The 144,179-nt window shown below is 40.0% G+C and overlaps 1 long non-coding RNA gene across 1 annotated transcript; it reads left to right on the top strand.

Annotated features, from left to right (window-relative positions):
- Positions 1-51,989: 51,989 nt before the first annotated feature.
- LOC141370100 (uncharacterized) lies at positions 51,990-121,558 on the top strand. Its single transcript, XR_012373842.1, has 4 exons — positions 51,990-52,106; positions 113,298-113,359; positions 119,532-119,593; positions 121,245-121,558. It is a non-coding gene; the product is annotated as an uncharacterized lncRNA (long non-coding RNA).
- The last annotated feature ends 22,621 nt before the right edge of the window (positions 121,559-144,179 follow it).

Below are 144,179 nucleotides of genomic sequence, written 5' to 3' on the forward strand. Positions count from 1 at the left end.
TGTTTTAAAATGGGTTTCCTTTTCTCTCCTTCCAGCTGCGCCTAGTGCTAGGGGAAGATGAACTGGCATGTTCTTTGTTACATAGCAGCCTACCCACCCAGGGGAGCGAGGCACGTTAGAGTTTTCAAAACCCAAGTCCTTTCAATCAACTGATAGTGGAGTTGGGGAAGATGGTTTGGGAGAAGGTGCATAACCGTTCAGGGTGGGATTGCAACACCTGGGACATTTTACCACGCTCTCCGTAACAGGACTCATGGGCTCATTGAGAAAACCGGCCCCAAACAATGGAGCAGCCACTAAAATATGTTCTTACTGGCATTTGCCCTACGTCTTTTGGCTTGTTTTGGTTGCTGCTATGTCTTGGCTGTGGTTGTGGTTTGAGTGGTGTGGAGAAGGGCATTCCTTCCAGGTGAACGTCTTAGGTTTACTTCCGAACTTTTGTGATTTTACTTAAAACTCTCAGATCAGCATTGTCTTTATGCATTTGGTTAGCCTCTAGTGCACCGAGGACAGAGTGATCCTTTGGTGATCCAATATTTGTCATTCATCTCTTTTGTCCCTGATGCAAGTTCAGTTTTTTAAAGACCTTGGGAAGTTTGATCTTCTCTTTATAAAATGCTCTGTAGGTTTTGTGCTTCATAATTATTGTAATATGAACTTTTTTAAGATTTTATTTGTCAGAGAGAGAGAGAGAGAAGGAGAGAGAGTGTGTGGCAGGCAGAGGGAGAAGCAGGCGCCCTGCTGAGCAAGGAGCCTGACGCAGGACTCCATCCCAGGACCCTGGGATCATGACCCGAGCCAAAGGCAGATGCCCAACTGACTGAGCCACCCAGGTGTCCTGGTAATAATGAACTTTTTTATGAACCTAAATCTAATACTGAAGTTTTCCTGAAAAATTTTTTTTGGTACGTTTTCTTTCTTCGTTTTTATGGCTTAAATTAGGGGATTTGGCAAAAACATTAACTTTCCAAATCTTTCTGGTTCCATAAGAACAAAGCCTATGTTAAAAAAAAAAAAAAACCAAAAAAACCTCTTTTGAGTATAGCTGACACTCAATGTTACATTAGTTTCAGGTGTATAACCTAGCGAGGGGACAACTCTATTTATGCTATGCTCACCACAAGTGTCCCCACACAATGCTATTACAGTACCCTTGACCATGTTCCCTATGCCCTACCTTTCATCCCCATGACTTATTCATTCCATAAGTGGAAGTTTGCACCTCCCACTCCCCCTCATCCATTTTGCCCATCCCTTTGCCCTGAAACTATCCATTTATTCTCTATATTTATTGGTCTGATTCAGCTTTTTGTTTATTTGTTAGAACAAAGCCTGCATTTTGAAGGTGAAGGCTTTTTAAATAGCTTTAATATTAGGAAAACTTGTTAATATTAACACAAAAGTTAACATAATAACTTACTGTTTAAAGTTGTAATATTTTCCAAGTGCTCCCCTGTCTCTGTCCTCTGCAGGACAAGGGGCCGGGTCTAGAGGATGTCAGAAATTTGTCCAGTGTCTGTACAGAGCCTGGGGTGTGGGGTCCACTTTATATGTGGATGTTTTTCAATAAATAGGTATTTTTCTCTTTTATGATTTTCTTAACATTTTCTTTTCTCTAGCTTTATTGTAAGAATACGGTATATAATACAGGACATACAAAATATGTGTTAATTGACTCTTCTTAGGAAGCCTTCTGGTCAACAGCAGGCTATTAATAAAGTTATACGTGGATCTTTGGGGGGGAGGAGGGGCCGGTGCCCCTAACCCCTGCCTTGTTTGAGGGTCAACTATAATTGTTAAATATTGCTGAATAAATATGTTTTCTCATTTAAGAATCATAGCTACTTTATGAGGCTGGGGATATAAAGTTGATTCTCCTTATTCACGGTAGTTATAGTCTATAAAGTCATTGTGAACATTGAGTTAGTGAATGCCACTATTGCCACTAAGGCAAATACAGGGTTAAGTCCCCAGGAGGATCTGCTCACAAAATTTCCATCAACTGATCAATACATAACCTTATTTTATGTGTGTTTGTTTAAAGACACCTTATTTAATATAGATTGTGGACTCATTAACATTGAACTCATGGCCAAAATCACTACAGCTCATTCCTGAGTGAAGCTTATCCAACACATATTTAAGACCTATCCCGGCCTGCTTGCACTAGAGCACTAGACAGAAGGTCAGCACTACACTTGGGCCTTTTATTTTATTTTATTTTTTTTAGAAAAAAATTATATTTTAGGCACAAAGCATACAAAATTACTTAGGTATTTTGATTATGCTCACTGTCACTGCTACTTGAAAAAGTCTGGATTGCAGTGATCTTTTTTTTTCCCCCATTGGTGGAATTACACATAAATTTTATTTTATTAACATATCATGTATTATTTGTTTCCGGGGTACAGGTCTGTGATTCATCAGTCTTACACAATTCACAGCGCTCACCAGAGCACATACCCTCCCCAGTGTCCATCACCCAGCCACCCCATCCCTCCCACCCACCATCCACTCCAGCAACCCTCAGTTTGTTTCCTGAGATTAAGAGTCTCTTATGGTTTGTCTCCCTCTCTGGTTTTGTCTTGTTTCATTTTTCCCTCCCTTCCCCTATGATCCTCTGCCTTCTTTCTCAAATTCCTCATACCAGTGAGATTATATGATAATTGTCTTTCTCTGATTGACTTATTTCACTTAGCATAATACCCTCTAGTTCCATCCATGTTGTTGCAAATGGCAAGATTTCATTTTTTTTGATGGCTGAGTAATATTCCATTGTGTATATATATACCACATCTTTATCCATTCATCTGTTGATGGACATCTAGGCTCTTTCCATAGTTTGGCTATTGTGGACTTTGCTGCTATAAACACTGGGGTGTACGTGTCGGGGGCCATTTTAAACAGTGAAATCATCAACAAAAAGTACAAACAATGCGGGAAATGTGGCAATAAGCAGACCTGGAAAAGGACCCTTGTTCACAATATGAGGGCCGAAACCAAAAGGCAGAGTGTCCTTGTTGACCAGCAGCAGGTAACACGCACGTTAGGATTGTTTGCCAATCTGTCCATGGGCATGAAGGACTGTGAAGGCACCATGGATAGTGATTCAGGGGTTAGAAATACTAGCAAGTAGGTGAGTTCGCAAATATGGAATCCCTGAGTTAACGAGGATTCACTGTATGGGTACATCCTTTTTGTGTATTTGGAAACTCCAGAAAGAAACTCCAAGTTCAGAAAGAATTGTCTTCAGTCATCCAAGTGGAACTGAAACCTGGGTCTTCTGACTCCCGGGTTAGTGTTCATTCCACCACCCTGGGCTGCCTCCTGGGGAAATAGAGGGCAAACCTATGACTGGTCTCATTAGCACATAGAAAGTGCCTTTTTTTTTTTTTTTTTTGAACAATGTGTGGTATCTGCGCTTAAAGTTATCAAGCTTTATAATCTGAAATGACTCATGGAAAACTTGGAAAATTGTCTTATGTAATTTGTAATGTTTTTTCTTTATACCAAAAACCTAAATAATCACTGAAATCTTATCCTGTGTCTGTAAAAGGAAAGATAACTAGGGTTTCGTCTTCCCACATATCAGTTGCAATAGTGCACATGGGATCATCACAGTTCATGGCTTCGCTCTTACTCCGAGGACAGCGAGTCCATGCTTGTTTCGCACAAGCTTCCAGGAGTGGGAGTAGGCTGGGAAAAGATGAAGATGGGTCACTGGCTTCAAAAATATCTTGAGGGTTATTCTGTGTCGGTTTGGTGCCTTCATCCTTGACAGATGCCAGCTAATTCAGGGTACTCAGCTCTAAGTAGAAAAATCAAAACTGGCCAGATTAAGGCTTTAATTTTAGATACGTAATACGGAGAGGACTTAAAATACAGCTATGTATTCTAATGTCGGGAACGGGAAGAAAATAACTTGCGCATTATTAATTTTATGACACTTCCAATGTTTTCAGAAAACCTTTCCCAGTTGTGTTCTATAGGACATTAGTATTCCATGAAATCTTAAGACACTATGTTAAAAAAAAAAAAAAAGCCTTTAAGGTCAAGCGAGTTTGGGAAATACTAGTTTAAATGAGTTTAACCAAGGTTTCTTTGTTTTTTTTTTTTTTTAAACTAAAGTGTAGAAGTGTTCTAGCCTATGTACTGTAGGCTTGTCAGAGCGCTAATAAGCTTGCATGTGTGATCATGGTCTCAGGACATCTACCTGTGGAACAGCCAGCAATGTCCCCAGTTCTGTAGATCATGGTTTGGAAAATGCTGTTGTGAGGTATAATGTACAAATTCCAGGGGAGGTGCGAGAGGAGAAGGTTAAGATTTTCATCCTGCTGAGGGAGATGGAAAAGTCCCGTGAGATTGATGACTTTCCCTCCCTTATATGGCGGTAGAGTCCTAGCCTGTGAAATTAGATCTCTACTAGCAATTTGTGGCGGAGAGGGAGCATCTACCTGCCCCAGGGGGAAGGAAATGAAGTTTCCTTATGGTCATGTAGTGCACAGTGGGCCAACTCAGTGAGTCTTCCTGAACCCAGGGGGGAATCTGTGGAGGCTGTGGGAAGGATGTTCTTCACAGCCAAGGGTCAGGCCAGGATTCCTAGAAGTGCAGGGCTTATAGTGGGGTGAATGGTCTCCCCTGTTCCTCTCCCACTCCTGCATCTGCTTGGAACCTGCAAATGTGACCTTACCTGCAAATAGTGTTTGCAGGTGTATTAAGTTAAGCATCTCAAGATGAGATCACCTTAGGTTATCTGGGAGGGCACTAAATCCGATGATAAGCATCCTTAGAAAAGGCAGAGGGAGATTTGAGACTCAGAAGACCACAAGCCAAGGAACTCCTGGAGGGATCAGAAGTTGGAAGAGGCAAGGAGAGCCTCTTCCCTGGAGTCTTTGTCTCGAGTGCAGCCCTGCTGACCTCTTGCTTTCAGACCTCTGGCTTCCAGAACTGTGAGGGAATAAACACCTGTTGTTTTAAGCCACCATGTTTGTGGTTCTGCGTTATGGCAGCCTCAGGAAATGAATACAGGGCTGCAGGTGAGGAGAGATGGAAACTGACAAAGAAGTAGGTAAAGTTAGAAGAAGATGAGAGCTGCTAAGTTCACATGGCAGGAGTCAGCCCGGAGAGTCCTCTGGAAAGTGGAGCTCTCAAGAGCTTTCGTGTGGCACATGGAGGTCACACTGGTGCAACCAGCAAGCTCACAGCCAGGTGCTGTGGCAGAATTAGAGGAGTGGTGTCTGTGGGTTGCTTGGACGGTGTGGCCACCACAGGAGGACAAGGAGGATGTTCTGCCTGGCTGAGGGTTTGAACAGGGTATCACTGGGGCGGGGGGCAGCGGGGTTAGCAATGAAAGATGGCTTGGCAAAGGAATAAAGTAAATTTCCTCTGCCTTGGAGAGATCACTGGTGTTGGTGGTCTTGTGGATGGATTTCAGAGTGGAGTCAGCCCACAGCTAGCATGGCCCTTGACTACGGCTGGGTCCCGCACCCCTCAGGCCTATAGAGAGCATCCCCGGGACATCACAATGTGAGTTTTGGGGACCTGTGCCCTAAGTACAAGACTTTATACATGTTTTGCCATTACAAAGCGAACAGAAGAATTACTAAGAAATGAAAAAGTTGTACTATTTTTATCTTCTAAGGAAATGACACGTTATTCCCATGGGAATAATTCCATTGCCTTTGAAAAAGCCCTGATGATAAACCCTTTGGTTGAGAAAAACAAGACTTCCTGGGCACATTGAGGAGGAGTCAGGGGGGACAAAGACAGTACTTTCTTGTTCTGCGTAGTAGAGTAAAACCGAGGGGGCTAGGGTCTGTGAATGGGGAGGGAATGAAGCGAGGTGGGTGGTGTCAGCAGGGGCTCCCAAGAATGTGGAGGGAAGCTGGGTGTGGCCTGAGGTGGAATATGGCTCCTGAAAAATTTACTTTAGTCAAGAATGGCCAATACATGTCTACCTTTGATACTAGAAGGAAGCCCTTTCCTGCTCTGGGCTGTTGTACATTGCACTCCAGCTGTCAGCAGAAATCTACACACATGCTCTTGTTAGAGACGTTTCAGGAAATGTGGGAAAACTACGGTGTCCGATGTGTGTTGAGGGGGACTATAACTGGGGGGGGGTCCTACCTGTCACAGATACTGGGAATGGAGGAGCAGGGATGGTAGGCTGTGGAGTGGACTGACTCCCGGGAGGCAGGGCCAGATCTAGATCTGAGGGACGCTCTAGATCTCCTGCTGTGTGTGGCCTGGAACCTTTGTTTTATCTACTAAAGCAGGACTTATCCCAGAAGCATGGGGGGCGGGGGTCATTCAGACTGGAGGTAGCTGGGCATCTGAGTAAAATCAGATGTGCTCAGGATTTGGGGCTGAGTGGGAAAGGTTTGGGTATGCCGCATTACTATGTAAACAGCTGCCTTAATTATTGTATGTTGTTAAACTCAATATAATAACTCTTTGGTAAAGCATTTGTCCTATATTCAGAACATCCCCCAAAGGATGAGTATATGTTGTTGTATGGGGGTGGGCGGTAAGGTGGATGCTAAAAGACGGGGGAAAATGGAGGAAAACTACGTCGACCAGAAAAGGCCCTAAAACCACTGACTGGTGGTGCACAAATGTGATTCTCCTTGAACAAGGAGAGCCGAGAAATGGGCCAGCAGAATCACAAAGCTATTGGGGGTGGGGAGGGGAATTAGTATAGGTGACCACAGAGGGAACAGAACGTTGCAAGCTAGGAACATGCCGTTCAGCACTGCGATGTGAAGTCACCTTGAGAATGGGGAAGTGACTGTTGCAATCTACTTGGTAAAAACTAACAAAAGTGGGACTTGATGCTAAATGTGTTTATTCTGTCAGATTATCAGGCTTATTCTTTTCGGATATGGAAAGATTTTGAATATTCAGTGATAGGTAAGAGTGAAACATCATTCAAGACTTCACCCCAGGCTGTCAGATTTGTGAGCATAATTTAACGGGACATCAAATGTTATTATTCTAACCATCATAATGACCTGGGTTGGTGGTGGGGGGGGGGAATCCTGTTTGCTTATCAGGGACCCTTGACTTTCCTGTGATATCTTCCCATTGGGATTAGATGGATGTCTGCTTTCTGACTCCTTCGGAGGCTTGATTGAGGATTAGATCACTCAGTCCCAACTGGCCATTTCTCTCGGAGGATGGGCAAATCAGTGCTAATTGATACTTTTTATATTTAATTACACTTAATTTCTTCTGTCTGGGTGCCCTGAAACCGAGAAGAGGAAAACAGTGCTCTACATGCAAATCTTCTAACATAAACATTTCTTAACCTCATTTGCTGCAGGATTAGTCCGAATATAGAATCCTTAAGATAAAAGCTGCCTACACTGGTTTCTTATCTGTATTTCCATCCTGTCTCTGGAGTCCCTCTTTCTGGAAACCGTCTCTGTGATGGGAATTTGCTTATTCTCTATTTCCCTAACACTCAACTCTTCCATATTTAGTATTATAATCATTTCCGTCCTTTTGTTAGCTTGCCTAAGCTAATTCCATAACCCGCAGGTCTATTTCTCTGCCTTCGAACCACCAGACATGGGGCTCTGGTCACAGTGCTCTTCCCAATGGTTTTAATGGCATCACCCCTCCTTCAAAGCCTTGATACTTCCCACGTCCTTCTGGATAAAGCTCCTGACCCAGGCCCAACTCACGCTTCCAGATTTTCTCCCAAGTCCTCAGGACTTAACGCCTGCTTGCTTCTCTCCTTCCCTTTGCTAGTGTGAGTGCTGCATCCTCGTCTGCACTCTCTCCTCACCTCTTGTTCCTCCCCTCTACTCTTTTTTTTTTTTTTTTTTTTAAGATTTTATTTGACAGAGCAGGAACACCAGCAGGGGGAGTGGGAGAGGGAGAAGCCCGCTTTCCGCCGAGCAGGGAGCCCGAGGCGGGGCTCGATCCCAGGACCCCGGGATCATGACCTGAGCCGAAGGCGGACGCTTCACTGACTGAGCCACCCAGGCGCCCAAGAGATGGATTTTTTTTAAAAAGATTTTTATTTATGAAAGAGAGAGAGAGAGAGAGAGGCAGAGGGAGAAGCAGGCTTCCCGTCGAGCAGGGAGCCCGACGCGGGGCTCGATCCCAGGACCCTGGGACCACGACCTGAGCCGAAGGCGGATGCTTAGCGACGGAGCCACCCAGGCGCCCCGTCTCCCCTCTACTCTTGAGGACCGTTTCACACAATAAATTTCTTGCATATCTAATCCTGTCTTGGTGTCTGGTTTTAGAAAGATCCAAAATGGCACGAAAGGGTTTCCAGCCTCCGCTCATACTTACCAGACTCTTAGATCCTTGGTTTGACCTTCGACCGCTTATTTCTTGGTGAGTTCCTTTAGAGACTTGCCTTTCTTGCCAGTGGACCCTGGGGTAGGGTCATTCTGGTCTGGTCCTTCCTGACAGATGTCCTAACTATGAATCTTCGAGTTTGGATTGAGTTTTCCCTCTTTAGAAGGACACATAGTTCTTTTCTGCAAATTGTCTTGTCCCATCCATGGAACTCAGGGGAGTTCCATCACTCAAGGGGAGAGAGATTTTCTGTGCCTGTTTTTTTTAACATGTGTCCTGTTCCATCCTTTTCTCCAGAGTGAGGAAATGCCCATTACCCTTAGAGTTTGAAATCCAAGGCAGAAACTGTTTGTTATTTAAAAAACATTTGCTCCCAGTGAGCATTTCTACCCCTGGACTTAATAGAGGCTCATCTGGTTCTAGACATCTCTTCAGTGAACACCTTTTCCAAATATTTCTTTTTCACTATATCGTAAACTTTTAAAAAAAATTATAAGCTTCCTGAGAGCTGCTGCTTGTGTTTCAGATTGCTCATTTGTAGTATTGAGGGCTAGATTAAGTTATTTATTTTTTTAGAGAGAGGAAGAAAGAGTGTGTGTGCAAGCAGGGGAGGGTGGGGGAGTGCAGAGGGAGAGGAGAGAGAGACTCTCAAACAGGCTTCATGCTCAGCGTAGATCCCGACACAGGGCTCAGTCTCACAACCATGAGAGCATGACCTGAGCCAAAACCAAGAGTCGGACACTTAACTGACTGAGCCACCCAGGTGCCCCTAGATTAAGTTATTTTAAAGATCTCTTTTAGTTGTGTGATTTTTCCAGAAAGGTCTGTTAGAAATGGTCTAGTAAATTACTTTCTTCCTCTGAATATTGTGTCCATTCTCTTTGATAATCTACCTTTCATTTCTACAAAGCATTGTGCAGTTTGTTCACATACATTACATTAGTTGATCCTTGTATCCACCTTGTGAAATGTCAGAGTAAATATTAGCTGCCTTTTATGTGTCAGGAACTTGAGCCTTGTTGAAATTAAATGACAAGTCTCCAGGTGCCTGGGGGACTCCCTGGGTCTGGTGCCACATGTCCTCCTAATCCTCTGACTCAAGATGATTTTCTTTTCCCTTCATGACATCCTACAAGTACGTCCCTACAAGTACGAACTCAGCATTCTTCAGGAAGCACCTTCATGTTTCTCTTTCAACCGTCTGCACTTAGGCGCAGAGGGGCTGGAAAAGGTGTCCCAGATTCAAATGCCTGTAAAGGTAAGTCAGGGTAGCAGGGTCCGGATCCCACAGTGGGGAGGGAGGAGACTGTGGCAGAAGAGCACATCTGAGGGAGACAGCACCCAGTCAGTCCTAGGCCTTTGTGCCATTCAGGAATGCTGGCCTGGGGTGGCTAAACTTTCACTTTTCCAAGGAAAGCTGGAAATAATATATTTTAGTGTGAAATCTGCATTTTAAGATGCTCAAGAAAATTAAAAAAAAAAAAAAGAAAGAAAACCCTAGAGGCACCTGGGTGGTGCATTTGGTTGAGCGTCTGACTCTTGCTTTCGGCTTGGGTTGTGATCCCATGGTCACGGGATTGAGCGCAGGATCTGCTTGAGATTCTCTCTCCCTCTCCCTCTGCCCCTCCTGCTCATGTGCGCTCTCTCTCTCTCTAAAATGAACAAATAAACTCTTAAAAAAGAAAACCCTAGGAGGCCAAAATACATCTACAAGTGATGTTTGGGTCCATAGGTCCCCAAGTCAGGGGCTTCTGATTTGGAGGGATAAGCCATATTTAACTCACTCTGTAAGTTCCCCTCTCAAAATCCTGTGAAATCATTTGGTGAATTTTACCACCTTTACTAAGAGTTTGGTTGTAAATAATGTAAATAGGAATAAGTCGTCAATTGTTGGATGCTTCCTGTGTTCTGGGGAGTATGCTGGGTATTTGGTGCACAGCATCACTAATTCTAGCAACCTTAGGATACATCTGTTTTTTACCCTTATTTTACAAATGAGGGAGAAGAGGTCCAGAGTTGACCTAGCTTGCGGAGGCCACACAGGCGGTAAGTAGTGGAACCAGAATCTAACCCAGGCTTCTGGCCTCAAAGTGCGTTTTTGCTCTTCATTTAATACACATATTGCCAACATCCTCAGAGAAGAGAGCGAGGATCAAATGAAAAATATGGTATTTCTATTTTGAAACAAATCAAAAGTGACATCTTGTCATATGTATGGACAACTTAAAAGACAAGCATAATTCTCTTTTTTTTGGCGGGGCGCGGGGGTTGCGGGGAGTTGGAAGAGGTGTGTTTCTCTTTGCGAACCTGGACAGGAAAGACAAAAAGAGACTGCCCACAGTAGGATGTGTTCCTCCTTTCTTTCAAAACTCTAAGCCAGAAATAGGTTCCCGACCAGCTAGTGTTTGGCTTTTGTATTCAGACTTTGTCTGCATTGACCACAATGTTCTGCGAGAGGGCCACTAGCTTACTACTGCTCCCTCTTGACTCCGGTTTCCAGAAAGCAAAGCTCTGGTGAAAAAAGACCTTTTGTTTAGGATCTGAAGTCAAGTCCAAATATAACAAGATCCCAATAACTTCCTCCACCCCCTAGGGTTTAAAACCAAATTCACTCTGCCCAGATGGCTGCTTCAGAAAGACAGAGCATTCCCCCACTGCTTCCTCTTTCTGCTGGCTGCCCACTGATTACAGCTAATGGCTCCCAGCTGTACAGCCTCCGAAGACTGGGGGGAAGACGAGTCTTTGAAAAATAATTTAATAACCAGACTCCTCCAGGGATGGGTGGGGTTGATGCCAATCCTGTTGGAGCGCACTCTCATTCAGAATCTAGCTGGATGGCGTGCTTTGGAGAGAGAGGAGTTGCTATGTGCATTTTGAAGCCCTCTTGGAGTTCCCTATAAGAATCTGATACTCTATTCCTTAATTGTGGTTGAAAAAAAATTCATCTCCAAATGCTAAAATAAAATAGATACGTATGCCATATACTTCTTTAGCTCCAATTCAGAGTACTGTCGGAACTACCTCTTAGGGCTATGACTTTATCCAAATCGCATATACTTTAAGATCAATCTCTTTGAATGATTTTCTGCCATGTTTGTATCATACAAATAATTCGATGTCTACGGTATTTTAAAAACTTGGCAACCTAGAGTGTCCGTTTCGTCTTTGAAATACCAGATTCTTTGAAAGGTTGACTTCGAATACTGTGACCCCTCAGAGCGAAAAATCAAAGCTCAAAGGATACCAGCCATGCAAACTCTTGGTAACAGATTTATAGGGCTTGGTGGGTCTTCTTTCTTCGTTTTCTTCCTCTTTTTTTTATTTTGGATGGGGAAGGGAAGATGAAGGAATTTCACCAAGCTAAAGTTCGATGGTTTCCTCAAACCCTTTTTCTAGAACTGTTTTGTGGTATTTGGAATCTCCCCTCCATGAAACTGCAGACAGGATTTATTGCACACATCCATATGGAATGTCACCTGTGCACCAAGCCAGGGGCTGAGGTTAGATACATAAACAACTTGTTGGTGCTTCCTGTCCTTTCAGAACACTGGCTGAACAGATCACAGTCTCGAGCAATTGACTACGGTGTTGTCTAGTCCTAGAATAATCTCTTTATGGATCATCCTCTCTTCTTAGGAGGCAATGTGGCTTAGTGCAAAGAGCATGAGCTCTGGAGTCAGAGTTGTGTTTGAATTTTGACATGCTCTTTGCTTAAACTTTTCTGAGCTTTACTTTTTTCATCTGTAAGATGGAACTTGCAGGCTTGCTGTGAGGAATAACATCATGTTGGGATGCTGGCAGGATGGTTTGTAGGCCTCCTTTTAAATAACTGAATTATGGCCTTTATTATTATACTCCATTCATTATATGCTATATACCTATATATGTACATAAAATCAGGCAACGGAGGTCTTCATTGTGCCTTCAGTTGACTCACAGGGAAAAGAGATGGGGAAAGTGGATTTCTATTATAAGGTACTTACAATTTAAATCTTATTTTCATCGTGTTTTAATCTTCAGAGTAATCATGAGAGGTAGATACCATTAAACCTATTTTAAGGATGGGGGATTAAGTCTTGGAAAGGTTAAGTCCTGTCCAAGGATAATATCTTTGGAGGATTTTCCAACTTGGTTGTATTATACAAATTTGAAAGCTTCATATTCTGGCATTTCTACTTTGGCTCTGAAATACTGCATCTTCTGAAAGGTTGTCTTCAAATACTTGTTCCATTCAGGATTCTGTCCTATTCAAGAACACAATTAAACATGAACAGTCTATCCTAGGGAAACAGAGTCTACGAAAGAGGCCTGCTGCTTCTTTATGGTTACTACTAAGCATTAAGCCCTTAGAAAGCTGAAGATTTTCAGCTTGATTCAAGGGCTGGCTCTCTTGAGAATGAGTTCAATAAGAGCAAAAGGTGACTTGCCATGAAAAACGTATTCAAGATCTGACTTCACTGGAATCTCTCTCTCTTTTTTTTATGTAAGTATAAAATCCAGAGAAAAATGTTGCCTAGTATACGAATGGCTACTATTTTTGCGAATTTACTAAAGGGGCAGATACAGAGCTTAGCACTTTACAGGAGTAGCTCGCCTCCCTCCTGCCCCACCCCTTGCTTCTTCCTTTCCTTCCATTTCTTTCTCTCCTCTCTCCCTTTCTCTTTCTCCCTTCCTTCCCTTCCCCTCTTTCTTGATTATTTGGGAGGGGCTATGTGCCTCACATACTTTCCACCCGTTCTGTAATCAAACCCCACTTTCTGATTATAGAAGGGGGGCATTTGATCTGGATTAGGCCAAATCTCTCAACTAGGAGTTTATATATTATGTGTAGAGACCAGGGACCAAACCACCTGGAGTTGGGTCATATAATGGATGGACCTCAGCTGGGTAGTCCATGGAAAGGCTCCTGCTACTGACCCCTGGGCTCAAGGTTTTTGTCCATGGTTTTTGCACCTCTTCCATAATCTGGTGAGCTGTCTCAGTATCTTTCCAATACATTGTTTCATTTAAATTACCCAGAGTTAATGTTTTTTTTGAAACCAGAACCTTAACTGACTAGACATATATGAGCTACCTTAATCTTCACATCTATCTACATAGTAGGTGTTATTCTTCACATTTTACAGATGAGACATTGAAGCTTCCTGATGATAAAGCTTTGATCAAGATCATACTGTTAGGAAGAGGCTGAGTTTGTGTTCAAATTCAGTTCTACCCTACTATGAAAGCCAATATTATACTTACTATGCTTTAGTGGTTTAAAATTTAAAGGAAAATGAATAGCTGGAATAAAATATTTGCAGTGTTTGAGACAATCCACAGTGCTTAATAGCTTTAAACTATAAAGAATTCTTAAGATTAGAAAAAGAATTTAACATAAGCTGGGCAAAGGATGTGAATACCATTTTTTAAAGAATTAGTAACAGTGTGTCATACATACAAAAATGTTTAACCTCATCAATACAAAAAAATGAAAAAACAGTGGTGCACCATTTTCAATTTCCTTATTGATCAAAAAAATATAAAATTAAGTTTGAGCAAAAGATTGGTGAAAATTTGTTTCTACAGGTCTGTGCAAACTTTAGTGAGAGAAGTTTGTTCAAATACATTTAGAATCTCAAATTTGTTCAAGACCTTTGATTTAGCTATTCTAAGAAAATAATCAGGGACATAGAGAAGGATTTATGTACCACAGTATTTTCATAATGATATTTATAATAGCAAAAATAAGTAAACTAAGTGTCTAATGATCTGGAAATGGGAATAGTTGGGAAAAACGTTAAAAAAGCAGGAGGTCCCAATATTCTCTCACTTAACAATTACTTACTGAGCCATAACAATGTGCAAGGCCCTGTTAGAGGTATTGGAGAGACTGCAGTGAACAATATAAAGTCTCTGCTCTCATAAGATTCCATTCTTGTGGGGAAGATGACAAACAGATACATGTATGATTATGATCAATATTATGGATAAATATAAAATAGAGTTAAGGGGATAGAAATTGATTCAAAGCAGGGAGCACATGTTTCAAGATCTGAATGGAGTGCAAGATTAAGCTATGCAAAGATATGGAATATATCCATGAACAGTTGCCATAATACGGGGTAGCAAATCACTGCAAAACTCAGTGGTTTCAATAGCCAAACTGTGGAAAGAGCCAAGATGTCCCTCGACAGATGAATGGATAAAGAAGATGTGGTATATATACACAGTGGAATATTATGCAGCCATCAAAAGGAATGAGATCTTGCCATTTGCAATGACGTGGTGTTATGCTGAGTGAAATAAGTCAATCAGAGAAAGACGTGTCATATGACCTCACTGATATGAGGAATTCTTAGTCTCAGGAAACAAACTGAGGGTTGCTGGAGTGGGGGTCGGGTGGGAGGGATGGGGTGGCTGGGTGATAGACATTGGGGAGGGTATGTGCTATGGTGAGCGCTGTGAATTGTGCAAGACTGTTGAATCACAGATCTGTACCTCTGAAACAAATAATGCAACATATGTTAAGAAAAAAGTTAGCAGGAGGGGAAGAATGAGGGGGAGTAAGTCGGAGGGGGAGATGAACCATGAGAGATGATGGACTCTGAAAAACAAACTGAGGGTTCTAGAGGGGAGGGGGGTGGGGGGATGGGTTAGCCTGGTGATGGGTATTAAAGAGGGCACATTCTGCATGGAGCACTGGGTGTTATGCACAAACAATGACTCATGGAACACTACGCCCAAAACTAATGATGTAATGTATGGTGATTAACATAACAATAAAAAATAAAAAAAAACTCAGTGGTTTAAGATAAAATAATTCTCTCCACGTAATTTATTCTTTCTGAGGTAGGTAGACCGGGTTTTGCTGATTCAGTCTGAGCTTGTCTGGGCTTGGCACCAACTTGAAAATTTTGCTCAGGTCTGTGTCATGTGAGTCTCGTCCTTGGACAAGCGGGTTGGCTGGAGCATGTCCTCATGACAATGACAGAGACAAGAGGGCAAACCCTGTCATATAAGCATATTATAAACCATTATTTGTGTCATGTTCACTGACATTCTATTGCAGATTCCTAAGCAAATCACACTGACAAGCCTAATCTCAATGAGAAAGGGAAACCCATCCCATCCAGAGTAGAAATAGTAGGTGAATGAATATTTGATGAACAGTAATTCAAACAATCCTATGAGAGGAGAGCATCCCAGGAAGAAAGAAGAGCTCGTGCAAAGGTCCTGTGCTGGAAGTAAGCTTAGTACCACAAGAAGGCTAGTGAGGTTTAAGTAGAATAGGCAGGAGAGTGGGAGAAGAAGCATGTAGGCCTAGATCATACATGGTCTCAGGGCCAAGGTTAGGTAGAAAGTTTAGATTTTATAGGAGGGTGTTAGATAACCATTGGAGGTTTTCAGCAAATGACAATCTAATTTACATGTGAGAACATGACCCTAATTTTATTTTTATCTTTAAAGATTTTTATTGCCCAACGTGGGATATGAACCCATGACCCCAAGATCAAGTCATGAGCTCTACTAATAGCCAGCCAGGTGCCCCGAGCCTAACTTTATATAAAAAGGTACATGTCTGCATGGAGAAAAGACTGAAAAAAAAAAAAAAAGACAAACATAAACAGTGGCTTTATCTCAGCGGTATAATTATATACAATTTCATATATGCATTATTTATATTTTATTATAGTTTCCAAATTTGGGAATAATCATGAATTTATTTTTCAAACAGTAAAACTATGATCTTAAAAAGGTCTCTATAGAGCTCTCAGAAAATTAATTAGCAAGATACGTCAGTGGACTAGTAAGCCACTTTCAGCCCCGATTTCTTTGTTCCCTATACTTTGAAGTACTGATGAGTTGAAGACAAAGCTGGTCAGGTTTTGGTTCTATCTTTATCCATATCCATGTGTATGTGTATGTACATATAAAGATTAGCATGTCTTTCATTTTACTGTAAAACATTTCACATATATAAGAAAGCGTAGACACTAATATTATATAATGTATTTACCATTCAGCTCATTCATAGAATAATTTTCCTTATTTGCTTCAGATTTATCTTCATCTCTTCCTTTATCCATCCTCCTTTCTATTCCTCCCTTCTCCATTACAAGTTAAAATCCTAACAGATGTAGTTGAAACCCCTGTAACTAATCTGATCCCATTCCTCTTCTGCCATCTGCAGAGGTAACAAGTATCCTGAGTTTGAAGTTTTAATTTTGGTGATTATTTTAGACTTCTATATATATCTATAAGCAGTTTATAATATTGCTTTTGTGGTTTCTACTCCATATCTTTAGATGATGCATTCTTTGCTTTTCTAGCTTCTCACTCAATATGCATTCATATATGTCCTCCAGTGCATATATACTGCTATAGAGTATTCCACTATATAAAATTACAATTTATTGATTCTCTTGTTGATGGATCTTTAATCTGTTTCTATTTTTTCCTCAAATGATGCAGGAATAAACATTCTTGTACATGTCTTCTTTTGAGAGTTTCTCCGTGGGATATGTACCTAGCTGTGGCATTACTGAGTGGCAGAAGTCTTCTGTTTTTTTTTTTTTTTTAACTGAGCTATATACTTCACATACCAAAAGACACATCTACTTAAAATGTATACGTCAGTGGTTTTTAGTATATTCACACAGAGTGTGCAACCATCACCACAATCTAATTTTAGAACATTTTGGTCACACCACGTCCATTCACCCATCCCTACAACCTTTAGTACCTACTAACCTACTTTGTGTCTCTGTGGATTTATCTTTTTGGAAACTTCAAATAAGTGGAACGGTATAATATGTGGCCTTTTGTGTCTGGCTTCTTTCACTTAGCATAATGTTTTCAAGGTTCATCCATGGTAGAGCATACAGCAGTGTTTCACTTCTTCTATGGCTGAATAATATTTTGGATGTATATATCACATTTTATTTATCCATTCATCAGCTGGTGGACATTTAGAATCTTTCCACTTCTTGGCTACTACGAATAATGCTGCTGTGAACATCCATGTACAAACTGTTGTGTTTTCAGTTCTCTTGGGTATATATACCTAGGAGTGGAATTGCTGGGTCATATAGTAAATCCATGTTTAAATTTTTGAGATGCTGCTGAACTGTTTTCCAAAGTGGCTGCAACATTTTGTATTCCCACCGGCAGTGTATGAGGGATCCAAATCCTTCACGTCCTCCCTAACACTTGTTATGTTGTCTGTCTTAATTATAGCCATCCTAGTGACTGGGAAGTGATAGCTCATTGAGGTATTGATTTGTATTTCCCTAATAACTAATGATATTAAACATCTTTTCATGTGATTATTGGCCATTTTAAAATAGCTTTTTCTTTTTTTAAAGAAATGTCTATACAAAATTTTGGCCACCATAATAATGGGCTTCCCTTTTATTGAGTTTTAAGGGTTTTTGTGTATTCTGCATATTAGTGCCTTATCAGATATTTCACTTGCACATATTTTTTCCTGCTCAGTGGGTTGCATTCACTTTCTTGATAGTGTCATTGGAAACACAACAATTTTAAATTTTAAGTGTAATTTTCTGTTGTTTTTGCCTAAGCATTTGGTGCCATATCTAAGAAACCATTGACCCAAGGCCGTGAAGTTTTATGTCTGTGTTTTTCTCTTACAACTTATTGTTTTAGCCTTTACAGTTAGGTTTTTGATGCATTCTGAGTTCATTTTGGTCTGTGGTGTGAAGGATGGGTCTAACTTCATTCTTTTAATATGATATCCAGTTGTTCCAGCTCTGTTAGATTGTAAGACTAATTCTTTGTCCATTGAATTATCTTGGCATTCTTGTAAAAAACCAACTGATCATAAGTGCATGGGTTTGTTTCTGGACACTCCATTGTATTGCATTGATCTATATATTTTATCTTTATGCCAGTACCAAGCAGTCTTGATTAATATAGCTTTGTGTATGTTTTCAAATCAATAATCTTGAGTGTTCTAACTTTGTGATTGTTTTTTCAAGATTCTTTTGGTTATTTTGGGTCTCTTCCCATTTCCAGTGAATTTTAGGATATGCTTGTCTACTTGTACAAAAACAGCTGGGACTTTGATAAGTATTGTATTGAATCTGTAGATTTGAGTTGGGGAGTGTTACCTACCATCTTAAAATATTAAGTCCTTAAGTTAATGAACTCAGGATATCATTTTATAGATCCTCAATTAATTTCAATGATGTTTCATAGTTTTCAGTGTCCAAATCTTGCACTTCTTTTGTTAAATCTGTTCCTAAGGACTATTTTTTTTTGCTGTTGTAAATAGATTTTAAAAATTTTCATTTTCAAATTTTCATGGCTAACATGTAGATATACAATTGATTTTGTATATTGACCTTGTATCCTGTAACCTTGCTAAACTTGTTTACTAGTTTCAGTAGTTGTGTGTGTGTGTGTGTGTTTATGGACGGTAACTTATTTTCTGTATACAAGAGTATGTCATCTACAAATGGATATAATTTTCCTTTTCCTTTTCAATTTTCATGGCTTTTATTTTCTTGCCTAATTAGCATGGTTAGAAGCTCTAGTAAAGTGTTGAACAGAAGTGGCAAGAGTAGACATCTTTGTTTTGTTCTTGATCTTTCAAGCTTTTAGTTTTTGTCATAAATGTGATGTTAACTGTGGGCTTTCCATTTTGTTAGATTGAGGGAGTTACCTTCTATTCCTAGTTTGTTGAATGTTTTTGTCATATAAGGGTTTTGGAATCCAGTGATTTTTCTGCATATATTGAGATGATCTTGTGGCTTTTTCATTAAGTAATCTCTATGCCCAATGTGGGCTCAGACTCACAACCCCAAGATCAAGGGTCTTGTGGCTTTTTACCCTTTATTCTACTAATATGATGAATACATATTTGTGAATTTTCCAAAGTAGTTTCCTTCTGTTTCTAATTCCATTTCGTTGTGGCCCGAGAACATACTTCCTATGAGTTCAGCCCTTTAAATTTTTGAGACTTGTTTCATGGGCTAACATATAGTCCATTCTGGTGACTGTTCCACATGTACTTAAGAAGAATGTGTATACTTCTCTTGTTGGGTGGCATGTTCTATAGATATATATTAGGTATTGCAGGTTTATGGTATTCAAATACTTGTTGATCTTCTGTCTAGTTGTTCCATCCATTATTAAAAATGGAGTATTGAAGTCTCCAACCATTATTATTGAATTGTCTATTTCTCCCCTTAATTTTCAGGTTTTACTTCATGTATTTTGGGGTCCTGTTATAATTGTTGTATCATCTTGATTAATTTATCCATTTATCATTATAAAATATCCTTCCTTGTCTCTAGTTACAATTTTTATCTTAAAGTCTGTTTTGTCTGATACTAATACAGCCACTCCAACTCTCTTCAGCTATGGTTTTCACAGTTAACTTTTCCCATCTTTTTACTTTCTTTTTTTTTTTTTTTTAAAGATTTTATTTATTTATTTGAGAGAGCGAGAATGAGAGAGAGAGAGCACATGAGGGGGGGGGAGGGTCAGAGGGAGAAGCAGACTCCCCGCCGAGCAGGGAGCCCGATGTGGGACTCGATCCCAGGACTCCAGGATCATGACCTGAGCCGAAGGCAGTCGCTTAACCAACTGAGCCACCCAGGTGCCCCCATCTTTTTACTGTCTATGTATTTGTGTGTTGAATCAAAAATGTATGATTTGTAGACAACATATAGTTCATATTTTGTTTTTATCCATTTTGTCCATCTCTACCTTGATTACAGTGTTTAGTCCACTTACATTTAACGTAATACTGATAAAGTAGGATTTATGTCTGCCACTTGGCTATTTTTTAATTAATTTTTGGGTTATTTTTAATGGTTGCATTAGAGACTATAATTGACATCTTAACTCATAACAATCTAGATTAATAGAGATAATTACAAGAATATCCAAAATCTTTGTTTCTATGTAATTCCGTTTTCTCCTTCCTTTTGGGGCTAATGTTATCACACGAATTATATCCTGTACATTCTGTACCCATCAATGTAAATTTTTAATGCCGTATACAGTTGTCTTTTAAGTTAGAAGAAAAAAGTTACAAGCAAAAAAATACATTCATGCTAGCTTTTACATTTATCTGTGGAGTTACCTTTATTTCTTAATATCTTCATTTCTTTACGTGCACTTGAGCTGCTATTCAGTATCCTTTCATTTCAACTTAAAGGACTCACTTCAGTTTGTCTTGTATGTCTGCTAGTGACAAATTCTTTAGTTTTTGTTTATCTAGAAATGTCCTCTTTTCTCTTTTATTTTTGCAGGATAGTTTGGATAATAGGCTTTTATCCTGTTGGCAGGTTGGTAGTCTTTCTCTCTGAACTTTGAATAAGCCATCCTGGTGCTTTTTATGTTTTCTGATGAGAACTCACTGAATCTTACTGAGGACCCTTCACGCATGATGAGTTACATCTCTTTGGCTACTTTCAAGAAGTCTTTGACTTCTGTCAGTTTGATTATGATGTGTAGTGTGGATCTCTTTGAGGTTATCTTAAAAGCTTTTTAAAGCTTTCAAGGAAATGTAGAGGGGTGCCTGGCTGGCTCAGTCAGTAGAGCGTGCGACTCTCGGGGCTGTGAGTTCAGGCCCCATGTTGGGTGTAGAGATTATTTTACTCAAAAACAAAATTATTTTTTTTACTCAAATAGTAAATAAAATAAATAAATCTTTTTTTTTTAAAGGGCATGGTTTTTGTTTTGTTTTTTTAAGATTTTATTTATTTATTTGACAGAGAGAGACACAGTGAGAGAGGGAACACAAGCAGGGGAAGAGGGAGAGGGAGAAGCAGACTCTCCACTGAGCAGGGAGCCCGATGCGGGGCTCAATCCCAGGACCCTGGGATCATGACCTGAGCCGAAGGCAGATGCTTAATGACTGAGCCACCCAGGTGCCCCATAAATAAAAAATCTTAAAAAAATGTAGCTTGTTTTTTTAAAAATCAAATTTTGGAAGTTTTCTGCCATTATTTCTTCAAATATTCTTTCTACCTCTGTCTCTCCTTTTGTGACTCCCATTATGTGTATTGGTATGCTTAATTGGTGTAACACAGGTCTTTGAGGTTCCATTTATTTTCTTTATTTTCTCTTTGTGTTCTTTAGGCTGGATGATCTCAACTGACCTATCTTTACATTTGCTTATTCTTTCTTCTGCACGCTCAAATATACTGTTGGGTCCCTCTAGTGAAATTTTCATTTCAGTTATTATACTTTTCAACTCCTGAATTTCTGTTTGGTTCTTTTTGAGAATTTTCATTCTTTTATTGACATTCTTTATTTTGTAAGATATTGTTCTCATACTTTATATGAATTATTTAGACATTGTTTCATTTATTTGGACATACCTAAAATAGCTGTTTTAAAATCTTTGTATAGTAAGTCCACTGTTGGGTTTTCTCAGAGATAGTTTCTATTGACTATGTTTTCCCTTTACGTAGACCATACTTTTCTGTGTCTTGGGCTGTCAAGTAATTTTTTGTTGAAAACTGGGCACTTAAAATGATATAATGTGGCACTTCTAGCAATTAGATTCTCTCCCCTCTTGAGAGTTTGTTGTTGTTATTTGTTTTTATTGTTGTTGGTGGTGTTTAATGACTTTCTTGAAGTATTTCTGTAAGCTCCGACACAATCAGAAAAAGCCCATGGAAATTTGGTCAAGGAAGTCCATTATTTAAGGAGTGTGTAGAGGAGTACCACCCAGGAAAGGAGACCAAAGTATATTGACCGAGAAGTCAAGTTAGAAGAGTGTTCAAGGAAGCAAAGAAGATGTTTTAATCAGAGGATGTGAGTAACAATGTTGCATGTTTCGAGATGTCAAAATAAAAAATTAAGAGTCATTGGAAGTCATTGAACTGAACACCTTATACAATTATTTGGATGGAATTTAGTGATGCATGTGAGAGAAGCCAGATTGGAGTGCATAAAGAATTTTGGGATATGAAGATATAGGAATTTTGATTCTTGACAATCCTTGGAAGACTTTTCCATGAAAGGAGAAGAGAGTGTGTTTAGTTAGAATAGGTGAGAAGTACAAAGGAGACTGAAAATCTGGAGACTCTTGGACATGGTTGAATCTAATAGAAAGGGATTAATAAAAAAGGGAACCATACAAGAAAGACATATTTAATAATAAAATGTTCTTTTTTTTTTTAGATTTATTTATTTATTTGACAGACACAGTGAGAGAGGCACAAGCACGGGGAGTGGGAGAGGGAGAAGCAGGCTTCCCACGGAGCGGGGAGCCCGATGCGGGGCTTGATCATGACCTGAGCCAAAGGCAGACACTTAACGACTGAGCCACCCAGGCGCCCCAAATAATAAAATGTTCTTGATTAAACCAAAGAGGATAGAATCTGGAATATGGATGGAAGAATTGATCTTAGATGGGGGGATGAAAGATGAGTATGGTTATGGCTTTTTTGGGCAGCAGAGGGAGTTCTTATTTGATGCTTTCTATATTTTCCAAGAGGTCATCTACAATATGATGGAGGAAAGATTGATTGGGGATACTTGAGAAACTTTGAAATTGGAGTGGAAAATGGGACAGTTTGGGGTGAGGGACAGATTTTAGGGGCCAAATGAACTCACTGATGTGAATTTTTGATGGTTCCAATCAGCCTGGTTGAATTCCTCTGTTAATACTTAGCAACTTGTAAGGCATTACTGAGTGTGGGATATTTGAATTCATCTGTGGTTGGGATTTTGTTAATGTAGTTGCAATTAAAAATATCAGGGCAAGAAAGTTCCTGAAGATTAGCACAAAAAACAAATACTGTATGATCTCACAATATGTATAATCTAAAAAAGCTGATCTCATGGAAACTCACAGAGAGTAGAAGGATAGTTGCTAGGGACTGGGGGTGAGGGAAATAGGGAGATGTTTGTCAATGGGTACAAACTTTCGGCTATAAAATGAGTAAGTTCTGAGGATCTCATATACAGCAAGGTGAGTATAGTTAACAATACAATACCGAGAGTAGGTCTTAAATGTTCTTGCTACGCACAGAAAAATGGTAATTGTGTGAGGTGATGGAGGTGTTAATTCTCTCGTGGTACTCATTTGGCAATATATGTGTATCAAATCATCATGTTATGCACCTTAAACTTATATAATGTTCTATGTCAATTACATCTCAATAAAGCTGGGGAAGAGATTAGTAAGCGAGTAGTTGAGATTATAAACCACAGAATCTTAGATGAAAAAGGAGGGAAATGAAGCCTGGAAGGTGTGGAAAAAGAGAAAGTAGTTAAGTGCCCCAGAGGTTTGAGCAGAACTGAGGAATGTGTGTGTTGGGAGTAACTGAGTATGTAGGCTGGAATGACAGTAGTCTATGGTTAGAGGGTGGCTTATATTAATGAGCAGTGTCAAAGATGGAATAGTTCTGAGTGATGTCAAATATGGGAGAGGTTAGCTAAAGTGGCACGGAAGAGGAAATTTCTGAAATCATAAAGTTGGACTGGCCATGAGGATAATAAAGTCATGCAAGATGATTGCAGAATTTAGGGTGAAAAAGATAGAGCCAGTTGCCAAAGAATTCAATAATTGCAGCCCATCTAGTAAAACAAATATTGAAACTTGAGTCTGGGGCCCTGGATTGTACTTTCTCAAACTACATTCTCTCCTTAATCTATGTTTACCACCTTCAGTTATCGTTATTTTTAGAATCTCCTCTTTATCTCATTGTAAGTTCCTTTTGGTACAAGTATAGTGTCTTAATTATCATTGTGTGACTCAGATTACTTTATGCCAGCATGCTATAAATTTTATGTTGGTTTAATGAAAAGAAAAAGTAAAAAAAAAAAATGTGAGCATTTTGGGAAGTAGAGAGGCACACTTAAATTTTTCTGAGAGCAGTTGTAGATCACAGGGTTCTTTCCCTTCCTCTCCCCAGCTACAGTGTAACAAGTTAGACACCTATTAAAAAAGATTAGAACACCTAGAGACTTTGGTGAAACCGAAAAAAGGACACAAGGCTTGCCTGTTACGTACCCTTGATTACCTGAATCCTCTTTTGTCTTTCTACCATCTTTCAGCATTGCAACTCAGAATTTCTTAACATCAAGTATAACTTTGTCAAACCAAATTTAGGGCCACTCAGATTTTAAAAGCCTTATTATAGATTCAACTTTGTTCCCTGAAAGCCAAGATAAAATGAGGAAAAGTTAAAAATCTGTTGTCATCTGGATCTATTATAATGCTTCCATCTTCTGAAGTTGTCCTTTTGATGATTAAGCTTTTTTAAGAATGAAAATTGTTTTCCATATGGTCTGACTTGTCTGTTTCTTAACATATTTGCTCATTTAATAGAAGTGTTATTGATGCTTCGTACTTAAGAAAATCCTGAAAATGGAGAATGGTCTGGTATATACGATATTATATATATAAAATACGAAGCCCCACATTATATCATTTGTTAATACTAATTTTCTTAAACTTAGAAACCAGAAAGACCAATGCAGGGTGAGGATGGAGTCAATTAAATGCAGAAAAGACAACACATTTAATTCTGTGGCCTGAAGATATAGCAAGGGCTTGATTTCTATTTTCTTGGACAAATTGTGTTTATCTTTGGTATATTCTCATACTTGTTTCTGAGATAAAAATGTAAGTTGGCCTTGACAACTGTCACCACATTGATCTCTGTGGTTGACCTTTCCAGAGAGGGAGACTGTTTTTTTCTTTCTTTGTTATCCATGTGTCTTTCTCCTGAAGCTATGCAGGAAGTTAATGAAGAGATTACCTTCAATTTAGTGTTTAGTTTGTATATGAATAGTTAGAGACAGCAGTCAACATTTCTCATGCCTTTTTCCATCTATTAGTACTTCTGCCCTCTCTTCTCTCTGGTGTCCAGTATTTCTTGTACATCTTTGGCTGCCCCAAACCCAGTGCTTTGATAGTTGCTGAAGACTCCCCTTCCCCAACATGCTGTACGCTTTGCATTTCATTATTTCCTTCCCTTTAATCCTTCCATTAAAATTTCCCTTGCCCTGTGATCTGTGAATTAATATATGTTAAGTATCTGCTCTGGCTTATCACAATGTTTGGAACTAATGCTTAAAGAGCTTCTCCTGTAGTTTGAGTCAAAGTTTACCTACATAAACATTCACCAAAAAAAAAAAAACCCCACAAAAAAACAAAACAAAAGACCCCAAAACAACCCAAGGCAATTAAGGGTCAAATTATATTGCATCAGCCATAGGAATAATTTTCAGAGAAATAAGAGGTCAGTATGTGTTGGAGTATCTAGAGGAAGATTAATGGAATCTAAATGCACCAGTATCTGGAGATAAAGGGTTAGCATTTTATTTCCTTATTGAATAACATACTGGAATAGCTGGAAATTAATGGAATTAAGATTTATGGCATATTAGGGAGGCTTCTGGTCAAGGCTGCATATGGCCTTCAAATCAGTCAGCTCCTACATCGTGCACTTTTCTCCTATCAGCTGAAGGCTTGCAGCTCCAAATTTCTTCCCATTCATGGGGTGCTATGCAGATGCCAAGGTCAAACATGCACATGGCTTTGCTCCCAGTGGAGCCCCTATGAGGTTTGACTGAAGACCAAGATGATTCCAGTGATGTCATCCTGGTCGCCTGAGTCTTTGAGGCACTATGTTCATAACTTGGGAAGGGGCTATAAGCCGACACTTTCAAATGCCTGGAGCTTATGTAATTTTAATAGCTTCTCAGTGACATGAAGAATCAGACTTTTTGCAAACCACTTTCTAAGAATTAGACCTGAGAGTTCTGTTCCTTCTGGGAGACCAGTTAGCCTGCCACTCTCTCTCTCTCTCTCTCTCTTTTTTTTAAACTGAATTTGATTTTTGAGAGATTTAATCTCATTCCCTATCACAGTATTATTTATCATAACAGCAGGAAGAAATTTGGTAAACTATTCTAGTTTCTTCTCTTTGTGAATTTTATTCCCACTTCGTCAAAAATGGGCTTCTGTCAGAGCATGAAACCAGATGCAGTGTGGTGTTCAAGTTTTAAATGTCTCCAGCTTTGTCGAAGCAACTGTATTAAAAATCTTAATAAATAAGGTTGCTGACTTTCTTGCTCCCTGTGTTCCTCCTGCAGTTAAACTGTTTACACTTGAGCTTTTTCCACATCTGGTTAGAAACCAGTGACTGTTGTCTCCCCTTGTTTTAAGTTACTATCTCCCTCAAGGTTTCTTCCATGCACTGAACTTCCATTCTTTTCTTGGATGGAAAAGGGCCATGGGTGGTAGAGCAAGCGGAGTGTGGGCAGTGTCCCAGAGATGCCCAGGTTTGAGTCCTTGCTTGCTGAATGATCTTGGATATTTTAACTTTTCTCACACTCAGTCTCACTACACTTACCTTGAAGAGTTGTTAGGATTAAATAAAATAACCCATGCAATGGCACTTGGCACAATGATTTGCGTATAGGACCACTCAATCTGCCTGTTTTTTATATTTGTGTGATGAGTTTGGCCATACTCAAGAAAGAGCAATTTCTTATTCACAGAGGGCTTATTCAAAACCTAATTCTGTGTTCTGTCTACATTCTTTATAGGGTGTTCTTTAACTCTCATTTTGTGTGTGTTTTTTTTTTTTAAGCTATCAGTGTTTCCTACACTATTTTTATTACTTTTATCTGCATAGCACTTGGTATTCATAATGCTTTTGTGCTTTTATGTGCCTTAATGTGCTTTCATAATGTGTAGCATACACATCCTGAAATTCATCTTGTTGGCTCATCATTCGGTCTGGGGTGTTGCTTACATGGTCTGCTTATTCTTAGCATCACAGTCTTAACTGCAGAGTTCACTTGGTCAAGAAATTCAATTATAGCAAAAGTGAGGCTCGTCAACCTGGCATTCTATGAAGATGACAGAAAATATCTGTTGATCTCCAAGGATACATGGTAGAGGCTTAATCTGAGTTTTTCCACTTCTCTGAAATTATGCAGAGAAAGAAAGAAGTCAAAGAGAAAAATTCACAAATTCCATTTTCAGTGAATCCAGGAGACCCAGATGTCTCTTAAAATTATAAATTATATGTGCTGCCAAAAGCAAGTGAGGCCAGTGGAAGTAGGCAAGAAGCTTCATGGTAAATGGTGAATAGGCATCAAGAAGGATGGTGAGGGTGGGTGGCATCAGCTGTGGTGAATTTCAGAAAAGCCAGTAAGTGTTCACTTCCAGAAGGGGAGAATCCCATCCTGAATGGCAACTGCAGGGAGCAAGGTTGAATTCAGGATGACTAGCTTGTTCCAGTTTGCCTGGACCTTTCCTAGCTTTAGCACTGAAAGTCCCATGTTCTAGGAATGTCCTCAGTCCTGGGCAAACAGGGATGTTGTTCACCCTAGATGAGATGGAACAGGATGTGAGATGATGGGAAGGGCCTGAGGGACACAGAGGTGGCAGATTACAGAAAGCAGAAGCCAAAATGCACCAACAAAAAGTGGGGCTACCACCTTGGAAGGTAAGAGATGTGTCCTAGGTGGCAGTGTCTAGTGAAGAAACTAGAGGATCACATGGATAGAATCCATTCTGAACCTAAAAGGCAAAGGGAATGTGGTTGAGCAGAGGCAACCTTTTTAAGGGCAGTAGCCTATTGCAACAGACTGGAACAGAAAAAGCCTATGAGTTGTAAAGTTTGGCAGACTGGAACTCCCTAGTCCTTCTCTCTACCCCCTTGTAACCTTTGTAAATAGCTGGTCCAGGAAAATTAAACTCAGTCAAATATGAGTAACAAAAAAAGTCTTGGAAGAGCATCTGTACAGACATGGTTATTAAATTGTGAAAAATAAATTCTGAGATTTTCCACTATAGACAAATGAAATGCACCAGAAAAGTATTGCCAAGGAGCAGATAAAAATTTTAATGTTAATATCGCATGTCTGAAAACCTTAATGGAGTACTAGTTATTAATGGAGGTATACAAAGCAAAAATGCAGTGACTCAGGACTGGGCAACTAGGAGATGATGAATAAAGGGAGCTGTGAATTAGTTTGGCAGAAATCATGTAAGAAATAAAAACATTTTTCAGAAGTAAAGACTAAATTAGAACACAAAAAAAGTAGATACCATTGAAAGCACAGTAGGGAACAAAAGAGTTACGAGAAAAGCAAATGAAGTGAACAAGAAATACAAAAAGAAAAAGGATTTAAAGACAAAATTATAGGAATAAACACAAGTATACATGTACACCTGGGGTCTCCCCAAAAGAAGACCAAAACAAAAGAACAAATAGTTGATAATTCAGGGAAACTTTTCTAAAACTAAGATAAGGCATGAATCTACATATTTGAAGGGCTCACCATATACCAGGGAAAATTGACTTTTCTAAAAACGTCAGCATCAAGGCATATTCTAAAGTGATTAGAAGAAAGAAAGAATATTTTGAGTGAACAGGTGAAAATATTCACTTACGGTGGAATGAAGCTGGGCAAGCATCAGACTTTTCTAAAGATATAAACAATCCCAGATGATGGTGGAAAAATCCTTATATTTAAGGAAAGAAAGAATGAGCCAGAGATTTTATATATGGCCAAGATGTCTTTCATTTCTAAAAGGCTACAAAACAGTTTCAAATTTGTAAGAACTTAGAAAATATTATCCATAGAAGCCCATTTTGAGAAAACAGAGGATTAACTCTCACCACCCAAACAATGCCTTGGGGAACTTTGATTGAAAGGCTGGCATTCAACATTAAATGAATTTAATTGCAGATCTAAGTCCAAGGCCAAAAAGGGGACAAGGTAAGGGGTCAAGTCTGAGATCAGTAGAGGGGTAGGACCCAGAATCTGTTGGAAGGAGTTGAATCTTGAGTGGAGGTGAGATACTACCTTCATTGTACAAATGGAAGAAGGAGAAGCTGATGAGATGCAGGAAGATGGTTTCTACTTTGTGAAGTAGAAGTCCAGTTCATCCACTGAAGGTGGGGGCCAGGACTGAAGTAAGGGTCAGCAGTAGAGGGGAAAATGTTTGGAACAGAGTGGGAGATCAAGCTTCCAGAGAATTACGGTAGAAATATGTGTAAGAGTTCGCTGTTTAAAGAAAACCTTCCATGAATCTGTTAAAGTGAACTATTTATGATGAGGTATTCAAATTACCTATTCTCTAAATTGGGTATTGAGTAGTATACAGAAGTTTAAGATGGATGTTTGTTATTTTGCACCTGTGGACATAGTGCTTTGCATGTTTTTATGCAAATCCATTCACTTAGTTTATTTTTTTCTACTATATTATGACACAATGAGGGTAAGTAGTATCTTTCCAGGACTCTGACCATTTCAATAAAACTTTGACATTTTAATAAATAAAACATATCTATAATGTTCTGCTTAATATTGTCTAACACTCATTCCTAATCATTTAATTTTCAGACTCTGCAAAGGTAATACTTCATTGAAATTCATGGTGAAACTTAGAATAAAAATTACAATGAAATCTATAAATGTTAAGCCACATACATTTCTGACTTAATTGACCAAGGTGTAGTAGATGCCAGTATCTCCCATCCAGAAAGTGTGGTGAACACTGTGTTCACAAGTCATGTTGCAAACAAATGGCCCAATCAAACAAGGAGTCAAAAACCGATATGAATTGAAAAAGTCTAGTCATTTTGGGATTGTGAAGCAATCAAGCACCACAGAACTATAGGACTAATCAAAGGTGAGAATAAGCATTATCTTCTCTGGGCGCTTTAAATGAACCGTGGTGGAACTCTTTGCTTCTTGGTATGGCCAAGATAGCACTTGTAAGTCTTCCTTCCCCGTTCCCTGTTGGCCCAAAGAGAACTTTCCAAAGATATTCTCTCAATCCAACTGCAACTAAACCACTATACACTTGACACTGTTTTCCCTGCCAAATTTGAGAAGTATACTTTTTATTTTATTCACTTACTGTCATTACCCAAATATAGCACACTGTTCACCGGGTCGCATGAAAGAGAAAACATCTGAGAATTCACCAACATCAAGAATAATTTACCAAATTATTACTTGCAGAAGTAAAAGGAAGGCTGAAATGGTAAAACGTAAGCCAAACTGGGAAGCACTAAAGAAAGTTTGGATGCTGCATACATTGTATAATTCCTCTCAAGCGAGGACAACTTCAGAAGGTTGATTTAGAATATCTGCAACAATCACTGTGCTTTGGCCTGGAATGATTTTGAGGCTAAAGATGAAAAGGGCAGTCTCCTTCAACACCAGAGAGCCACTCCATCTTGACATTTTATTCTTGAAGGAGTGCCCCAGATCTAATAGCCATGGCTTTGACCGCGGCGTGTTTGGGGGAATGAGACCGTTGTAGTTGAAAAAGGACAAATTTGGGAACCAACCAGGATGGGGCTCTCATACTCACTGCAGTAGCAACTAACGGTGGGGCCAGAATATAACAGCACCTTCCTGGATCGTTATTAGATATTAGCAATAATGTGAATAAAGTACTTAGAGTGCTGGGCACATAGCAAGTGCATGATGAATGGTAGCCATAATACTATCTCATGGCAAGAAATTTTATTAGGGTTAAAAATCTCAGAATAACAAAACATCCACAAATCTCAAACAGCCATCTGTTTCAAGCAACATTCATACTATGAAACTCTAGCTCACTGAAATGATTTGGATTCCCTCTTAAAACTCACCATAATGAGATTTGGTCTGCACCAGAGACAAGCCATTAATGACCTAATTGTCAAATCCAATGGCCTGTTTTCAGTCAAGTTCTTATTTATTTCCTCTGTGGCATGTGACGCTATTGACTATTCTTGTCTTAATTCATTCACTTGGATTCCTCAACAATGCTGTCTGTTGGTTCTTCTCTTATTTCAGACTCCTTTCCTGGGGTTAGGGCTCGGAAGGGGCCTTTTCTCCACTTCCTGATCTCTTCTTCTGTGAAGACTTCCCTTAAGCTCACCAGACAGAGTCAACACAGTTCAGAAAATCTTTGTTCAGTACGTAGTGTGCACTTGTCTCTCTTCCAGGTCTTGGGGCCCAAAGACAAAGGAGATTGGAGGTGGTAGAAGCTCCCGGTGCTCACCATATTGAGTTTTTCTTCCTGAACAGACAGGAGGTTGTGTTGCTCAGCCTCCTGCAGGAGATGGGACTGTGTAACTAGTTCCAGTCATGAGATGTGAATGCCTTTCATGGGTTGAGGCATTGAAGAGGCAGTACACTAATCCTTGTTCTCTCTTCCCACGCTGCCATGACCCAGGAAATGAGCTGTTGTTGACCTGACAGTGTCTCATGGTGGAGGGAGCCTGGGCCATGATGGTCAGCTGGAGGGAATTCCTACCAACTTCCATCAGACTTTGCATGGTTGAGAAGAAAAGCTGTACTCAGCTATGAAATCTATTACTGTGTCCTATTCTATCCTAAATCAGCATAGTGTGATGTACTTGGAGGAGATGCTACAAAGAAAATGTGCAAAGTGCACAGGATGATTTTGGAGCATTGGGGAGGGGCATTGATCTCATTCTGAGTGAGGAGTATTTAGGGAAGATGTGAATTCCTGGTTCTAATTCACCTCTTCCCAGGTGGACAGATTGGTCTAGACCAAGAAAGGAGGCTCCTTCCTCTCCTGGACCTGCGCCGGCCCAGATGGGAATAGAAACAGCCGTAGACTATGAAGTAGATGTTGTGCCAAGAGGTTGAAGGAATTCACCTTCACATTTTCTTGGCGCAAAGTAAGAGATGTTTTCTGGTATGTATTAGAGCAGGGGAGCAAACCAGTTTCTCTGCAAGGCTACATAGCCCATAGCTTAGGCTTCAGTCTCTGTCACAACTACTCAACTCTGCTATTGTAGCAGAAAGATAGCTGTAGACATTATGTTAAAATGCATTCTCCGTTCCAAAAAAACTTTATTTGCAAAAGAGGTGGCAGGCTGAATTTCAGCTGCGGGCCACAGTTGGCTGTTGCCTGTGCTCAAAAGTTGAGGTCCGGGCCACAGTTTCGAAGCAAACGTTGGAGATTTGCAGTAATTTTTTCAGGAGCTAAGAGAGGGTGAGTGTTGATGGGTGACGAAGAACAGCATACAGGGGGAGCTCAGGGTCTAAGTGACATTAGAAGGAATGTGTCGGCGGTAGCCGCATTTGCATTGTTTTGGCAGTTTTGGACACAGACTGTGGTTGTCATAGGCTATGTAGGTGCAGAGAGAGTGAGTTCCTCCTCCTCTGCGGTCTGAAAGCATTGCTTGCATTTCTGGCTAATCCTAGTTGTCTCTTTCCCCAGGTTGTGGACATCTTTTGAAGGCAAGGTCCTTGTCGCCTGTATTTTTTGTAATAGCTTGAGTTTCCTCAGTTTCTAGCTAAGGACCGTATCCTTCAGTTGTCGGCATTTGCCTCTCACCTCGCTGCGACACGATGAGAACCCTTTCCTGGCCCCGAGTCTCCATTGCCGGGCCCGTCTCGCTTCATGTTGAATCCACCCAGACCCGACTCGTCCTCTGAGGACTGGTGACTAATGCGGTGACTGTTAGCTGGTCAAGAGAAGCTGAAGTCATGCTGTAATTATGGCGCCACACACACGCACCCACTGTTTTATCTGTCTCCCCCCCTTCCCATCTTCCTGTCTTTGGAACAAAAAAATTCTCTGACTTCACATGGCCAACACAGCTGTCCAACTGGCTACAAACACAGAAGCGAATGAAGTCAGTGAAAGGATGAGTCATGGCACAAAAGTGTCATTTACACTCCCAGCATCTCAACCCCCCGCCTCCTGACTGAGGTTTACTGCTTGGGAAGGAGCCCTTTGCCACAGCTCCAAGGACACTGCACAAGGAAGCACCTTGAGGGGGAGGAAGTCCCTCACTTGGCAAATCTGTTGTTTGCTCCCGGTCCCACCTAGCTGAATAACATCATTGGGATCTAATGAGATGGTGGGATCCAAGGGGCATAGAAAATTGGCTGAGTGGCTTGGTGGCATTTAGATATTTTCTAGAAAAAGGACACACACTACACAATGCAAGATCCAGATGCACCCAGTTTAGTTGTAGCCTAGTGGTGCTTCCTGAGTCATGACACAGAGGGAACCTGTAACCAGGAAAGCTCATGAGAACCAATGGTGATCTTAGTCCCTGCCACTGTTGTCCATATTAATTCATGAAACTTCATGAGAATGAGCATCCCTGCAGGGCAAATGGCACTGTTGGCTAATCTAAATTCAGGTTGTGAATTTTTATCATGATCAGTGTTTTGTTTGGATTGATGTTGGCATGGATTTAAAATCAATGATCAATCATAATATCACCGATAGTACTAAGAAACAATTGCTCCCTGGGATTGCTCCCTTCCTGTTATGCATGTGCCCTATCTCGAGGATGATGCTGTTCCAAACATGAGAGGTTTAGACTGGTTGAAATTTGTCTCCATTCCCACATTGCCTGCGTTTCTGCTTTTCACACCCTCGGCCAACCTTCCGTGAGCATCTGTTTTGTATCTCTCTCAAAGTTCTCTTTCCTCCCCTTTGTAACAAGCCCCCCAGCGCACTGCCCTTAGATCCTCAGACCGAGGAGGAGACAGACCGACAAGGCTGAGGCTGGAGGAGCAGCTGCTTGTCCTCCCTGCTGCCAAGGCTTGGCAGCAGGTTCGCACAGGACCAGCACAGCTGGCCCAGCCTTTGACTGGCAAGCGTGGCTTCCTTCGTCACCGAAGTGACTGGCCTGTGATCTCGCTACAGCCTGCTGAAACCGAGAGGGACGCAGTGAAAACCATACACCTCAGCAGAGCAGGTGCAAGTCACATTTCACAAATGAACAATGGGCACTTTGCACACAGGGAGGCTTTGATCTGGGAGCTAAAAGGCCCTTCTGTTGGACAGGATGTTGGCCGAGGCAGGAAGCAGCGAGAGGCCCTGGGAAGGATCCTTTATGCAAAAAAGTCGTGTAGCCTCCATCATCAGCTCATGCTCGCAGACTTAAACACTCCCAATCTCCAAGACCTCTTTGGGAGAAAGCAGTTTGTGGAAGGCTTTTAGTTGATTCTATATTAGGACCATCCCCAAAATGAATAAAACATTTCTTCTATATTAAACTTAAGGCTGCCTTCTACCCATCGGTTTCAGTTCTGCCTTATGGGTTTATACAGAACAGTTCTACTTGAGAAAGAGAGTGTCCATGTGAGAATATTCCACATATTTGGGGATCGATCTCCTGGCTTCTAGGAAATGTGAATAGGGCATCTTTTCATAAATTAAAAAATAAATTACAAATCACAAATAAGCTAAATTGCTGTCTTCATGTACATGCGTATTCCTCCTGCACAGTGACCTCAAAGGCTCTATGCAAATCTCTCTTGTCTTCCCCTACAAAATCAGAATGGTAGGTTTCTTTATGATGGGAAAGACCTTAGAGATCATCCTTTCTAAGCCTTCATTTCACATCTTGGGCAACAGAGGCCGACGGTGGTAAAGTCACACAGGAGTTCAGACCTGAGACCGGACACCCCAAGCTAGTCGGGGGCTTGGGTCTCTGTGTCACGTTGCCCGATGGTGGCTATAATCATGTGCAGGGGAGGTGATGAGTCTGTGCTTGGCAAGGTGTAAACCAACCATCCCACTCTAAGTCCATAGTCTACCGTCTCACCTCCTTTCCCTGCAACCTGCCCCCAGAGGAGGACGCGATGTGAGACTTCTTGTGAATTTCAGCCAGTGTGTTTCTATTCTTCTCACTTTTCACTGGGGACTAGAGAGAGTTGTGCAAATGTCTGAGGCTTCTTAAAGCCGATGAGGGAGGGGCAGTTAGAAAGAGGGTAAGGAGGGAATACCCACACGAGGTCTCCTTGCAGCTAAGACTGGGGTATCGCCAAGACTGTAAGGACATGTTTGGCATGGCCAATGTCAGAGGCATTTTCTCTCCATGTGAACAGGAAAGCCGCACAAGCAAGTTGTTGCTTAAAAGCTTGGATATGCCAGGAATCAGGTGGGTTCACAGCAGTAAAGATATAATCAGATGGTCACTGTCCAGAGACTGATAGAACAGGGGGAATATGGCTAGAGAGTAGATAGTACCCCTGAACTGTGTATAGGGCCACAGGCAGAGAATACGTACCTGGGCATGTGCATTTGGGAGAAGGGGGCACCTCGGTATTGAAGCATTGAGGTGAGTGGGTAGGGGCACTTTGCAGCAAGGGGTGTAGAAAAATCCACGAAGGGACAGTAAGGAGACGGGAGTTCAAAGCCTAAGGTGAAAAGGTGTTGAGCATGTCAGCAAGGGTCCTGTGTGCCTGGGAAGGTTTTCTGTATAGCCATTCTTGGTTAGGCTCAGACTACTGGGAATACAGTGTTTAAAAGAGACAAACATCATTGTTTTCAAATCCTTGCTATCGCTCTTGGGTCAGAAGCTTGGTTGTAGGTGGATACTGGACAGCAGAGTAAATGATTCTAGTGGTTACTTTGTTGAGGGGATCTCCTAGTATGCTTCCTCTTCTTTTGAGGACTGGCTCAGGGCTCAGAAAGGGTCAAAGCTGGAGTGGTCAGATCTCTGAGAATTCAACTGAAGGAGGCTAGAAAAAGCAGAGACAGATACTAATAGATGTTGGTGACATTGTATTTCCCCCTTCCTCCTCCTCTAAGCTTACCAAAACTACTTTGTCCCATGTACTGTACCATCCAGACTTAGCTGTTCATTCCAGAGCTAATCAATTAACTTTTCAGGATCACAGGGCTAACTAGACTACGTCATAATCAGAAAACATTTGGCATAGAACTGGGAACGGGCAAGAGAAGTGAATTTGCTGAAAGGAATGGGGAAGTTGAATATCAGGCATGTGTTGGTATGTTGTGTGTGTGTGTGTGTGTGTGTGTGTGTGTGTGTGTGTGTGTGTTAGAGAGAGACAGTGGCAGAATTAGCCAACTTGAAATACTGTCCTATAGGAAATGGAGTTCTAAGGCTGAGGATATATTACACACCCTCTACTCTGTATGGCCCTGTAAGTTCCTGCAATTCTCTTCACCAGGGTCAGAAAATTATTGCCCCTCAATGGCCTACCATCTGTACAGTCTTCACCGTTGCTGAGGATTTTCAAGACTGTTCAACTCCTCAACCTTATTTTCCCTAATCAATGACATTTGAATCAGTGGATTGCATGTTTATTTTTTGGTTGGAACTTGTCTTTTTGATTTCAGTTGGCATTTGCTTCCATGTTTTGAAAAAGTTTTTGAGACTGTAATCCTTTCCTTTGCTATTTTTAATGCTTTAAAGTGTATACCGTTGAGTCAACAGTGACAGTTGAGTTTTGCTGCTTGCTATTTTTGATTTGAACTTTGCACTTCATTCTAAATCTTCATGGTGGATTTGGGCCTTTTAAGTACGAAATGTCATTGATCTTTTAACTGTTGGTGGGCCCCACTCATTGTTTTCCCAGAGTCTAAGTTGTGAGATAAATGCTGATTCTTTTTCTTAGGGCTTTTCTCAGGGAGGATTCGAAGGGTGGGAGGTGGTGTTTAGATTTACTCACAGATTTCACTGTGCTTCCTCTTAAAATTTCCATTTCAGATTTCTTCTACCATTTAACATTTACTTTCTCCACTTTTTTTTTCTTTTGGGTCTCTTTCATAATTCTTGTATTCTTTCTTTGGTATGGTTGGAAACTGCACTGGGATTTCAACATTTATCCTCATTTTGCAATTTGTATTTTTTTAAATTGTTTTGCAATTTGTATTTTTACTTTGTTGCAACCCCAAATTGCATCAATGCCTATTCCTGCCCTTGGGATATAGGTTTATAAACCATTTAGATTTACTTATTTGCTCATTTCTTCTTCATTTTCATCAGAGAATCCACGGGTTCAAAGGGGCAAGCAGATGGTGGTCCCCAAAAGCCTTTGTCATTCGTGATTCTCTGGTCACTTTCTCACTTGGGTTCCCCTTGGCATGTTCTTCTTGGCTTGGGTCTCCCCGCCAGAGAGTTCCCAAACAATTAGAAAAGAAGCTTGGAATCTGTCACATAGTGGGAAGAAAATCCTAGGAAGAGAACATCTCTGTCTTTGTGGTGAGGTGGGGACCAGTGGAGGCAGCAGGCAGAGCAGGGTCATTTTTGCCCCCCCGCCCCCATCTCTGGCCTCATTTGGCGCACACAGTTGTTCTCAGCTTTGCGGACTCTAGAACTTCCTCAGGAGCCCTGACGCTCTTATTGTTTGTCTCTCTTCTGTTCCTTGGAATGTGGTCTGTATTCAAGTCTCTAATCAGCTTGAAGTCCTTTCAAAAGATAAAGACCGTCTGTCTCCTGGCTCCCCCGGCATCTACCACAGCATAGAGTCCGGGATGTAACTTGGCTGACCACATAGGTAAATGTGTATTTTCCCCAGGGCTGTAGGTGGTAGACATTCAACCACTGTTTATTTATTTTTTTAAATTTAAATTAAATTAAATTTTTTAAAGATTTTATTTATTTGACAGACACAGTGACAGCAGGAACCACAAACAGGGGGAGTGAGAGAGGGAGAAGCAGGCTACCCACTGAACAGGGAGCCTGATGTGGGGCTCCATCCCAGGACCCCGAGATCATGATCTGAGCTGAAGGCAGATGCTTAACTGACTGAGCCACCCAGGCGCCCCTCAACCACTGTTTATTAACAGTTACTAATAATATGTTTAAAAGTCCCTGGCCATTGGACATGCCACACTTTTTTGGTCCACATGAAACTTATCCATTTTTCTCTTGATTATATCTACTTCTTGATTTTGTCTTTTGGAAGTAAAAAAAAAAAAAAACAAAACAAAACTAGTGTACAGAGCTTATGAGAACCGGACTATATGGATAGTTAACACATTGAGTTTGTGTTTACGAACAACCCTAGCTAGGACGAATATTAGCTCTGAGACTGTGAATGAGAAAAATGGGGAATTGTGTTTATTTGATCTGGGTAGACAGTCTGCTTACCTTGAAACTTTCTCTGACGTGGTCCCAAAGCTGCTCATGGCTACATTCTATTTTACTTTGTTCCATGTAGATGCAGAAAAGATAATTCTTCCTTTCCCATCTTGATGGCAGATAATTTAGACTAACCCGGTGTTATCCTTGGTAATACAATGATGACTTGAATATAAAATCGTAATAGGACGAATACTCTAACTGAAGCTCCCAAGCACTCACTATTTTTTTAAAGCTAGAGGGGGGTAAAATTCAGGGCTTTGAGCAATTCTGTTAAAAAGGTGATATGTCTGCATGTAAAATGCTGGCCTAGCTGTTCTTATCTCTTAGTAGATGTGCCTGTCCTCCCTTCCTTTCCAGACCTTCCCCAATTAAGTGCTATTTGGAGCAAAATATGAAACATGTCCTCTTGGATCACTTGGAAATTAAATTTCAAATTATGTCAATAGGGATAGCTGCAGAATTTTGGTTTTGGGAACGAGAGAGAAATAGTGAGCAGGTGCAGAGTATCAGGCCCATAGTAGGTGCTCAATAGCTATCAGCTTTATAAATAAATGTGGATGCCGAATACACAGAAACAAAGGTAATAGTATGAAAACATATGTCTAGACTGAATTTGAGTGCTTATCTGTTGCGCTGAGGAATAAAGGTGACAAAATGCCAGGTGTAGGAAGTAATCTCAAATCAGTGCAGTCTGTCCTGAAACTCAGAACTTTTTAAAGCATAACAGAGCTGACTGGACATGAACTTTCAGTGGTCGTCATGATCAGAGATGAGCAAATGACATGCCAGTTTCAAAATCTTGCTCATGTCTTTTGGTCAAGCTTTCATTCTTTATGTTAAATGCTTTATACTCTTCAGTTTGGGGAAAGTTCTATTTTTTCAGGAAAAAGAGCACAGGAACTAAAACGTAGCCAAAGATCCTCTTAATTTTCCAATTTTCTCATTGTGCTCACACATTGCATTTAGGCTTCTTTGCGCCCCCCTCCCCCTTTCTCGTGGTTAAGTCATTTAAAAGTCAAGTGAAAACAAGTGAAAAACTTTTTTTTTTTCCCCCCCTGGGAAAGGAGTGAACCCTTCATTCTAATGTTCTGTTTCTTTGATGAGTGGAGGATGCTCTCGTTATCCTTCCAACCACTGGGTCTGTTCATTCAAACTTAATCTACGACCTTACTAAATAACAGGCATCCTCATTATAATTGTAGAGGACTAGATAGAAAAATTGGGTCTTGACCTTGTGCCCCAAGGACCAATAAAGTCGCAGTCATTTAGAGACAGTTCCGGAGTCAAAGGTTCCCCCGTTGAAAATGCCCCCATCCAATTCTTTAGAGTTCAGCTTGGTATCATTAGCTGAGTCTTCCTGCCCTGTCTCAAGAGACAGAGACCAGCTCTCAAGCAGCATTTGTCCTAATTGCCTTGTTTGTATTAACATCCCCAGAACTTTAGCTTGTTTGGAAAGGTTCCTTTTTCTTTGTTCTGCCTCTAGGTCCCCAGATGATTTGACCTTCTGTTGCACGTCACTCCTTTCTGGACCGGGCCTTTCTCTGTGACTTGGCTCTAAGGAGTTTTCAGCTCTGGCTACAGAACACCGTAAAAATGGGTGGAAGTATTTAGAATGATTTTTCCATCCTCCTGTCCCATTTCCCTCTTACAAGCATGACTATTTTTTCCTGTCCCTGAGCCTTCTCTTCTCTCTGCCTTTGCTCACAAGGCTAACTACATCTCCAAGGTCTCCCAGCCCGGGCCATTTAAATTTCTAACCATTCTTCATTGGTCAGCTAATAGTTCACCCTCTCCATGAAATCCTTCTGGATTCTTGTAACTGGAGACACATTATCCCTTCTCTGGACTCCCACGGCTATGCCATGCCGCTTCATGGTGATCGCCATGCACTGTTCTGTGTTACTCTGATCAAGTTTTGGGGCTTATTTCCCAGCATTCCTGGGCTGTAAGCTTTTTAGGAGGCTGCACTTGGCTTCCTTGATGGTTTCCAACCAAGAGCCCTCATTAGAGAAGTTGCTTAAAGGGGCTTATTGCAGGAAGACGTCCTTACACCTTGGAATAAAGTGATCTGTTTACTAGAATAATTTTTCTTATTTTTCAACTGAATTTTGAAGTTACATATCATGCAAACATGATATCATATATCATGTAAAAATGATTTCCACCTCTTCCCAAGACAGGATCTGTAAACTATCCAGATCCTAAGGAGAAAGAAGCACAGATGGATTTGTAGGTGCTTGTCTATGCTTTGGGGGAAATAGAGGTTGAAGTTTTGGTAAACTGGTTTAAAAATAATGACCTTGTTGTGTGTGTGGCCTGTTATTGTATGAAAAGTATTTTGTGTCTTGGGGAAGATTGTCTTGGTGTTCTCTGAAACCTGAGATGTATATCACCCCTCTATGGGTTTGGCTTCAATTCACATCTGCTAGTTACAGCTCTGTCCCTCAGGTGCTGACTCACCAGCACTGTTAACTCTTGTTAGATTTTCTGGCACCAGGATATATATTGTAACTTTTTTTTGGTCTCCAAAGAATACATAGTCACATCAGAGAAGAACTTTCTCCAACTTCTTTGCCCTCAGTGCTCACTAATTCCAAAATAATTTTAGAGCTGATGGAAATGGTTCCACAGGCCTCTGAGTTAAATTTAATTGTTGTTTCACAAACTTCCAATGAAACTCTGCTTTCTTCTTTGGGAAACAAGGGATCTTTATGTCACAAACGCTTCTGTTAGCTCAATAAAACACCAGTAGTAAATTTAGACGTAAAGAAATTCTATTCGGAGAATCCGCCCACTGCATGTAACCAAGTTATTTGTGAAAAGAAAATCCAGAGACTTAAAGCATGGGCCCTGCCCTCAAGACCTCAACAGATATTTAAAAAAAACATGACACTGTAGTATGTCTTAATGGAATATGTTGGTATTATAAATAAAGAAAATACAGAATGAAGTATTTAGTAATCTCACAAGAATATTGTCACAGTTAATGAGATAATGTGCCAAAAAAAACTTAGAGATACCCTTGATAAAATGCACATTTCTGTTGAAGGGGGATGTCAGTGGTAGTTACAATATATGATTATTGTGTGGACTAAGTGAGTCATTAGAGAAGAGGCATTCAGAGTGCTGGTTGACCCATGCTGAGCACTGCTAGTTATTTTCATTGACCACTTTTCATCTCGATGAACTATTTCTAGTGGTTTTATTGCCACCATTTCTCAAGTAGGAAGAGGGCCCTGGTGATAGTCATTCCAAGTACATAAAGTATGTGACAACGGAGGATTATGCTCCCAGAGCTGTGGAGCTATCACCCTTAAGAAAAGGAAGATTCTTCACACTTCATTATATATTCACTACAACTTAACCAAAGGAAGAAAACTGTAATATCAGACGTGCATTCTGCACACAACCAATGTTTGATGAACTTTCAAAGGCTCACGTGAATTACGCAGATCTTGGATGCCACATAATCCTTAGATTCCTATATTAATTTACCATATAACTTTGTTCCACAAGGAATAACAGAAGCTGAGTCTTCTGGATGACCTAAATCAGACCTAAGGAGTGAAAAAACCAAACTGGGCATGTTATTTATTGTGATGTCAACAAAATAAACCGATAGCTGTTGCTGTTATGTTGGTGATAGATAATGTAGGTGCAACCTCTCCCTATTTTCAATCACATGGCGTGGTCAGAATATTATAGTGGGGATAGTCTAGCTGTGTGTTTGAACCACTGATTACCAACACTGGGCATCAGTTTCACCCTCTTTCTTGAATTACATGCAGTGGCTCTAGAGGATAGGATGACATTATGGATACTATAACGAAATGATTTGCCACTCAAATGAAAGTGTCATTTAAAAGAAATAGTTTAAAGTGTGTGTATAACAAAGCAACGGAACATTGCTCAATGTTGATTTGTCAAAAGATTACAATTTAGCCCTTGAAATAAACGTTTCCCAAAATAACAGCATTTGGGAAACTTTGAGCCACAGGAACTAAGAGGTCTTTCACATTCTGAAGGCGGAATACTGAGTAATAAGAGAAACAAGAAGTCCTCAGTCTCCATCGCTCTGCCTGGGGACCCACTGGACTATTATTAGCATGGGATACAAAATAGATTTGGTAAACATTGGAAAAGTCTTGCCAAGCAGCGTCTCAAAGACATATGGTCTTTTTTAAGTACCATGATCATTATAAACAAGCAAGATGTTCTAATTAAGAAGAAGTCTTTGTAAGGCAACTTGCTCTGTAACTTAGTTCTGAGGTTCTGAAACAGACAGTCAAAACTTTGGGGGTTGGGTAACCCCTGTTCCTTCTTCCATCCAGACTCTTAACAGAAATACAGAGCTGCCATCTCGACTTTGACCACTAGAGGGAGGGCAACTACGTGGAATTACTCGGCCAAGGTGCTGGATTCTCCAATCCTCCGTCACCCTGGCCTGATATCACCAGAAGTCAATCTATCCTAGAACCTGATTTTCTTCGGCTTCTTGAGGGCGTGGAAATGTAGAGGAATGTGTTTCATCAGTGTATATCAGCCCCATCTTTTATGCTCAGTGGAGTTATGGTGTGGATATTATTTTAGTTTTACAAATCTCACTGAGTACAGCAGAGAGCTGGTTGAATGATAAAATGAAGGAATGAATGGGCATTTTTTTTTTTCCTTTGAATCTTCCCTCCCTCGTGCAGTATGCCAGGATCTCCTACTGCAAGATCATTTCTTTCAAATTAAAGAATTGAATCTTTACAACAGTTTCATGGGATCGAGGTTGAACTGGAAGAACTTTGGAAAGTCTTCCAACCCTAAAATTCTATGATTCTGTATTTCCTCAGCTGGAGTATTAACTTCTTGAGGGTAAAGAACTATGACTTTGATACAGTACCTACTGCCATGATTCATCCCTTAGCAAATGCTCCCTGAAGAACCCCTGATTGAAACGATGGATACGACTGGCTTGTTTAGATGATTATTTACCATCAGGGAGCACCATAGAGAATGGGACAGAGTTTTGATTCTGAAAGCAGAAAACTGTATCTCCTCAATCGTGTTTTTTAATGCTCAGAAACCATACTTGCTTTCTTCTTACTGTGACCTCCTCCTCCCACATTCATACGAAGATATACCCAGCCTAGGCACGTGTCTGTACACATGCGCACACACGGTGTAAGGCAAAAACTTGACCAAATGACATTATGCTAGATAACAAGCAATGGTGGAAAAAAGTCTTTCTCATCCCCTTAAAGCAATAGCAAGGAGTACAATCAATTACGAAGAATGATATTGATTCACTAGTGAGAAGTATTTATAGGTCTTTTATAACGTCATGTAATTATAATCATAAAAGGTAGGAACAGAAAAAGTTTAGAGAGGATAGTGATATTCAAAACCATCCTTTTTTTGTTGTAGGTTTTTTTTTTACACAAAGGGAAAAACTGATGCTGGAAAATCACACAGGTGGTTGCTGGTGAGCCAGGACGAGAACTTAGGTCTCTTGGCTCTGAGTCCATTCTGTTATGACCTGTAGCAGAAATATCAGGGCAAGCTGTCCTTGCCATTTATGTTGATCTTTCTACCAGATTCTGAAGCCAAACTATGTAAAAACTTAGAATCTGGAAAGGAAGCTCAGTTGGAAAATATTCCTAAATAAAAAATGAACCTAGGACACAAAAAGCAGTCTTTCCATAAAGAGCATAATTCTAGTAGGAAACAAAAAAACTGCCTAAAAATAAACGATGGAATGAGAAGACTTTGTTGTTCCTAATTTAGATCCATTAATAACAAAGATATGGATATTAAATGCATGGTTTATATCCTTTCAATTGAGTCACAGAACTATGAATTGAGGACATAAAGGTACAGCTGAGACTGCTTTGTGTTTAATTTGATACTGTCCCTTTAATATAAAAAGTGAAAATATCAAAACCTACCATAATTAATCCTAATAATAGAGTTGCCGTTTCTGTTTGGTGAGACTACAAATTCAATTAATTCCAATGCTGGTTCCAATAAGCTCTTTATGAGTCGAAAGGGATTATTAACATGGCGAAGTTTGAAAGATTGAATCACAATAAGTTTCTTGCAAGATTTCTGAAGCTTGGAGCAGGTTTGCTTTCATGAAAATCATCATCTATTAACCTAGTGCCACAGAAGGAGCAAGATAGAAAGCGAGAAAACAAAGGGATGAGGGATAAAAGGGAGGGAAGGAATGGTGTGCCTTGTTCTTACCTATCCTCCAAGTGACAAGTCAATGCCAAAGTCCATTTTTTGTTGTTTCAGGGTAACTCCAAAAGGACAAGTTCTGTTTAGGATCCATTTTGTAAGACCAGGATATTTGGCAACTGAAAAACGGCTGTGGTCTTACTTGCGGTGCGTGTGTGCAACTGTAGATGCACGGATGCAATCTGTCTGTGTACCTACACGTTAAGACGAGGCAAACGTGTTGCTTTGGCGCAGTGGTGGGGATGGTACCCATGGAGGTGGTGAGGGGTTATTTCATAACAGGGCACAAGAGGAAATTGTGATGGGAATTATTTGAACAGGTCCTCAAAATCGTAGCCGCGAAGTCTCCATTGGTTTATTAATTAATTCAGTTCTAACTATTACAGGTGTCATGGGCAGAATACTCCCACTTAGGAATCAATACAGTTTTCAAGTCATGGATGCCTAGCCTTAGCCTGAGTCTTTACACTTTGTTTTTAGGTTTTTGGGTTTTTTTTGTCTTGTTTTTGTTTTTTTTGTTTTTTAAATCATGCCTGAGTTGAACTATTTACTTCTTCTATTTTACGGAGAGCTATAGGGACCAACAGTTTTCCAGTGTCCTAGAACTCGGTGTAAGGGTTGTGCATCCTTGCTGTGAAAATGTCTCCAAAATAGGAATTATTCTGTTTCTTCTCTTAGCCAAGTGGATGTGTATAGGGCATCACTGTAGGCTGGCATAGAGTTTCTTTTGTAGGAGTCTGAGTTGGTTCTTCAACCTCCTGCATCTAAGGACAGATCTCACGCATGCCTTAACCCTGGCTGGTGAATCATACAGTCACACAGGACCTGACCACATCTCTCTTCTCTGGATGTGCTGACTTCCTGGGCTTCACCACCAACACTGCCGACAAGCCACGTGCCAATTAACCTAGGCGCAGAGCCAGGTGCTGCTTGTGACATCTTCCTGCTGGGTGACCTTTTGTCTGCTCTGCTGGCATCCCAGGACTAGTCTGTTCTGATTTGTAGATGCCCGTGGGCTGTTCGCTCAGCTCAGCCCACCGGAAAGGGCTGGTCATTTCCTCCTGAGATAGGGACAGGACAGCAGAGCCTGCGGGCGGAGAGCTATTAGAATGGCCGTTTCTTGAATACAATCAAGCCCTTTCTTCATGGTCTTTTCCTGTTTCTCTGCTTCCCCAAGACTCCTTTACATCTATCAGGGATTAAAGTGATGCCTTAGGCACTTTACAATCTGGAGGAAAGGCTGGGGGCCTTTGCAAATCCTGTGGCCCCCCCCAGCCCCCCACTCTGCCCAGTACTTGTGGGCCATACAGACCTCACGGATACCACTGTACTCCTTCCATCAAGTCTGACTTTCTTCCTGGAGTGAAGTTGGCACTGGGTTGGGTGAATTGGCTCCAGGGAGTAGAGAAGCCTTTTTACGCATTGTACTTATTTTGAGTCATAGGGAGGGGAATGGGGTTTAAAAATACCCATTGTCCTTAGTAACACAGAAATGTGACGTTCTTGTTTGACTACGAGGTGAGAAAAGGAGAGAATGGAAGTGGGGTAGTAGGAAAACAGACTTCTGGGGTGTGGTTAGATCAGAGAGGGCTTCCAGGTGGTGGGGTTTCCCTTGGTTTCCCTTAACATAATCAGATTTTATCACTGCATTTCTTTTCTGGCTCTTGGAATCAGAGCACCAAGAGGGACACTGTCCCATGGTACCAGGTGAGTCCCCCTGTTGTCATCAGGAGACAGACGAGCATTTTCAGCATCTCTGCCTTATTGTTAGTTGAAGATGCTAGAAAGAGAAGAGCAGAGAAATAGAAATCAGAGGAGAGGCTACTCAGGGCATCCCCACAGAGTGCTGTCCCACAGAAGTGGCACACTGTCCCAGGGACAGTGTCATCAGATCCTGAATTTCACAGGTCCTGGAGTTGAAAAGACCTCAGGATCATTGTTGGGTGAAATGTGGGCATTGAAGGTATCTGTTGGCCCAGAGGAGCCTATGACACTATGCAAACAATAAAGTCAAGAGGTGGAGAATTGGAGCAAACACAGCTCAGATGATCCCTGAAACCCCACCTCAACAATGGGGATACTGACAATGACTGACTACCCAACCCCTTTCCACCTGGTCTTGAGCTGGGGCTGCTCCCAGTGAGCTGGGGAAATAAATAACCTTGGCTTTGGGGTAGCAGAGACGTCATCCACTTGGCCTCAGCCTGACTTAGTGATTCTCATGGCCCGGGGCACAGGATAGGATCTGGGAGGCAGAAGAGTGCTGAGGAGGGAGGGATGCCAAGGAGATGTTTCTGGTGATGGAGCAGCTGGTGTCTGGCTCTCACTGAGATTGGCTGGCCCAGGAGGATCCTAATTACTGCACAACTGCTGTCTCCATAATCATGGTGACAGGAGCAGCGTGGGCCGGAAAGAGAGGGAGATAGAGCTGGTTGATGCTGAAGATGATATCAGAATCACAGCTTTTTTGCTCCGGCTGCAAATAGGAGGCTGTTGCCAGCTGCCTGCTAAGGTGGAACCAGCTGCCACCAAGAAAGGGGGCCAACCCCTTCCTGTCTCATCTCCATGGGGTGCACCAGCCCCAGCTTGCAGGTCCAGTTCTGGGTCCTCTGGCTGCCAGCTAGGCCTTTAGGACAGTTCTCTTTTAAAGGAGGCCCTAGGGGGGATTCAAAATATGGTGAGTGTTCAAAGAGAGCCAGGCTAGGAAATGAACCTAGATGATTAAAAAAACAAAACAAAGCCAGAGACTTTTGTGAAATTATCCCCGAATCAAAAAAAAGGACTATGATATTTATTATTTAGGGATATTGGTTAGATAATCTCTTTGATTTGAGTAATCAAAGAAAAATAAAGCTATTTCCCTCTTCCTCAGCCCTTATGCTTCATGTGAGAGATTCCCACCCCCCAAACCCCCAACCTTTGGACAAATTCCCAGGTGTAGGGGTGAAGAGTCTCTTGGATCATAACACAAATCATACCACCGACTTTCCATTGAAGCATGAGAATCAGCTGGGGGTTGGTTTGTTTGCAGGGAAATCCAGAAATAAACCAGGGGTATGAGAACCAGGGGACATGGGCATGAGTATGGGTGAGCAGGGAGGCAGTAATGGAGAAGGATGTACATCCTGCTTTGATTTGTCCATTTGTGGCTTGGATCTTAGGAAAATACCAAGAGTGGCCATTTATAGGGACTTCTGATAAAGTGCTGGTATCCTCTGTAAGTCTTTTACAGTGTTTTCTGGCTTTTAATACCAAGGAGACTTCTGGAAGGAGAGAAGGCCTAATGGATTTGTTGGCTGATTTTAGTTCCCTTGGGAGACAGGTGATTGGTTACAACATGGTGCTAACTCCTGGAAAGCCAACTTGCCATGTTGGCACTTGGAGTAGCCCACTGGGGGAGAAGCCTCATGGAGTCCCAGGATTTTAATGGATTTTTATCCACTTTATTATTCCCCTTTATTCTGCACAGCATTAGTCTCATTGGCTGTGGGTCCAGAGCATTACACAATCCTAGCATTCCCTGTTATGCTGTACCTTTGGGTTGCCCTGTGCGAGGCTGGTCACTCTGCTTTAGTCTTTTCAGGATTCATCTGGAGAGGATGGGCTCCTTTTCAGTCGCTTCACAAGATGCAAAGACCACGTTGCGAACGGTGAAGTGGGCAGGCTGAGATGTTCACACCCTAATTCTTTGTATAAAGAACCACGACAAAATAAACTTGGCTGTTGGGGCACAAACTTTTGTTCCTTGGGCTCTTCTCTTGGTTCCCTCCAAACCCTTTTAGTTTGGTTTATGAGACTGAAATGTGACTCTGATGACCATTCTCTCTGAAAAGTGTTTCTTACACATTGTCATGAGAGATTGCAATTTCACTGCGAATTCTTAGCTGATCCCTTGAAAGCACTTGGGAGAAAATAGGACTCGAGTCTTGTTTCCACCATTCCAAGAGTGTTGTAGTGGTCTTTGACATTCCCAATAGCCATAAGAGAGAATTTAGGAGGGCGCCTGGGTGGCTCAGATGGTTAAGTGTCTGCCTTCGGCTCAGGTCATGGTCCCGGCCTCCTGGGATCGAGTCCCACATCGGGCTCCCTGCTCCTTGGGAGCCTGCTTCTCCCTCTGCCTCTCTCTCTCTCTCTCTCTCTCTCTCTGTCTCTCATGAATAAATAAAAAATCTTAAAAAAAAGAAAGAATTTAGGATGTTGACCGGGAGGTAGAATTGGGATTTGGAAAGGGGTAGAACTACCATTTTGAGATACTATCACCACCATAACTTTCCCTCTATGTCTCGGCTTTCAATGTCCCACAGTCATCAGAATGGTGCTATGCTAGACACATCGGGCATGGTTGAACTGGGACATGTTAAGCTGTGAGGTGGTTGGTTTTTCCCTTAGATGAGAATTCAAACAGAAAATCTCAGAAAGACAAGAATACCATATGTGTTGGCATGCTAATGAATATAATTTTGGAAACATAATTAGAATCATGTATTTGTAGGCAAAGACTAATTAGTAGAGTAAATGACATCATATATATATGGCTAGCATCAATGTGTCATGAATCAGTTACTATATGTTCACACATGGAATAATTTATGGCACTTGGGGGTGGGTGGAAACCATGCTGCTTGGTTGACATACACCACTGGAAAGCATGCTATCTTTCTTCCTCTGGATCTTAGAATCTCTCCACTCCCACATTTGTTCTCTGTGGTGTCAGTATGGGGTTGTGATACGGGGTAGTGGGGATGGGGATGAGGGTAGAGGTAGATATCTGTTTTCCAACTTCATTTTTCAAAACTGTTTCCCATCTAGGCTAAATAAATAACATAAAAAGTTATGTGATTCATGCGAAAGAATGCAATTGGACCCTTACCTAACACCATATACAAAAATTAACTCAAAATGAATCAAAGACCAAAATATAAGCTCTAAAACTGTAAAACTCTTAGAAGAAAACAGAACAAAAGCTTTGACATTTCATTTGGCAATAATTTCTTGGAGATGATACCAAAGGAAACAAAAACCAGATAAATTGGTTTTTAAGGAAATTAAAAAATTTGTGCATCAAAATACAATATGGACAGTACAAAAAAAAAAAAGTCCACAGAATGGGAGAAAGTACTTGCAAATCTTCTATCTGACAAAGGATTAATGTCCAGAATATTTAGAGAATTCCTAAAACTTAACAAAAACTCCCAATCCAAAAATGGGCAGAGGACTTCAATAGACATTTCTCCAAGAAGTTATACAAATGGTCAATAAGCACATGAAAAGATACTCATCTTCACTAATCATTAGGGAAATACAAACTAAAACTACAATGAGATAATGAGGTACTGCCTCACATCCATTAGGTTGGCTACTAACAATGACAAAATGGAAAATAAGCACTGGCTAATATATAGAGAAATTGGAACCCTTGTGCATTGTTGGTGGGAATGTAAAATGGTACCGTTGCTGTGGAAAACAAGATAATGGCTCCTTAAAAAATTAAAAATAGGATTACCATATCATCCCACAATTCCATTTCTGGGTATATACCCTTCAAAATTGAAAGCAGAACATTGAAGAGATATTTGTACACCAGTGTTCATAGGAACAGTATTCACAATAACTAAAACACGGAAGCAGCCCTGAGGCCATTGACGGATGGATTGATAAGCAGATGTAGTACATACAATGGAATATTATTCAAGCCTTAAAAAGGAAGGACATTCTGACATCTACGACATAGCTAAATTTTGAGGACATTAAGTGAAATAAGCCAGTCATTAAAAGGCAAATAGTATCTGATTCCACTTATATAAGGTATTTAGAGTAGTCAAAATTAGAAAGTAGAATTGTTGTTGCCAGGGGTGGAGGTGGGGAGGGAGGAAGGCGAAGTTATTGTTTAATGGGTATAGAGTTTCAGTTTTACAAGATGAAGAGCGTTACAGAGATGGATGGGAATGACCGTTGTGCAGCAGTATGAATGTATTTAATAGTACCAGAATGTACACTTAAAAATGGTTAAGATGGTAAATTTTATGTTATGCATATTTTACTGCAATAAAAAATTGGAAAAGTTAGCTGATTACTTACTACGTTGCCCTCTGTACTCTAATTGGCTTTGTACACATATTTTTAATGTGTATACACATATTTTAATCAGAGTTGATCAGTTGATTTAATATGGTGTTAATTTGCTATTTATAAAATCTAAGTGCTGAATAATAGGTGAAGTTATGTAAATTAGTGTATATGTGGATTAATATATAGGCATTACTAATTATGTTTACAATTGGGAAAACTCTCAATATGTTATTTTATTGGGACCAACAAGGAAAAATGAGTACATAGAGATTGTGCTTAAAAATGCACATATGGAAGTATAATTACATGTTGAAGTATTAGACTAAATATGGCAACTAAGGAGGCAGTAGGAAGTAGGAAATTTGGCTTTTAGTTTATACTTCATTTCTTGCAAGGTCTAGGTTGTTGGACAAGTCACTTGGCTTTTCAACTCATTATCCAATGTACTGGATGGGGATAATAATCTATGTCCTACCTGAAGACACAGGATTGAGGGACGCCTGGATGGCTCAGTAGGTTGGGCATCTGCCTTTGGCTCAGGTCATGATTCTGGGGTCCTGGGATCGAGCCCCGCATCGGGCTCCTTGCCCAGTGGGGAGCCTGTTTCTCCCTCTCCCTCTGCCTGCCACTTCCCTTGCTTGTGTGCACTCTCTCTCTCTCTCTCTGTGTGTCAAATAAATAAATAAAAAATCTAAAAAAACCCACAGGATTTAATGAAGTGATCACCTGCCCACCCTAAATATCTAGTACTTTCTTTCTATAGCCCCTAGCTCTACTTTATTTTTCTTCATAGCATTTATCACTACCTGATCTTTACTATATATATGTTTATCTTTTTTTATTTTTTTATTTTTGTTTTTTTAAAGATTTTATTTATTTGAGAGAGAATGAGAGACAGAGAGCACGAGAGGGAAGAGGGTCAGAGGGAGAAGCAGACTCCTTGCTGAGCAGGGAGCCCGATGTGGGACTCGATCCCGGGACTCCAGGATCATGACCTGAGCCGAAGGCAGTCGCTTAACCAACTGAGCCACCCAGGCGCCCTCTTTTTTTTTTTTTTTAAGTATTTTATTTATTTATTTGACAGAGAGAGACAGCGAGCAAGGGAACACAAGCAGGGGGAGTGGGAGAGGGAGAAGCAGGCTTCCTGCAGAGCAGGGAGACCGATTCGGAACTTGATCCCAGGACCCTGGGATCATGACCTGAGCCGAAGGCAGATGCCTAATGACATTTCTGATCAGAAGCTGACCACCTTGATAAGCCTGGATTGGTGACAAGGTGTCCTTTATTTTTAAAGTGTGGAATTCAAGCCTATTTGTATAAATATCTTCCAGAGAATTGCTGATGTGCACATCTTTAAGAGAATGATGCTCATTTTGAGTGCCAAGTTCCCCTCTCCCTCTCATGTGGCTGGGTTTTCATTTTTACTCTAGTACTGGACAACTCTGGTGTACACATTTCTGTCTCCATGGTGTTTGAGCTGACAGTTTCTGTTGATCTGAGACTGGTAGGCAGCAACACTTGAGAAATAAGCACCAGAGAACAGGAGAAAGTCACTGTTTGACTATGTTGGGAAGGAAGAATTTTGAACGTCCAGACTACTGTCTTCACTGGATCTCATTTTAATCACTCAGAAATTTTCTTCCAGTGTCTCAAGAGCAAGATTGCTAGGTACATGACAAATTGAATTTGCTTACTCTTAACAGGAGAAAGCACTAATTTCAGCTCTCCAGTGGCCCAGAGAGACCAGTTTTGTGCCTCCAGGTCCAGATGCTTCAGAACCAAATGCCACAGCGGAGTCTTGACACCTCCTCGTGAGAGCAGTGACCTGAAGGAAGGCCTTTGTTGCTAAGATCAGAAGTGTTCTTTTTGTTTTGAAGTTTCAATCGTAACTTTGTTGACTGCAAGGAAAATCCTTATGCTTGTTCTATTTATACCATCTATGGCTCCACATTTTCTTGGGCAAGTCTGTAAAGGCCGACGTTCTCTATACTAACCTGGAAATGCAAAGGACCCTTTCTCTGGGAAGTGCTGGTATTGCTGCAGGGGTTTGGGGCATTCCTGAAAGTTCCATCATTTATGCCTCTCATTTGCAATTAAAAAAAATGAGAAAGTCTTTTTTCTTTGTGGTCCTTTGAGATAGTAGGTGAAACTCGATCAAAAAAATGGAAGCAGAAGTAGATAAAATAAATGAGAATTGGGAGGGAGGTATGATGCAGTTAGGGGAGTGAAGGTGCCTTTGCGTCTTCTACTTCTACCAGTTTTTTTATTTTTAAGATTTTATTTATTAGAGAGCGCACGTGCACAAGCAGGAGGAAGAATAGAGGCAGAGGGAGAAGCAGGCTTTCCAATGATGCGGGGCTCCATCCCAGGACCCTGAGATCATGACCTGAGCAGAAGGCAGATGCTTAATGGACTGAGCCACCCAGGCGCCCCTCTACTTCTGTCAGTTTTGTGAACAGTTCCCCTCTTCCCATCATGTGTTTAGTGTTCTTGTATATCCCGCTACTAAGTCTGTGAAAACTTTGCTTAGGAAAAGCCAAGATACCTGTTTAGGAACCTGAGCTGGAAGGGGCAAGTGACAGGTTTGTCCTAAAGTCCTCATTTAGACCTCAGCCTGCTCTGTTATTCTGAAATCACTCTGCAGGGACAGCTAACATTTTCTGAGTGCTGGTGATGCGTTAGGGGTTGGGACAGACACACCACGAACTTCCCCTGCTACTTACTCCCCCAACACCCTCAGGCATCTGGTATTGCTATCATTTCCAAGTTACAGATGGGGCATTTGAGACCGAGGCTGGTCCGATGATGCCCACTGCCTGGCCTCACGCAGCCAATCCATCCAGGAGCTGGGATTTTGACTCTAGAGGCTGTGCTTTGAACCACCTTACTATTGACAGCATTTCAGCATTTTTCTGTGGGTAACATTTGACGTGGGTTTTTTGATGACATGGTCAGTGAAGTATCATAACTGATAAGTGGGATGGAGGTGGTTTCCGTGATCAGCCTGCACATGACTTGTAACCTGTTTGCTTGGGCCTCTGCTTCCTCTTGCATTTCGTTATGTTTCTGTCTTGAAACCCATGGGTTCTCCTTGCAAATGTCCTAAGAAATCTGGGAAGGAACACCCCCCGATGAAAAAAAGGAACCACGATCGGCTGACGGAGAGTACAGAAATAAAACAAAACAAAAAACCAGAGGCATCCCTAGAGACTGATCCTCGGTGTTTTACTCCAGAGGGAGACTTTGATGCTAAGCATCAAGAATTCAACGCTCTTCATCATTTAACATATTGGGCATATAATTTGTGGGGGGATTACAATCCGAATCTTCTTAGGTGCCTCTGGTTTCTGACACAGCAGCAGCTTTTGAATCCGTGTTTTTTTTTATTTCCCCTGCCGCTTAATCTCCAGAGCAGCCAATTTATAGACGGGAGGAGTTTTTACTTTATCTGTTCCAACCACATTCCCACTTTATGCCTTTGTATCAGGAAGCAGCTTCGACTGTCTGTTGCTTGGTGCAGGTTTGCTGATGTGTGTGCACTTCTGTGTGTGTGCATCTGGATATTCCTGAAGATGCTAGAAACAACGGTGAACAAGTGTAGGAGGGTGAGGACCTATATTGTATAACAAACCAAAGGTACCAAGGAGGCTGCATTTGTTGTGAGCTAAAAGGTTTATACAAAGATTTTCTTAGTAATGTCTAAGATTTTAATAGGGTAATTAATCTTTCTAAGTGTTAGTGCCAGATTATGGGATCAGCTATTATCCCTGGCTGCAGAGTAATCCTTTGTGTGTTGCAACAAGCAGGCCTAAGTGAAGAGAATACTCAGGTTGCCAAACAAAGATATGGCTGCAGCTAGCTTGTTTAGGTTTTTAAATGCATTTTCTGATACAGTTAAAAGAACCCCTGTTTCCGGGGGACTATCACTGCCCTGTAATAGCCATTGAGTTGAGGGGAAAAGTGAAGAAATAAACATACGTGCCTCGTGCTTTTTTATTCCTTAACAGCCAATTATTATTATTTTGAAAATCATGACAGGCACGTTCATGGGAGACCTTATTTTAAGCCAGAAAATACACTTTAAGAGAAAGACCTGCAGGGATAAGGGCAAAAGGTTTTCATCTGATTCCCAAAAGTTCAGCCTCTTTCTCTTCCCTTAAAGTTTAGTGAGAAGGTCCAAGCAATCCAGAAAGCCAACAAGAATGAAAGTAGAACACAGCAGCTAATGAGACTTGGCTATAGTCTTTAAGCAAGATGAGTTATTTAGTATGGCCTATCAAAGTATTGATTGGAAGTAGATGGCTTAGTTCATTGTATTTTCCATATCTATATGGAACAAAACAAAGTTCAGGGCATACTGTAACATGTGGAAACCCTGCCGGCAGAGTCATGTTGCAGTCCAACCAATGGCCTCTGCTCTGGCTGTCTACATGGAGCAGTTATTCAGAACTACGTGTCCATTGGTTTGGCAACTGGTTGCAGTTGCTGATTATTTTCCGCAAACTGCTCTATTCCATTTACGTGGACGCCTGAAGCGCTCTGCTGGGAGAACCACTGCCGTGGCAGAAGGAATTTGCCTTTTGCGCTGTAATTCCTTCCGCGTCCACGGGGCCACGCCCCTTGCGCTGGTTCCACTGTTCTGATTGGCTGCTTACCTTAGGCAGAGGCACTAGGTTGTTCCTTCTTCAACAGTGCGGTCACTTTGCGGTTCAATTCGGCTTACGTCTGAGATCCACCAGAGGATGTTGGCGGGCCGAGGGGGGAGGCATTCTGTAACTTACTTGCCTCTTATACGGATGTGATAGGAGAATGATGATTTAAAAAAGATGCACTCAGTATTTTCCTGTGTGGGGTAGAGCAGTGTGTTTTCTGAAGAGTTTTAAGGGGTGAAGAAGAGTTTGAGTTGGGTGTTTTGGTGATCTTAAAGTCACATCGGTGATCTTAAAGTTCTGTCTCAAACAGCTATATAGTTGTATGGCTGAGCTGGTGGGAGGAATGTGAATATCAGCACACATGCGCCCCTGAAACGGTTCAGGGAGCAGCTTAGGCTGCGGTGCATGCCAGTGTAGCCCCCATATATTGGGTGATGCTTGCAAGTAACATTCCCAGACCACTGCTGCTATTGAGGGGAGTGTTATCCAAGGATAGTCATGATATTCTTCAGTGAAGGTCAGATAAGTTGTGTTTCCCAGCCAAAGGGGCTTAAAATGCTCCTCTAGTTGTCGCCCCCTGCAGAATACTGACCCCGGTGCAGGAGGGGTGCCTCAGGACCGCAGGTGCAAACGAGTGAGAGCTGCAGCATCAAGCAGTCAGTCCCACTAACAAGTAGGCTGCCGTTAACGTTTTGCAGACTTTGCACATTTTACACAGCATATTGATGGGAGGAAAACATTGGAGGAACACTGGAGGAATCAATTGATGAAGATTGATGATTTAAAATGACTGTTTAGCTTTTGCGGCTAGAAAGCCTGAGCTTTCTAGACACCTCTCAGGGACAGGCATGCTTGGAGGTGTTCCAGTGCTAGGTGGGGACAAGTGCAAGAGGATCAGCACACTCTGGAAGAATTCCGATTGGAGAAAAGGAGGGGCTGTTGGCTAGATGAGGAGGAACCAGATACTGAATTTAGGAAATGTGCTAGTCCTATGATCAGTTTACATTAGTGTGTCCAAGTGGGTCTCATTTCAGAGTGTGGCTTTCAACATATCTTTCTGTTGACTTAAACTCTTAGTGTTGTTGGGTACCGGGTCTGAATGGACTCTTTGAACACTCCAGGGAAGATTCTGGGTCCCATATTGGCCCAAATGGAGAAGCATAAGCTCAGGCAGAAAACTGCCCTGACAAGTGTAACTTCTGAGTGGTGTACTCAATTCTATCGTAAGTGGGCAGTCATTTTGATAAAGTAAGTTCTCATCTGTACTAGAAATTTTGTCCGGGACATGCTGTCATTGTGGGTGGGTAACAGTCTTTCTCTGGGCTTTCCCCCTGCCCATTGTATAGATGAAGAGAATGGGAGCAAGATAAAGAGGGTGAGATTGGGGGAGAGCATGGGCTTCACTTCCCTTGAAGGAGAGCAGGCTAGAGTAAGACTTTACTCTGACCCAGTCATTTCTCTCCTGGCTAATGATATGGTCAAGTATCCATATGCTCCAATTAAAGAAAAATTTTTTGTTTTTTTTTTAGTTCTTTAGTGGGTTTATGGAAACTCTAATGCAAATCACCAAGAATAGTGAAAAGTCAACAGAGAATCAACCCAATGATGGGGAGAATGATTACAAGCTCACATTATTTATCATAGTTTCTCATGTTTCAAAACATTCCCAGTTACAGAATCACTTTATAGATGTGAATATATATATATATATATATATATATATATATTTTAAAGATTTTATTTATTTGTCAGAGAGAGAGAGAGACAGAAAGAGCACAAGCAGGGGGAGTGGCAGGCAGAGGGAGAAGCAGACTCCCCACTGAGCAGGGAGCCCGATGTGGGACTCGATCCCAGGACCCTGGGATCATGACCTGAGCCGAAGGCAGACGCTTAACCGACTGAGCCACCCAGGCTTCCCTGATGTGAATATATTTATCAACTCAGTTTATAATAGTCCTGGAAATGTCTTCATATCAGTTATAATGATGCCATTTTTCATGGAAGTCTTTTCCTTTTTTCCTCCTAAGATTTCACATTTATTTTTTTAAAGATAATCCATGGCCATGGTAAAAATAAATCAGAATGTGCAGCAATAAAGCATATTGTCTAAAAAAATCAGAATATACAAAAGAGTATATAGTAAAAATTAGATTTATTTTTTAAAATTTTAACTTATGTGAGCATAGTTTTTGTGCTGCTTTCTTATTCTTTAAATAGAAATCTCAAATATATGCTTTAAATTTGGAAGCTTCTTTTCTTCTGTTTTTGCTTTTAAGATTAAGAGTCTTGGTCAAGAGGCACTTAGGTGACTGAGTCGGTTAAGCGTCTGACTCTTGATTTTTGGCTCAGGTCATGATCTCAGGCTCCTGGGATTGAGCCCTGCATGGGGCTCTATGCTCAGTGGGGAGTCTGCTTGAGATTCTCCCTCCCCCTCTCCCTCTGCCCCTCATCCTTGCTCATGCTCGCTCACTCTCTCTCTCCCTCCCCAAATAAATAAATCTTAAAAAAAGGAATATTGGTCAAATGGGTCTAGTTCTTAAGAGCCTTAAAATGTTTTTTATCTGTTCCTGATGGACCATTTTAAAAGTTTTGGGAGAGTTACACATATAATTTTTAAAAACTGATCTACTCTCTTTCTCAGGACTATTCATTATTGCTTCCTTTTGCTGCTTTGGTTCCTAGTAGACACCACAGAGCTTCACACATATGCATTAGATACGTATACTCAGGGGTTAATGAAGTGGCTGCAGGTCCCATTTCCAACTCCTAATTAGAGATAATCAGCTGGGGGATTTGCGCTACTAAATAGACACCTCAATTCTCATCTTGCCTTCCAGCTCTGGTGTTCAGATACATACTTCTTTGAAGCAGCCTTCAGGCTGCAGTTCTTCCTTCTTCTGCCCCCAACTTCCTCCTGCTTTTCCCCTTCTCCTCCCATTCCGCTTTCTCCTAGCCAGCCTTCCTCCCTTCCTTCCTCTTTTACTCTCTCTCTCCCTTCCTCCTTTCTCTCTTGTACTGTTTTTTTTTTCTTCCTTGTTATTTTGTGTAGAATCCTTTTTTTTTTTTTTTTAAGGTAAATAAGGGGTCTGATTCTTGGAACCAGAAACAGCGTTGTAGAGCCAAGTAGACTAATATCATTAAACACACACAATTAGCCAAGGTGCTGAGGAGGAATAATTTATAAATTATGAAATTACCAGGGAGTAATTTTATGAAGAGAAATAGCAATTTTATTATGCTATCGGCATATGTCAACATACATTTACATGCATAGATGTGACTATTTTTATTCCCAAACGCTTAATCATATCGCAGGGAAGGGCCCTTGGAGATGATTCAGTTCATCCATCTCACTGTACAGAAAAGGAACTAAAAGCCCCAAGAACTGAGGCCACTTGCTCAGGGTCAGAACCATGTGTCACAGCTGTGCGCAAAACCCAATCTTCAGACTTCTGAGTTTCTTCCATTATATCACAGCGTTATGTATTTGTTCTGCCTGTCTTTTTTCCATCCTTATTCTGGAAAAAAAAAAAGCTATAGGAAAACTGAAAGAATGGTAAATACTGTGATGACTAATGTACTCTTATGAATATCTCAATATACTCTTCATTACTTTTTAATATTTTGCTACAATGATTTCTCTTCCTGGGTCTTTCTCTGTCTTCCTCTGTATGTATATGTATATTGTGCATATGTATATCTTTTTTTGCATTTTCTTTCTCCCCCTACCTAAGTTGTTGGAAGTTGTGAACATCACTCTTAAAAAGCTCAGAATGTGTCTTCTAAGAACAAAGGCGTTCTTCTACATAAGCATGACGAATTGTCCCAATGTAACATTGATACAATATCATTATATAATATTGTCTATATTCAGATTTCCCAGTCTCCTTGCAGTATCATTTGGTTTTTCTTTTTTAATCTAGTGATCTGAGTAAGGATCGAAGTAAGACTTTGCATTTAGTTGTCATGTTCTTTTTGTTTCTTTTAATCTGGAATGATTCTCCCATCAGGTGTTCTAGGATCTTTTATAATACTGGGAGTTTTGAAGAATCAAGTTCAATTGCTTGGTTGAATTTGGATTTGTCTGATTGTGTCCCCATGCTTAGCTTCAAGATAAGCAGTTTTACGGCAAAAAGACTTCATGGGTGATATTATGCCTTCTTACTGCATTGCATCAACAGGTAACATGATGTCAGATTGCCTTATTATTGTGGATGCTAACACTGACATTTCTTTTTAATAAATTTATATGGACAAAGCTATTTGAAGGCCATGAGCGGGGCACCTGGGTGGCTCAGATGGTTAAGCGTCTGCCTTCAGCTCAGGTCATGATCCCAGGGTCCTGGGATCGAGTCCCCCATTGGGCTCCCTGCTCCTTGGGAGCCTGCTTCTCCCTCTGCTTCTGTCTGTCTGTCTCTCTCTCTCCCTCTCTCTCTCCTCCTCTGTCTCTCATGAATAAATAAATAAAATCTTTAAAAAAAAAAAAAGGCCATGAGAAACACTATGGGAAGAAAATCCTGTCACCACCATGAGAATCCTATATATTTGTGATAGAAAAAGTCACACAGTCAGAATAGACTTAGAAGCCAGTTTTGGATCATTCAGAGCAGTATGTCTTGCCTCTGGGGCCTTTCATTCTGGTTGTGTTCATAGGTACTGATTTATCCAACTTTCTTCGCAGTAGGAACAATTTTATAACTATACTGAAGTTGTATTTCATATGACTAACTCTGGCGTTAGCAAAATCCTTAGTTAGAGGTCATGGTCATCTAGACTGGGACGCAAAGGGGAACCTGGGGGCCGGGTGTTACAGGAGAGGAATCATGGAGGATCAGGCAGCATTGGAAAAGAGAAGGTACCAGATATTGACATTGGCTTGGACGATTCACCGGTTTAAAGTCTATCTTTTATTCATCTTATCAAAAAACATGTCAGTAGTTGAGTCACTTCTCACTCCATTATTGGGAGATGAATAAATCTTGAATATGTGAATGGTAAGTTTTGGTTATTTCTCCCAAACCAAGTTTGGAGCCTTTAAGGAATGACAGGGAATTTCCCCTCAATCCTTGTCCGATGGACTTCCTTTCCTGGACTTCTCCACCTTATCTCCTCGATGCTTTGCTTCTTGTTTTATTCTCCTGACCTCATTGCTCATCAGTCCTTTTGGCTCCTGCCCACTGGTCAGTTCAGTGCAAGTCTCTCTCTCCTGTCCTTGACCTCATTTTGCTTTGATTCTTCTCTCCCAGACAACTCTCAGGAAACACCCTCTTCATTAACTTGGCCTTCTCATATACCTCCGCCTTATATACTCCTCATTCTAACCTACACATAGGAACCAGAAAATTGCCTTTGTTTCTAAAAATATAGTATCTGGCCTTAAGTTTTCTCACTGTCAATGTAATTTTATTAATAAACATCAGATGGATCACAGTATAATCTTAGTTTCTGTCTTCCTTCTGTATAGAGATCCTCCCTCTCTTTTTCTCACTTCATACCATGCATTTTGAAATATTGAACAACTCATGTCCTTTTATAACTGAGGTATGGTAAGGCCCAAATCAGAATGGCTTTTCTTATTCCTGCTAAGTGTAGAATGGTATTAGTTCTGAAAGCAAGGTGTCGTAAAAGAAATGCAAAGTGTTAAGCGTGTATTGAGTGCACTCATGTGGATTCTGTGTTCAGGATTGACAGGGGTGCATTCTAAAGTGAGGAGATTGGCTGCTCTACCTCTGGCAACTTATCTTTTCCTTCTATGCCCCAACCTCAACATTGATCAGTCTTTCATGATGGAGGCTCTTCTATTAGCTAACCGTGATTTAACGATTAATTCATAACTGAAAATCTTGAGTACTAACCTTTTGAGGAGTAGTTACAATGCCTTTAAGTATGGCTAGAAAGAACCTATGATGAAGCATGATTAGGAAGGTTTTTTTGAGAGGGTGGTGGATTGAAGGAAGGCTTTTCTTAGATCTGACAGGTCATGCTTGATTTGACTGATGCACTTTCTCCCTCTATGATTCTGAAAATGCGACCATCTTCATGATTTTTCTTGACTATTTGAATGGCTATTACAAAAACATGCTCAGGTTCTGTTGGTTTTGAAGAAAATAGAACCTCTCAATCCAGTTTCAAAAATAAAACCTATTCCAAAAAATAAAAAATTTTCCCTTGTAAAAATTATTCACTTTTTTTTTTAAAGATTTTATTTATTTATTCATGAGAGACAGAGAGAGAGAGAGAGGCAGAGGGAGAAGCAGGCTCCCAAGGAGCAGGGAGCCCGATGCGGGACCCGATCCCAGGACCCTGGGATCATGACCTGAGCTGAAGGCAGTTGCTTAACCATCTGAGCCACCCAGGCGCCCCAAAATTACTCACTCTTTAATTTAGCATCTAGTGTGTCATGACCACATTAGCTTTAGTTTATCTTCTTAGGCTTTTTTGTTTTTCAGAGAAGAGTTTTGCCTACTTGTATTACATAGTTATTATATAGAATATATACACCCTCTCTTTTTAAGCCAAAAATTATAAAATGAGAATTTCTCTTACAGTAAATTCAGAGTAATCATTTTAATGGGTACACAGTATCCTGTTGTAATGATGAGCCACAATTTATTTCATATTTCTTGTTGCTTGTATAGTGTGTATCTTTAATCATGAATAAATACACAATAAAAATCTTTGTAGCTAAAGATTGTCTTGCATTTCAAAATATTTCCTTGGGATGTTGAGAATATTGATATACAACTTGTGAAAGAGTAGTAGTGTGTTATATTTCCGTTATCAATATATGTGATCACACGGTATGTGTATATGTGAAAATATAGGTGATATTTCACTGTCAGTGTTGTATATTATATTTTTTCCAAAAGACTGATAATTTTACAGACCAAGCTTAAAAGTGTTTATCTTGTATTTATTGCAATACTAGGAAGGTACAACCTTTTCCATATTTTGTGATCCAGATAGATTTCCTATTTCATGAATTATCTATTTATGTCCTTTGCTCATTTATCTTTTAGAGTTTTGATGGTTTAAATATCGGATTTTATGTGCTTTTTAATAGAACAAAGATAAAAGTCATTTGACTCCTTAATCTGTTATAGAATTTTTTTTTCCCCTGGTTATTTGCTTTTTACTTAACCTGGTTTTATCTCTGTCTTCTCCATCAAGGAGAAACACATTTAAACTGTAAAGAGTAAAACCAACATGAGTAACAGAGAACTGAAGCTCAAGAAGGTGAGAAGCACTTTGCTTCAAATGTGTGAAACTCTTCATTGTTTTGATGAATTACTTTTCAAGGTAATGAAAGAATTTGGAGATGCAATCATGGGCACAATATTGCTCATCTTTGAGGAAGATGATATTTCTAAAAATGAGCGAAAATGCAGACCTAAGCTTACTTTGCTAGGATTTTGGTGGCACTCTGGCAAAATTCTAAATCAACTGTGTATGAGAATTCTTCACAAAGGGGCACCTGGGTGGCTTGGTTGGTTGCATTTGCCTTCGGCTCAGGTCATGATCTCGGGGTCCTGGGATCCAGCCCCACATCAGGCTCCCTGCTCAGTGGGGAGTCTGCTTCTCCCTCTCCCTCTGCCCCTCCCCCCTGCTTGTGCACATTTTTTCTCTCTCAAATAAATAAAATCCTAAAAAAAATTATTCTTCACGAAAGAAAATGGTGGCCAGTTAGAATCAGAATGAGGTCATGAACAATAATTTATGTCAAAGTAACTATTTTTGCATGGGTTTTTGGATGGAAAGATAGAATTCCGTGAACTGTTTTATTTCTGCAGGGCATTTGGTGGGAACTTTTATGATATTCTTACAGGAAGTTGGAGAAGTGTGGGCTGGGTGATAATCCTGTTGGGTGGATTAATAACTGGTTAAAGAGCTCACACCATAGGATACTGATTGATGGGAACTTCAAGTTGTGTTCAATAGGGCTCCGATATAAGCTATAGCTTAACAAACATTTTTCTAATTACTAGGATGGAGAGATCAAAGCCTTCTTACCAAATGTGCATAGGTCCCAAACTGGGAACCTTAATGAATATGCTGGATGAAGGAATCTTTCTGAAAAATCTGAATTGATGGAAATCATGGTAGTGGAAACACATGTAAAGTATAATGAGCTCAGTTTAAAACAATGAATTGAGCAAATATAAGATGGGGAGTCTTCCTGAAAGTGAAAGCACTGAGTGTTTCCATTGTCTGAAAGTTCCAAACAAGAAAAAAGCATGAAATCCTTATCTGTGTCAGTTCTCTGGAGGAAACAGAACTAATGGGGACACACACACACACGCATGCACACACGCACGCGCGCGCGCGCGCACAGGGCATTAATGCGGGGTGGGGGTGTTGGCAAGTCTGAAATCAGGTAGGTGAGGGACTCTGGCAGGAGTCAGTGTTGCAGTCTTGAGTCCGAAGGTGGTCTGAAGACAATAATTTTCTTTTAAGGCCTTCAGCTGTGATTGGATGAGGCTCATCCACATTATGGAGGGTAATCTGCTTCACTCAAAGTCTAGCCTTCATAGCAACGTCTAGATTGGTGTTTGACCAAACACCTAGGTACCATAGCCTAGACAAATTGACATAGACAATTAACCATCACAAAATTGTTCATGGAATATTGAGCTGAGCCAATATTGAAGTGATAGAATTGTCATATATAGATCCGTAATGGTCAACATTTACTCTGCACTGCTCAGAGTACATCTCATGATTTGGGTTTTGTTCTGGGTAACAGTTTTATTCAGCTCATTTCCACTGGAACAAATCAAGCAGAGAGTTGGTGGAGATGGTGAAAAGCTATGAAGACAGACCATTTAAAGAATAACTGGAGGAACTGTGATGCTCCTTAGAAAGGACAAGACCCAGAAGTCTCTATTGGTTCAGGACTCTCTTGCTTGGAAATTACTCCTATTGCCTTACACAGCAATTGAAATGGACTGACTTACGTAACTGAAAAGCCAGGAGTCATCCTGGCCAAAAGTTCAGCTGATGTCTAGATTGCAAACCACATCAGGTCTTTTCCCCCTCTCTCAGCTCTGATTTATTTGGCTTTATTCTCAGGCAAAATTCTCTCCATAAGGTGGTGCCTTGAAACTTTGAGTGTGCATCAAATCTCATAACCCAGAGCAAGAAAGGAGCTGCTCTTTCTCAAAGGTTCTGTAAAAATTGTGGAACTATGTCTCATGGACATAGCCTTTGTCAGATGCCCGCTTAGAAACTGAGCATGGGGGCAGGAAATTTGTATGTATTTATCGGCAGGCCTGGGCACTTACCCATTCCAGGAGTGTGTGTGCCTCCAACCCCTGCAAACAACCACATGCGGTAAGAGTGAGGAAGGTATGGAACTGAAGGAGAATTAAATGCTGTGACCAGAAGAAGATGGGGGAGGGGTACTGGCTAGCAAAAGGGGTCATTCTCCATTAGAAAGGACTTGGTGAGTATTTTTCGAACACTTATAGGCTGTGATGTCTGAGAAGGGAAGAACTGGTGTTAGTGGGCAGAAGTGAAGAGGAAACACATTTCTGTCTCTACATAAGGAATAATATCCTCCTAGAGTCCCAGCACTGTGTGTGTTGTAAGATAACCTGTGCTGTGTCCCCAGAAGAATTCCCTAGAAGAATTTATGGAGAAATTTATAGATATTCTAGAGGCAATTCCTGTTTTGTTTAAAAGAAATTGCCTAGTTATATTAGACAATCCCTTCTATTTCTAGAATTCTGTTATTCTGTTCTCTACATGCACATGTGTGCCAGGGCGTGCACATGATCCTGTGGTTATTAGATTCCCCCAAGAGGGAAATTTAATCCAATTGCCTGATAAGGGCATTATTTAATGTCAGTTGTTTCTGCATTGTTACTTTTGTGCCCATGAATGGATTCCACGTTTCTTTTTCTTGTTAATATAGCATCACCTAAGACATAAGTGGTTCCCCATGTGGCACAGAGGATAGAGCACTGATTAGAAGCAAGGGAACAGAAAGACCTAGGAGTAGGGTTCGCTTTATTCTTGTGTACAGGTCACTTCTGCAAACAGAATATTCAATTTCCACTTCAAATTTCAGTCATAGTACGAAATGCTGAGAGAGTGTAGCCTATAAGAAAGAAATAACACTAAAGGGAAGCCCTCAAAGATAATTCCATCATCCATAACACCAGGCGCTTCCTGGCATTATGACTAATAAAACTCAGCTAAAACCATGTTCTAAATATTTTTATGTGCAAAAAATAGAAAACTGTAATAAAATAATGGCTGTTATTTCAAACCATGACTATAAAATGCCCCTGGGACAGAAATGCCTAATTATGAAATAAAACAACTTTTGTATCCCTCAGGCAATGTTTTCAAACTAGTGCTCTCTCCAAAGTAGTCACTATAATTAGTCCAATTCCCCAGAAGAGATGAAAAGTGGAGGGGAATTCATTTAGGGCTATAGCTCAGGGCTGTGTCTTGGATTAGGACCAAATGGACTATTAAAATGTTACTATGAGGTAAGATTATCAGCGCCGTGGGTCAGAGGAATACTTCTCTCTGGAATTACTTAGTACTATCTTTGAGTCAAGATATTCATATACTTGCAGGGCACATGGGTGGCTCAGTCGTTAAGCGTCTGCCTTCAGCTCAGGTCATGGTCCCAGGGTCCTGGGATCGAGCCCTGCATCGGGCTCCCTGCTCGGTGGGAAGCCTGCTTCTCCCTCTCCTACTCCCCCTGCTTGTGTTTCCTCTCTCGCTGTGTCTCTCTCTGTCAAATAAATAAGTAAAATCTTAAAAGATATTCATATATTTCCTTTTTAGGTAAGTTGGGAGTGATGAATTCTAGGAGGAGTCGGATGGCCTTTGATGAAAGTTTATTCCCAACAGTGGTTAGCTGTGCCGTTTCCTTAAGTCTTAGCTTTTCCACTTCTCACATGGGGTTAAAATGACTTACCTACTTAGAAACATGAAAGCTTAAAAACAAAAAACAAAAAAACAAAAACCTGATGGGTAAGGAGTGGAGGAAAAACACCAAGATTTCTCTTATGCTTTCCCTTGAAATATTTTAAAATCCTGGAGTGCTTGATGGGGAAAATATTCTAGAATTTAAAAAATCAATATTAAGTATTTTATATTTTGTCACCTAGAATTTATTCCTACTAAACTATTTCTAAAGACATTTATTTAGAATTGGGCATGGTTTGTGAGGAAATGTCCCATTCTTTCTATTTTAAAGGCAAGCAGTGCAGGACAACATTTTAAAAAATGGGTTGGATACCTTCTAGCTTCCAGAGATCATTGCTGTTTTCTCGAGTTAGGCTGCTCTGCCTCCTATATGGGTTTCTTTTTGTTGACTTTGGATCTGTAGCTACGGCCTCATCCTCTTGATTTGTTCACAGTGTGGGAGTTGAATACAATCTGTGTCAGTCAAGGTCCTAGCAGGAAATTGGGTAATTTGGGCAGAATTGAATAAGGGGACTGTTGACAACAGTGTCTTCAGATTGTAGAGAAACCACAAAGTACAATCTGGAATGAGGAGAGGAAGTAAGTGTTCCCAGAACTCTGAAAGAGGAAGGTATGTAGAGAAGGCTGCTTGACAGGAGCTGTGACCTTCAGTCTGGGGACAGAGCCATCCCATGGTGACTGTGTAGAGAGGATGCTGGGTGGATGACCACCTGACCTCTACCTTCTCTTCTTTCTGATTTCCTGTCTACTCTGTTGGGTTCTTTTCACTGGAGAGTGCAAGAAGCTTGCTGATGGAGTAGTCTATACTGATTTTGGTCTATCTCTAATTCCCTGTCTACTCTGATGGGTGCCCCCCAGAGAACTGACCTGGCGGCCATCTTACTCATGGAGGGGTCTACCCAGGTGGGCCTCCTGGATACACAGGGAAGGAGTGCAGGGTGCATGTGGTTGGGTTAGCAGAAGAGCCCCAGGAACAGTCTGCAGGATTACCCATTTGTGAAAGCAGACATGGGCTAATAGGCTGCTACCATATCTGACTAGCTTTGAAACAAAATCTCAGAGGTGGGTAGGGGAAGGTTGCATTGTCTTCTTGCAGAATAAGCTGCATCCAGGCCTCTGGTCAAGGGTCGTAGCCCGGGAGCGGATGCAGCCCCAACTTTGTGGCAACAAGCCCTCTATGGGACCCAGCTTATCCTCCTTGTCTGCAACATGAAAACGATTTGTCTGGATTTAGAAATATCATATACTGGCAAGCTTTGACAAACACTCGTCTTAGGACTGTTAGACAGTTTTTAAAAGCCTAAAAATGATAAGAAGGGAACATTGGAAGACTCAGAGACCCCTGAAGGTGACTGTTCAGAGTAAGTGAAGATTTTAAAGATCATCTGTGGCAAATGTTCAGGGTGGTTTTCCCTGTCTTTTCTTTTCTTTTTTTTTTTTCTCTCAGCAAGTTCAATGAAAACAAAAACACTTTTAAGTAGTTAACGTGGAGTCCAGAAAACCAAACATTGTATTCTTTTCACTCTTTTAAGATTAGGCAATTTTTTTTTCTGTTAGGGTTTTCTTTACTTCCTAAATATTGGCTTCACTTAGGCTAAATTTCTTAATTTTATAATTTGATTAAACTATCTTAAAAATTTAATATATCAATATATCAAACATAATTTTAAAAGACACCTAGATCTTCAGATGAAATATTTTAAGGTATTATAATACCATTATAATGGTCTCCTTCAACACAAAGATATGCCCGTTTTTATTTCTTCCCAAATTTCCATTCTTTCTCTCTCAGTTACCCTAAAGCTCACCTTTGGGAAAAATGATTTCTATGGACTCCCATGTTTTCCAAGTTGTCACAGTTTACTCTTGGAACACAGATCTATTTTGAGAATAAAGTAATCTGAGTCTTGCAGGGAGAGAAGTTCTATGGATTCTTATTACCAAAGGAGCCACTATTCTCTAAACACAGCTGTGGGGAGGGCATGGGGGGAGTGCCCCTCAGGGAGATACGGTCATCATTTGAAATCTGCAGTTTATTTTACAATTAGCAAAGTAAATGGGTCCTGTCTGAATTCGAGACCAGGTACCTGTAGACATGAGGTGTGTGTGTGTGTGTGTGTGTGTGTGTGTGTGTGTGTGTGTGTGTGTGAGTGATGCAGTGTTTGAGACAGGAGCAGTAGAGAAATACATCTCTGGTTCTTTGATGCTTCCCAAGAAGACAAAAGAGCATTTGGTCTATTTCACTGGACATCCCGTCAGGCTGTGATGGTGGTGGAAACTGGCTGTCCTAGAGTCGTGAGTTAGCAGAGAATCATCCCCAGGTAGCTCTCCACTTTTGAGCCATGGAACTCTCTCCTTTCTTATTTTGTCATGACCAAGAAGTCACAAGAATCAGAAAAAAAAAAAAATCTAATTGGAAGTTAGTCTTAGCCAAATAAAGACTGACAAACCCTTAAGGAGAATTGAGATACATCTTTCTCTTCATTTGTTTATTTCTAGGAGCTGCAGAGAAAAAAGTTTATTGATATCTCAGAGCATAATTGGCCTTACAAAAGCTATCATTATGGTAAAAACCAAATTGTAGAAGAGAAGTTAATTCATTTCACTAAGTAAGCATCTCCTCTTGCTTAACTACCCTAAAAAAACAAACAAAAAAACCAAACACAAATAAGTCACTAGGGAAATGTGAAGTCAAATTTGTGTAGAATTTACATTCCTAATCTGACAGGTTGGATTATTTCAAAAGCTCTTTCTATGTAATATGGTGATGTGGGAATCATTGGAAGGGAGTTTTTTTCCCCCAGTCTATTTTGCTTTTTGGATGGGAGTTGGGGAGGAGAAGCAAAAATCAGGAGAAGTTTGTGGACTTTTGTAGACTTTTATAGGATTTATTTTTTTTTAAATTTCACACAGGAAGGCAGAGCTCTAGCTCTGTGAAGTGGATGTGCTCTTAAAGCTAAAAACAAGAGTTAAGTGTGCAGCCATCTAATTTTGAGATAATGAGGATCAGAGTGAAGAGGGCAGGGCAGGAATGAAAAGGGGGGAGGGACAGAGACAGAAGACTGGTTGCGTGTTCTGACCGAGACAAGCTGCAGATAGGTCCAGGATTTTGTGGTGGTGGGTACCTGAGAGAATCCTATTAACATTAATAGAGTAAGGATGTTTGAGGGGCAATTTCTTTTTAGAGGGTAGAGGGGAGGTGGGGGGGACGATATATAGTTGAATTACATCCATAGGTACAACTTTTCCAGCATCCAGGATTCCACAGGGACATTGCAGTGTTTCATGATGTGTTATTTTGTAACGGAGATCAAGAAGACTCCCTCGGCACTGTTATGAAGGTTAAGTGAGTAAACATGTATAAAAAGCTTAGGGATAATGATTATAATTATCATCCTAATGAAAACATTAAGCAAGCCTTGGACAATTCCTATATGCCAGATACTGGAGTAAGGTTTTTATATGTATTAACTAACTTCATTTTCCAATGGCTCTTCGAAGTAGATACTGATATCTCATTTTACAGATGAGGACATTGAAGGGAGTGGGAGGGAGAGCAACTTGCTCGAGGTTCCAGGAGTTGGCAGAGCACGGACTCTGTTCAGGTAGCCAGGCTCCAGAATTCAGCTCTTCATCACTCCCTTCTGTAGACTCCCGGGCAGGATTTGAACTGGTCATTCTACAAGACTGGAGAACAGTGGTAGATTTGCAGTTACTGAGTAATCCTAGTCAACAGCCCGCATCTTAGTTGGTAGATCTCATGAAATTGAGGAAGCTCAAAGGCGTCAGGTCAATACACCTATGGGAATAAAGGCAAAGACGTGAACATTTTGTCTTGTAAATTGTAAAGACACATGGTCCATTTTTAAAGATATCCCGAAGCAAAGGGATTCACAGTCAGTTAACCTTAGTTTTACCTCTCTTGATATTGACTTATTTGACAAGTGTTTTTGAGCCATCACCGTGCTTAGCATTATGGGACATTTGATGGGGGACAAGAAAATTCCTTCTCTTACCAAGCTCACTGTGAGGTGGGAGAGAGATGGGTGAGCACCAGGATCCTATTAGCTCCAACCTGGTCATTGGAGGGTGTTGCTTTTTGGGGGGAAGTGACACAAATACGGAACAATAGGATGAAAAGGAGGTTAGCACCTGTGAAAATGAGTTGGGGAATCAGGAAGTGGGAAACAGGCTATTCCTGTTTCAATTGGTCGCGAAACGCAGTCTGCTGGGGGTGAGCATCAGGTAGAGAGAAAGCTGGCGAGGTGAGCTGTGGTCCGCTCACGGGGGGCCTTCGAGGCCATGGTGCAGAGTTTGGTAATTATCTTAAGGGCAGTGGAAATTATCGGTGTGATTTGTGATTTAAGCTGAGAAGTGCAATGGTCCAGCAGCATGCTTGCAACACATCTGGACCATAAGATATGCTGGTCGAGCACTGATCTTGAAGGGCCTTTGGGGAGTAGTATATTTTTATTTATACCAAATTTAGATGGAGCACCCACTGCATCTATAAAGAGCCTGTAAACCGTATGAAGGAGAGAGAAACTTGCACCTAAACCTTAGCATGCAGCATGCCCTTCTTTTCTAATGAGCATACTTTTATTTTGGTGCAAACTTAAGGACAAACGTATACAGGTTGTTTCACTGCAAAATCACCCGTTACTTGTCTGGGGAGGCAGTTGAACTTGATTTCTAGCCTTGACTGCATTCCATGAACCTGGGACAAATCAGTTAATCATCTTAAGTCTTTTTTTTTTTTTTTTCCTGTAACATGAGAAAGTTGAGGAAATCATTAAAGTTTCCTCTAAGCCTTAAAATGCACCTATCATGGTTTGAAACCTCAAACATTCCAGTGGTGTGAACAGTGACTAGTTTTTACAATGTACTATTCTTTCTGTTATGGTTCTCCCTCCCTATCCTGGGTGATTTCAGGGGTGGTTCTTATTGCAGAAAAGGGCTGAAATGACAATAGGATTTGATTCAAAATCATTCCAGCTAAACAGGAATTTGGAGACGACCTTATCCATTCCCCCTTGTTACAGATGAGGACACTGAGGCACCCCCGTTAATTCCAGCAGTAGGTCAGCAGCAGAGTGAAGTCCAAGGTCCCAGGGGTTTCAGACCCCAACCCAGTCCTCTTTCTACTTTATTGGGGGTCACTTTCCCTCCATCTGCCTGGGTGATATAGGGTGATGTCTTAGGTAATAAACTGGAAAGAATGTTAGGTTCTTTGGAATTCTTTGAGAGATTTCAGATGTTCTTAAGTAGAAGCAGCTATCACTGCCAATTAAGGCTGCTGTTTATTTTCCTGGCTTCAAGGATCCTATATATATATACATATATATATACTTACATATGTCATTATCTAGATCATACATGTAAGAGTATATATAATTTGCTCCCTTATTCATGTATGTTTTTTCTCTCTCTCTTGCTAACGGTTTCCTCTCTAGTTTCTCTAACAGAAAGATTCGTTTTTCCTCCTTTCTCCACCCCAGTTCTCTTATATCAGCAAGTAAATGATCTTCCTCTTAGTTCAGGAAGCTGGCAGCCTCCAATCTACAGCCCTTAGATAGCCAGCTAATTAAGGGGAAAGCAGGTGTGGATGGGTCTATTCAGCCTGTAAATAAGTGCCAAAAATTAAAGTTATTGGTCTATGAGTGCTAGCAGGTGGACGCTCTGTTTTATACCTTTAATAGCGGAGGGGAGAGAGGGGGTGTTGGGAGGCCCTAAGGACAGGAAAGAAGAAAAAATGACTTTTTTATGACTAAAAGCTCTTCAAAAGAGAATGTGTCTATTTCTGAATCATTGTCTTGTTTGGGATTAATCCTAAAGACATATAATTGCCTGCCCTCAGGGTCTAATGTTCCCTGAGCAGGGCTCCATGAACTGTATGGCCTGGGCAGAAATAATTCATGGTCTCAAGCTGATACTTAGCGGCGTAACTCATGACTGACTGCAGACATAAGTGCCTGTGCTCTTTTGTGATTTCTCCTATTTCTTACGTCTGCTCAAATGCCCAGAGTTCCCTCTCTGCAAAACCCCTCTCTCAAATGCTGAGGGGAAAAAAATATGATCTGTTGTTGTATAACTTAATGCATTACTTAATGAAGCGATTTGGAAATAAAATTCGTGTGAGGAAATGAGTGCCCGGGAGCATACTTCTCCCTTTGTCATTTTCTTTTTTCTTTTTGATTTTTTCCCCCTTTCTTCTTCCTTCCTTTGTGTTTAATAATTTATTTTAGCATCTCTTAACTGGAGGACATTTTTTTTTTTCAGTAGGGTGTAATGGCAGAAGACCACAAAAGCCTCAGATACTACGTATTCAAAATACGTTAGCACATGGCTGAAATGCTAACCCATACAAGAGAATAATTACAGTGTATCTTCATTGAAATTGTACACATGGCTTTGTGATCACGCTCATTAATTTAGATCCAAATGAAGCAAAATTATTCTGCATGGCTGCTGAGTTAATTTATGCGATATAAGTAGAGAAAAGTTAAATAAAATGTGATGGAAAATGAGATTGCAGCCGGGCAATTAGGTCCAGAAGAAGAGGTTCTCTCCTCTCCCCAGGCTTGTTGGCCCCTCTTGTCTGCAGAGATGATCCATGTGATAGCAAAACTTCGTTCATTCAAAGACTGTATCTTGGAGCATCTTGATGGAAGTTCTTGAAACTTCTTCTTTATAGTCACTTTTTTAGGTGGGGGGAAATAATTCACCAGTATGATAGATGATTTGCTTGGAACTATTCAAATATCTAGGTAGAAGAACACAAGTTTTTTTTCTATTGATGTGAGCCTGAGCTCCTGGCAGGATGGAAAAAATGTGCTATAATGGGTGGTATTTTTTTTTTTTTACAGGTTTGAGCATCTCACTATGGACTGTGGATTGTATATTGTTTCAAGTAGACAAAGAAATAAGCTTTTATTTTTTTTTATATCAAGGAGGAAAATAATGTGTCATTGTGATTTTCTAGTAGGGTAGCGATGGAAGATATGTCTTAGAAAAAAACTACCCGTTGCTTTCTACCTTATTTCAGCTCATTCCAAGTTATTTGAAGGTGGTAACCAGCTTCAGTTTTGTGATCAGGGGTATCCTGGTTTGTCTTACAAGATGGAGGAATGATTATATTTCTCTATATAGAGAGGAGACTGATTTTGAATCTAAATGTCATTTGAAGGCATCCGCAAAAGCTTCTGTCTTTTATTTATTTAAACTTTCATTTCTGTGGGGGAAAAGTAGATTTAATTCGATTAGAAAAATTTTCATTAGCCTAAATTCTTGAGATATAATGATAAATATAACAGGGTCTCTGTTCTTCTGACTGCTTGAATCTAATAGATTGAAAGGAAAAAATAAAAGCATGTGCAAATAGCTAGCAAATTCTACCACAAGCCAGGAGATGCTTCAGTCTACAATGGAGGTTCAAAGAGAGGTACTTCAAATCTAAGGGAAGTGGGATGAGGACTGTCTTCCTGAGGAAAATGGCCTTTAATACTGACCTTTGACCTTGGAGGAAGGTGTAGGCTCTGATCGAGAGAACCTAGAGATTTGGGGCAGAGAAGGGAAAGGTAAAGTGGTGAAGCAGTCAGGAACTGGGCAATAGCCTGGAGTGTAGGGTCCTGTGGGGGCAATCATGAGAGAGAATTCTAGGAAGGTAGATGGGGATAACATTTATGGGGATTGAGGCGGGACTGAGGCATTTTTATTTCACTTGGAGGCAAGAAAGGGGCATTGAAATTTAGTTGAGTGGCTGGGTCCTGTCAGTGATATAAGGAATAGGTAAGAATAGGGACTCTTTGGAGGCTGGCAGGTCATTAGAGATTGTGGCAACTAGCCAGGCAGATGGCAGTCGGTTATCAAACTAGAAAGACATCAGTGGAATGATGATAATGAGACTGTCCCAGGAGAATTTGCAGGCCCACCTGGTTGGGTGTTGGGGAGAGGAAAGGAGAAGGAAGACATAGATGTTGGTACCTTTAAGAGAAATCCAAGGTTTACAGTTTGTGGCGGGAAGGTGAATTTGGTTTCACACCTATGTGTTTTGAGATGCTTCTGGAACATTTACTAAAAGAGGTTATAGCAGTCAGTTGGAAATTCAGGTTAGAGATACTTCGAGGACTTGAGCCTGGAGAGACACTTCAGAAGGTCAAACATATAATCAATGATAGCTGAAGCCATGTGAGTGAGTGACATTGCTCAGGGAGAACAGTAGATGAGAGAGAAGTGAAATGAGTGACTTTGGGGTGGATTTCTTTGCTCAGGGAAAGGAGAAGAAATGGAGGCTAGAGAGGAGTAATCGGCAACAAGGGGACCATGCAGATGGTATGATCTAGTGAAGTGTAAGGAGGGAGTTTTTTGAAGGACAAGACCAACAGAGTTGAACACAACATGGTGGCTGAAAAGGGAAGGATTAAGACCATTGAATTTATTTGGAAGGTTGGTGGCTACTTTGGTGCAGTGATGGAGACAGAAAATAGACTTTAAGTGCTTAGACTCAGGTGGTAGTGGGTTCAGGGTGCTACCCGTTCAAGGTGAACAAAGAATGTTGAGATCAATCTAGAAAAATGAGTCTTTTGAAAAGATTAGAGGTATATCTTTGAGCCTTCTCCGGTAGATTTTCCCAGCCTATTTTCTCTGAAGCCCTTGCTCCTTTGAGCATGAATCTCATCCCACCATTGGTTCTCCATCATTTGCTAGGGTTCTCTGGAGTAGGGAGGCCATTTCTTAATGGGAACCTCTGCTCTCATATCCTGTCTATGAATATCTCCCTTCTGTGAAAGGACTTCATTTTCATATCGATATCTTACCTTCTTGTCATGTTTCTGTGGAATAAAAAGTGCCTACTACCATTGGTAATGTCGGAGGTCATGATTCTGGAGTATAGCAACTCTTACATCTACCAGTGGCAGAGAGGTAGGAGTACATTTAGCTGTGGTGCAAAGATCATGAGCCGGTTCACTAAGGAGCAGGTTTCAAACCTCCCCCATCCCCTTTGGCATCTTTCTCATGAGTGCCCATCCATCCATGCCTCAAGCTACTTTGCACCCCATCAGATCCATTCTCTCATGAGAACCAGTCGTGAAGACTGTGTAAGAGTAATATTTTGGTCAAAGGAGTGGGAAGGAAAGAGGAAGAAAGATACTTTAATGGAATAGAACAGTCGTACGTTCCAAATTCATTTCACAAACCTTTTGTTTTGATCCCGAAGAGAGCAAATGTCCATTTCCCTCATTTGCCTTTGATTTTATTCAGCTATTGATGTTTTTCTTTAATACTGTTTTACTTACAGTAGAAAGTACAGTATCAAAGATTTAAGGAAATGCATGGTTAAATCTTTGTTTCCAAGATTCCAATGATAAGTGGCAATTCTTTCTGCCCCCCCATTTTTTTTTTTTTTTACTTTAACCCTTTAGAGTATTTTATTCCACATCTCTATTCTGTGCCACATGATTTATGCAAGCATTGTCTTGGCTTAAGGCTCTTGGAAATAAGGTTCTCTTTTGCATATCAAGGAGTGTACAAAGTTCCAAACATTCTCCCAGACATTGAGATCACTGAAGGGGGCGGGGGTGGGGGGAAGGGCTGGCTCAGCAGAAAGGTTGTGGCTGTCACGGATTTGTGGAGACATCAAAAAGAAATGAAAGGAGACCAAGGACCGAATACAGCAGTCATTTCAAGTAGGGTAAGTAATCCCGAGAACAAAGTTTTGCTCATTTATAGTTTCCACAATTTTAGAGAATTAATGCCTGGGGTTTTTCCTTGGCCCTTTCTGTTTGTGTACAATTATCTTGAGACTGATTTGCTAGCAAATAGTATGCTCAAAAATGAGAGTAATTCACGAGAATATATTTATTCAGTGACTCATTAAAACTACATTCACATTTTTACTAAGCTATACAGTTTTGATTTTCTATGTGAATGTTTGGCATAGCATTATAGATTGTTATATTTGCTTCAGAATATTTATATTTAATTCTTTTGAAGCTTGGCCTCTATTTTTTAAAATTTTTTAAAATTCCTTTAAATTGTCAGTCTACTTTTAACTTTTGTTACCTTAATATAACTACTTTCCTCTACCCCTCTCCCCTTCTTCTGTTAGCTCTAGTTCCTGGTGCTCTTAGGAGAGTAGGGAACCTGATTTTACCTAATATTCAAGACTCTTGCCTTGGAAAGTGTGCTCTGCAACCACTCATGATTCTCTGTACTGACTCATCACTCTCCCCCAAGATCTCTGCACCACCTTCTCTCTCTCCTCCTCTTACCCTAATTAATTACCCCTGACTTGGATTCACTTCACTCTGATATTTGGCTCCACGACTATATGGTCAGTAGTTTCCTCTATGTTGTGTGTTGAATTGTGTCCTCCCAAAAGATACATTCAAGTCCTAATCCCAAGTACCTGTGAATATGACCTTATTGGAAAATAGGGTCTTGGTGGATGTCTGCAAGTTGAGATGAGGTCATACTAGATTAGGATGGAGCCTAGTCCAGTGACTGATGTCCCTACAAGAAGAGGAAATTGGACACACAGGAAGGATACCGTATGAAGATGGAGGCAGAGATTAGAATGATGCATCTATAAGGCAAGGAACACCAAAGATAGCCACCAACCATTAGAAGCTGGGGCAGAGGCACAAATTCTACCACAGAGTGTCCAGGAGGAATCAATCTGGCCAACACCTTGGTTTTGAATTTCTAGCCTCCAGAGAGCTGTGAGAGAATAAATTTCTGTTGTTTTAAGTGACCCAGTTCGTGGCAATTTGTTATGGCAGCCCTGGGAAACTAACTGGCCTGTGTGTTATAATATTTAAAAAATTTAATTTTTCACAAAAATAAAATTGAAACTAGGTAATAGTGCAGCCTGTTAGTCAGGCTTCTGGGGTGCAAACAATAGAAACTGATGTTGGCTATTTTAACTGGCCAGTAAGGTAAAATTTATTCAATAGAATGACAGAAGCAGTTAATGGAGTCGACAAGAAAGTGGGAGAATCGGGTCAGAGATTAGGGCAACAGCCATGGGCATTGGACATGTTTTGGGATGTCATGGCTTCTGGACACATCCTACCACTATGGCTGACTCCTTTATCTTCATAGTAAATTCCCTCTACGATTGTGCTGCCTGCCCCTGAGTTAATCCTTCAGGGATTGAACAACAGCAGGTGTTTTCCGAGCTGAGCCTCAGCTGAGGGCTTATGCTTTGACTGCAAAAGAGCAGGGATAGACCACTCTTCTGAGGCTCTGGGAGTGAGAAGCAGTGCTTTCTCATGCCGCCTGTCTGAACCGTCTTTAGCATCTGTGTCAAAGAAAAATTTTGCATCACATACTTGTTAAAAATGGCAAGGCAGATTTTATTCATGCTACTGCAGTAGGAGGAGAGAGACTTCAGTGTAGGACTGAGCTCAACTCTGAATACGGAAAAGACGGCTGGAGATTTGTAGCCAGTGGAGTGAGGGGGCCAGTGATGGACAATTACTAAGAAGAACTTGCTCAGATATTACAGGTGGGCAGATTCTCACCAGAAGGACTTATGATTCTTTGCTAAAACTGGTTGAGACCTAATTGAGAAGAGGGCTTAGGGGAGCCTGGCTAAAGTCAGGTCTTTATCATCCTTTCACACCCAAGGCAAAGAACATGAATAATAATAATGGTCCAGTTATCTTGATCCATTAAGAATTTGAAAGAGGTAAGCAACAACTTTAAAAAGAAATCTGCCTTGACTTGAACGTAATTGCGAACTGCTACTAGTAGGAGTCCTGAGTAACACCGCTTTGCTGTTACTTACCCTACACGATTCAGCTCTTGCTTAGACTCTCCTGTGATTGCCTGCTTGGGGGAAGGTGTCTTCCTTTCAATGTTTACTTTTTCTTGTGTGCTCCTAACCTTCTTTAGCATCTAGAGAAAAAGGGATAAATTCATCTCCTCTGCTGTTTTTCTCCATTTGCACCCTTCAGACCAGTCTTCCACCATCCCTCCATTCCTCAGGAGGCTGTTCCAGCTGGACCAGCGTCCCATTGGTGTTGGCCCCATGGGAGGCATTGGCAAGAGAATGAAAGGCAGGAGAGGTCATTCTCACCCTCTCATTTGGGGGCATGGTTCTGGCAGCAAATATATTCTCCATGCCTAAGACTCCTATCAAGGCTCCAACTCTCACTGGGGCCCTGGGGCACCACTTTTTCCTTTTGCCCATTCAGTAGGTATGTAAATGGCTTCTCCCTGGTTCCTTTGTTCCTGTCCACAACACTGCAAGTGATCCCTTTATTAAAATATCTTGATGAGCCTTCAGACCTGTATCACTTACTGGGACCTTGGGCCAACTCTTTCCACCGTTAGATGCTCTCTCTGCTCAACCATATTCTTTCTACTTTTCAAACTTCTAGCTAAAATCCACCTTTCTTTAAGGCCTTCCTAGATTATATGCTTGCTATTTCCAAGAAACTGTGAATGGATAAGCTTGCTTTTGAGATATTTGTGTACTTAACATATTTTCACTCAGAATATGCCCAGTAGGCCTCTGCAAGATCTTGCGTATGCTGCATGTGGTAGGAGAAAGTGACTGAGAAATAGCCAAGTCCAAATGCATACAAAGCCAGGTTTTCTTATATTGTAGTTGTGAAATACATCACATTTAATATCTATTGTATGGGCTTCTTTGAATTCCCAGAGAGAAAACTATAGACATTTATATTCTCAAAAATTATTTCATAGTTTAAAAAAGAAAGGAAAAAGAGTTTTATTCTTGCTTCAACTACTATGAAACTTCTATTGTATTTTTTCCAGCTTTATTGAAATAAAGTTGACATATAACACTGTGTAAATTTAAGATGTACACTGGGATGATTTGATACATGTATATAGTGTGAAATATTTATCATAATAAGTTCAGTTAATACATTCTTTACCTCACATAATTAAAATTTTGTTGTTATGGTGAGAATATTAAAGCTGTACTCTCAGAGCAACTTTCAAGTATATAATAGAGTTTTATTAACTATAGTCACCGTACTGTACATTAGATCCCCAGAACTTAATCATAACTGGAAGTTTGTACCCTTGACCAACATTCCCCATTTCCCCCATTCCTCAGTCTCTGGCAACCACCATTCTATTTTGTTTCTATGAGTTTAGTTAGTTATGTAGGTAGGTAGGTGGGTAGGTTAGGTAGGTAGGCAGGCAGGCATGCAGTTAGGCTCTACGTCCAGCTTTGAGCCCAATGCAGGGCTTGAACTCATGACACTGAGATCAAGATCTGAGCTGAGATCAAGAGTAGGATGCTTAACTGACTGAGCCACCCAGGCGCCACTGAATTTGTGTTTTTAGATTCCACATATAACTGAGATCATGTAGTATTTGGCTTTCTTGTAGTTATTTCACATTACATAATGCCTTCAGAGTCCATCCATGTTATTGAAAATTTTTTTTTTTAATGACTGAATAATATCCATTGTATGTACAACGACATTGTCTTTATCCATTCATCCATTGCAGGACACTTACGTTGTTTCCGTGTCTTAGCTATTGTGAATAATGCTGCAATGAACATGGAAGTGCAGATATCTCTTTGGGATTTTGATTTATCTTTGATTGCTGGATCATACGGTAGTTCTATTTTTAATTTTTCGAGGAACCTCTATACTGTTTTCCCTAGTGCCTGTACCAGTTTACATTCCCACTAACAGTGCACAAAGGTTCCCCTTTCTCTACATCCTTGCCAGCATTTTGATCACTTGTATCTTTGATAATAGCATTCTAACAGGTATAAGGTATATCTCCTCGTGGTTTTAAATTGTACTTCCCAATGATTAGTGACATCGTGCACCTTTTCATGTACTTCTTGGCCTTTTGTATGTCATCTTTGAAACAAGGTCTATTCAGGTTCTCTGCTCATTTTTAAACCAGATTGTTTATTTTCTGCTATTGAGTTGTGTGCATTTCTTATATTTTGGATATTAACCCCTTACCAGATATATGGCTTGCAAATATTTTCTGCCATTTCATGGGTTGCTTTTTCATTTTGTTGATTGTTTCTTTTGATGTGAAAAGCTTTTGAGTGTGATGTAGTCCTAGTTGTTGATTTTTGTTGTCGCTTGTGTTTTTATGTCCTATACAAAAAAACATTGTCAGAAATGTCAAAGAGTATCTTATGTTTTCTTCTAGGAGTTTTATGGCTTCAGGTATTACATTCAAGTCCTTAATCCATTTCAAGTTAATATTTGTAAGTGGTATAAGATAGGGGTCCAATTTAAATGTTTTGCTTGTGGCTATCCAGTTTTCTCAGCACCATTTATTGAGAGACTATCCTTTTCCCATTGAGTATTCTTGGCTAGCTTGTCAAACACATATGGTCAATATACTAGTTGACCATATACGCATGGGTTTATTTCTGGACACTCAGTTCTGTTCCATTGGTCTGTGAGTCTGTTCTTAGTACAGTACCATATTGTTTTACTGTTGCTTTGGGGTATAGTTGAAATCAGGAAGCGCAATGCCTGCAGTTTTGTTCTTAAGATTACTTGGTTATTTTGGGACTTTGGTGGTTCCATATGAATTTTAGCATTGTTTTCTCTACTTTTGTGAAATGAGGCATTGGAATTTTGATAGAGATTGCACTGAATCTATAGATAACTTTGGGTAGCATGGATATTTAAACAATATTAACTCTTCTGGTCCATAAATACTGGATGTCTTTCCATGTGTTTTTGTTATCTTCAATTTCTTATAGTTTTTGGTGTTTAGATCTTAAAATTCATTGGTTAGATTTATTGCTAAGTATTTATTGTTTTTGATGCTATTATACATGGAATTCTTTTTTTCCAGATAATACACTGTTAATGTATAGAATCCACTGATTTTTGTATATTTATTTTATATCCTGAAACTTTACTGGATTTATTTATTAGGTCTAGTTGTTATTTGGTGGAATCTTTAAGATTTTTTCTATGTAAGATGTCATCAGCAAACAGGGATCATTTTAACTCTTCCTTTCTGATTTGAATGCCTTTTATCTCTTGCCTGATTTCTCTTGCTAGAATTTCCAGTACTATATTAATAGGAGTGGTGAAAGCGGCCATCCTTGTTTTATTCCTGATGTTAGAGGGAAAGTTTTCAACTTTTCACCATTGAGTACAATGTTAGCAGTGGGTTGGGTATATACAGCCTGTATTATGTTGAGGTACATTCTTTCTATGCCCAATTTGTTGAGAGTATTTATGATGAAAGGATATTGAACTTTTATGAAATGCCCTTTCTGCATCTTTTGAAATGATATGATTTTGGTCTCTCTTCTATCGATGTGGTATTATCACATTTACTGATTTGCATATTTTGAAACAACCTTGCATCCCATGGATAAATCCCATGTAATCATGATGTATGATCATGATGTATGCTGTTGAATTTGGTTTTCTAATACTTTGTTGAGGATTTTGCATTTATATTCATCAGAGATGAATGTAGTTTTCTTTCCCGGTGGCATCCTTATCTGGCTTTGGTATCAGGGTAATGCTGGCCTCCTAAAACCAGTTTGGGAGTGTTCCCTTCTCTTCAGTTTTTTTTTTTTTTTTTTGGAAGGGTTTGAGAAGAATTGGCATTAATTCTTTTTTAAATGTTTGGTAGAATTTGTGAAGACTTCTGGTCTTGGGATTTTGTTTTTTTGGAGCGTTTTGATTACTGATTTAATTTCCTTACTTGTTATTGGTCTGTTCAGATTTTCTATCTCATCATGATTTAGACTTGGTAGGTTATGTTTCTAGGAATTTATTTCTTCCGAGTTGTCCAATTTGTTGGCATATTATCATAGTCTTTTATGATCCTTTGTATTTCTATAGTATCATTTGCAATGTTTTCTTTCTCATTTATAATTTTATTTGAATCTTCTCTCTCTTTCTTGGTAGTGTAGCTAAAGTTTTGTTAATTTTGTTGATCTTTTCTATTGTTTTTCTGTTCTCTATTTCATTTATTTCTACTCTGGTCTTTGTTATCTCCTTCCTTCTTTTCAGTTTCAGCTTAATTCTTATTGAAGTGAGGTTGTTTACTTGACATCTTTCTTTTTCTTAATGTTGGCATTCATCACTATAAATGTCCCTCTAAGCACTGCTTTTGCTGCATCCCATAAGTTTTGGTGTGTTATAGTTCCACTTTTGTTTCAAGGTATTTTTTGATTTCCCTTTGGTTTCATCTTTGGTCTATTGGGTGTTCAGTCATATGTTGTTTAATATCCATATATTTGTGAATTTTCCAGTTCCAATTAGCCATATATTTGCGATTTTTTTCCTCCTGCTATTGATTGTCAGTTTCACACCATTATAGTAAGAAAAGATATTTGGTATAATTTACATCTTTTAAAATTTGATGATACTTGTTTTGTGACTTAACATTTTGGAGAATGTTCCATGTGTGCTTGAGAAGAATGTGCATTCTTTTGCTATTGGATGGTAGGTTCTGTGTAGGTTTGTTAGGTTCTTTTAGTTTATTTTTTTCTTCCAAATTTTTATTCAAATTCTAGTTAGTTGACATATAGTGTAATATTGGTTTCAGGAGAAGAATTTAGTGATTCATCACTTACATATAACACCCAGTGTTCAACACAATTGCCCTCCTTAATACCCATCATCCATTAAGCCCATCCCCCTGTCCACCTACCCTCCAGCAACCCTCAGTTTGTTCTCTATAGTTAAGAGTCTCTTATGGTTTGCTTCCCTCTCTTTTTCCCCCCAGGTTCATTTAGTTTAAAGTATAGTTCATGTCTGTGTCTTGGTTTTTCTGTCTGGATGATCTATCCATTGTTGAAAGTGGTGTATTGAAGTCCACTACTATTATCTTTTGTATTACTCCCTTCAAATCCATTAGTATTGGGCTTGAAATACTTCAGTGCTCCAATGTTGGATACAAATGTATTTATAATTATTATATTCTCTTGATGAATTGATATATCATTATATAATTATTGTCTTTGTCTCTTGTTACGGTTTTGGGCTTAATGTCTTTTTTGTCTGATATAAGTATAGCTACCCTTGATCTCCTTTTAATTTCCATTTGCATGAAACATCTTTTTCTGTTTCTTCACTTTGAACCTATGTGTGTCCTTGAACCTTTAGTGAGTCTCTTATAGGCAGCATATAGTTGCATCTTGGTTTTCATATCCATTCAACCACTCTGTTTGTTTGTTTTGATTGGTACATTTAATCCATTTTATTTATTATTTATTTGTTTTTTAATTTTATTATGTTAGTCACCATATAGTACATCATTAGTTTTTGATGTAGTGTTCCATGATTCATTGTTTGCATATAACGCCCAGTGCTCCATGCAATACGTGTCCTCAATACCATTTATTTTTAAAGTAATTATTGATAGGTAAGGTCTTATTGTTGCCATCTTGTCAACTATTTTGTAGTTCCCTTTCTTTCTTTCTTGCTGTCTTCCTTTGTGGATTGATGATTCTATAGTGGTACACTTTGATTCCCCATGTATTACAGTATTCTGATTCGGACTATATACTTTACTAGTGTATTGTTTATTTTTATTGGTTTTTATGTTACTGCTTAGTGTCTTTTTGTTTCAGCTTGAAGAATTCATTTCAGCATTTCTTTTTTTTTTTTTTAAAGATTTTATTTATTTATTTGACAGAGAGAGAGAACGCACGCACACAAGCAGGGGGAGTGGCAGGCAGAGGCAGAGGGAGAAGCAGGCTCCCTGCAGAGCAGGGGGAGCCTGATGCAGGACTCGATCCCAGGACCCTGGGATCATGACCTGAGCCGAAGGCAGTCGCTTAACCAACTGACCCACCCAGGTGTAAGGCAGTTCTAGTGGTGATGAACTCTCTCAGCTTTTGTTTATTGGGGAAAGTCTTGATTTCACCTTCATTTCTTAATGAAAACTTTGCTGGATAAAATATTCTTGGTTGGCAATATCTTTCTTTCTTCTAGTACTTTGAATATATCATTCCGTTCTCTCCTGACCTGAAAGGTCTCTGCTGAGAAATCTGCTTATTTCCTTATGGGTTTTTTTTTTTTTTTATGAGAACTTTTTTTTTTTTTTTTACTGCTTTTAAAATTCTCTCTTTGTCTTTTATTTTTAAGGAATTTATTTATTTGTCAGAGAGAGAGAGAACACAAACAGGGCAAGTGGCAGGCAGAGGGAGAAGCAGGCTCCCCACTGAGCAGGGACCCCAATGTGGGACTCCATTCCAGGACCCTGGGATTATGACCCGAGCTGAAGGCAGACACTTAACCGACTGAGCCACCCAGGCGCCCCTGTCTTTGATTTTAGACAGTTTAATTATAACATGTCCTGGAGAAGATTATTTTGGATAGAAATTTTGGGGTGATCTATTAGTTTCATGAACTTGGATGTCCAAATTTCTCCCCAGGTTTGGGAAGTTCTCAGCCATTGTTTCTTTAAATAATCTTTCTACACTCTTTCTTCTCTCTTTTCCTTCTGGGACTCCAACGATGTATAATGTTGTCTCACAAGTCACATTGACTTTCTGTATTTTTTTCTTTTCATTTCTCTGGATAATTTCCAAAGAGATGTCTTTGAATTCACTGATTTTTTTTTTTCCTTCTGCTTAATCTGTTTTGTTGTTGAAGCTCTCTAATGAATTCTCCAATTTAGTCCTTGTTTTCTTCAGCTCCAGTATTTATATTTGTTTCTTTATTCTTCCTACTCTTTGCTGAGCTTCTCATTTTGTTCTTGTATTGTTTCTCCGATATTGTTAAATTGTTTCTGTGTCCTCTTGTTCTCTGGGCATTTTTAGAACAATTATTTTGAATTCTTTGTCAGGAATTTCCATATCTGCTTTTCTTTGGGGCCAGTTACTGGAGGTTTGCCGTATTCCATTGGTGGAATTCTGTTTCCGTGATGCCTTACGATCTCTGTAGCTTTGCATAGGAGTCTGTGCATTTGAAGAAACTGTCACCCCTTCCAAACTTTATGGACTGACCTCAGTAAGGGTAGGAGCACAGTAGAGTGTGCTGTGACCTTGGATCTAATGATACAGCAGACCAGATGCAGGGGATTGTGGTAGCAATACGTCCAGGGGGTGTAGTGGCTCGTTGACTCAGGTCGTTGGGGTCCACAGCACTGACAACTTCATGGTCCATGGTGAATGCTGCAAGGGGTTCCACAGAGTCTGCAAGGGCTCTTGGGGCTCTCAACGTTGCCTCCAGGTCCAGTAGCTGGAGACCAGAACAAGCAGTGGTAGTGGTCGGAGCTGGTGATGTACACGTGCCTGGCTGAAACAGCAGCAGGCTTCTGTGTAGTGGTGGGGCTGAGGCAGCAGGAAGGGCCAGGGCCAACTGTAGGTGCACTGGCAGCTGCATGGGCCCTGGCTGGCTGTCATTCTGTGGCTGCTGAGTCTTATCTCAGGTGCCCAGAGTTGGAGGCCAGTGATGGGGGTTGGACCAGAGGCATACAGGTGCACAGATGGGGTTTCTGGCTGCAGATGAATGCAGTGGTGCACTAGAGTGTGGAAGTGGCAGAAGACAAAGCATGATCTGGGTCCACAAGTGGCCAAGGGGGCCCTGGGTGTCTGTGTGCTTTCCTGTGGTTGCACAATCTCCCCATGGGCTTGTTTGTGGCAGTGGACACTGGTAATAGGTATCAGGCTCAAAGAGTGCAAATGCACAGCTGGAGGGGCTAAACTGGAGTGTGTGCATGGCAGTAGGGACCAGCCATGGGTGTCTAGGCTGGTGTCTTGCACTTGAGCAACTGCAGTGGCCCAGGCTGGCTGCTGTTGAGGTGGGGGCATGAAGGAGGGGAGGAGGGGAACAGGGAGAGACTCAAGGAGCTAGCTTCAGTGAATGCAAATATAGTGAAAGCCAGTGAAATCTGCAGTAGGTCTGCCTAGCTGTGCTGGTTGTTGTTTTTTTCATGGCTTAAGTTGCTAGGTTTTTCTGCAGAACAGGTCACTGGGAGTTGAGATTGCTCCCACTGTGTGGCTGCTATTGGTAGCCCCTGCTTATCTTCCTTGTTTCTAGATACCTCTATATATCTCAGCTTTGGCAGTCTCTGGGCTGGTTGAAATGGAAGCAGATCTTCTTGAGTTGTCCCCAAAAGGTGGGGAAACTGGTTGCTCATCCCCCCCCCCTTCCTTTCCCTGTGAGGGAAACTCTTTATAGCTGGGGAGTTCACTCTTGAAACTGAGCAAGGCCAGCTTGGGGAATGGAATGATACAGGGAAAACTTCTTTCCCCTTTTGTGCTGTTTTTTTGTTTGTTTGTTTGTTTCAACATGCTGCTGAAATTACTAAATGGACTGCAGAGCTCTCCCAGAGATGCTTTTGTTTGTGGATAGCTGTTGAATATTGACATTTGTGGTGGGATGGAGGCTGGGGTTTCCTACTCTGCCATCTTGGTGACATCACTCACTATAACACTTTTAACTAGTAGTTGTGAGTCAGAATCATGAAAGCCTACAGTTCAGGGAAGGGGAGCTAAGGGATCATCTAACTAGAGTTTCATGGCAGGCAAAGGATTTGCCAATGGTCACACTGTTAATAGTAAAGTAGAGAGGAGACAATCTGGCATGGTAGCATGTACATAGGCCTTGGTGTCACCTAGACTTGGGTTGGAATTCATCTCTATAGCTCATTATTTAGAAAAATTTCTTTCATTCTCTGGCCTTCATTTTCCTCACTTGTAAAGGAAGGAAAACCACCTACTTTTTATGAATGTTAGCTCAGCTGCTATCACAAAATACTATAGACTGAGAGGCTTAAATAACAAACATTTCTCACAGTTCTGGAGGCTGGGGAGTCCAAGATCAGGGGGCAGCATGGATAGGTTCTGGTAAGGGTTCTCTTCCTGGCTTGCAGATGATTGCTTTTTTGCTGTGTCCTCACAAGAGGGGGACACACACACACACACACACACACACACACACACACACACAGTGAGAAAGAGAGCTCTCTGGTCTCTTCTTATGAGGGCACTAGTCCCATCATGAGGGCTCCACCCTCATGAACTCATGTAAACCTAATTACTTCCCAAAGACACTAATTCTTAATACCATCCCATTGGAGGTTAGGGTTTTAACATATGATTTTTGGGGCACACACACTCAATCTATAACCGGAATGATAACTTAATGTCCCTAAAAGAATTGGCTGATGAAATAGTTGAAAAATATGTACTTCCTTCTCATTTCTTCTTTCTGCCTATGCATTGGCCAGTGAAATTTCTTAGCTGTCTGTGTTGGGGTAATGCATTAGATCAGGTTCTCTGTGGAGTGGTTGCTGGTATCTGATAAGTGACTACATGTTTATGATACCCAATCCATGGGCTGTTATATGCCAAATGTTCCCTTTCACTGTGGGCAGTAGAAAGCTCAAAAACGAGGATGATAGTATGACAGAACTTTTATGAGTGTTTCGAGAGGCAGTTTTCATGTAGCCTTTGTTACCTTTTGCCTGCTGAGTCGCCGCTGAGGCCTTACCAGAAATGCGAAGTTCGCTTGGTGTATTGGAGACAGCACTAATTTATGTCAGTGCTTAAATCTGACAAATCTGAATCCATATTTAGGCTTTAGCATATATGGTTTGTAGTGTTTGCAAAATTACTTTGCCTCCAAGAAGTTCAGTTTTCCCATCTCTCAAATGGTGCTGAAAGTTTACTTTTAAGATGAAATGAGATACACACACACACACAACTATATAAGGAATTGAGGAGAGTAACAGCTGACTATGACAGAAAGGCGGTGTTCCTGGCATATGACACCTGGAGATAAAACTCTGAGCTACTAATGGTGTGACTGTGGACAAGTCACTCATCCCCCATAGGATGCTAAGGAAGTACCTTGATTCATTTGAATCTGATGTGTGTTCATAGAATACCTGGCTTGTTTAAGGCAACATAACTGAAATCAGAGCTCTACCTTATGTCAAGGCTTTATCCTACCAGGTGGTCTTTTGAGTTAATTAGCTATCTTAAATACTGTGCAAATGCTTTTACTGAACTCTAAAAAAAAAAAAAAAAAAGGAAAAGAAAACCTCAAATATTCTGCTTAGATTGGGACTGGGCAAGAATAGTTTACTTCTATAAATATCCAGGTATTTCCTAACTTATGTCTTTATCTTTCTAAGCAAAGGACCAACAGAACTCTAACTCTGTTCCCTAGTTAGACCTCCTTGGTTCTCACAAAAGTCTTAGAAATGTTCCCAGTCTCATGGCCCAAGAAACTCTGCTCATAACATTGTCTTGGATAGTTGGAACAGGTTAGCTTAATCTCCATTTCATACTACCACGGGTCATGCTGTGGCCATAGAAGGGTGACAGACAGACCCTAGGATGACCCCCTAATGATCTTTGCCTGCTCATGTTCACATCCTTGTGTAATCAACTCCCTTTGAGGGTGGATGCAAGCCATGACTTGCTTATAACCAGTAGAATATGACAAAGGTAATAGATGTCACTCCTAGTCTTGCTAGTATGGTCTTTCTCTAGAGACTCTCTCTTGAGCTGGATTTGAAGAAGTAGCCAGTCGTATCGGGAGGTCCATGTAACAAGAAGTTGGAGGAAGCTTCTAGGAACTTCTAGGAGGGAAGCTTCCAGTTGACAACCAGTATGAAGCCAGGGTACTGGCTTCTAGATTCTATTGCAAGAAAATGAATTCTACCAACAGCCTGACTGGGTTTGGAAGTGGGTTCTTCCCCAGTCCAACTTCCAGATGATACCACAACCCCAGCTGACACCTTGATAACAACCTTGTGGAGCCCAGAGGAAAGGATTCAGTTAAATTGTGCTTGGACTCCTAATCCACAGAAACTACAAGATAATAAATATGTATTGTTTTAAACCTCCAAGTTTGCAGTAATTTGTTACCCAGGAATAGATAATTTATACAAGAAAGTAGATATTCTAGTTTATGCAATTTGCTTATAGCTATTTATAGTCAGAAAAATACATTTGTGTCCTAAACATTTTCAAGTTATTTTTTAGTATAAGATACAAAGGTAGGGGTGGTAATAGTATCTTAGCAAATATTATAAACCACACCTAAAGTACCATGCTCTTAAATCTGCTCTAAACCTTTAAACCTACAAAACAGTTGTGAAGATTGAAAAACACGTTTTCTTTCCCCAGTGTGTAGTCTGCCACATTCACATTTGGGGTTGGAGGGAAAGGAGATGTTACTAAATGTTCACTGATGAGTATAACACTGATTGCATGGGACAACTTCCCTTCAGCAAGATATCGTACATTTAGCTATTTTGAGCCTTATTTGATATTTTCCCCCAGATATCATTATTGATGCTTTTAGTTTGGTAACTGACAGATTGCCAAAAAATAGAGATGATTTGGCAAAAGTCTGGGCTCTGGAGGCCTCATGAATAAGGCGTTGCCCTTGTACAGCCTCAAAGAGCTTCCACAGGCGGGAACTTGCCTTTTCTATGAATCTCTGTATTCTCCCAGGCTAAGCTCTAGGGGTAGGAAGCTGGGGCCCAAGCAGTAAAGTTTAATGAGCCAGTCATGCAACAACAAGGAGAATTAGCTCCTCAGAGGCTGAGATGATTTCTACTTCATAGCACAAAGCCACTTAATAAAAACACATAAAACTTGGCTTTCTTTTTCTTCAAGAGAATGTAAAGAATTGTCAGAAAAGGGAGTGTAAGCTCACACTCATGGAATTTTTTTTTTCCAAGTAGTGTTTTACAGTATCACCATTTGTCAGTAGTCATGGAATATCTAATCAAGAAGCAATACTGGTGTATTATTAAAATATCATTAATCTTAAAATACAGGATATTTCTCTTGAGATAGCTATAGCAAATCTTTTTTTTTCCCCCCCCATAGGAAATCTTTGAGAAATAGGTCTAACCGGTGATTCTCAGCCTGGGCTGTACATTGGGATTTTCTGGGAGCTGGGAAAAACTCCCAATGTCCAGGTCACACTTTGGAATCACATTAGAATCTCCAAAACTGGGTTGGAGTCTTCAGTATTTTTTTTTTAATTCTATTTTATTATGTTAGTCATCATACATTACATCATTAATTTTTGAGGTAGTGTTCCATGATTTATTGTTTGCATATAACACCCAGTGCTCCATTCAATACGTGTCCTCCTTAATACCCATCACCAGGCTAACCCATCCCCCCACCCCCTCCCCTCTGGAACCCTCAGTTTGTTTCTCAGAGTCCATAGTCTCTCATGGATTTTTTAATCATCCTCAGATGATTTCCAAGGTGAAGCCAGTGTAGAGAACTACAAGGACCTTAATTTCTATTTTATGCTAACACTTTTCCTGTAGTCACATATTTGATACCTTGAACTGAAATGTAATTCAGGCAAAAAATCAGGAAATAAGCAAAAACACACAAACCAACCAAAAAAACCAAAGAATAAAACATTTTTTTTTCTTCCCAGAGATGTATTTGCTCTTTCATCAAATACCTCCTCTGCACGTATTTTAATTTTCACACCCTGCTAAGGGCTAATATTCAGAAACAATGACCTGGACCCTGACCATACAACATTTTTTTATCTGGTGTCTGATATAAATAAATCAGTAATTACAGTCTCAATCATAGAAATATTAAGTAATGTATAGAGTGATAGATAAATGTGGAGGAGAGGAATATAATTCAGATGGGGCTAGGGTGTAGAAAAGCTAATTGAATGAGTTGGTACTCGAGTCTCAAATGAAAGGAGATTGACTCAGTTGGAGAAGTGGGGGGAAAAGCATTATAGGAAAGAGCATGTGTGAAACCACAGGGGTGAGGAAAAACATGGCCCTTACTGTAGGGAGACTAATGTCATCCCCTAAACCCCAAAGATGTCCACATCCCAATCCCTGGAAGCCTTGGATATGTTATGTTACATGGCAAGGGGAAATTAAAGTTGCAAATGGAATTAGGTTTATTAATCAGCTGACCTTAAGAAAAGGATTATACAAATGGGTCCAATATAATCACAAGTGTCCTTTAAAGTGGAGGAGAGAGACAGAAGGGAGGTCAGAGCCAGAGAGCAAGATGACAATGCCACACTGCTATCTTTGAAGATGGAGGAAGGACCAGGGTGCCTGGGTGGCTCAGTTGGTTAAGCGTTTTCCTTTGGCTCAGGTCATGATCCCAGGGTCCTGGGATTGAGCCCTGCATTGGGCTCCCTGCTCAGCAGAGAGCCGGCTTCTCCCTCTCCCTCTACTGCTCCCCCCTCTTGTGCGCTCTCTCTCTCTTTCAGATAAATAAGTACAATCTTAAAAAAAAAAAAAAAAAGATGGAGGAAGGACCAGGAGCCAAGGAATGCAGGTGATATTTGGAAGCACAAAACGGCAAAGTAACTGGTTTTCCCCTAGAGCCACCAGAAGGAATGCAGCCATGCCAACACCTTGATTTTTAGACTTCTGACTTCTAGTACTATGGGATAATAAATTTGTGGTTTTTTTCCCAAGCTACTCAGCTCATGGTAGTTTGTTTTAAGCAGCAACAGGAAGCTTATAAAGTCTCTCACAGGGAAGTATAAGTGGAGATTTGCTTGGGATAAAGTGTTAGACATTGAATAACTTTTGGTGGGAGGTGAAACAAAGCTGGATCATATTGTAGAAAAGACACACTTGTAGCAGTGTTGATAATGGTTTGAAATAGAGTCAACTGCAGAAGGGAGCAAGGTGAGAATTGAGAGATTAGAGACCAAAGTAAAGCCGTAATTTGACCAAGACCTGTATGAACAATGGTAATTGGCTCTTTTTATTGAGGGTATGTTTATGCATTATCCTGAATTTTTAGCTTAAATTCTAATTTTTTAATTCTTAAAAAAATCTCTCAAGTGTTAATACCCACATTTTATCAGTAAGGAGACAACATCTTGAGAATTAATAAAGTTGCTCAGGATTATGCAGCTAAGTGAGGAGTTGGGTTTGGAACCAGGTCTGTTGACCTCGAAGCCCATGGACATTCCACAGTATCACTGTGTCTGAAATGAAAGATAACAGTTAACTTGGGGGTGAATGAGAAGATTTTAAAAAGTGTAAGAACTCAGAGAAGTTGGAAACAGTGTTCACTACTAGAGAAGCACTTGAGGGATTTAGAATAATGACTGGAGTTCAAGAAATGGACCTCAGTCATGAAAGAAAAGAAAAAGGTTAAACGTTGACTTTGTTTCTTTTCTATAAAATACTCAAACCCTTTACAACTGTGCTGACAACTTTGAATCAGGGCATAAAATATTTGGCTGCCATTGAGAATCCACACTGTTTAGTGCTGTCTGCTGGGTAAGGTTTGAGCTAGTATGAATCAGTGCAGAGTAGGTGCAACTGGCTGTAATAGGTAGAGGACAACACCAAACCAAAATCAAGAAAGATGGCTCATTTTCTGGGAGCGTGTAAGAATTTCCCCGCAGGACAATAAAAGAGATCACAATCAGGAAGATCATAGATTTACTTAAACACTACGGAAGCATGAAGGATGACCAAGTGTATAGTGGATGGATCTGCTCCTTCAAAATTTCTAATATTCAAATTGTTCAGCAAACTCAACAAGGCTGAGGACCACTGGACTACACTTTGTTAACTTCTGTCTCCTCTGTGCCCACTAGGGGCCATATTAAATATATTCAGCTTGCCTAAAAGCATATTAAAACACATTTTTCTTATACATGTGGCTGGTTTTGGTTACATGCTGCTGCCAAGATCATAGCCCTAATCAATTATAGCTCCAGTCCATTTATTAATCATATCCAAGGAAAATCCAGATTCTTAGGTTGTACTATTATTTATAAAGTATGTTGCCTGAAATGAGTGACTTTAATTAGGCTAACATATTGGCTTTTATACTCCAAAGATATTATCATTCAATTATATTTGTTTCAGTGGGATTTTATGTGTGCTATTACTATAATATTTGGGTTGAGTGTGACTTAGCTCACAAGGCTGTAATGGTGTGTTTTCCATGGACTCATGCAAAGAGTTAAAGAACATATGAAAGGAAAGAAAAGAGCACAAAGGACTTCTTCATTGTGGTCTCAAAAATGAACACACACCAGTGTTAAGATGGGATGAGAGACACGAGATCCCCAGAAAGATAGAAGGAGAGGGAAGTCGATGAGCAGACTCTGAAAATGCACAGCAAAACAAAACAGTGCACACTGGAAAGCAGAGGGGCCGTCAGTAGGTCAAGGGGTGCAGATATGCTGAGTTAAGGTGATATGACAGACCACTGGGATGGAGAAATTCTGCTCCTTGATTACATGGATCTATAAGAGGGAGGCTGCTCGAATACCTCCTCCTGTGTGGTGTTAAAATACATCTGTCCAAAATGGGGCTCCCCTCAGTTCCCAAACTGTTCATCTTTCAGACACAAGTTTTGCAATCAGGCTTAGCTTCTGCCAAATCCTCACTGTCCATGCTTTCAGTCGTTGGGTGTGCATTAAGAGTTCATTAAGTACTGAGATTAATTGAATACTATTGTTGCTGACATTTAGGGCAGTTGGATACATTTCTGCCAGTTTCTGGAGGTCTTTTTTTAGTAGATGGGTCCCCAAATGCTGAGATACTAGCTGTGTCGGAATCATTTTGAAAGAATATATAAAACATAGCTTCGTAGTTCCCTCCCCTGGAGATTCTGATTCAAGGTGTCTGAGGGTACCCAGGCATCTGTATTTTTATAAGTGCCTTAAGGGGGTATAATACAAGGGCTGGCAAAGTTTTCTGTAAAGGACAAGATAGTATTTTAGATTTTGCAGGCCATGTGGTTTCTGTGAAAGCCACTCAACTTTGCCATTGTAGCCTAAAATCAACCATAGGCAACTTGTGGACAAATGAGCATGGCTGTATTCCAATAAAACTTTATTTATAAAAACAGGAATCAGGTTCCTCAAAAAGTGAAACATAGTATTACCATATGATCTAGAAATTCCATCCTAGATACATACCCCAAAGAATCGAAAACAGGGACTCGGACAGATACTTATACATACACCCATGTTCATAGTAGCATTATTCACAATGGCCAATATGTGGAAGCAACACACGTGTCCACCAACAAACAGAAAAGCAAAATGTGATATATATAAATGGAACATTATTCAGCTTTAAAAAGAAATGAAATTCTGACACATGCTACCATTTGGATGAACTTTGAGGACATTATGGAAGTAAAATAAGCCAGACACAAAAAGACAGACATTGTAGGATTCCACTTATGTGAGCTACCTAGAGTAGTCAAATTCAGAGAGGCAGATAGTAGAACCGTGGTTACCAGGGGCTTCAGGGAGGGGCACTGGAGAGGTTACTGTTTAACAGGTACAGAGTTTCAGTTTGGGAACATGAAAAAGTTCTGGAGGTAGATGGTAGTGGTGGTGGTTGCACAGCAGTGTGAATGCTCATAATGCCCCAGAACTGCACACTGAGTAAGGTTAAATGGTGAATTTTTATGTGTATTTTACTGTAATAAAAAATAAATTTAAACACAATTAAGGAGTGGAAAAGCAAAAAAAATAAATAAATAAATCAACAGATGGCAGGAGACCCAAATTTGACTCACGGTTATAGTTTAGCAACCCTTGGTCTAGTGCACCACTAGGGCATGGAAATCAACACCCATAGTTCATTTCCTCCTGGTGTTAGTATGGCAACAATACCCACCTTCACCTTGCTTTGATTTGAGATGTTTTTCAAGAACAGGAAGTCTTTGGCGTTCAACCACACACAGTCTTTGCCAACTTCTATGGAAAACCAGGGTCTCCCAGTGTCCTATTCAGATCAAATTAAGTTTTGTATTATTATGAACTGCATCTGCCACTAAACTCTAGGTAGGGTTTCCCATGAGGAAATACTCCAGTGCATTGCTTACCTTCACGTGTTTTTTTATTTCTTTTTTGGTCTATGTCTCTCTCTCCCTTGGTTCTTGTGTCAGTTAAATTGCTTCTCTTAGCATAGGGAAGAGGAAGTGAGGCCAGAGAGGCCAGAAGTGCTCTTTTGCAACTATTTCTTGTTGGGCAGTGGAGTAGAAGTGCTCTGCCATTCACGGAAAGTCTGGTGATGAGTAAATTAACAGCATTTGGAAGGAGAATACATATCTTTTCCCAGTGATAGTTTAAAGGTCAAGCTTTCGCAAAGTGTCTATTCAGTTACGAATTTGGCTAGTGGATTTGTCCAAATTAATGAGTCTTTATAAAGGAATCACCCATTATTTTTATATATAAAACCGGAATATTTAACATGACACAATCATGGGTGTTTTATCTATAGACATTTCTCGAGTCACACAAAATTTTGTACTTTAAAGACTGAACTAAGAGTGAAAGTTTACAAAACTAGTTCCCTTATTTGGCACAGTCCTTTGACCCCTTGGTTTTCTGACCAAACATCACAGAAGTCACAAGGTAACATGTTTTAATTAGCTTCAAAAATAATGCTTATTTTATATAGGGCATAGATTAATACTTAAAGATGAATACTGACTCAGTTGGTCAGTTCTCGATTTTATTTCTTTGCTCTGAGAGAATGTAGTCCCTTTTCCTGTTGTCATTGTTGCTTATACACCTTGGATTCCCTTTGGATAGTGATGGGAGTAAGAAATTGACGGAAGAGGGAATGTGTGCGTGTGCACTGAATATGCAGTTGCAAAGCAGCGTAGCTTGAGAGCAGTGGAAATTTATGTATCTTCCCATGTATTGCACAAAATTACTTTATGCGCCTAGACTTACCATGTTCCTAAGTTTCACTGAGATATTCTGGAATGGGCGCTATTATACAACTCACAGTCTTCCCAGAGCTGGTTATTGTGTTAGAACTCATTTTGCCAACAGGCATGTCTCTAGTGGTATTGAGGCCATCAGAGTGAGTCTTGGTCTACACAGATGCACGTGCTTAAGTACAGGTGCTGATGTGCCTCATTCATTCACACATGTACATGATAGCAAGAATCAGCACTTCCCTTGTCCATATAGATAGTGTGGTAGAGATGTCAGGGACAAGCAGATGAAGAAGGCGTCATTGCAAGAGTAAGGGATTGACTTGGATTAGCAGTGGTGGGAATAAAAAGGAGGGACTGGATTAAGGGGTGGGTGGAAAAGATAGCAGAGGTTAGAAAAAGAGCAATGGTAATGTTTCAGCCGTAAGCAGCTCCTCCTATGCCCAATCGGTGCTAATTGCTTAACACTATGCAGATTCTATTATTATGCCCATTTAACAGGGAGGTTGAAGAACCATGATTACAGAGCTACCAAATGTCAGCACTGGAATTCAAACCCAGTTTAACATCAGGGTCTAAGCTCTTAGCCATATGTGCCTTAGCAACATGCTACCACTGACTTTAGCATACTTGGGATGCTCAGAAGGATGCCACCACTGGTGTTTTGGGAGTTAATGGCTTAGGAAAGTGACAACATATAAGGGGGTATACCATGGAAATAGAGTGTAGGTTGATTCTGAGTCCTAACTCAAGGGAGCTTGTACTGATAGATGTGTCTCTGGGAATATTACGTACCCTCTATGAGCCTCCTTTTCCTCAAGTGTGAATGGATGATAATTCTATAGTTTATAATATTATCATAAGAATTAAATGAGATAATGCATGAAAAGTGCTTTGCTCAGCAATTGGTGGAGAATAATATCTCAATAAAAACTCTATTTTGATAATGCTTAAGAGGAAATGCACCTGGCTAATTCCATATTCCAGAGCTACTGTATTTGATTCTGGATTGGAAAATTATTGGCAATTATTGTCCATATTTTTCTACAGAATACTTATTGGTTTGAATAAGGGCCATGGAAGTTGTGAACCAAAATCAGAATGAAAAAATGTGAAAGAAAATTAAATACTTATTGAGTAATCAAGTTATCATTGATTTTCTTTTTCTTTTTCTTTTTTTTTTTTTGGTGATGATGATAGAACATAAACAGCGTAATTTAGATTGCATTTCAAACTAACAATTTTCAGTGTTTTAGAGAACAGATTTCCTTCCCAAAGATGTTTGAATGCTTTGCTGAAATAACTTAACTCCCAGGGCTGAGTTCAAATTATGACCCTTCCATTTCAATCTGTTGGCTGTGGACCCCTGGCAAGTTCATAGCCTCCCTGTCCCCTTTTGTTTTGTCAAACAAAACAATATTAGGCTCAAATGAATGAAGAACATAAAGTGAGTAGCACAGCGCCAGGCTTTTAGTTCACCTTCAGTAACAACCTCCTCTTCCCCATCAGCTCAAAAATAATACAAAATCCATTAACAAAAAGTTTTCTTTATTCTTTCCACAAAACAAAAGAATGTCATAGAAGGTTCAGTGTCTGGGTCTCTTGTTGATCATACTGGTCTTGAAAATAAAACCCTCAAAATACAGCCCAGTTGCTTTTTAAAAGACTGATGTTTCCAACACATTGGTTAGGAATTTTGCTTGCAGGTTTTGTGATTTTTTTTTTTAAAGGAACATATTTCACAGATGAGAAATGTGTCTTGTAGCTGGTTGCTCTGCTGTGCTAGGTGAGGTGGAAAGGCATTGCTCTCTTGCCCAAATCAAGCTTCTAGGGCCATCTTGGTGACTCAGAGATCCAATAGGCTGCCAAGAAGGCTGAGGCTGAAGGAGCTACATTCAGCTTCTTCCAACCCTGGAAAACTGGTCAACCCAGCCCAAGCATATTGTTGGTGTTTTATTAAAAGGGTTGATTTGGGGAATGTTGTGTTTGCCATGCAGTGTCATGCCTTGAAGCCTTGGTTTCCAGCCTTTATTTATAAGCCTAATTGTTGCTATGGAAATTCAATATTTAAAGAGGTAATTATTGCTGATCTTGTTGCATGTGTCCATTTCTGATGTCCAGCTGTTAGCTCTTTAGCTCCAGTCTAGCAGATTAATTACTGCTATTGATTACTTTGAGCTTCTCTCTTCACACCTGCAGTCTGTGTAATTAGCTGGTGGCCTCCTCTGAAAATTAGGAGCAGTTTCATTCTGGCACTTTGCCATTTCCCAGCCATGTGCACTGCACTGATGAACAAAAGCAAATCTATTTTAAATAGAGATATCTGGGTAATGAACTCTTTGTGTTTTTGAACTATCCGTGGATAATTCAAATTACCCTCTGTTAGCAAATATTGTACCGCATTTGATGACTATCTGCAAAGAAAAAATTCCAAAACACTGGTTTTTATTCCCATTTCCACCTTGCAGATTTTTGCTCCTGTGTGTGTGTGTGTGTGTGTGTGTGTGTGTGTGTGTGTGTGTGTGTGTGTTTTAAATCAAAACAACTTTCTAATTCTGCTGCTGAGGGTATTGGGGTACTGGAATAGGTTTCCTAATGGAGCCCAGTGGAAGCAGTTGTGTTTGCACTGAGTATTCCAGGCATCCATATATTAATGTTCATCCTTTTGTTAGGTTCACACTTCTAGTCTGAGAGACACATCACCATTCTTGGGAGCCATTGATACACATAAATAAAAAATAAAAGAGAGTAAAAGGAGGAGCTATGAGAGGAGAGCTATGAGAGGAGAATTATAAGAATCTTCACCATTTTCTTCTCTACTTTATTTCCATTAGTAAGATTTTTGTTCCCCCTCTCTGCTTATTGGAAACCAAATCTGGCATTGCCGAACATCAAAATCTAGAGTTCTGCCTCCAATGTCCTGTTATGATGCTTTCTCATCTGTCATGTGTTACTGCCTAAACACTCAGGAAATACAACTTGGTAGCGGCATTGGGAGTGGACTTCCCAAGTAATGACATGCAGTGATTGCTAACGTGGTCAGCTGTTGCCTTCCATGCCAACAGGGTCCCGCTAATGTTCTCTTTTGCTGTTTAACTTGTGTTGAGTGATTATCCTAAGGGTTATTGCTTATTGTAGGAAAAAATAAAGCACTTTCCTTCTGCCCATGGCATACATCTGCCAGCTTTCATTTCAAGCTTAAAGTGGGTAAGTATGTCCCAAAGCCCGCCCCATACATGGAAGGAGGAAAGTTCAGAAAGTTATCACTTGTCAGAACAATGGAAGCACCATTCCATTTATGTCAAGCACAGATGTGTTAGGTTGGATCACAGCGACATGGGAATGCTTCATCAGCTCTAAGATTGCCTCCACAGAAGCAAAGCAATGCAACCTCCTGCCATCCAGGGAATCAGGTGGGAGACGGGCATGGAGTGAGAACGAGTAAAGAGAGTAGGGATATTCACTCATCAACTCAACGAAGCTTTGGGGCATCTAATGGGGAGGCTGAACGCTGGCCCTCAGACCAGAAGGTCCCCAGCTGGAATCTCATCATTTCCACTGTTTCCAGATTAAAATTTAAATTGTGCGCTGCCATTTGGAGGCCTTCTGGGCAGGGTCTTGCAGTGTCACCAGTTATTAGGAATGCCTCCCATTATCACAACCCTAAAAGCTATTTGAACAGCAGCCTAATGTGATTGTGATTTCCAAGGATCATTTGCTGTTATTGCAGCTCTGCTCAGATGTGAGTGGGAGCAACTAACCAAAGTTTCTTTCTCATAGTACCAGAGAGGAGCATCGGGGGGCACCAGGGAAATATTTTGCTGGCCATAAAGATAAATGCACCCCAAATAAACAATCTTTTGTTTCCCCTACTTGGGCAAGGTCATCTCTAATTCTGGCAAAGAGCAACCCTCTCTCCATTATAGGAGTATAAACTTTAGAAACTCACACTGATTATAATTTCAACGCAACTGGAAATACGAAAACACAGTTGTAAGAGGGTGCAACAGTAAGACACAAAGTGTAGTTGTGTATAACGTTCCGTACTTAGGGCTTACAAACAATGCCGTTCAAGTGAAAGGAATTGATGCACATATATGTATATACACATATGTTTTAATTTTTGGCATCACAAAATTCAACATGCTTAACCTTATAAATATCCGAGGTTGTGCGCAGCATATGTATCATGAAGTTAGACATGTCACAGATCTTTCTGGTGGATGAAGCTGCTTTAACCGTTGGTTTTTCAGCACTGGCTGAGAAATGAAAATCTATCTTGTTTGGTTTTTAAACCTGATTTATAAAACCAGTTCAATTTTTTAAACCATGATAAAGGCTAGATTTTTGTTGCTGTTGTTAAATACTCCTGGTAACTTTGAAGACAACATCTACTCTATTAGGGTATACTGACAAGCTAAGTGACATGAGAGATGAGAATTTGTCTAGTGAAAAATAAAAATAATGTAGCTGACATGTATCAAGTGCTTATTATGTGCTAAGTATCATGCTAAGTGCTTTGAATACATCCTCTATTTTAATACAGCAAACCTGTGTTATGGATCTGGATTTTACAGGTGAAGGCATTGAAGCTGAGAGGTTGCATAACTTGACTATGGTCAAATCTAGCAAGTGACTTTGTCTCCCAAGCCAGACTTTTAACTGTTTCTGGTTATTTTATCCCAACTCTGCAGTCTTGAGATTTTGCTCCATTTATATGGATTCTTTAATGTTTGGACCAACTAAATGAAATATCTACCCATAAGCGTTGTGTTTTGGGGCCCACCTAATATTACTTACACCTTAGTCTAACATTTTGTTTTTCTTAATTTATTGTTACTATTTACAAAAAGTTGTATTAGGAGTTCCGAGATCTTGTTATCTTGTCCATGAGGAAGGAAACTCACCTTCATGAAATGTAGGGGTAGAACAGAACTGGACATCCATGCAACTGTTGCCTGACCTGGGTCAGGCAGGATGCTCAGTGACTGTCATAAGTTCCCTTGTGGGGAAGCCTTTTTACTGGAAGAATCACAGATTATTCTTGATCCCATTACTGGAAATGCTGGGAAAATCTCCCTCCCCCACAACTTTGCTGTTTCTTTCTTGCCATGCACAATTATTCTCGTTTCATTTAGATGCCTGAAAAATTTATTTTTCAAGGAAACAATCAGATTAATGTCTCTCTATATTTATGTATAACACACAGAATATATTTTGCTTTTCCATAAATACATTTTATATGTATGTGCTTATTTCTCCTACACACACACACACACACACACACACACACACACACACACACGAATTGCTGTTCCATGCCTTGTTTCTAAGATGTTTTCTGGCAAGAAAATGAAGGGCAGAGCCTTCTCAGTGTCAGTGTGTGTGTAAATATCTTCAGATTCTATGAAAGCATCTTTATTTTTCAATCACAGATTATTGTTTGAAGGGGAGTTGTTTATGCTCTGTCGCATATGTCAGATAACCTTCAAGAAGTTCTCTTGCAAAAGCAGAGTCAGGTTTTCCTGATCTTATATTTTCCCTTTTTATATCTAATAATGTCCCATCCCTAGCATCAGTTCTTGCCGTAATGAGCTGAAACTACATTAGTGAAATCTTAGATAAATTGACTCAAACCTTGGTTTGGTGATCCTACTTAAGACATTCAGTTAATTCTGTTTTGCTACAAGCTAATTTATGACTTTGTATTTATTCAAAAAATGTTGAACATACAAAGCAGTCAGAGACAACATAATGAATTATTCTACCTTCCTTCATGTGCTCATCATGTGCTGACTACAGTAAGGGAGGAAGAGAAAGAAGAAAGAAATGCTTTTGATGTTAGATACGTGGGTATTTTCTTGTCATATCAGATAGTCTTTAATTGATATAAACACCTTTGTATCCCTCTAGGAGATACTAATTAGTGTAGTAAATGCTGGTTTATCAATTGTTGTTAAAATTTTCTTAATTTACCCAGTGAATAGTTTTTATCTTCTCTTTTTCCCCTTCCTATTTCCCTCCTTACCACCCCTTCTTCCCTCCCTCCCTCCCTCCCTCCCTCCCCTTCCTTCCTTCCTTCCTTCCTTCCTTCCTTCCTTCCTTCCTTCCTTCCTTCCTTCCTTCCTTCCTTCCAAGATAACACTTGGTTTAGTGTGGCCATAAAACTTGCTTTCTTTGTGGTGAATAATGACTGGCAGCTTGATAAAGCTGTGGTATGGTAACAGATATTATGATCTACTTTTCTGTGGCAAAGCTTAAGATCTGTACAATTTGAGAGAGAAGAGAAAAATCTGAGACTTTTAAAGTAATTTACAGCCCCATGCCACTCTCGGTGTGTTTTTAATGAGCTTCTCTAGATCTACAGGTAGTGAAAGTTTTCTCTGCTGATGTTCAGGGCAACTTGTCAAGACATCCTGCAGAGAGGTGTGTTCAGGGAAGGTCAGCCAGAGAATAGAATTGCGTTAGGTGATGCTGGGTACATAATTGACTTCCTCTGTCTCTGGAAAGTGATAGAAAGCAAGGTTGAGAGGAAGCTGCCCCTTCTCAATTCTCTCTCCCTCTTTCTCTCTTGATTAAAATTGCTTTTCTTACACCTCCTATTATTTCTCTTTCCTTTTTGCATTCTTGTAGGCTAAAACTCTAATTGCCACCCATATTGCTTTTGTTGCTGAATTAAAAATATGAAATATTTCTTATAATCAGATTCAAATTTCCAGACTGCTCTGTTTTATAAGCCTTACATTTTTTCACATATATTTCTAAAGGCAAGCCACAGTGGTCTTCCTCTCCCCAGCACGACAGCTAGTGTTACTGTGTGGGACAGGTTAATCGTGTTATGCCACAAAAGAAAGTCATATGTCTTAGGACTCTTTGCTGTGATTTTTTTGCTGTCTGAACTCCTGTACTTTGGAGGACTAAATATAGCCAGTCTCAGTAGACATTCCACCCTCCTGGTCATCAATAACTGTAACCAAAATATGCATTTGCCAAAGTCACAAATTTTCCAATATTTCTTCTTATGCCAGTTAAGAAGATAGGTACTTAAAATGGGCATATATCCATCAATTTAAGGTAAACTCTGTCTTCATGGTCTGAAGGAAAGTAATTGTACAGAGTGTATTCATTTTTTTTAAAGATTTTATTTATTTGACAGAGAGATAGAGAGCATAAGTTGGCAGGGGGGCAGGCAGAGGGAGAGGGAGAAGCAGGTTCCCTGCTGAGCAGGTAGCCCGACGTGGGGCTCAATCCCAGGACCCTGGGATCATGAGCTGAAAGTAGCCGCTTAACCAGCTGAGCCACCCAGGCGCCCCTGTATTCATTTTTTTATGGAGTTCTAGGTACCTACTATATTAGACAGTATTTCATGAAACACCTGCTTCGTTCCATCCGGAGAAGTTCAGAAAGTAAACTTGTATAGAATCAGTCATAAAATCAATTGCCAATAAATTAACATAGGTACTTTGACAATGCTGGTAAGAAGTAGAGGCTAGTGAAGATAGTAAATACATAAAGATACTCAAGGAATTGACTCTGTGTGTGTGTGTGTGTGTGTGCGCGCGCGCGCGCGCGTGCACGCACACTTGAGAAGGCTTCCAAGGGCTGTTTTGTGGGGCTGAATTTATAGACCGTCTATGCAGTGTTCTTGCTGGGCTGGATTTATCTTGTATTTTCTTAGTAGGACTTCTGGAAAGAGGGCTGCTCTCAGGTGTTCAGAGGAGGACAGAACCTGAACATTCTCTCAGAGCTGTCAGTTCTGTCTGCAGTGAAAGGGGATGTGGGAGAATAGGAGCCCCAGGGGTCACTGTGAATTTATCCTGTGTCATATTGGAGCTTACCATGGAATCATCTCCTATTCTATCCTGGTTTTAGAGTCTGAAGAAATAGGGAATGAAGGAGAGGTGCCTCTGATGAGCACTTGGAAGTCAACCATATGTCTGAGGTTATAGCGTAACTCCCTTGATTATCTGATTGTTTAAATGGTTTGATTTTTGAAAGATCACTTCATGAAGAAAATGGTGACAGAGGAAAACAAGATAATGTGTTTTTTCCAGAGGTCTCCCGAGCAATGTGCACGTTCCTCTGTTTCCCCAAGCTGAATTGTTCTCTGGTTGGTGGGGATGGCAGAAGATGGATTGGCAGACACAGGGTGTCCAGGCATCGCATCCTTGTGGACCTGGGACATCTTGATCATTTCTCTCTGCAGTGACTCTTCCAAATTTTACTCCTCCATAATCATGCTGAATTAGGTACTAACATTTAAGTGCCTTCTTGGGGCTTGGCAAAATTAAAAAATAAATTAGCCACCAAGGAACCAAGAAATTAAATATCTATTACTAGACATGGCACACTTTCATGAACTTCTGTATAGGATAAGTCCTTATATCTTTGACTAGCATGATTCAGCACAGTTACATTTAATGCTTCCCAGGTTATAATGCCCTTGTGCTGCTTGCCCAGGGGATTAAAACTGTTCCCTCCAGTGTGGCTACCTCAGCTCCTTCTCCTCCTACCCTGTGCCTTCCAGACAATGCTTCATCTGTCGAGTTAATGATTAAGACTGACTTTCTCGACTTTTCAGATTCACCCTATGTGCCGTTTAATCCTCTTTATCACTTGTAGTAGGAAACTATTACTCATTTTGGCATTTAAAATAAAGACATAGAAATATATCATTTAAATCCTGATGTTCATTTAAACTTCTCTTAAAAGTAGCATGTTTTGGCCTTGGCAACTCCTGCAAATTTTCATGGGTACGTTTTTATGCACAATTAAAAGAAAAAGACAAGATTTTGAGCTAATGATCATTCCAGTGATTTTTCGTAAGGAAATAATGAATGCAGTTATCCAAATTACAAGCTTAAGAAAAAAGTTAAAGTAAAACCTTCTGGCAATTACCTGAGTTCCAAAGGGACATATTTAAAGACTGAGTCTTCAAAATAACCTGTCTCCAAATTTCGTAATACATTAAGCTAACTATTCTAAGACATGGTCAGAGTATGGATTTTTGGGAACAAACTTGGCTCTGGAAAGAGTCATGTAGCATGGAGAGTATTTTGTGTGGGAGGAAATGATACATATATTTCCAAATCAATTGGAAGAGAACGTAATCTTTTATTTAGAAAGCTTTTTGGAATTTTGCAATGCTTTACAGTCATTATTAGGCATAATGCTTACTCTATTGACTTTTATGGAATGCATACTGAATTGGAGTATACATTGAAAAATTCAGGGATTGTTCTATTTAAATAACTTGGGTTTTTGCAAAAGACAGTGATTTTCTAGCAGATGAGGATATAGTCAGGGGAGTTCTCCTCTCCTCCCCCCCTTCTCCTCCCTTCTCCTCCACTCCCCTTCCCTCCTCTCTCTTCCCTTCATAAGTATTAACTGAGTGCCTTTTCTTAGCCAGGCAGGGTACTATGGAGATAGAGAATGGAGTTAGGCCTGTACATCCACCACTATTTGCTTAGTCTCTTAAACCGAGAACCTAAACAGTCATTCCTGATTCCTTTTCTTCCTTACCCCTCCAGCCATCAGAAAGCTTGTTGACTCTACCTCCAAGATATGCAAACTGGATGTGTTATATCAAACCAACTGCCATACCCATCTGCTCTAACCTAAGTTACTTTCATTGTTCCCCTCAACTATTACAACTGCCACCCTGCTGGTCTTCCAGTATCACCTGTTGCCTTCCTTATCATTCATCTTCTAGCTAAGGTGATCTTTAAGAATATAAATCATATCATATAATTTTCCCCATTTCTTTCACCCTCCAGAAGCTTCCATTGCTTTGTACTGTGCTGTGAATTCCTAGTTCCTTCCTTTAGCCTTACATAATGGTGGCCCTGCACACACTCTTACACACCATTCCTCAGGGACACTTCCATTTCCCAGGGACACTCATGCTCTTTCCTGTCCTTAGGCAAATCAAGTTTGTGCCCCCCCTCAGAGTCTTTGCCCTTGATTTTCCTTCTACCCAGAATGATCTTTCCTCTCATCTTTATGGCTGGCTTCATCACTTCCTTGCTTATCTTAGCTCAGATGCCACCTTTCTAGAAATACTGCTCTCTCCCCCATCCTTCTCTCCCTCCCTTTGATCTCCCTCTCACATGGTATTGGTTTATTTTTCTCATGCCACCATTAATCACAATTATTTTATTAATTTCTTTGTTTATACATTTACTCTCTCTCTCACCATAATACAATCTCTTTGAGGGTTGGTAGTTTCTCTATTCTGGTCATTATTATATCATTAATGCTGGGAATAGTGTATGACATATTCAAAGCACTTGATAAATTTTTATTTTTGTATTAATATATAAGTTCTGTGCCCATGTAGACCTTTTACTTTAGCAGCCAGTTTCCCTGTTCCTTTTGTAAAGCTGATAAAGGTGGGTGGCTTCATTTTAAGGAACTTGTTTTGCTAATTTTACAAATTTCAAGTCTATTAGAACAAGAATGTATTAGTCTGCTTGGGCTACCATAACAAAATACCGCAGATTGGGTGGCTTACATAGCAGAAATTTTTTTCTCACAGATCTGGAGCCTGGAAGGCTAAGCTCAGGATGCTGTCAGGATTGGCCTTGGCAATTATTTCTTGGGTATGACACCGAAAGCATAGGGAACAAAAGAAAAAACAGGCAAGTGGGACTACATCAAACTAAAAAGCTTCTACACAGCAAAGGAAACAATCAACAAAATGAAAAGGCAATTTACGGGATGGGAGAAAATATCTCCAAAGCATATATCTGATAATGGGTTAATATCCAAAATATATAAGGAACTCTATAACACAATAGCAAAACAAGACAAAAAACAATAACAAAAACCAAATAACCCAATTAAAAATAGGCAGAAGAACTAAATAGAAATTTTTTTTTTAGAGAAGACACACAAAAAACAGATATTTCATATCTATACGAAAAAGTGTTCGACATCACTAATTATCAGGGAAATGCAAATCAGACCCATAAGGAAATATCACCTTACACTTGTTAGGATGGCTTTTATCAAAAAAGTGTCAAAAGATGATAAATGTTGGTGAGGATGTAGAGAAGAGGGAATCTTTGTGCAGTGTTAGTGGGAATGTTCATTGTTGCGACCATAGTGAAAAATAGTATGGAGGTTCCTCAAAAAATTAAAACTAGAACTACCATAGGGTTGAGCAATTTCACTTTTGGGTACATATTAAAAGAAACTGAAATCAAGATCTCAGAGGGGTATCTGCCTTCCCATGTTCCTTGCAACATTATTCACAATAGCCAAGATATGGACACAATCTAGGTGTCCATCAATGGATGAATGGATGAAGAAGATGTGGTGTGGAATATGGAATATTACCTAGCCATGAGAAAGAAAGAAATCCTTTTGTCTGTGACAACTTTCATAAATCTTAAGGGCATTATACTAAGTGAACTATGCCAATTGCAGAAGGACAAATACTACATGATACCACTTATATGATGAATCTAAAATAATCAACTTCACAAAAGTAGAGAGTGGAATGGTGGTTGCAGGGTGCTGTGGGGGGAAGGGGAAATGGGGGTATTAGTTAAAGGGTACAGAGTTTCAGTTATATAAGATAAATAAGGCCTAGAGATCTACAGTGTGGTATTAATACTTATAGTTAACATTATTGTGTTGCATACTTAAGTAGTTTCTAAGAAGATAGATCTTATGTTAAATGTTCTTCTCACACACACTAAATAAGAGGGTGAGAGGAAACTTTTGGAGGCGATGGAGGGGTTTATGGCATAGATCACGGTGATGGGTTCATGGGTATATACTTATCTCCCCACTCAACAAGTTGTATACATTAATTATGTATAGCTTTCTGCATGTCAAAAAAAATTAAAAGGTGCCATCAGGATTGGTTTCTGATGATGCGTCTCTTCCTGGCTTGTGGTTGGCTACCTTCTCACCCTGTCCTCACATGGCCCCTTCTCTGTGCACACAGAGATCTCTGGTCTCTTCCTCTTAGCAGGACACCAGTCCTATTGGATTAATTACCCCCTTAAAGGCCATAGTCACATTGGGAATTAGGGCTTCAACATAATTTTAGGGAGACACAATTCAGTCCATAGCAAAGTGTGAGGGGAAAAAAGCACTTTTATTTGCTTAAACTATTATGGACTTGTGTAATACTACACAGGAACAATCTGATATTTTGGCATCTCTTACTTGGCCAAGGTATTGCTTGACTTGTAATATATTTTCAATGCATGTTATAACACAAATTATGTATTTTTGTGGGATATTTTGTGAAATTTCTCTTGTTGATTTGCACAATGGGGCACAAACATGGTGATAATTTAAATTGGGATTAGGCTTTTTGCTTTTAGAATAGTGACTTGGCTGGGTAACAGGCAACGCTAATTACATGTAGCTCTTTTCCTCAGGAGTCTGCTTTTTAACAGTTCCAGAAGCTTTGTGCTTTCCATGAGCATGATACTGTGATGCTCACAAACTGACCATGAGACAAGGTTAATTCCAAGAGGCCCAAGTAGAAAACTTAAAAAAAAAAAAAAAAAAGGAAAAATGGGAAAAATTTCCTTTTTCTTTCTTCTCACTGTGTTTTTCTCTACTCTCTTTTCACCCTTTCTTCTTAGGGGAGAATCTTTGGTGAGAGATGTTCCCCTTAATTCATATTGTGGCCTATTTCCATAGCATGAATATTTAGGAGACACTTAAGGATGGTTTCTAGGCAGTGACAGGAATGGAAATTATTTACCCCAGGAACCCGGCATGTATTCTTGTTAACTAATTTGCATGCTGTTAAATAAATAACATATTGGTGGGACCAGAAGACTTGGATCCTCTCCACCACCCACATCCACTTTTGTACTCTATTTTTAGGGTGAAGATTGTGTTTGTTTACCTAAGTTATGAGGCTTCCTTTATGTTATACAAATAGGAAAATTAGTTGGGCAGAATCATGTATAAATTAAGTTATTGCCTTGTTTTGTGTCTTTTCAGGAATCTGAGGAGAAATAAATGGGCCTACGTAGGTAACGAGTTTTCAGTGGCTGAAGAATTTGATGAAAAAAAATTACATAAATATGGCTATGATTATATGTGCACTGGATAAAACCCAATAAATATTTAGGAGAAGCCACACTGATCTAAAGTTAGAGGGATTGCTTAAATACTGAGAAGCTACTAGAGCAATTGATTGTAGATTGGAATTTTTGAAAACCTTCACATGGACTCTTATAAACTGGCTGCTTGACTGTAAATATGACAATGTGGGACAAACACAAAAGCATGGTGACATGTTGATTGTCAAATCTAACATAAGAACCCATATAAATGTGATGGAGACTAAGGAAATTATCAGATACATATTCAAATAGAATATATCTTACTTTGGTTTTGAAAGTGGTTTGGCTGGCCTGGGGCGGGAGTGTTGTTCACTATGTTTGAGATTTTTTAGAAACTCAAAGTAAAACCTCATACCTTATGAGATTAAATCCTTTTATCCATCTGAATAAATGAGCGCGCGTGTGTGTGTGTGTGTGTCTCTCTCTTAAACTGGGCAATACTGTGTATTCCAGCTGCAGGCTAAATGATTGCTTCATTTCAAGCCTCCTGACTGCCATGGAACCATCTGGTATGTGCTTGTGTGTAGGAGTAGGGGAGACCCCCGCTAACGCTAATGTCTTCAGCTAGTCGAAGTTGTTTCTTATTTCCCACCTCTTCTCACACCTGGGTGGAGAGGCAGAATTAAAACTAAAGTCTGACTCTCTTCCACCTGTCTTTAAACTTATTCTTTTCTACTTTTTGGCTAAAAATGGTGTCCATTTTTAGAGAAATTGTTAGAATGGAAAAAAAAAGCAGTGATAGCTGAGAAAATATAAATCCTAAAGTTGGAAAGGTTTTACTTCATTTACACTTAGAGATTTTTCGCCCCAATTATTGCTTTGGGTCAAGGGGAAAAAGGTGTGTCTGTGTTTTTCCTGCATGTGCTACTTTGAGCAGTGCTCATATGTTACATGAAATGCTTATGCTAAATGTCTTGTGAGAACTTGAGTCTGGGTGTGGATATATAGTGAGTCTATGGGACCCAAAAGAGAACAACAGTAGGAGGATAGGAAAGGCAAGGGTTTTTTTAAAAAATGAAGAGTTAGTATGAGATGTGCAAGGAGGGGATTAAATGAGAAATTGGGTGGTTTGAACAGATTTTGTGTATATTTTCCTCTCTGAGACCCCTAAGATTTCTTCTTAGACATTTCATGGGGAAAATAATCTTCTTAGCTTCATAACTAGGTACTTTCATCATTGCTGTACGTTCTTTTAAGTTTGGCTCAAAAAAGAAGGGGTCATATAATACAGAAGCTCAACATTGTGACCAAAAAACTGGTTTTGGTTGTGGTACTGGCCAAGAGAGACACAAATTAGATCATTATTAATGCATGCTATTAGTCCTAAAGGACACATATTACTACAGCTAAAAGATTAGTATAATGCTTTAGCACATCATCTTTCCTTTTTTTTTTTTTTTTTAATAAATCATGCTACAAAGAGAAACAGCGTCTTTTAGAACTAAAGGTGGCCGGGCATGTGCCTGGGGTGCAAAATACAGACTAGCATGGTCCAGAGGCTTCCTATGTCTGGTTGGTCTTCACTGGAGTGCTGGTAGTGTCTGATTCAATTAGTAATCAGAGATGTAGTCATTGCTATTTTGTGACTTTGAGAGCCTTGATTGTGAATTATATTTGCAGATTGCAATTTCTTTCTAAATAGGGTCCTTTGTATTCAAGGACCTGAAGAGTCTTGCAGTCTGTGATAAAATTGAGTTTTCTCCACATAATAATACATCAGACATCATTGTATTTGTCAAGATTTTGGTCAATAGAGCCAGGCAAATCCATGTGTATGAGTAATGAATTTAGCCACATTTTGTTTGTGAGAATAATTTTGTTAGGCATCCTCTCCCTGCCCTGCCCCGCCCCAACCGAGATATCTAACAGCTAACATAAATAATTTCAAAATGGACAAAACCTGGGTTTTAAAGTCTGAAACTGTTAGTCCCTAAACATTGAGCCTTTCTTACCAATGGCACTGTGTTCTATCTGATGGGGCGTGATCTCAGCCCTAAAGGAATCTATAGTCTTTGGGAGGTCAAGCTCTATATGAATTTGAGAAATAACTAATTTTTAAGATATTTTGTGATAAAATCCCAAGTGTATATTATCTAACAAGTAGCTTCACTCTGAAGGCATATGTCATGACCACAGAGTTGAGAATGAACTTAATCTGAGGAATGAAGTGTTTTTTTTTCAGGTTTGAGAGCCATCCTGCCTACGAACCCATGTGTTTTGTTCTGTTTATGAACTAGAGGAGTATGAAAGGTCATTAAAAGCAAAGGAATGGAAACTGTACTCATAGTTAAAGAATTAGTAAAGGTACCATGAGAAGGGTGGACATGAGGGGCTTCCTCTTGAGGACCAAGTTAACAAATACTTCAATAACTCCACACTCTGTGGAGTCATTGGTATGTGGTCTCATTGGGTGATTCATCAACAGGTTAGAAGTTGAAGAAAAGCTGAGAAGTTAACCCTTTGTGACGTTCACGGATTTTGCTCTACCCTGTAAGAGAATTCTGCCCATCAGCAAACCAGTGAAGGCAGGTTTTGCCTACTGCTCTGCCCCCAGAAAATATAGTATATAATTCCCATGCAAAGAGATGCATCAAAAAGGAAACACCAGCTTGCTGACACCCTCGTAATGGAGTTGGGCCAAGGCAATTGTTGATCTCTTACAGCTTTTTGAAGAGTTAGCTCAGCAGTCAAGCTCTGAATAGGTCCACCCTTCTGTTATTTAGCCAGCAATCTGCTCCCTTCCAATGAATGGAATAAAAGCTGAGAGGCAGAATTTTATCTCTGTTCAAATTAGAAACCTGTCTCCTATAAGCTGGGTCCATTCTCCATTATAATCTTCTACCAAGGAGAGAAAAAAGATCTTGAATATATAGCGTAACAATCATTCCATCAGCAATAAACCTCACTTGGTAATTTTTTTTTTCTTTGAGTACTAAGAGAGCCTAAATGTGAACACTAGATGCAAATCCATTATTCTTAGTACTGCTACCTATAATTAACACTGCCCAATGGGATTTTAAAAAATATTTATAAAAGAGGCAACAGAGTTAACAATTACCATTATCCCCAGCTAAACTCCTCCTCCTCCATGTTTTCATGAAGAGAGCGGTGTTGTTACTTCAACAGGCACAGTGTTGTGGTGACTTTTGTGATACAAATGAAGCAAGACTAAAATTCTAATTGTGAAATTTAAAAGGAAAGTAATTGCTTGGTGTTGGTTAATTCCATCTTTGATGACAGCAGCTGCGTTTCCCTGCCTTGTGTGTTTTAACAGATGGCATTATTTCTTATGGAGTGTTACAGTAGCGACCGAGGTGACACTGAAGGAAAATTCTGTGACAGTATGTTAAGTAAGATATTACTGACAGCCCTGCTGAACAGCGATGCAGAACTGCACGTCGTAGATCTCTTCTCACCCTTAGAGCCCCCACCAAATGGTTTCCATTTGTGGCATGTGGAACTAGAACGGAAAGATGAATGGAAAATTATGTTCTTTTTCAAATTCACTTGTTTGCATACCATTAATAGGCCTGGGACTAAGACCCAAATCTGGCAAAAAGGTGCACTTACCAATCCAGTATTGCACTGTTCTACCTTTCTACCAAAGGAAGGGAAATGAAGGGGCCACTGGTAGGCCTGAATCCTAGACCAGGATGTGTCCCAAGTCACTGGTCTTTGGAATGGTTTCCTTTGTGGAAAAGGCTGGAGTTGGACTATGACAAAACAGTCTCTTGGGCCCTTTCTACTCCAACTCTCTTTCTGAAAGTCCTGAGCTTTCTGCTTTAATGGCACAGAAGACAAAGTGAATAAAGAAAAAGAGATGACTCTGTATGCTACTGATACTGACACACAGTCTAGAGAGAAGACCAATGGGTCACAAGTCAGGATGAGCGAGTCACATAGTTCATTTGTATCAGCTTCTTCACCTCCTTCACAAGGCTGTAGTCAAGGTCTAATGGAATTGTGCTACTGAAAGCTGATTGATTAATCTGGCCAACACTGCACAATTGCCCTGTGCTAGACACTGTGCCAAGTGCTGGGGATTTAATGGTGGACAAACCATGGTCTCTCTTTTGGAGGAAGATAACTACAGGGGGAGACAGATACGTAAATGGGCAATTGTAGTAGAACATATTAGGGGCTTTGAAGGGCATAAGTACGGAGTGATACACTCACCAGCTGAATGTAGACGATGATCTTCGCTACGCTGTATGGAGAAGAAGAACCACCTAGCTGAGACTAGTTTAAAATATTAACCATTGAATTGTAAGCAAAAAAGGAGATGCTGTTTAAGCCACTAAGTTTTGGGGTAGTTTTTAATGCAGCAATAGATAGCTGAAGTGATGATATATGGGGGCCACAAGGCCAGGCCATGTGGTTCTAGAAGAATGTTAGTAGCTCTGCTGAGGCTTGACCATTGAAGGTATGTGATGGTGGAAATAATAATAAAGGTTAATGTCATTTTTGTGGTTTATTTAGCACATTCTCATTTAATTCTTATGACAGTTCTCTGACGTAGACTTTCTCTCAGTTTCACAGATGGGGAAACAGAGTCTCAAGGGTCACACTGAAATAAGTTGTATTCAAATCCAGGTATTTTGCTTCTATATTGTTCCTTCCCTGGAATCAAAGCAAGATTTCAAATAGCTTCCCATTAGTAATTTTTAAAAAAAGATTTTATTTATTTATTTGAGAGAGAGTACGAGTGGGGGGAAGGGGCAGAGGGAGAGGGAGAAACAGACTCCCCACTGAGCAGGGAGCCTGATGTGGGGCTTGATCCCAGCAGCCCGGGATCATGACCTAAGCTGAAGGCAGATGCTTAACAGACTGAGCCGGCCAGGCACCTCTTCCCATTGGTAATTTAACAGTTGTTGAACATGCAGTGACAGAGGAACTAGGACAGTTTCTCCCAGTACTTCACTAAAGCATATCCCTTGGTCTTTGCTACTGTTATAATCAGACCACTCGCTTGAACGTGAAGTGGCGAGGGTAAAATTGAATCCTTGAACCAAGCTAAGTTAGATGCAAAACTACTTCCAGAATCTAGATTGCCTGGAAATTTATGTTCCAAATAATTGGCTCAACAGTTTTTAGCAGAGGTTCATGATGGAATTAATTCTTTAAAAAGAAGTCAGTCATAATCAACAGGATCATCCTCTGACTCTGTAAAGTTATTATAAATTCCTAACGAAGGCTTCTTACTTACTTTTCATGATGGAGAAAAATATATCTTTTTTGGATCCTGACCAATAATGTGGCATGTGCAATTCTTTTTTTTTTTTAGTATTATGATCAATTTTGGATCAAAATATCTTCTATATCCAAAACCTTGGAGTGAACAATTTCTAAGTACATGGCTTGTCGTGTGACCTAGATAATGTGATGACAGCCCTTTGGAACAGCATCAAGACCACTCCACACATGTGCCCTTCATGAGCAGGCATCTCAGTGTGACAGCTTGAGTTACAGCTTGAATTTTCTGTATTAATACATATATCCAAACATTTCCCAACCCACTTTAAATCATGGACCACCTAAGATCCTTTATGGTTAGTTATGCAATCTGGCCAACCTGGAAAGGTGGGCCAGGGAAGGGATCTTAGATCAAAACTCAACATGGCAATAGGACTTGTGAGCTAAAGACAACTTGAGGTCTCATGCACCTCATGTGATGAGAGGTAGAGTTGAGGGTTGCACTGATGATAGTTATAAGTGTCAGCCACACAATCGAGCCTTCCCAGTGTGCAACATGGTACAGTGTCAGCTTGTGATGATCAAACATTTGAAAGGCATAGCTGTAAAGGGAGCTGTATAAATTCTTTTATGACACCTATTGCTATATAGGTTGGTTTTGAAAATTGACATTTTAAAGACAACTCAAATGGATTTTAATGACCGCTTGGAATGTCTGTACCCAAATTTCTTTATCTGGCTTCTTGTTGTTTGGACATGTAGCATGCTTTCATTTCTTTTGTTTTTCCCCTGTCAAAACAATCTTGTACTGGAATTTGTAAATAAGTCTTTATACACCTACATAATGATTTCCTTAGTGGAAAGGTCTAGAATTAGGGTACAAGTGTTAGGCATGTAGAATATCTGTTTTTTGAAGTGTGTAATAATTCAGGAGAGTTATCTGCTTCACTGGTTAAATTGACCTTAAAGTAGAAACATTCTAGATTAACCTCAGTATATGAGAGTATGGGATAGCCAGACACTAATATAAGAGAGAGCCAGCATCCTAAAACAGATGCTAGAAATGAAAATAAAATCTCTTGGATGGCATTTTTTGATTTTAGGGAGATCAGAATTAAGCATCATACAGCACTTCCTAATGGAAACAAACCTGGGTCATAGTTGGAACAAGGCTCTGATAGTATTAAGGTGCCAATAAATATTTAGTTTTAATGTTCATTTCAGTGCCAAATATTGCACCAGTGGTAGTAATCTGATTGGATCTGAACCAAAAGGATGAATGAATGAACAATGGCTGTGAACACTGATTTATAAATGTTTTAGTTTATTTAAACTATTCTTTTGGACTTCTCAAATCTATCCTGTACTATAGTTCTTGATTCTGAATGTTCAGTGTTTTTTTTTTTTTTTAACTTCTACTCTTAGAGTCTCTCATGGTCTTCCATTCTATCTACTCATGATAAGTGTTTGTTGTCAACTTTTTGCCTCTTTCTTTTCTTAGCCTGCCATAAGTAATGCTTTTCTTGGACCTGGTATATACTTGAAACATGTTGATGACATACTAATGTTGCCTTCTGTTTGCCTCTCTCTAAATATCAGAAATGAACCTAAAATGAAATTCAGTTGCTAAAACCACTATATAGAAAATTTAATAAAGGTTTCCTAATTGGGAGTATTATCAAATGCTTCCTGATTTTGTTTCTCTTCTGTCTTCTCTGAAGTGAAGAGGGGGAGGATTGAAGAAACTGAATATAATAGAAGGATTGTTCAAAGAAGACAGGTTTTTAAGTACTTCTATATATGTGATCTTAAGTCAAATCAATTACCATGTTACTGTTAAGCAATTTTCTCATCTATCTAAAAAATGGCATTATTGTTTTAAAACTGGAATATGCTTATTACTTTTAAAAACTCAAGCTATTGGAAAATATAAATCCAATATAAAAAAACACATGGGATTCCTTCACCAAGGTGTAGTTACTGTTAATATATTGGTGAAAACTCTTTTAGATGTCTATGAATGCATATATACACAATGTGCCTCCATACCCATTTATGTAATTGGGACCACATACTATTCTTTATATAATTATGCATAACATACTGATTTTGAGCATTTATTCATGATGGGAAGGATCCTATATTATTTTTAATGGCTGCAGGGTATTGCCTTATTTGTTTCATAATTTGCTTAAATAACATTATTAAGAGAAAAAGAACATGTGTTTTTTTTCTCTTTCTTTTCTCCCACCATCACTCATCCCTCCCTCCCTTATTCCTTTGGTCTTTTCTTCCTGCGTTGGTGTCTGCCAAAATGATCTCTAGAAGGGGCTTATGAATTGACATTCTCATCAACAAATCATAAGTGCCTGATTTTTCCAGTCCCCTTTCAATAGAGATTTTGGTATTTTTCAACATTGCCAGGCTAGTAGCGTGATTTATGTTTGCTTTAATTTGTATCTCTTTGATTATAAATAAGAACATCTTTTTGTGAGTGCTGGCCATTTTTAAGTTTTTCCTTTCAATAATTGCCTACTCTTGTTCTATTATATTTTTTAATCCTAAAAAATATCTTTGAGGTCTTTGCATATTAAGGATAATAATCTTTTGTCATATGCTTTGTGAATGTTACTTCCCAGTTTATTTAAAAAAATAGGTTCAATATACTTAGTTTTCCTTTTATAATGAAGTTTTTAGTTTTATATGGTCAATTTGTCAGTGTTTCATTTTATGCTTCTGACTTTTTATGATATGCTAAAAGATTTTCCCAACTATGTGATTATTTAAAACAAACAAACAAAAAAATCACCCTCCTTCTAAATTTCAGTTAGTGGTTGAGTTTGTCTCATAGTTTCCTGATGTTCTAATCACTTTTTTTTTTTGGTCTTTTTCTTCCTTTGTTTTGTTTTAGATAGTTTCTATTGCTCTGTCTTCAAGTTCCCTCATGTTTTCTTCTGTGGTGTCATCTTTGCTGTGTATCCCATCCAATGTAGTTTGCATCTTAGACATTGTCCTTTTTTCATCTGGTGTAAGTTTGTTTCATTGTTATGTTTTCCACATTTCTCCTTAAGCACTAATACTTTTGTCTATCTTCTTGAACATCTGGAGTGCAGTTTTATTACCTTTCCACTCATTCTCTTATCTGTGCCATTTCTGTGTCTTTTTCTATTGATTTCATTTTTTTCTCATGTGTTGCATTTTCCTGCTTTGCATACCCTATGTGGCTACCTGCACTTCTCCATTTGACTTTAAATCTGGGGATTCCCACAATTCAACCTCTCATTTGATAATTCCCTAGAACAATTCTCAGAACCTAGGAAAGTGGTATAGTTGCTATTATAAAGGCTACAACTTACACTGCTAAATGGAAGAGACACATAGGGCAAGATGGGGAGGGTGGGGGGTTGCAGAGCTTCCATGCCCTCTCCTCATGAAATTGGGGTATGTCACCCTCCCAGCATATCCATGTGTCAAGAAGAAAGCTCCCTCGAGCCTTAATGTCCAAGAATTTTTATGGCAGCTTCATTACTTAGGAATGATTGATTAAATCATCAGCCATGTGACTGAACTCAATCTCCAGTTTCCCTCCCCTTCTGAGAGGTCAGACAACTTGAAATTTCAATGTTCTCATTCTGTGGTTGGGTTTTTCTGGGGACCAGCCCCCATCATATAGCCATCTAGGGCCCACCCAACTCATGAGTTACTTCATTAGCATAACATCATCACTCAGGCAATTCCAAGGGTTCTTGAAGCTCTGTGCCAAGAAACCAGGGCAAAGACCAGATATGTACTTTTTATTGTACCACAGAACCAAAGCAAACATTAGTTGAGGGAAAATTTAGTCCTTCTGCTAAGGCAGTACAGTCTGAGCACTCAACTTGATGTTCCATGCATTACAAAGTTTTTCTATACTGGCCATTGGAAACATAAATATCCCTGGCCTTGTAGGAGTAATGAGAATTGTTTTCTCTGATTTTTTTTTTTTCTTGTGGGTTCTCCCCCAGGCTCAGATAATTTCCTCCCTCGTACCTTGACTCATACTCATGTGAAAACTCACCCTTTATAGATCTGCAGGGCCTTGCCCTCTGTGTGTCTCCTCTTTTCTAGTACTTCGTCTTACAAATTCTAACTTCCTTGATGTCCCTGAATTGTCAACTCCATCTCCTGACCTTAGATTGCCAAAATCTGTTTGGGTCCTTCCTCCCTATGTTGTCCCCTGGGAAGTCTTTCTGGCAATAAGTTGGGAAAATGATGGGTCAAACTGTGTGTTTTCCTTCTCACAGGAATCATTGCTGCCTGTTCTTCAATGTCTGAAGACTGTTTCATGTATGTTGCCTGGTTTTTAGTTGTTTAAGAGGTTACATGTGGTTCCTTGTTAACTCCATCAAGGCTGGAAGCAGAAATCTGTGGGCCTTTTCAATTTCAATCTGAATTCTCTCCAGAAAATTTCTATCTTATTACTGCTGTATGGCATCCTCTCCATTTTCATCTCCATCTCTTTCTGGCACTCTGATGATCTCAGTATTACCATTTCTGCCTTGATCCTCCATAGCTCTTACTTGTTCTTTTATATTTTTCTATTGTTGTTCTTCTCTTTCAGGAATTTGTCTGAATTCACTAATTTATGCCTCAGTTATTTCCATTTTGCTGTTTTTCTTATCAATTGTGTTCTTCATTTTAACCATCATATTTTATATGACTAAGATTTATGTGTAGTTCTTTTTTATATTTTCTTGTTCTTGTTTCCTATTGCTAATGTTTTCTGTTATTTAATTAATTGACTAATTTTAGGTTCTTGGTCTCTGTTGTAAGATTTTTTGTTTCTGATGAAATTTATTATCCAGTATACCTTGTTTTTTTGGGCATAATTAAGATCCTCAAATGCCTTGTTACTTTTGCCTGTGAGCTCATTTTTTTTCTTAGGGTACTTACAAGGTCAAAGGAAGCACATGAAAGAAGACTAGAACACAATTTGTGTCATCCTTAGTGAACACAAGGGTGGGATATAGATGAGCCAAACAATGGAGAACCCCAGGTACCTGGAAACTATGGGTAATAACTTTTTACACCATGAAATAAGACCTCAGAGTTTTACCTTTTGTACTCCCCCTTGCCCCAACTCCCTCCTCCCCCACCCCCCAGAAGCAGTATTAGGAGGACAGTGGTTCTCAAACTTTAGTATTCATGAGAAACATGGGGAGTACATTTTGAAAACCTAGATTACTGGGCCTCACTCCCAGAATTTTTTTTTTTTTTGAGGGGGTGGATATAATAAAAAGTGATGTTATTTTTCTTTCCCACTCTCCATTCAGAATATGTACTATAGGGCAAATTTTTGTCCTGCTGCTGGATGAAAAATCTGGGAATCCCATGACTTTGTGTCATTTTTAGGTAATGATAAGTTCTGTACTCACTGAACACTCTCAATTTGGGATGAGAACACCTCATTCCAAACTTGATTGAGAATTAAATCTTTTCCATTCTCTCAGTTGAGGATTTTAGATAGGCTATGAACATCTGGTAAGTGGGTATGGTCGGTATCTTCTCTCATTTTATGCTTCTCTTCCCTCAGCTTGCAAAGTGGTTTCTGACTCTTCCAAAGACAGTGTGCAGAGAGGGACAAAATGAAAGAAGGTACAGAAAGTACACTCCTATTATGTAAGATTCTGAGTCTTGTTACTACTATTTGTTTTTGAGTATTTTCTGTATTTTTTAAATTTAAATTTTAGGTAATTAACATGTAGTGAAATACTAGTTTCTGGGGTAGAATTCATTGATTCATCACTTACATACAACACCCAATACTCATCATAACAAGTGCCCTTCTTAATACCCATCACCCATCTATCCCATCCCTGCCCCCAGCTCCCTCCATCAACCCTCAGTTTGTTCTCTACCATTAGGAGTCCTTATGGCTTGTTTCCCTCTCTCCTTTTTTCTTTTCTCCCTTCCCATATGTTCATTTGTTTTCTTTCTTAGCTTCCACATATTCACTCCCAGAATTTTTTAGTTAATAGTCCAGGGCTTGGGCACAAGTATTTATTTTCAACAAGTTCCAAGTGATGCTGATGCTGATGGTCCTGGGATAGCACTTTTAGAACCACTGGCATAGGAGAATGAAGAGCAGGATACGAGGTTTTCCTTTCTATTCTGTCTCCTAAAGCCAAGATGAGTAGCTTCCCACCTCAAGTCCAATCTACCTGCTTCTTCCCCACCCCACCCTGGCAATGCGACACCATTTCAAAATTACACTCCTTCTGCCTGGATGTTCATTTCTCTACTTCCTCCCTCCTTCTCTCTATACTTCAGGGTTGATTTGGGGGGTGGGGAATGAGCCTGTAGCCAATGTAGTTAAGTTTCTTGGAAGAAATAGGACAACAGATTATCTTCTATCTGACCATCTTATTGAATTCCTAATTTCCTATTTTTTTTTTCAGTTTGATCTTTTGATTCTTTTAGATATACAAATATGCCACTTTACTTAATTTTATTTATTTTTTAGATTTTATTTGCGAGAGAGAACAAGTGTGCATGAGTGAGGGGAGGGGCAGAGTGGGAGGGAGAGGGAGGGAGAGAGAGAGAACCCCAAGCTGACTACGCTGAGTGTGGAGCCAGAGGTGGGGCTCAGTCTCACCACCCTGAGATCATGACCCAAGCCAAAACCAAGAGATGGGATTTGGACGCTTAACCCACTGAACCACTCAGGTGCCCTACACATACATCATTTTAAAACAGTGGTAATTTTGCTCTCCTTCTTTCCCATAATTATGTTTTCAAAAATGTTTAGTTGTATATGTATATGAGAATGCTAAATAATGGAGTTAAGAGCAGAAATTACTGTTACTATTCTTTTATATGAATGATTCCAGAGATTTGCCATTTATCCTGAAGTTGGTATCTACTTCAGTTTAAATTTTATTATTATGGGAGTTTCTTTCTATCAAATACCTTCTTGGCATCTGCTGAGATAAAAATAATTTTTCTGTTGACCTTTTAATATGGTGAATTTCCTTGATACATTTTCTGACAATGAACCATTGTTGTGTTCTTGACATGATCACCACTTAGTAATGATATATTAGCTATTCTTTTAGTGTACTGTTAGAATCAACTTGCTAATATTTTATTTAGATTTCTCTTGCTTTATGAATGAGATTGGGCTTTGTCCAATGCTTGATATATACCAACATATAATTTGAATACATCATACCTTGTTGCTGGATAACATTAACACTCTTTCTTCCAATTTTTTTTGTCTCTTCTTCCCCCCACCACTTTGTGCCAGGCGCTGTGTTGAGCAAGAGGAATTCAAAGACAAATATGTTCTGGTTTCTGTTTTAGAGGAACACACTGTCTAGTAGGGGAGAGACACAAGGAAACAGATATTTACAAAACGGTGTGAAAGTGTGGTAGCCGAAGCATATTCCGGATATTCTGGGAGTTCAAAGGAGAAAGTTTTTGGCATTTGTATGGCCAAAACAATTGGTTGGTCAAAAAACATTTGTTGAATTGAACTCGCCTTGTTTAGAAGAGGATTTTTAGTAGAAGCCTTACGGGGCCCTTGACTTTTTATATTATAAATAAAGGAGTAGAAGCCAAGTTCTTTGAGAAGAGTGAATTACTTAGAGGACTAGAAGGTAGACCTGATTTTACTGTATCTTTTCTTTTTCATAATCAACACCTGCAATTTCAAATGGAATCTTGTTTTTGCCTTCATGAATTTGTTATGAGTCATAGTTTCTGAATTGTTTCCAAACCCTTTACCCAAATCAACTAAACATGGCTATGCTATGAGTTATAGCAAAATATTTCAGAAAATCATTTAATCTGTAGGTAGTTTGAATCCCAGAAAAAGTTAGCATTGATTCTTACCCTTTAATTATAGGAAATTATTTAGATTTAAAGGAAATGATTAATATGTTCTTAATACCCTATATTTGTTTTTTTCTCATTTGTCAGCCATACTTTATATTTTACCTATTTCTATTGTTCTTTTTCCACTGATCACATTACAGAGAAGAGGAGAGGGGAGAAAGGAACAGACATGTATTGGCCATCTATACTGTGTTCTACATCGTGGGATAGTTCACAGCAACTCTTGAGGGCCGTATCTTATCCTCACTTTCTCAGCTGCACAGAGGCTTTAGGTAACTTACGGACACAAATCTTGGTTAAGGTGAAGCTAGAATTCTAATACAGATGTGTTGGAGTCCAAAGACTGCCTCTGTCCCCACAGAAAGGGTTTGGGTTCAGAATGAAATGTTTCTATGTATTTATGACATACTTTATGCAGGTCTAACAATTATCAACAAGCCAAACATGTAAGAATCCCTTGGGTAGTTTGCTAAAAATGTATAACAGGGCTTTACCCCTGGAAATCCTGGATTCAGTCAGTCACTTGTGGTGCCTTGCAATCTGCCTCTAAGAAGTTTCTCAGGTGATTCTTATGCCCAGTCAGCTTTGGAAGTGAGAAATTTATGCCGTTGTCTTCTGATGATAGACATTACATTGTCACTGAACTCACTAGTGACTCTCAGCATTATTGTGGTCTTGGGCATTACCTGTGGAGTTCATCCATGTCATAAGCACTGAAATGAAGAAGGTGAATGTCCTTTATGAAAGAAGGTGCTGACTTCCCACAGCATCTGAAGGTCTTTGTGGATGAACTCTAATGCAAAGATGTTATTTCTTGATTGACACTCACCATCTTTTTCTAGAACAGCTCTTTTCAACCCTGGCTGGACATAACAATGGCAGTGCCTCAGCCCCAAACCAGACCAATTAAATTGGAATCTCTGGGGTAGGGTCTGAGCAGCAATATTTTTAAAGTACTACAAATGATCCTAATGTAGAGTCAGGGCTGAGAGAGCTCTCTTTTCAAGCAGGGGAAAGTGAGTTCAAGTATTAGACATTTTTTTTCTTCTGGAAATTGGGAAAAATCCTGATTTATTTTTAATTTTTTATTAACATATAATGTATTATTTGTTTCAGGGGTACAGGTCTGTGCTTCATCAGTCTTATACAATTCACAGTGCTCACCATAGCACATACCCTCCCCAGTGTCCATCACCCAGCCACCCCATCCCTCCCACTCCCCTCCACTCCAGCAGAGAAAAATCCTAATTTAAAATGTTGAATATTTGCTTTTGAAAAATTTGCACATAATTAAGGTGTATAACATGAACTAATCAGCATGTTCGTATATATAGTGATTACTACAATCATGTTAACATATCTTCTCGCATAGTTACCATCTTTTTTTTTTTGATGAGAGAACCTGAAATGTACTGTCTTAGAAAGTTTCCAGTATTCAATACAGTATTATTAATTACAGTCATCACACTGTATATTAGTTCTCTAGACTTACTCATCCTACATAACTGCCATTTTGTATTCTTTGACCAATATCTGCCCATTTCCTCCATATCCCCATCCTTTGTAATTAATGTTCTAGTCTCAACTTCTGTCAATGTTCTAGTCTGCTTCTGTGTATTTGACTTTTTTTTTTTTTAGATTCCACATAGAAATGAGAATGTAATTTTTTTTTCTGTGTCTGGTTAATTTCATTAAATAGAATATTCTCCAAATTTAGCCATGTTGTGGCAAATCCAGGATCTCCTTTTTTAAGGCTGAATATATATTAAATTATTAGTTAAAATATAAAATAAAAATAAAAATATATTTTATTTATTCATCTGTTGGTGGATACTTAGCTTATTTCCATATCTTGGCTATTGTGAATAATGCTACAACGAACATGGAAACACATATATTTTCTTTCATGTGTTTGTATTATTGACATTTTAAGTATTAAAAGGAGTCAAGGGTAAAAAGTAGCCAGTAAAGTAATGTGTCTGACATGGGATTGTTTTCTTCCCATCAACTTTATTTACCTGAACTTAACACGAAAATACTCTCATACTTTAGACATTCTAGGATGTGTCTTAGGTTTTTAGGTAACCTGGAGGTAATTGTGAATGGCTCTATAAGGAAAATAAAGTTTATAACTGCTGATTGAAGCTTAAGTTAATCAACTCACTTTTCTCCCGCTTGTGTATTCTACAGGTTGTTCATGCCAACTATGGGTCAGACACTGTACTAGGTTCTTAGGGTACAACTGAAAACACAACACCGTTCTTGTCCTATGGCTTTGTAATGGGGCAGAGAGAGAGCCAAATGAGATAAATGGTATATAAGATAACTAGAGGATGCTATAAGAACACTTAGGAGGACAACCTAACACAAAGACATTTCAGGAATTCCCAAAAGTGTATTATCTCATATCACCTGGATAAAGGTAAGAGAAAGAAGATATGGGGTAAATGTTTGTGGCAAAGGATAGATAAACGCAAATAGAGCTCAATATGTGTGTGTGTGTATGTGTGTAAATTTTTGAATGAGGTCTTGGAAATTTTTCTTTGTGGTAGGAATCTTTGTAGTGATTTTTATATACTATTTTTAATTTACCTATAATATGGTTTCATGTTATATTACTATTTTTTGTATAGAGATAAGGCAAAGAAGTTGGTAAAATTCGTACTTCCTGCCTCCACCCCTTGGTTACCCATGATCATTCTGAGGGGTTGGCAGATCGGAAGGCTGGGACTAGAATTTTTATTTCCTGAGTTTCAGATTTGGGACAAAGATCATTGCATTACATTGACTCTTAAAAGGAAATGTTTGAAGTCACTTTCTTATGTAAATAAAATGTATTATTTTTATGATACGTTTTATTTCACACCTGTTGACTACACATCAAAGAGAAGTTGGATGGCTTATGTTTTCAATGATATTTGAAGATAGCTATGCTAATTGTGGTATTTTCCAAGCAATGCAAATATTCTTCCTTTCATTTCTAAGTATTGCAAATACCCTTTGTAACACAAAACTCCCATTAATAACCATTGAAATGTCATTTTTTTTCCAACCTTTTTTTTCTTGAAAGTTTGAGTTCTTCTATTGACTTAATTTTTTTTAATGCCCTGAGGATTTCCCTTCATTAAAAATAAAAAGGCCAGTGAACAAGAATGGTATTGTTTCTATGAATAGATGTGGCAAAAGAATAAAGTCAATGTTAAGATTATCATTCTTGTCAATATCCTTTCAGTTGTATTTTGTGGACCAAATTGAGGGTGAAGGACAAGGAAAGGTTGGAAGGCATAATAAGTACAGGCATTCTTTTTTGGCGCAAGATAATTCAAGCCCAACTAGGGCAAGATTTTCACCTTAAAAAGAAATTTTTCTGAGAATAATCTCTTTAGGCAAAGATAACCCAACAAAGGATACCAAAAAGCTTTTTATGTTACATGGGAGTGGAGGTATAGCTGAAGAAAAATGAAAGTCTTTTCTCCGAAATGGTCTTGGTATTTTTACTCCTTAGAAGCCATTTGAGTGCCCAGATGTGTGTTTGTTTTATCTTTTTATTGATAGCAATATCATTAAAAATTAAACTCAGAACTTCTATGGAAGATATTTTTGTTGAGTTATGAAAGGTACAACCTCTCCTATTCTTCTGACAGCTCCTAGGTAGAGGCTTCTAAAATGAAGTATTCTGAATACATACAAAATGTTTAATTGGTTTTGTGTTAGTGTTCACTTTTATAATAAAAGAATACTATTTGTCGATTCTTGTTCAAAGAGGAAACAACTAGTTGAAGTTTTTGCCCTCCATCTTTTGAAAATGAATTTCAAAAATTATTCAACCTCTAATCACGTTTGTTAAAATTGATCAAACCAACTTGTCTGCTGGCTCAATTTTCCATGTATCTTTTACTTCCACAGTATGACTTTTAAAAATGCTGAAGCGTGTTTTTACTGTGAACTGTTCTACAGGAAGGAATTATCAACTGTAGCAAGTGATACAGGGAATGCTAGGGTATGACTTTTCCAGTATTTCCTGAGACTTCCTTTTATCCATCCTCATTTAATACCGTGACACTTTCTCAGCATGGACGCTGCAGACAGAGGTGGCTACATTTTCAACCTCTCTTCCAGATTCACACCCTGAAGGGAAAAGAAATGCTGTACAAATAGGTTGAACCTCGGGGTTTGCTCTCAGAGAGCGAAAGTTTACATTTGTCAGAGCAAAATGAAGAAGCATGGTAGAAGGCGAGTGCTGGATGCTCGGAGTTAAGCACCACCGCCCCCCGTCTAATGGGTAATAGAGTCATTAATTCTGCTGATTAACTTGGCCTTGGGGGTTCATGGAAATGACATTCACCTCTTTTTTTTTTTTTTTAAGCTCAAACTGTGGAACAAGGGAACATAAAAAAACAAGCTAATTACAGAGAAATCAGGAGAAAAGCAGAGAGAAAAGAAAGACAGTTTGAGCATTAATGAGACTTGTTTGGGGAGAGAATGTGACAGGCTCTTCAAAAGCATTATTGTCAAATGTGTCACCATTTCATAGATGGCGAGAGCTACCTTTGAGCTTCATGCTGATAGTTAATGATTTGAAACTATAAAAAGATTGAAAAGGTAAAAGGGAAAATGTCAGACTCAACTGGATTTTAATGAGCTTTCTTTTTTTTTCTTTTTCTTTTTTTTCCCCCCAAGGAAAACAGCCTGAAAAGTAGAGAAAGTTTGTGTTCTTTCTATCCCTCACTCTCTGGATTCCCATTTCTTTCTTGGATACAGTTGGCAAAAGAACAGTGGGAGAGGGATTATCAAAGGTCTACACTCAAAGATCTGGGATGTTTTACTTTTCTGAGAAGATGGTTGGTGGTGAGGGCAGTGCAGGGGTTTGAATGACAACAATAAGGAGAGATTGATGGAGGAGACAGCAATAGTGCTTGTTTGTTTTTTGGGGACGTGCTGAGCAGAAGCTGTCTTCATACTGTGAAATGTAACAAAGAAATCCAAAGTGATTACACGGGTTCATTTGTCAGTATCACTGCTCCAGCTATCGCTGTGTGCAACAATGGGATGACAAGGCATTTATTGCTGATGGTTGGTTATTAGTCGCATTATAGGAAACATTAGAGCAGAGTAGGATACATAGACCAGGGAGACAATAGCTTTCTGGGCTCTGAACTCAGCAGGGTAGCCTTGTCATTAAATTTGGTAGTGCCAATTTAATTTAAAAAAAAATAAATAAACTGGAAAGAAACTTTGAAAACGAATTCTGTAACCCCATTTTTACCTTAATAGGAACTGTCAGGATTTCACTCCCTGGGCTCTCAGTTATGTGTTAGTAGGCTGAACACATAGAAAAGGCTCACATATTTTCAAACGACTTGCATGCTAGTGGGAAAATCAGAACCAAATTTCAGTTCTTTTGAAGTGATTTTCTTGTGGTCCTTGAAACATTAAATTCTGATTATGGCATAGTACCCAGGAACAAATTACTAAGCAGGTATCAGGGTCAAACCAGTTGCCTTACTAATGAGTTTCTGATGAATTCCTTTCTGAAATGAGACACCTAAGTTGCTGATTTGAAAGTGATAGGCCAACTAGCTCATTGCAAGGAAAGAGGCTGCATGTAGAAGAGGCACCTGAAATCTTTTTTGTTCTTTCAGAGTTCATCATCCAGCACCCGCTGATGCAAATAGCTCTGAACTCACTGTGTGCATGAATCTTTGCTATGTCCACATATGTATTTTTTTGGCCACTTACCTGTAGAAAGATTACAAACAGAATAGAGGTTAAAAAAAAAACAACAACAGAGATGAAAACTAACTGAAGATCTTAAGGGCCCAGGGGATTAAAACAAATTAAAAAGCTCTACACAGCAAAGGAAACCATCAATAGAAGGAAGTGACAACCTACTGAATGGGAGAAGGTAATTTGCAAATGACATATCCAACAAAGGGTTAGTATCCAAAATATATAAAGAGCTTATACAACTCAACACCAAATACCCAAATAATCCAATTAAAAAATGGGCAGAAGACATGAACAGGCATTTCTCCAAAGAAGACAGCCAGATGACCAACAGACACATGAAAAGATGCTCAACATTACTCCACATCAGGGAAATGCAAATCAAAACCACAATGAGGTATCACCTCACACCTGTCAGAATGGCCAAAATAAATACAAAAAACCAGTGTTGGTAAGGATGTGGAGAAAAAGGAAGCCTCTTGCCCTGTTGGTGGGAATGCAAACTGGTAGAGCCACTCTGGAAAACCGAATGGAGATTCCTCAAAAAATTTAGAAATTGAAGTACACTATAATCCAGTAATCACACTACTGGGTATTTGCCCAAAGAATGCAAAAACACTAATTCAAAATATATAGGCACCCCTGTGTTTATCACAGCGTTATTTACAATAGCCAACTTATGGAAGCGGCCCAACTAGCCACTGATAGATGAATGGATAAAGATGTGGTATATATACACAATGGAATATTACTTAGTCCTAAAAAAGGATGAAATCTTGCCATTTGCAGTAACATGGATGGATCTAGAGGGTTTTAATGCTAAGTGAAATAATAGAAAGAAAAATACCAGATGATTTTGCTTTAATGTGGAATTTAAGAAGCAAAACAGATGAACAAAGCAAAAAAGACAAACCAAGAAACAGACTTTTAACTATAGAGAATAAACTGGTGGTTATCGGAGGGGGGTTGGGTGAAACAGGTGATGGGGATTAAGAATGCACTTATGATGAGCACTGAGTATAGAATTGTTGATTCACTATACTGTATACCTGAATCTAATGTGTGTTAACTATAGTGGAATTAAAAAACAATTCTGAGACCAAACAGTAAAAACTAGGAGAATTCTGCCCTCGGGTAAATGGAGGCCTAGAGGTTTAAATAAACTTGACCACGGTTGTAGTCATTATCTGACTTAAGACTGGAAGCCTAGATATAGCCTAGATACATATTTCAGAACCTCTCTGATTTCTGCTCAAGGCAACTAGGTATACACTCATTAGTTTTAAGTGGCTTTCCTCCATGCTATTGTGGATCATTTAAATTTTCTGCAATGGCCAGCAAGATGGGGGGCCCTCAGGCCTCTCCTTTGGTGCTAGGCATGAAGAAAGTTCTCTGTGAAGCATGGACGATATCGTTACAAAGTTTATTGGAGAAAATATGGGTTTGTTCCAGCTGGAAAGGCTGTTGTTTCTTTGGGATTGCCATTTCCCTGAGGGCTCAGTTAGGAATTTCCTTTTTAAGAAGCCTTTCCTGATTCCCTAAGAGCTGTGTTAAGTATCTCTCCTTTTCATTGCACTGAGCACATTTTATTAAAATTAGTCATTCACATGGCTGCTCTTTTCTATTTGAGGATAAAATATTAAAAGATACGAGTACAAAACTTAAATGGTTGATTTTTGTCAGGGAAATTTGATTTAGAGAAATCCAAATAAAATAGAAAAAAGAAATCTATCATCTATGTATATAATTTTGCTTATATTTTTAGAAAAATTTAGAGTGAGAAAGCATGAGCTGGGGGAGGGGCAGAGGAAGAGCAAGAGAGAGAATCCCCGAGCAGACTCCCTGCTGAGCCCAGAGCCCGATGTGGGGCTCAATCCCAGGACCCTGAGTTCATGACCTGAGCTGAAATCAAGAGTCAGACGCTTAACCAATTGAGCCACCCAGGTGCTCCTGTTCTTTGTTTTTAAGCTTCCTCCTCCCTTCTCTGGTCTTATTCAGAGAGTCTTAGAGACTGTATACATGTTCCTTGCACCCTCTCCCCTACCAGCCATTCATTTTTAAGAGACCTCTAAGTTACCAAACAGTGTATATGTAAGGACAAAATTCAATCATGAATATTTTGTTTTTCATCACCATGTTATCAAATATTTTGAGAATATTTGTTGGGAAGAGAAAATAGGCGATTTCAGTGGCAATCAAGTTTGGTTCCTCCAGGGAAGGAAAGGTGGAGGCCAACACATTGCTTTTTTTTTGAGTTCTTTCATGGGGTTTAAATAAGTTCTTGCTTTTGTTGAGTGACTTTAGTGGTGTAAGCTACAACTCCCTTCATGTATAGTTCCATTAAATTGTTCACAGCAATCAATCCTGGTGAGCTAGGCAGGACAGGGTCTTTAATTCCTCATACAGATCAGCAAACTGAGGTCCCCAGAGTATCTTGTCCAAGGGCAGGCGAGCAGGCAGGCAGCTGCTGAGGAGTGGGGCTGATACTCAACACTTAGTCTTCCTAAGGACTTCCAGGACTGGTTGCTATTGCAATCCAGACACCAAAATGAGCTCTCCAATTTGCCATAAGTTTAGTAAATATTATGGTAGTAGTATTGCACCAGGAACTCCTCAGAAAACCATACTACATAAATGAATGTCAAGCCATTTTTTTAATGGCTCTTCCTATAGGTAGACAAGCTCTTTCCTCTAGAGCTGTACAGATGTTAAAGGCACATGCATAACAGAAATGACACTTGATTTAGGGGGAACTCAATATGGCTGGATATAAAGCTGCATATGGTTTCAATTCAAAGAATAACAGGAAAAATATTTTCTAAAAGTAGTTATAAAAGAATACCATCTTGACCATCCTAAACGGAGTGTCTTAAGGGCTAAGCAAACTGCCAGTGTATGTGTGAGTATGAGTGTGCACGTGTGTTTTTGTGGGCATATAAGGTTTGCCACATTTTTGCCAGTGGTGCTAAGTACCCGAGTTACTGGGCAATCACAGCGAGAGTTCCCTGGTTCTGCAGCTGGAACTGGTGCAGGTGTGGTTTTCTGGGCATTATTTTGCAATACTGCTGGCAGTAACCACTTTTAAATAGAAACATGATTGCACTTTAACATTTCTCCTTTCTATTTTTTCCCCCCACTGTAAATCAATCCTGTTCTGAGCACGAAGTCCGTGCCAAGGTTTTGGGTAACAGATTAAGCCCACTGGGCTGAGCCTGTTTAAGTTCCCCACCTTTGGTAGAGCCCACGTGACTGAGAACATATTAGGCACAGACAACAAACTTTCCTTAGGCTTTTATGGCATTTGGAGATGAACTGTTTCACTATTCCCAAAACCATGGGAGGGAGCAGGCATATGTCCACTATGTGCAAATTAAGAACGGCCCCTTCTGGTTTGCTCTCTTACCCTTTAGGTTCTGGGAGGATTCTATGCTATACAAAGTCCTCGGGAATCAAATAGGTCAGTCTTCAGAAGAATAATTGAAGTAGCTTACCACTTAGGTAAAGCTTACTCTGTGACAGATCATTCTGCTAAAGACTTTGCGTATCTTGATTCATTTAATCTTCAACTCTATAGGGAAGGTACTATTCTTTGTGTGTGTGTATACACACTTAGTTTTATTGTAACGGCAACTTGTACCCTTTTTTTTTTTAAGATTTTATTTATTTGACAGAGGCACAAGCGAGAGAGGGAACACAAGCGTGGGGAGCAGGAGAGGGAGAAGCAGACTTCCCGCTAAGCAGGGAGCCGGATGCAGGGCTCGATCCCAGGACTCCGGGATCGTGACCTGAGCCAAAGGCAGATGCTTAATGACTGAACCACCCAGGTGCCCCAACTTGTACACCTTTAATATTTAAAACTAAGCATCTTTCCAGGGAAACCAAAAAAATTTAAAAATAGGAACAAAATTACAATAGAGGATATCCATTCCAAATAAGATCCCACAGGTTCTGTGGATTCTCCCATGGAGTGGCAGGGCTCAGGTCATCATTCAGAGAGAGTTTTATTTTAAAAGTATCATCTTAAACTGCAAGGATGGCCATTGAACTTCACGAATATGCCAAAATAGAAGCCATGTTGTCAAAATACCCACTTAACCCACCCAAACATCCCAAACCCACCCTTTGCTTACCTTCTATAACTCCATTTTTAAAAAGGTTGTTTTAAAAAAAAAAAAAGACAAGAGAAGGTAGGCAGGTACATTTTGGTAAATGCTAACTGTCCATATTCACATAGAGACACAGTGTAATCTCTCCGTACAGAGAAAGGGAAACCAGAATTCTATGCACTACCACACAGGGACCTCACACCCTACAGCTTCTAGTGGAGCTAGGGAGCAGAACGTTTTCCTTTTTTCCCACAGAGCATGGTGGTGTTGATTCCATAAAGTTTTTGTTGAGACAGGAAGAGATAAAAATGAATCTGGAACAGAAAGGGGTAGAAATTCTTTTTCCATTGTATTCTGCTCAAGGTATTTTCCCTGAAATAAGTTGAGAATGATGTATAAAGGGAGAGAAAAGAGACTTCAAAAAACAGGACAAATAAGCAGAAGAGGAAGAAAAAGAAAAGACGGCAACTTACTTCCAAGGACTGGAGAAAATTAAAAAAGGAAGGTTGGAATCCATCAGTGTTCCATTACTCATCCTCTGTTTCCTCCTTCCTTCCCCGCCATCATCATCATCTTCACCTTTCTTCCTCATCTCCTCCTTCATCAGTATCTTCCCATCCTTATTCTTATAGGATTTTACACATGGGAAAACTGAGGTACCAAGAAGTTACATAATTTGTCCAAGGATGCATAGTAAGTGGAGCAGTGGGGGTTTGAACACAGAGAATCTAATGGTAGGTCTTTGTTCTTAACCACTTGGCTATACACATTCCATTTTGGAAGCTTGAGGCTACATTTCATACCAAACCAAGATCAGCTGCCTGCCCCCTCTCTTCATGCCCTATTTGGGTGCACATCTGTCTCCCCACCTGGACTTTGAGCTGCTTAAGTGTAAGGAAGAGGTTTTAAATCTCTGTATCTCTCCTTGCCATTTGAAACTGGACTTTTCTATAATAAGTATTTCATAAGACACACAAAGCAGACATTTCAAGGGTTTGAGAAGATCATGCACCAAAATGTTCAATAATACGGTAGAAGACCAAAATAATGAAGAGAAGGCTTAAAATGCAGTAAATTCAGCATAAAGAGAATTATCCATTGTGTCAGTTTGTAACATTTTCCCACAGGACCAGGGCTCATGTAAAGTTTCTTGCCTGGTTTTAGACTTAATTGAAGTCTCCATTCTTTGTAAGACAAATACAAGCACATTGTTTCTATGCAGGAGGAAGCATCCTTAGCCATTTTCCTTGGTGTTGGACAAGAGAATCCTTGTTTTTTGTTTTTGTTTTTTTAATTATTTATTTAAATTCAGTTAATTAACATATAGTGTATTAGTTCAGAGGTAGAGGTCAGTGATTCCTCAGTCTTTTTTTTTTATATAATTTTTTTTATTGTTTCCTCAGTCTCATATAACACCCAGGGCTCATTCCATCACATAGCCTCCGTAATGCCCATCACCCTGTTACCCCATCCCCTGACCCTCTCCCCTCCAGCAACCCTCAGTTTGTTTCCTACTTAAGAGTCTTTTATGGTTTGTCTCCCTCTCTGATTTCATTGTTTTATTTTTTCTTCTCTTCCCCTATGATCGTCTGTTTTCTTAAATTCCACATATGAGTGAGATCATATGATAATTGTCTTTCTCTGATTGACTAATTTCACTTAGCATAATGCCCTCTAGTTCCATCCACATCGTTGCAAATGGCAAGATTTCATTTCTTGATGGCTGAGTAGTATTCCATTGTGTGTGTGTGTGTGTGTGTGTGTGTGTGTGTGTGTGTGTATCCTTGTTTTTGAAATAATCCCTATCCTCAGCTAGTTCTTTAGGTGTGTGGCTTTGCCCTATAACTATATCTTCACTTAGTTCTTTAGAACACTTGTTATAAGCCCAGGCAACCCATCACTGACAGTATGTTTAACATAACAGTTCTTGCTCCTGGACACTATTTTCCTACTGATTGTAGCTCTTTGGTCCTATGAGGAGGTCATCAGGCTTGCCTTTTGCTTTTGTAAGCCATTTGAGATGCCAAACTTTGTTTAAAGCCCGTTTCTGTCATCTTTGCATAAAGTTTTATAATTGTAAAGTACTCATCCAAAAAGTAAAGGTTAAACATGGCAAGTTTTCCTTAAGAATGTAGAAGCAAAGCAGTGAATCAGGAGTTAAAAATTAGTGATTTTAGGGGAGCCTGGATGGCTCAGTCGGTTGGGCGTCTGCCTTCAGCTTGGGTCATGATCCCAGGGTCCTGAGATCGAGCCCCACGTCGGGCTCCCTGCTGAGCAGGGAGCCTGTTTCTCCCTCTCTCTCGGCTGCTCCCCCTGGTGGGTGCTCTCTCTCTCTGTGTCAAATAAGTGAATAAAATCTTTAAAAAAATTAGTGATTTTAGTCCCACATTTTCCAGTGATTAACTATGTGACTAGCTGAGTGACCCTGAAGAGATCAAAATGATAGGTTTCCTTAATAAAAGGAGAGAGTGGAATTAGAGAATATCTTTTCAATTTTCTTTTAATCTAGTCTCCAGATGATAAGGAGACCCTCTTCCCTGCACCAGTATCACCACCACTTTCTACCAGATCTTGAATGAAACTAGATCAGAAAATGAAACTTTGATCTCCTTTTATAAGTGAGGAATGAAAGCCTTGCAAGCTTAATGTTTTGATGAAACTTTCAGGAAGGAGTTTCACGTGTGCAAATTTGCCATTTGGATTTTGGATTTTAGAGCACAAGAAGTTGACCTAAGAATTAGAAGTTATTAGAAGATTTCTTCCTGGGACACCTGGATGGCTTAGTTAAGCATCTGACTCTTGGTTTCGGCTCAGGTTGTGATCTCAGGGTCATGAGATGAAGCTCACGTTGTGCTCCACACTCAGCACGGAGTCTGCTAGAGATTCTCCCTCTCCATCTGCCCCTCCTGCTCGTGCCCTCTCTCTAGCTCTAAAATCTTAAAAAGGTTTCTTCCTCCATAGGTGACTTTTTGAATGATCTCAAGAATCCATGCTTATGGCCACGAGGGATCCTTCTAACTCTGTTTCTTTGAAGCTGTTTAATACTACTCTTACTCTATCTTGGAAACTGATGCTGTTTACCTTCACATGTTCTTCACTTGCTAATCAAAGCATGACAGTAGCCCAGCACCATCAGCATCTCCTAGGAGGATGTTAGAAACTCAGACCTACCAAATCAGAAATAAAGTTTATCAAGACCCCCAGGTGATTCGGGTGCATATTAATGTTTGAGATGTACAGCTTGAAATCACTGAGATTGTTGTAAGCCCCTTTCAAAATCTCAGTGTTCTGTTTAATGTGGTGCCACCTGAATCGAAGTGTACTGGTGTACAGTTGACCCTTAAACAGCAGTGGGGTTAGGTGTACTATCCACCCCCCGCACACGGTCGAAAATCTGTATATAACTTTTGAGTCCCCCAAACAACTGATAGCCTGTTTTAACCAGAAGCCACAGAATACCATAGACAGTTGATTATCACATATTTTGCATGTTATATGTATTATATACTATATTCTTACGGTAAAATAAGCTAGAGAAGAATGCTATGAAGATCATAAGGAAGACAAGATACATTTACAGAATTGTACTGTATTGAAAATAAATCTGCGTATAAGCAGACCAGCAGAGTTCAAACCTGCATTGCTCAAATGCCAAATGTACTAGAAACTCAGATCCTTGGGTTTAATCCCACCACTAAAACAGAGTATGCATGATAGTGGAGAGAGGGTGTAGCATTATTTTCAACACATGTTAGGATGCTGATTTCTCAAGTCAGCACATGCTCTCTGCAAAATTTGGGCTCTGATGCATTAGGAATTAATTGACTCAAGCTGCACATAGAGACCTCCAAGAAGGTGGAACTGTGAAGGCCAGCTGTGTGCATGAGGCCAATAACATGATCCGATGCTTTGCGGGGAAGGTTAGAGTTGAAGAACCATTTAAAATTTATGTGGCAATTAAGAGCCATTATCACCCCTCCCCCCCATGTTGTAAAACATTTGATTGTTTATCAACTAACCTTGTAGGACATTATTACATTCCCTCTCTTGTGAACCACAGAGTGTGTTTTGACTCCTCTGATAAATGAGGGAAGAGCAATGGAAAAACTGCTCTTTAGCAGATGGGGTCTTTTCTTTGGTGTCCTCCTGCTTCTAGTTCCAGATTTGTCTTTCTTTTGCTTTCTTTTCTTTACTATGTCAGATGCTCCGTGTCTCTCGGTGCTCCTGAGCCCTGAACCTAGCTCCAGTGCTTGGTGTGCATTTTTTTCTTTCGGGCCCCTTCTCTTCCTCCATTCCTAAAACCTGCCCTCTCTCTTCTCCCAAATTGTGTCATGAGAAATGATTTGAAAGGCTTGAGGATCTCTTTTCTCTGGAATGACTAAATTTTAGCACCAGTAGCAACAAAATCCTGTCTTTCTCCAAGTAATCGTCTCTGCTGGGGTCTTTCAGACATCAGTGCAGGTGAGTGGGGGAGACAACACCATGTTGTTTCAAATGCCTCTGACTCTCTTTGCCTGGGTGTTACCCCTTTGTACTCAGCCTGTGGGTCCGATCTAGCCATGCAGAGGATGGGAAGCTAGCTTTGTCACAACTACACTGGAAGGCACTGGAAGTAAAAGGAACATTATGTTTATATTGAAGATGGTCGCTGGAGGACATTGGACTTGTGTCCTTGGACCATACTTTGAACACTAAGGGCACTAAGCAGAGTCGTCAGATTGGGGCGCCTGGGTGGCTCTGTTGGGTAAGCGACTGCCTTCAGCTCAGGTCATGATCCCGGGGTCCTGGGATGGAGCCCCGCATCAGCCTCCCTGCTCCTTGGGGAGCCTGCTTCTCCCTCTGTCTGCCACTCCCACTGCTTGTGCTCTCTCTCTGTCAAATAAATAAAATCTTTAGGAAAAAAAAAGAGTCAGCAGATAGACCTCGTGGGGGAAGTTGGCCTCCCAGGAAGCTGGTGAATGAGGCTGAGAAGCAGTTCAGAGCCCATGGGCATGGACTCTGCCGCTCTTCTGACCACTGCTGAGTTTGGCTTGAGGATCAGGAATGAGGTGAATGTTCATTATTTCCATTAATGACCTAGAGATGGTTGGGCTATGCTTGTTTCTGTTTTCCTCCTTCATCCACAGCAGGAAAGGGGCTCTTGGATCTGACCACATCCTCCCTTGGTGTGGGCAGCACATTAACATGTCCCACGCCCTTACAGGGACTCGGGGGTTCCTGGAGACAGGCTGCACCTGCCTCCACTCCTTATGGCCACTTTGCCTCCAGTACCTTGGGTAGGTTGACTGGGATCTTAATCTAATCACACCGTGGAACCGTGTGGCTTCTGACTGCTGCTCTGTGGTCTGTCCGTCTGAAGCGCCGAAACCTTCGGTCTTGGGAGACGACAACTCTTTAGCCATGTGTGTGACAAATTTCCCAAATGTCCACAGAGTTAAAGGATAGCTGACATTTATAGAACGTTTCTACTATATTGAGTAATGTCTGAATTACTTGACATAGGCACCATATGGTAAGTGCTGCCTTCCCCATCTGATAACTCAAGAAACAGATTGACAACCTCGCCTGGAACCAACGGGCATGGTCAGGTTGTTTTCCTCGGCTAGGTGATTTCTCCCCTCAGTCCATGCCCTAAACCTCTCATGCCAGTGCGTGATTTAATATACCCTTTCTCTGCTGGTGTAGGATGTTTCCTTCCAATTATGCTGGTTACATTAATGTATTACAACAAAAATTCTCAGTCCACATATTTCAGCTCTCTTCAGAAGCAGTCGTCCTTCGGGTCCTCACCTGCCCATCTCTGGACACTTCTATAGGTCTGAAAAGGATCGAGAAAGGGGCCTTATGACATCAGGAACCCTCTCCTTGCTCATTTTTGTAAGTAGTTACACCCTTCATTCAAGGCTAATAAAGTAAATATAGTTTATTTTAAACGGTTCATTTTGCTTGAGGACTACTTGAATATTTTTACGGGATACACTTCTTAATTAACAAGTTTGGAGAAAATAAAGACTGCATTTCCCAGTCAACAAATATTTGAGTTTCTACCTTTTTTTTTTTTTTTTTTTTTTTGGTAAGACCCTGTGTTGGGAGCTGTGAGGCACGTGATACCTGGTCCAAAGTTCTGTGACCAGGTGCGATGGTTAATTTTATGTGTCAACTTGACTGGGCCACAGGTGTGTCTGAGCGTATTTCTTCATGAGATTAACATTTGAATTGGTAGGCTGAATGAAGTCAATTGCACACCCCCTAATGTAGTTGGGCCTCACCCAGTCAGTTGAAGATCTGCCTGCTTTGGACTGGGACATCGGTCTTTTCCTGTCTTTGGTTTTGAATTGAAAACCGAAACACTGGTTCGTCATGGGTCTCAAGGCTGATGGCTTTTGGACTGGAACACCCCTATCAGCTTTTGGGGTCTCCAGCTTGCCAACTGCAGATCTTGGGAATTCTCAGCCTCCAGAATCATGAGCCAATAAATTGGCTGGGCAATACATTTCTTTATATATCTCTCTGGAGAACCTTTGCTAATATGCCGGGTGATTCCAAACACACCTTTCAGACTCAGTTTTATTGGAAAATAATCGACAAACATCACTATACAAATTAAGGTGTATAGCATGTTGGTTAGATTTACATATTTTGTGCAGTGATTACTGCCATGGGTTTAGTTCACATCAGTCATCTTCTATAGATACAACGAAAGGAAAAGAAAAACTTTCTTTGTGATGAGAACTTAGGATTTCCTCCGTTAACAACTTTATACCACGTAACAGCGTTAATATGATCATCACGTTGTACATGATATCCCTAGTGCTTATTTATCTTAGAACTGGAAGCTTGTACCTTTTTTTTCTTTTTAAATATTTTATTTATTTATTTTAGAGAAGGAGTGCACATGAGCAGGGGGAGGAGCAGAGAGAGAGGGACAAGCAGACTCTGCACTGAACGCAGAGCCCTACGCGGGGCTCGATCCCAGGACTCTGAGGTCATGACCTGAGCTGAAATCAAGAGTTGGACGCTTAACCAACTGAGCCACCCAGGCGCCCCTGGAAGTTTATACCTTTTGACCACCTTCCCCCAATCCCCCTCCTTCTACCCACCACCTCTGCTAACCACAAGTCTGATCTCTTTGGTGTGTTTTTTTTGTTGTTGTTGTTTAGTTTTTCAAACACATCCCTTTCTGTGGGAAATATCTATGCTTGGATTCTGTTTTCCAAGACAGATTAGCTAAATTCCAAATAGGTTTTGTTTAAGGAATCCTACAGAGATGAGTCATTGGATAAGTCAGTCTGAGGAAAAGTACAATACCAATAAGAATTGGACATACTTCAACCAGTACATTGGACAAGAACCTCTTCATGGCAATCTTTTTGTGAGAGTTGTAACATGTCTGAAGAGGGAAGACAGTATTTGCATTGTTCCCTGCGCCTCAAAGGGGAGGAAGATGTTAAATGCCAAGTGCCAGGCCCCAGAGGAACAATCGCTGTTGACTAACTCATCGCAGGGCCAAAATGTCTCTGGGTTGGGAAAGATGACTTCATGTGCTTCTGAGTGTGATCGTGGCAGGGTTTCTCCATAAGAAACAAAGAAGGAAATGGTGTGTTTTCTTACGGGCCAGGAGGTTGATTTTTCTAATTAACATAAGGCCCTTCGCTCTCTGAATCTTAAATCCCATTCTAATACCTTTTTAGTTGAGTGGCATTCACGTAACATAATACTCACCATTTTTAAAGTAGACAATTGAGTGGCATTTAGTGCATTCAGAGTGTTGTGCAAACACTTCGATCTAGTTCCAAACGCTTTCATCACCCCAGAAGGGGACCCCAAGCCTCTTAAGCAAATCCTTCTGGTTCCTCCCTCCCTCCCAGAGCCTAGAAACTCTACGGTAAATCTATGCTAATATGGTTTTAAAATAAAACTCTTTTTACAAGGAAAAACTAACAGAATAGAACACAAGTAACATAATTGAAGGAGTAAATTCACCTTATGGGTGATTTTTGGATATTTGTTGTGCATACTTGCAGAATTCTTGGGTAAAGGACTACCTATATGAATCCAGCACTTGCGAGATGTGATCTTGCGAGAATGTCTCAATAATGGCAAGCCAGGCGGGCTTTAGTGGAAGCAATTCTGGTAGGTCCTCCTAAGGACTGCCTCCACAGAGAGCAGTGCCCTTTGGGCACCTTCTTGGCCACACACTGGCCGCCAGTCAAGTCAGCACGCTGCACACAAGGTTCAGTGTGGAATCCCAGAACTTCCTAGCTGCTTGGCTTTTGGTTAGTACAGACTGAGAAAGCTGGTAGTGGGTTCTGTATGAGGACTGTTTTCTATTTCTGACAGTCTCCTCATGGTCTTTTTTCTCCTTAGTCATCAGATATCATAGCTGAGTTTTTGGTCAACGATTGGTCTCTCTCTTCTCAGTTTTAAATATTCTATTCAAAACAATCAGGAATTTACAGAAAGTCACAGGCCTTTGAATATATGTGGATGCATTTCAGCTCTATTTTCCAAGCTGAGGCAGTTGGGAATAGATGGGGGTGCCTTTTATCTGCCCTATTTCACACCCCAAGAGTTAGGGGCAGTTTATGGTGAGGGATGATTTTCAAAGAACAAGAAGGAAGAGGTTCTTGGGAAGTGGGAAGTGCTCACTCTAGAAAACTGTTTCTTGAAGATTAGGGAAGGAAGCAAGAGTTCTTCATGGGCCTGTGGGATGGCCATTTAAGGGGTGTGTTTTGTAACTCTTGACTCTCTTCACAGATTTATTTATTATTATTTTTGAAGATTTTATTTGAGAGAGAGAGAGAGAGAAAGCATGAACAAGCAGGTGGGCGGTGGAGAGGGAGAAGCAGGCTCCTCGCTGAGCAGGGAGCCCAACATGGGGCTTGATCCCAGGACCCTGAGATAGTGACCTGAGCCAAAGGCAGACGCTTAACTGACTGAGCCACCCAGGCACCCCTCTCTTCACATATTTATATACATGAAAATACACCCACCTCTCAGAGAAGGGATTCCTGCCTTACCGGGCTGGGTACATTATACCCTCTTCATCTCAAGAGTGTGCTTTACACAGAGGATTGTTAGGGGATTCTTCTCCAAATTACCAACTTCTTTCTTTTCCCATACCTAAAACTATAAGAAATGGGATTTGAAAATGATTATAGGTATTTATAGTCAATTTCTAACCAAATGAAATCTCTTTGTAATTTCTTTTTGGGTATTTTGGTTCTGTTCTCAACAAAGAGTAAGGTAAGTGGTCCTTCTTCCTTACCAGCCATTTAGACATAAGAAGATGGAAATAATCTCTTTTGAGGTCTTTTACCAGTGGAGCCTAACCAGTAAGGATGAAAACAGTGTCACTTCACTCACTGCGCTTCTGTTAAGGCCAGTCAGGTGTTGGCTCACTCTTAGTGGATTGTCAGCTGTAACTTAAAAAAGTCTTCTTTCATATATATTGATAATAATATCCCTGGTTTTTCCATGGTATAGTACAGTTTACAAAATATTGTCATATATTTCATTAGATAGCCACGGTAATCCTGAGGCAAGAAGTGTGCATGTTATTAAATGTGTCTTGCCGACAAGGAAACGAAGAATCAGACTCCGTCTGCATCACCGCATCCAGGGCTAGAAGGGCACAAGCTTGTGGAGGCTTTTTGTTTGTTTCTTTTTTTGTATCATAAATCCATTTTGGGAAACTGTAGTCCAAGTTAGATCCCCCCCCAACTTGTGCATTTAATTTTCTGGAAGTCAATGAAATTTTACTAGGTTTTAATGACAATCATTTTGCAAGGAGATGACATCAAGAAAACCAGGTCCCTGTCTCTACTCTTCTTTCTCCTGCTATTTCCCAAGATTATAAGATCGCAGCAAAGATAGTGTCCTTCTAGGAGTTCTTTCCTTTCCTTTGTTTCTTCTTTTCTTTTTCTTTTTTAAATCTGGGCACCTGAATTTATTTAAATTCCTGACGTACTCATTTTAATTTCCCGCCTTCTTTCATATTTTGAGTTCTGCCCATCCAGATTTGTTCCTGACGTTATTTTTTATTTTTTTTTAATTTTTTTGTTCCCAAGTTTAAAGGTGTAATCTGTGCTGAAGGAACCAGCCATGATGCACCTCTTTCCAAATGCCTGTGTACCTGCAGTTTCACTTGTCTCTCTCCCTCCCCTTCATTCCCATCCTTGACCTGCTTCCACCATCACATTCATGGCTTCTCGCACACTCGTGTACCTTCTTCCCATTCAGCGTCTAATTATAACACCTACCTGCACTCGAATGTGACAACGTACAATGTATGTTAGGATAAATCATTTACATAGGAGAAAGACACAGCTTTAAGGATTGCAGGGTCATTAGGGGATCGTACATTTCTGTTATTAGATGAAACGACGGAGTGTGTTAAGTCTCATTTTAAAAATCGCTTGATGTGCTTTGGAAAAAAAAAAGGAACATGAAAGTCATCTAACATGTTTAGAAGGTCATTTGTGGGAAAAACATTCGCTGGATTTGGAGGCTGAAGATAGATATGAGAGAGCAAAAGGATATAATTTCAGGCGTTTGGACTTAAACTTTGGATTCTAAATTTGGGGCGAAACTGAAGGCTTTCAGGTTTGTTTTGGCTCTAGAAAGGCTCAGTTTTGCAGAGTCTGTTATTATTATTATTATTATTATTATTATTATTATTAGCTGCCCCTCATTTCTACATCCCTTACGAGGAGAAGAGTGGAGAATTGTGGTATGTTCTTACCTGGGCTGCCAAATAATTTAGGGAAAAACATAAATTCCTCAGAAAACAATTAATGCATTTGCGTTAAGGGAGGATATTTTGCATGTGTCTCTACCAAAAATTGAGGACACTAAACTTTCCATAGATAACTGTCTGCTACCAACAGTCAAGACTTGTAGTTACATAAAGCACCTCGACTAAGTTCTTACATGGAATATTGCATTCCTTTTTAATTAGCTCGTGTAGTTTCTTCTTGTTTTGTTTAATGTGGCTGGCAAATGCTAGAGAAGTAAAATCAAACTCTACACCATTTCAAAATTATTTTCTATTATAAATCTGCTTTACGACACATATACTTTACCAGGTGGGTGTGGTTTGACCAGCGTAATTGCTTCACATATTCGCTAGAGTATTCAGAGCCAATGTTGAGACAGGGCTTCCATCTGTGTCCTTTCTCAGAGGTAAGGAAAGGACTGCATGCTGACACGGGGACGGATTTAATTCTCTGAACTACTTGGACCACACATCTCTACCCAGAGCTTACAACGGACTTGGCATCTCTGTTAAAGAAAGGAAGTCAAGGGGTGCCTGGGTGGCTCCGTCGCTAAGCGTCTGCCTTCGGCTCAGGTCATGATCCCAGGAAACTGGGATCGAGCCCCGCCTCGGGCTCCCTGCTCAGCGGGAAGCCTGCTTCTCCCTCTCCCACTCCCCCTGCTGGTGTTCCCTCTCTCACTGTCTCTCTCTCTCTCTCTCTCTCTCTCTGTCAAATAAATAAATAAAATCTTAAAAAAAAAGGAAGTAAAAATGTAACAAACTGAAAACAATTGATAATGGCAGAGAATGATACTCGTGAAGAAAACGAAGCTCTATTTTGACTTCTTATAAAAAAACTGTTCTCCTGAAACAAATTTAGAGAAGACGTGTGATACAATCCTGGAAGGTTTGGTGGCTGTCCATGCGTCCCTTGTCCCAGGTCAGGAGCGCAGGTTCTCAGAAGACCCGGAGGAGGGAGGATGGTGCAGACAGCCCTGTGGCCGCCAGACAGCCTTGATATTAGGGTGTATAGCGTGTACTCCGAATTTGCTTAATATGTATTTTTTTGTCTCCGCCCCCCCCCCCCCCCAGGAGAAAAGTCAAAATGCCACAGCCATGTAAAGATAGGAAAAAAAGCACACGCTCAATAAAACCCCTCATTCTGGGGAACGTCTTGACCAGCTCCCAAGCCTCTGCTTCTCCACGATTCCGTGCATGATTTAAGTTTCCTCCAGCCTTCTCTGTCCCTCACCCCTGCCTCTGCCTGCGCCCCATGCCCTTCCCCAGAACGCGGCAGAGCGGGGTCCTGCAGGACGTCCTCATTCCACCTGGAACCTGAGCAGACGTGCTTCACGGCCTTCTCTCTCTGCTCTCTCTGTCCCGCTCTTGCCCCAGATCTGTGCTCACAGGAGCTCACAGGCGGTTTGTTCTGCAAGCTGTCTGCTCCCTCGCCCTTTATCACAGGGACTCCTGCACTGCTCCTTCCAAACGATGCTTGGAAGCCAGGTCGCTGGAGTGTGCAGTAAGTTGAATTGCCACTGTTTCCTGCTGTTCGTGTGATAGATAGTACCATAAAATGGATGTGATGTGGTTATTAGGCTGTGATTCGGTTCATACTGAGCTGTATTGATTGGTGTTGGTTCAGTGCTTGCTACACATTTTATCAATTGACCTTCCAGATTATATCCTGCCGTTCCTTCTTTTACCTCTAATTCTACTTTATCTCCAGTTTTGCGGCTCCTAATTTTCTTTTGCT

Source organism: Callorhinus ursinus, unplaced genomic scaffold (assembly GCF_003265705.2).
Source record: "Callorhinus ursinus isolate GAN/ISIS: 27379988/994484 unplaced genomic scaffold, GSC_fseal_2.0 scaffold26, whole genome shotgun sequence".
NCBI classification, from domain to species: domain Eukaryota; kingdom Metazoa; phylum Chordata; class Mammalia; order Carnivora; family Otariidae; genus Callorhinus; species Callorhinus ursinus.